The sequence below is a fragment of the Tenrec ecaudatus genome, chromosome 12 (genome assembly GCF_050624435.1).
Source record: "Tenrec ecaudatus isolate mTenEca1 chromosome 12, mTenEca1.hap1, whole genome shotgun sequence".
NCBI lineage: Eukaryota > Metazoa > Chordata > Mammalia > Afrosoricida > Tenrecidae > Tenrec > Tenrec ecaudatus.
The window spans coordinates 137,889,865-138,020,890 of NC_134541.1; the positions used below are offsets into that span (position 1 = coordinate 137,889,865).

Genomic DNA, 131,026 nt, shown 5'->3' on the forward strand with positions numbered 1-131,026 from the left:
TTTGGGAACCCAGGATACCAATGGCATAGGGGTTTCAGATTGGGCTGTGATCCAGAGAGTCAGCAGCTCCTCAGGAGAGAGACTGGGCTTTCTACTCCAGTGAGCAGTTACAGTGACACGGGTGGGTTGGTTGGGGGTGGGTTTGCTCTGAGTCAGCATTGACTCAATGGCCGTGAGTCTCCTTTGCAGGATGTCAGTGCATGTGATGCGTTCTGGCTGATGCAAATAGTGCTGTCATTGACCCATGTGTAAAACAAGCATGATTCTCTCACAGCTAGGGCCTTTGGTCCAGGAGCTTCAGAAGTCTGCAGTGATGGTGTGGACCAAGGGCTGGGTCCTGGGAGGATCTGCTTCTGAGCACATGCGCCTTTGGGTGGTCTTTGGCAGCCCTCGGATCCGTGTGTGACCGAGGATGGAAACACCGGTTCTTTGCTGTGTGGGCCTCTCCGTGGGGCAGCTCCTTAACATGAGGCTGCCTTTCCCGACTGCAAGTCAGTGAGAGAGCAAGAGCGGAGAAGCTCAGGACTTAAACCACAATCTTTTTTTAAAAAACGCTTTCATTGGCACATATCATACAATCAATAATTCAATCATGTCAGGAAAAGTTGTACAGTCAGTGCCACAATCAATTTTAAAACATTTTCGTCTTCCTTGTATGCATTGTTGTTCATGGAATTATTTTTTAATGGTGACAAAAATATACACAGCAAAACATTCTTCAATTCAACAACTTCTACAGGTATAATTCAGTGCCATCGATTATACTCTCTGTGTTGTGCAACTGTTATTGATGTCCTTTTTTGAAATATCCAGCACCATTAACAAAAACTCAATACTCCCTAAGCAAAAACTCTTCCTCCTTCACCCTTGGTTACCATTGGTCAACTCTGGCCTCTTATTTTAAAAGTAGCTTTCTTGATATAAAATTCACATATCCCGTGATCTTTTTGTTCCCCCATCTCTGAAGCAGCATCATGTTTGCTGCTACAGCTTTGGGCTCTGCAGGATCCCAGTCCCCAGTGGGAACCCCAGTACCCATGGGACACAGCAAGGGGCTATGAGTCAGGATGGCTGTCGGAGCAGTTTAGGCAGCTGTGTGCAAGGACCTGCCGGCAAGCAGAGGCCTCTCCGTCTTGCAGGTTCTCTCTCAAATGCACTGCCATGGAGTGCAGTAACCCTTATGGACCGGGAAGCACTGCCCTGCGAATTTCCAAGACTGTAACTCTTGACAGGAGTAGACAGCTCCATCTTTCTCCCTCAACAAGGCTGCTGGTTCTGAACTTTGAACCTTGGAATCACAGCCCAATACATAACCACTATACCACCAGGGCCGAGCACCCTAATCACCAGGAGACAGATTGGTGACATCCAACTGTCCTTCCTTTCACAAGTGTTGACCCCCCAATAAAGTCCTTGTACCCTAGAGTCCCGCTCAATATCTGCATTCACACAGCCTAACCTGGACACCCTTAGTACTGGCTGCTGGGGACACCCCTAGATCCTGATCATGACCTCTAACCTCAGTCAAGTGTTTCCCAGTAAACCTAACCCCTCAGCTGGACCACACAAAAGCCTACACACCCCTTCATGTTCACGTCAAGTGTGGGGAGCAGGGGGAGGGCAGGATGCTGGAGTAAAAAGAGGCAGTGTCCACACCAATATATACTTAGTTCACTGCTTCGTTCTCTTTAGAGAGTCCTAACCAAAACCCAAGGAGCCCTGATGGCACAGTGTTTATGGTGTTGACCTGCTACCTGCATGGTCAGTAGTTCAAAGCCCCCCGTGGATCTGGTGTTGAAGCCCGGAATTTTCTACTCCTGTAAATAGTCTCAGAAACGCACTGTCCTATGGGGTCACTGTGAGTTGGCATTGACTCGGTAGCAGTGAGTTGCTAGGGGATAATCTTTACAGACGCACACAGCCCTATCTCATGCAGAGCAACTCTGGTTGGTGGGGGTCACACCAATGACCCTTTAGTTAGCAACAGAGTGCTTTAACCGCTGTGCCACCAGGGTGTCCTATCCCTGGCTGGTGACAATGGGGACATCCACTTCCTTCTACGCAAGCCCCCATACGAACCCACAGCATGGGACTGGACCCCAGAGGCAAGAAAACACAATCGCTATGACTCCCCCCAAGGAACTCTGGTGGCATAGTGGCTTTGGTTTGGGCTATAAACCACAAGGTCAGCAGTTTGAAACCACCAGCCGAACCTCTGCAGAGATGAAACCTTCTTCTCCCTTAACCAGTTTACAACAGTTGTTCTCAACCTTCTTCATTCTGTGACCCCATTATACAGTTCCTCATGTGGTGGTGAATCCCCAACCACAAAATTGTTTTCATTGCTACTTCATCACTGTCATTTTCCTATTGTTATGAATTGGGTGATCCCTGTGAAAGGGTCATTCCACCCCCCCAGGGGTCGTGACCCACAGGTTGAGAACCACTGAGTTACAGCCTCGGAAATGCACAGGGACAGTTTCAGTCTGTCCTGCAGGGTTGCTGTGAGTCAGAATTGACTCTATGGCAGTAGGTTTGTGCAATAGTTTTTTTTTGTGCCCACCTGGCCAACCAGAACATGTGGGATGAATTAGGTCGCAGAGATAAATGGCTCTGCAAGGTCCACCCACCTCTCGCGCTCTCTGGTGATCGGAGCATGCTGCGTGGGCTACTGCTTTAGCGAGTTCTCTGCTTCAAACTGCCAGCTATACCCCCTGGAGCCAGGCTAACCCATGAATCCTAGAGCTTGAGGCTCCTTCGAGATCTGCTTGCCACGCTCCTGGTGCGTAAATCACTTGAGCTTGAGGCTGGTGGATCCTGTTGCCATACACGGCTTGCATTTGATATCCCATCTAGGCCTGCTTCACTAAGTTCCCAAGCTACTGACTGTTGGTGACCTGCCCTGCTGCTTGCTGCTTGCCTTGCCTGAGGGAGGACTCTGCTGTCTGCTTCCTTGACCTTGGACCCGGCAGCCCACGTGAGTTGAAGGACTTCCAGTCTTTTCACTGTTCCACGGAAGTGCGTTGACCGGAGCCCTCTGTACTGCTGTGTGGCCAGATTAGCTGTTATATTTCTTCTCGCTGTATGAACCTATGTTGGCTTCGTTCTCTAGAGAACCCTGCCTAACACAGTTTGTTTTTAGTGATGCCCCCCAAACCCACCACCATCAAGTGGATTCTGACCCACAGGCACACTGTATAGGGCTACCAAAACTATCGACCATTATGTAAGCAGACAGCCTCATCTTTCTCCCGCAGTAGCAACTGGTGGGTTTGAACCACTGGCTGACCTTTCAGTGAGCCATCTAGCCCATACCCAACAGCGCCACTTGTGGTGGGTGGTGTCAGGCGCTGTCAAGTGGGTTTCCACTCACAGCGGCCTTCTGTACAACAGAACGAAACACTGCCAGGCCTGTGTCCCCCTCACCATTGTTCATATGCTTGAGCTCACGTGTGGGAAACAGAAGGATTTCTCCCAAGTTGTCTCCCCCAAATACATGCCGAACTTAGCTGCTTGCGAATGACTGTACACTTGGAGGTCATCAGAAGTAGGTCAGGGTTAATCTTCCTAAGGGTTATCAGCCATCTAGACCAAGCAGGCACCACTGTTGATCCCACAACAAATAGGGCCCACTCCCTTCTGATAAGGATAGTAGTTGTCTGTTTCCTTGTAGGAGACCCCAGAGAGATCAAACCTGCCCTAGGATGACCAAGGTTAGGCGGCCATCATGAATCTAGGGTCTGCCCATCTTGTCACATGTATACCCCTAGACCTTCCCATTCCTATGGGCACACCCCTAGCTCATGCCCTTCCTGTCACGCTTTTGCCTATCATACATCCCCTTCCTACGATGGGTCTGCCTATTGTACTGCCCCTTCCTGTGACGTGTGGTTACCTGTAGTCATGCCCCCTAAGGAGAGACAACCCATGGTTAGCAATAAAGTTGAGGCTCTCTCCTGCTCTTGCAGCCAGGCTCCACTCATGAGGACCACCAAGCGGGGCTGAGGTGAGCTACCATGAATTGTGTCTCTCTGACTTGACTATAATCTTTACTTATTATCGCTGTACCATTGCACCTACCGGACCTGTGCTGATTTGTGGGGGACCCTGTCCTTAACCCCACACTCATGTTTGGAGCCAATGTGTCAGCCTTTCTCATCGAAGGCCTCCCTCTTCTCACCGCCCCTCCACTTTACTAAGCATGGGGTCCTTCTCCAGGGGCTGGTCTCTCCTGACAACACGGCCAACATGCAGGAGATGAAGTCTGGCCATCCTTGCCTCTAAGGAGCATTCTGGTTGGACTTCTTCTCCCGAGACAGATTCGTCTGCTTGTTAGTCCACGGTCCTGTCAGGGCGCTTCGGCAGCACCTTCATTTACTCCAAAAACCAAACCAAACCAAGCTCACTGCCATCGAGTCGATGCTGACACAGTGACCCGATAGAGCAGCGGAGAACTAACCCCTTTGAGCTTCTGAGGCTGTAACTTTTTTTTTTTAAGTTATAGCATTTATTGACAGGCTCCACTTGCAGGTCAGTCGTGCAGAGACTAACTTTTTACATCATTCTCTTTCCGAGAACTTGGTGGTTTCAAACGGCTGACCTTGTGGATCACAGCCCAATGCACAACCACTACACCAACAGGGTTCCCCATCATCATTAGGGCTCCTTACTGCTATATGTAAGCCTCCACTAGAGGGTGGTGCATTGGTCAGGGCTCAAACCTGGGTCTCCTTCGTGGAAGGTGAGGACATCCCCCTGAACAACCAGCAGTCCCCAGTGGAGTTGGACACTGGGGGCTGAGCCAACAGAAGGGCCAGCTAATGACAGGGTTATCAGTCAGGGGACATCTGGCAGCTTTACCCTGGGTGTGTGCGGATTTGCCAAGGGAGGGTAAACACTGCCCAGAGCTGCCTAAAGAAAGGTCAAGTCTGATAAGGACCAAACACGCTCTGGATTACTTCCTGTCAGGAAGACTGAGTTCCGGGAAATGAAGGGAGAGAGGCAGACAGCAGAGTGTCCCGTGGGCGCTGAGGGCACAGGGGCAGGACATCACCTCTGTGAGATGTGGCTCTGAAGTGGGGAGTGATTGGTGGCAGCCCGCAGTGGGGTAGCATCTAGAACGTTCTTAAAAGCACAGGGGAGAGGAGTTGACAGGCAAAGGGCAGTGGAGAGGGCTCTGGGTCACTGATGTGTACAGGCACTAGCCGGGAACCTGAGGGCTTGTGGGTCAGCACTGAGCTGGGATAAGATCAAGGCAAGTCCAGGAGTTTATAGGTGGGGTAAAGTGGGGAGACTGTGGGAAGAGGGAGAGAGCAGCCTGCCTGGGTGGAATTCTTTCTGTGTCATGGTGGCGGCTGGCTGCTATCAAGTCTCCCCTGCCCACCCTCCCATCACAAGGGCCCCCCACACACACAACAGAACGGAGCACTGCCCACTCCTGAGCCATCTCCACGATCAGCTGCAGACTGGACTGTTGGGATCCACGGGCTGATTTTCGAAAGCAGCTCACCAGGCCTTTCTTCCTCATTCTTCCTTGTCTTGGCAGCTCTGCCGAAACCTGTCAGCCTCAGAGCAGACACCCCACCCCCCACTGACAGACAGGTGGTAGCCGTGCCTGAGCTGCTGTGGTAGGAACCGAATCTGGGTCCCCCACACACGTGGAAAGCAAAAATTCTTCTCTCTGAACCACGGATGTTTCGTTTTCTCGCTGTGAAACAGCAGCTGCATTCAGCCATCTCCCAGTCCCCTGGGGACAGCAGTAGTCCTGTGTACAATGGAAAGAACCACCACCCGGTGCAGCGCCATCCTCACAACTGGTGGGCTGGAACCCATTGTTGCCCATGGTGTCCATCCATCTCCCGGAGAGATTTCTGCTTTTTCAACGACCCTCTGCTTCCTACCACGCCTTGGGTGGCTGCAACCAACAGCACAGTATTGTCCCCCTTCTGAGGCTGGGAGCCCACATTTGGGGCACGAGCAGGGCCACATGCTCTGAGCCACTCTAGGGGGTGGTCCCTCTCCGTCTGTCTCTTGGTGGTGGCATCTTCAGAACTGTCCCCCCCGGGTGTCCCTTTAGGTCTGTGTTCGTCTATGAAGACCCCACAGAGCTGAGAATCGGGCCCGCTGGACTGCAGCCTGGGTCACTGCCCTTTGGGTTGATGCCAAGTCAAAGCGAGCCTCTAGGACATTGTCGAACCGCCCACAGGGGTTACAAGGTTGTGCATCCACAGAGAAGCGGGCAGCCTCATCTCTTTCCCTCGGAACCAATGGTGGGGTGGGCGGTGGAGGGGGTCCAACTGCCAGCAATCAAGCCCTTTGACCACCAGGGCTCCTCCCCTGCTCCCGTATGACCTCACATTGCTGGGTGCCAATCCTGATGCCTAGGGAGCCACTCTCCCTAGGGTGGATCGGCCCCACAGGGTTTCCTGGGGCTGCTAGCCGAAAGGTCAGCAGTTTGAAGCCACCAGCAGATCCTCAGGAGAAAGGTGAGGCTTTCCATTCCTGTAGAGTCACAGTCTCAGAAACTCACAGGGGCGGTTCTACCCTGTCCTGTCGGGTTGCCGTAAGTTGGCACCGACTCGATGGCAGGGAGTTTTATGAATCTGATCAGGAGCCCTGGTGGTGTCGTGGGTCCTTCCTTGAGTGCCAGCAACAGGGCCAGCAGTTCTAAACCACCTGCCAACCCTTTCTACTCCCATAAAGCATGAGAGTCTCAGAAATCCACCGGGGCTGTTCTGTGCTGTCCTGTAGGGTCACTGTGAGTTGGATTTGATCTGACAGCAGTGAGTTCGGTTTTTGAGTTTTATGTCAGAACAGACAGATGGCACTTTTAGTTCTGCTGTGAGCACAGTGTTGAGCACAGAGTGTGGTTCCCTATGGTTATGCCTTATGGTGCTCCGACCCCTGCCCGCTCTCTAAAGCCTCTGGGGCACCATGTCCCGCCCCCTACCCTCATTCTGGTCAAACGACAGTGTGAAGCAGCCCAGGGACTTACTTCTCTCTCAGTAATGAGAACCGAACGACCTAGCGTCTTTCCAAATCGCACCATCCACACAGATTCCCTGCTGGCCAGGAAACACTCGAGATGTCCAGGTTTCAGGAGCATCTCACAACAGCGCCCCCAGAGGGGAGGCCTGTTACCTACTCTCACACATCAAACTCACTGCTGTGGACTCAATGCTGGCCCACAGCTGCCCTCTAGGACAGGGTGGAACTGCCCCTGTAGGTTTCCCAGGCTGTCTCATCTTCTCCCTCTGGACAGCTGGTGCTTTTGAACCGCTGACCTTGTGGTTAGCATCCCAACACAAAACCACTAGGCCACCAGGCCTCTTCTCACACAGTAGAGTCTGAAATTCAGGGAGGCTCCTTGGACCATTTTGCTGCTAGTTACAAAGTTTTCTTGGCTAATTCCTCCGAAGTGGACAGCCTATTCCTTCTTCTTCGTCTGTTCTTAGTCTGGAAGTTCTGCTGAAACTTACACCCCTGTGGGCGGCCCTGCTGGCATTTGAAATGCCAGTGGCATCGCTTCCAGCCTCACAGCCACACACAAGCCACCACAGTACAGCAAACTAGCCCACAAGTGTCAGGGGAGGGTTTCCTTCGTTTGTACACAGAACAGACCTGATACAAACTCGGGACGGGACCGGTCAGGCACTTGGGCCTGTCTCAACCTCGGAGCCAGCCTCTGCCTTGCTATCCATCTCGCTTCACACCCTTCCCATCCCTTCGGGAGGCCCAGGCCTGGGCTCCAGCCCACTGCCATCAAGGGTTGTTGTACACAGGACCGCTATTGAAGCTGACTCCATGCCAACTTACGATCAGTGATGTTCTGTGACCACAGTCCTAAGAAACTCACCCACTCTCCAATCCAGCCTAAGCCCCCAAAGAACACAGGAAGGACACTTCAAATGTTCAAAGCTGGAGAGGGATTGTGTAGGTTCAGTAACTAACGAGTCCAGAAGGAATCTGCTTCAGGCAGTTGGATCCAGGGTGTCAAGAGATACTTTGATTTTTTTACTCTTCCTGTTTGGCATTTCCCGGCATCCTGGTCCTGGTTGCTACCTCCAGGCCTCTGGCCACCATCCACCCAGCAGTTCACCTGAGGCAAGAGAGCTTCTTTCCAGCCCTTTTGCTTTACATCTTGTCTTGACTCTGAGCCAGTGAGTCAGGGACATCCTTGTCACTGAAGCAGCTCAGGTGGGGTTGGGTGTGAGGGGGGCTGGGAATCAGAGAGGGATAATTTCCCAGAGAGAACTGGCTGCTAGGCAGGCATGGACCGACCACCAACCGTGTCCATTGGGTTGGGTTTATCTGGCGAGGGATGACTAGGTTTGAGAAGGAGGCGAGTGCCACCTGGAGGACACCTGGGGGCAGGTAACCAGTGTTGTGCTGAGTCCAGACTGGACTGGAGCCACAAAGGGGTTTAAAGACGCCAAGCTTTGGGTCAGGGTTCCTGGCTGTGGAGGCCTGAGGCAGATCAGCTATAAAATGGCCCCAGTTCTTCACCTGTCCCTACACCTGCGTCCTTTGCAATGTGATTTTGAAGAAGATGCTCCCATCAGGGCTGGGGAGCCTCTGTTCCCTCCTGGTGGGGGTTGGGGCAGGGCTGAACTTGCTGTTGCTTTGACAATGGAATGTGGTGGGAGGGAGCAGTCTGATTCTGAGCCTCAGCCTCCAGGGACCTCCTGTGTCTTTGGTTCTAGCCATAGTGGGTTATGCGTTGGGCGACTAACTGCGAGGTCAGTAGTTCGAAATGACCACCCACTCCTACTGCTGTAAAGAGTTACAATCTTGGAAGCCCAGAGGGGCAGTTATGGAGGGTCACTGTTAGTCACCATCGACCCAACAGCAGTGAGTTTGGTTTGGGGAGACCACAGGACGTCCCAGCCCTCCTGAGAGTCCCAAGGGCCTGAAGTGGACTGCTGGGGAGTGAATGCCCAGCCCAGCTCTGCTCAGTATTGTCTGGTGATGTAAAGATTCTGGGGCAGCAAGTGGTTTGGGGGACTGTTGGTTACACAGCGGAGTTAGACCAAAAAAAAAACGAGGCATGTCAGGAGTAAACCTAGCTCGTGCTCAGCACACCACGTGGTTCCTCTGGCATGGGGCTGGAGCCACCTGGCGAGGCCATCTGTTTCTAATTCAGAGGAAGAGCCACCTGGGCTAGCCGGGGCAAGGGAGTCACTCACGCCTGTTCACAGCCTGATGGAGGGCCCGCGAGGGATTTTCTCAGGCCTTTTGACGTGGTTCAGAGAGATACGGGCTGTGGGAACTTAGAGGAATTAACCAGCTTGTGTCCTGATGGCAGAATGGGCTACACATTGTGCTGCCAACTGCAAGGTCGGCAGGAGAAAGAGGAAGCTGCTCCCCTAGAGTCAGTTTCTGAACCCCATAGGGCTGTTCTGCTGCGTCCTCTATGCTCTCGAGGATGAATCAGAAGGGTTTGCAGTGCTGGAGAGATCAGGCCACCCTGCTGGCATAGTGGTGGTGTTGGGCTTGGGCTTCGGTCCACAAGGTCAGCATTTGGAAAGGCCCAGCAGCTCCTCCGGAGAGAGACGGGGCTTTCTCTTCCAGCTAGAAGTTCCGGTCTCAGAACCTCACAGGGGCAGCTCTCCCCTGTCCTGTCGGGTCACTGTAAGTCGGCACCGGCAGTGAAGAGAGATGAGCAGGGAACAAAGAAAGGGCCATCGGGTAGTCTCAAATAGGGGCCTGTGAGAGAGCGAAGACCTCAATACGCAGAGCAACATTGGATGAATGACAGTGCGGCTAATAACTAAATAAAAATCCAACAGAGGGCCTGAGGCCCACACCAGACTCCTCTGAGGGCATGGAGGTAGTAATGCGGGGAGCTGGCCAGCACAGGAATTTGCCCATTGAGGAACTCACTCAAAACCCCAAACCTCAACTCACTGCCATTCAGGCAATTCTGACTCACAGAGACCCAGTAGGATGGTGTTTCCGAGGCTGTCAAACTTTCTGAGAGTAGAAAGCCTCATCTTTCTCCTGTGGAGCGGCTGGTGGGTTTAAACTGCTGACCTTGCAGTTAGCAGCCCTCCAGTGCATAAGCCACCTTGCTGCCAGGACTCAGAATTAGGGCATGGCATGGGTGAAACAAATGAATGCACCTTCCCTGCCCACAGGCATCCCCGGGTGATCCAAACGGTTAACATGCTCAGCTGCTAACCCACCAGTTGGAGGTTCAAATCTGCCCAGAGGGCCTCAGAAGAAAGGCCCTGGAGATCTGAAACGGCAGCCATTGAAAAGTCCGTGGAGCACACTTTACTCTGGCCCACAAGGGGTACCAGCTGGTGGACTGGACTCTACTGCATGTGTGTGTATGCTTTACTCTCTGCCCACAGCTCCACCTATTCCCACATCTGAATTCCCTGGCTACTCCTAACCCTCACCTGGGGTTCCAGACACTTGGGGATCAAGAATAAGTCCCAACTTATCTCATATACCAAAACCTCACTGCTTCTGGACCAGGGCAGCAAGCAGGTGTCTCTCCTGGAAAATCCCTGTTATCCAGCCTGTCCCCAGAGCACAAGGCCTGCTGTGGGAAAGTTCAAGGAGAGGTAACTAGTACCAGGTCTCTAGATAGAGAAAAACAACAACAGAAAACCAAACTCACTGCCATTCCATGGACTCTGGCTCACAGTGACCCAACAGGACAGGGTAGAACTACCCTTGTGGGTTTCTGAGACTTAACTCTTTAAAGAAGTAGAAAGCCTCGTCTTTCTCCCAAGGAGAGGCTAGTGGTTCAGAACTGCAGACCTTGTGGGTATTAGCAGCCCAATGCATAACCACACCGCCACCAAGGCTCCTTTGGATCCTATGCCCAGCTTGTGTCATACACTTGTATCATATGCCCAGCCGCTTTGCTCAGGTGATCTGTTCCAGGGACAGTCACTGCTACCCATCCAGGTGAGAAACGGGGCAACAGGCCACCAAATACAGTTTATTGACGGCCCAAATCCCTTCGCATTCTCTCCACCACCCCAGGGTGAGCCTGCACGATGCTCCCAGCTGCCAGGCTGGCCACCTCTCAACTGGATTCAGACCTCACATCTGCAGTCTGGCCCGGAGGACATTTCCCTTCCTGCCCAAATGCACAGGTAGCTGCAGGCCTTCACATCCCCCTGTGCAGAACCTCCCAGGACTTTTCTTCCTTGGGCTCTAGGCCCCAAGAGAGCTGTCCTGGCCAATGAACATCAGAAGTCTTTTGGAGAAACACAAGCCACGGAGAGACCCGGAGGGCCGGCAGCCACTTTGAGGTCCATGTGGTTGCAGCCGGCCCAGAGGGAACGCCCATCCTGCGTGGGCGCTGTAGCCAGGGAGAGGCGTGCAGCAGGAGCCTGGGTGAGCACTGCTGCCTGCAGGGTGCAGTGGGGGCTGGGCTGGGGCTGGAGCCCGAGGGGTCCCAGCCAGACCCACATGGTGGCGGGTCAGGCTTGTGCGCCGAGGTAGCTGGAGATGCAGGTGGCTCATCCTCAGATGGTTGGGATGAGAGCACCTGTGTGGCCACGTGTGTCCTCGGCATGTGTGGGCTGCCGTCACCAGGCCAGAGGTGACACCATCCCAGAGCTACGGGAGCCCTCCCCGGTCTGCAGGTCACAGAGTGCTCTCTGGGGAGGAAGGGCACAGCAGAGGCCTCTTTGAGCGTGGGCACACCCTTCCCTCCTCCTCTAGCCACAGGTGTGTGTGTGGGGGGGGCATGCTTCTTTGGGGAAGGTGGAAAGGCGGGTCAGGAAGATCCCTCATTTGCTCTCTGGCCCCCACCCCTTCCAGGGGACTGACCTCGAACTTGCTCATGAACTCCGCAAAGATGCCGAAGAAGGCCTCGGAGGTAGTAGCTTTGGAATCCTCCCCGAAGAAGGCCAGTGCCTTGCCCAGAACCTCTGTGGCCTCCCGCTGCAGCCCATCCAGCGTCCGCAGCGCCGGCTGTGCGGTCTCCAGGAAGGACTGGCCACCAGATCAAGGAAATGGCCAGGCTCTGGGTGCCCCCGCCAAGACCTCACTCCTGGAAGCACGGGTCCTCCTGCTGGGCTCCAGCCCCATTGCCCTCCAAGCTCATTCTGACACCTGCGGGCCATGGCCGGCCTCAGGCCTATGCTCTCTCCTCCTGGCGTGTAGGTCGCCACTCACCTCTTCCCAAACCTCAGCACAGCAGTCCCTTCTGTCACTGTGTGCCTGAGTAGTAGTCCAAGTGGTAACTGGGGCCCTAGCCCAAAGATGGGAATTCAAATCTACCCAGGAGTACCTCGGAACAAAGGCCTGGCATTCTACTTCCAAAAAAATTATCTACCCGAAGCTCTATGGAGCTCAGGTCTACTGTCAACATATCTGAAGCTGTTTCATGAGTTTATTTCCTACATCCTAACTGGTGGCATAGTGGGTTACACTAGGCTACTAACTTACAAAGTCAACAGTTCAAACTAACCAGCCACTCAGAGGGAGAAAGATGAGGCTTTCTGCTCCTGTACAGATTTATAGCCTCGGAAACCCACAGGTCCTGTAGAGTTGTGTCAACTTGATGGCAGGGAGTTTTAAAGTCTGACTCTAGGTGTATCTTATATGTCTTGTTCCCTGTGTGCTCCCAATGCTCAGAGAGGAGCTCTGATGGCGTTGGGCTGTGAACTACAAGGTAGCAGTTTGAAACAGCCAGTCACTCCTCAGGAGAAAGATGAGACTTTCTATCCCATGAAGAGTTAGTCTCGAAAAACCACAGAGGCAGTGCTGTCCTGTCCTACTGGGTCACTGCGAGTCCAAATCGATTCAATGGCAGTGAGTTTGGCTTTCTGTTGCGGTTGTTCTACTTTATCTAGAGGCCTGGTATCAAATACCTCTCCCTGAACTTGCCCCCAGCAGGCCCTGTGCTCTGGAGACAAAGATGCATAACAGGGACTTTACAGGAGGGGCACCTGCTGCCTTGGTCCAGAAGCAGTGGCCTCCAAGCTTTCCTTGTTGAGTGTTAACTGTAGCTGGACTAGGGAGGTCTTCCCTTTTCAGGAGTCTGCCCCTTCCCCTAACAGGACCTGCTGGGGGTCTCCCAGGGGATGGACCCCTCCCCTAGCTGCCTCTCACTGGCTGGCCTGCCAGGCCTCTCAGTATGCCTGGTGGTTTCCTCCAGGGCTGCAAGACAGACAGGTCAAAGCCACAGAGGTGACCCTTCATCTGCATATGTATGCGGGACAGTTTGACTCTGCACATATGCACAATGAACACTGGCTTCTCCATGGCCAGCTGGACCCAGCAGCCCAGGAGCCCTGTGTCCAGCACCTCTGCTGGAAGCCAGGGTCTGCTCTGGGGGAGGATACTGCCATGACCACGGGGAACTTGTCATCATTGGAGGGGGCCATGCTCTGGCAGGCAGCCTGTATCTCCCGCACCGTGCCATGGAGGTCAGCGAGGTCGCTGGTCAGGACCCGCTGGTTCACTGTGGGGAAAGAGAGGTTTCATGGGGGCACCCCCTCTGCTGGCCCAGGAAGGTAATGCCCATGCACCCACCCACCCCTCTAGCCCCCAGCCTACCTTTGGCAGCAAGGGGCACGGTGGGCAGGTCCTGAGCAAAGCCCAGGAGTTCTGGGAAGTGCTGGCTCAATGACTTGGCCAGGATGTGCAGGAAGGTGGACTTCCCATCCACTGTCTTGGTGGAATTGAGCTGCAAATAGGCCCCATCAGAGGTCCTCCTCAGGGACCCTGCCGCACTTCTCCTTGTCACAGGGCCCAGGGCCTCCCCAAGACGGGGCACTGATTCTGACCTTTGACACTCTCTTTCCAGCACCTCCCCCCAGCCTCTTCCCCCCTCCCCCCCAGTCTCTCTATCACTCCTTACTCAAGACTCCTACCTGCTGGGGTATCCCCAGAGTCAGGGGTCACAGGGCCTTTGAGACACACCCCTCCCTCCCCCAGGAGCCAGGCCTAGGCTTCTCTGACCTGCATCCCCCTCAGAAGATAAACACCACTATACTGACAGGCGTATGACAGCAGAGCTGGTGGAAAAGCAGCTCCAGGGCCTAGAACCTACTAAGTGGGACCCCGCTCTCCCTGTCTCCATCCCATTTTTCCAGATCTTAAGGCATGGCTACCAGGAAGGAGTCCTGATGGTGTAGTGGGCTACAAGTTGGGCTGCTGACCACTCCTTGGGAGAAAGAGGCTTTCTGCTCCCATAAAGATTCCCAGCGTTGGACACCCACAGGAGCAGTTCTACTCTGTCCTACAGGCTTGCTGTGAGTCGAATGGACTTGATGGTAGTGAGTTTTTGAGTGAGAAGGCTTAGCTTACAGAGCCCTGGTGAGACAGTGGTTCAAACCCACCAGCTGCTCCTTGGGGTCGGCTTCTGTTAAGATGACAGACAGCCTTGGGAGCCCTCTGAGGCACTTCTTTTCTGTCCTCCACCAGGAGTCCCCAGGAACTCCTAGCATAAGGGCTGGCTTCAGGAAGCCTCTACCGCCCCCACATCCTGGAGTCCCCCCACAGCCCAGCTTCTTCCCAGGTTGAGCCAGGCCTTCCTGCAGAGCCTGCTAACAGTGATTGGATACTGTGGCTGCGGCTTCTCACCTCTGTCAGGAAGTTGATCTTGAAGCCTGTCGTCTTGTTGGCCCTGGGCTGCCCGTCGTTGAGATAGTTGCCCATGGCTAACACGAACTGTGGAGAGACAGGTGGGTAGGGCCTGCCCAGGTCCTCACCTGGCCACCCAGACCCCCTGAGGGCTGTCCCACAGGCCCTCTAGCCCAAGGGGATGGGAGGTGCCTGCAGCGGCCCGCCCGGAGGGGTGATCCCGGACCTCCAGGATCTTGGCTAGCTTGCGGCTGTTCTTGAGTTCCAGGGACGCCTGGCGCAGGCATTCCAGGCTGCCTCGAATCTCCTCCGTCTTCTCCTGCAGGGTGGCCTGGAAGTGGAGGCTGCGCAGGCGGGTTTTGTACTCGGGGACGGACAACATCTGCCTCGGGGGAAGGGGTACGTTTCGTGTCTGCAGGGCCAGGAGCCCCGCTGCCCCACCAGCCGCCGCCAGCTCCCCGGGTCCCCGAGTGTGCTCCGGCCTGGAGAGCGAGCACCGGGCCGCAGGCGGCCACCTCACCTGCAGCACGAACTGGTCGGGCTCGCTCAGGCGGCCGGGCGCCTCGCGGAAGGCCTGGTAGCGCTGCTCCTCGTCGGCGTCGGGCGCGAACAGAAGCAGCTGCGCCAGGTGCGCGGGCTCCAGGCGCCGGGGCTCCATGCTCATCAGCACCTGGCGCAGCTCGGCGGGGCTCAGCTTCAGGTGCGCCAGCAGGATGGCTGCGGGGGCGGGGCCGTCTCAGCGGGCGGGGCCAGGACTGGGGCGGGGCCTGCGAGGGGCCCCTGGGAGGGTGGCTTGGGAGGGAGAGGATCTTTTGAGGCAGCCATCAAAGGAAGGGGGAAGTAGGGGCGGCAAGGTCTTGGGGAGGTGAGTAGCCAACAAAGAAACGAAAAACAAAAAGCCCCAGACTCATAGCGACCCAGTAGGTCAGGACAGAGATGCCCTGTGAGTTTCTGAGACTGTCTTTATGGCCTCATGTTTCTCCTGGTGAGCGTCTGGTGGTTTTGAACTGCTGACCTTAAAATTAGCAGCCCAACAAGTCCCCACTAAGACCTTTCTAGGGACCCATCAAAGGGGCGGCAGAAGGCCAGGGGCAAGGACCTCAGGAGCGGGGCAATCATGAAAAAACCCAAACTCACAGCCCTCTCTCTAGGGCAGAGTAGAACTGTCCCATCATTCTCCCTTGGACAGCTAGTGGGTTTGAAGTGCTGACATAGGGGCCACCAGGAGAGAGAATAAGGTTGGAGGAGGGGCCAAACAAGATTACAGTATAGGGGAGGGGCTATCAAGGGGTGGGACTTTGAGGAGTTTGATAAAGGGGTGGGGCCAACATGACATGTGTCTAGGTGGGATGGGCTGGTGAAGGGACCTAGGAGGGAGCCTTCACTCATGGGGGGTGGGGGTGGAAAACAGGTGTTGGGACCCCACAGATAGATGCGAGGCTCTGTAGCCTTGAGACAGGGCCATCTCCAGCCAGCCCCCAGTCCTCACAGGTGTTGTAGGCCTTCTTGTGGGACAGGATCTCCACCACCTCCTTCTTCCTGAAGGGCTCGGGTCCAGGCGCCGGCTCTGGGAGAGACACTGGCTGAGGTGAGCGAGGCTGGGCCAGTGAAGTGGTGTGGCCATAGCCAGGCTAACCCCGAGGGCCTGTCGAGGCAGCTGAAGGAACTGCCAAGGGTCAGAGCCTCCCTTTGTCCCCCTGAACCCCCTGGGCCTTTGATAGAATGCTCCCAGATGTCCAAGTTCCCCTCGTTCCTCAACCCCCATGGGTGGACTCCCAGGCTCCTTTGAATACTCTCGGCTCGCCTGGCATGCACGCCCACTGGCACCTTCTCTCTCCCTGCACCCTTGAGGCTGAGCTGGCAGGACTACTGAGCCTCTCACTACCTCTCAACCTTTCAGGTGCTTCCTAGTTGCACAAGGACTACCCCTCTCGGTCCTGGGACCACTAGCCCCACCCAGTATCCCCAGGTGCTTGGGGTACCTATAGAACTATAGAGAGACACCTAGACAGGGCGAGGGGAGACAGAGGCTGGGAGATGTGTTTGTCGATGCCTCCTGACCATGGTGTTCTCGGAGGAGTGACTTTGAACAAATTGCCCAGCCTCTGCCCTCCCTCCTCAGGAAGTGGTACCGATCTGGTACAATTGCCCCGAGGATCGATTTAGGAAGGAGAGCACCTGATGTTTGTCACCCAACCAAAAAGCTAAACCCACTGCCGTGGAGTTGATTCTCACTCATAGCAACCCCACAGGGCAGAGTAGAACTGTTCCCGTGGGTTTCCAAGGCTTTGAATCTTTATAGGAGCAGAAAGCCTCATCTTTCTCCCTCGGCATGCCTGATGGATTTGAACTCCTGATCTTGCAGCCCAATACACCACACTAAGCTCCCAGGGCTCCTGAGCACTTGGAAAGCACGCTAGCCATTATTATCACCTCCACTTTGAGATGAAGCTGAGGCTCCAAGAAGTTAAATAAGTCAGGGGCCAAGAACCAAACCAAACTCACTGCCTTTGAGTCGCTGCTGACTCATAGCGACTCTATAGGACAGGGTAGAACAGCGACTGCGGGTTTCTGAGAGATTTTCACTCTTTATGGGAGTGGAAAGCCTCGTCTTTCTTCCAAGTCAGGGGCACGGTAGGAAAATGCAAGTCAGTGCAGAGCTGTTGTTGGGTACCACGCACACAGGACAAAACACTGTCTACACTAAACCACAGAAAGCAGTGCTGGGCCATCACTGAGGGCCTCCTATCCAGCATCCCCCTAAGACCAGCAGGTCACTCACTGGCAGGTTTCTGGGTGCCGAAGTGGAGCTCTAAGTCGAGGTATTTCACCATGTCACTCAGCTTATCATAGTCGGAGTCTTCCCCGAGCTGTGAAGGAGGGTGGCAGACTCAGAGTGAGGACAGTAGCAATGATTGGACTGCCCTCCTTACCCCATAACTCTTTAAGGGCTGCCCTGGAGATCCCCCAAGGGAGAGCCCCCATAAAGCCCTACATAAGCTAGTGGCGGGGCAGGAGTCTGCCGAAGATGTTAAGTCATCCAAGTTATTGGGTAATGAGTTGTCTCCCCTTGTGGTCAACAGTACACTCGCACGTGGGACACTATCCTTGCAGAAGTTAGCAAGTGGGGCTGAAGCAGAGGACAATGTGGTTGTTAAGGGAATGGAACCAACCAAGAGGGCTTGAGGAAGTAAACAAAGGGTCTGGCCCTGGTTTGAGGTCTGTTTGCAGGAAATCAATTCACTAAGTGCTTCCCCGGGTAGAGTGAACTGGTGCTGGGGAAACAAGCCTGGCACTCCTGGGTGAACAAGCTTTCAGAGCAGTATGAGGGAGGAAGGGTTTCTGTGAAAGGTAGTGAGTTCCCTGTCACTGAAAGTAGTCAAGTATACGTTAGTTGTGTTGAAGGATGGAGGCTGGTGTGCAGGGGTTTGGACCAATAATTGCCTTTGAAGGAGCCTACATCAGTTGTGGTAGAAGACTGACCAGTGGAAGGGGCATGGCTCTCTACCCAGATCCCCTTCTTGTGGTCTTAAGGGCAGGCAGAAACTAGTGAGGCTTCTAGACTGATAAGCTTCCAGGGTGGGTGGGTGGCACTTCCAGATGTCCCCAGTATGACTTTGGCTCAGGACCACACACAGAACATGGCACATCATAGCCAAAGGCAGGTTGATTCACTGTGAAGGGCAAATACCAAACATGGACCACAGGAGCTCATGGGTGGGGGAAACCAGGTGTTGGAGGAGGCTCTGAGGATGGGTCTTGACCTCAACACTGCTGCCCCACATGGCTCCTGGGCCACCATGCCCTCACACCTGAGACACAAACCAGGGACACAGCTACCTACCTGACCCCAGATGGTGCCTTCTGAGTTCTCCACCTGCTCCCACCTCAGACGCTTGACACTCATGTGGCTGGTCTCGCTGCGGCGGTGGCCCAGGCCTCGGGACAGCATGGGGGGTGCACAGGGCACAGGAGGGGGCAGGGGTGGTGGGGGCGGTGGAGGGACTGGATGGCTGAGTTGGGTGAGGGGTTTGCTTGGCATCTGAGCAGGGCCCCGGGGACCATCAGGAGTGCGAGAGCTGGGCTTGGGGTCGTGGAAGGGCAGGGGGGGTGGCGGTGGGGGGCTTAGTGGGGGTGGGGGGATGTGGTCAGAGATGGAGGAGTAGGTCAGGGAGCTGCCTTCCTCGCTGCTGCTGACGCACTCGCTGGCGCTGCTCCGTTCATTGGTCAGGAAGCTGCCCTGGTCATCGTGGAAACTCATCTGGTGGCAGAGGGTTAGGCCAGGGTAAGGTCTCTGAGATGCAGACACATGTGTGTGTGAGTGAGTGTGTGTGTGTGTGTGTGTGTGTGTGTGTGTGTGTGTCATGGAGCATGGGGCAAGGGGCAAGGGAAGGGCAGGTAGGGTCGCCTGGGGCAGGGAGTGGGCAACCTGAGTCCGTGGATGTGACAGCCTGAAAGAATACAGGTTGGCTTGGGATCAAGACTTGAGTAGCCTTAGATGAATAAGGGGTGTGGGGTAGCCTTGGGTAGTGGTGGGACAGTCTGGGGAAGAAAGGGTGACAGAGCCCAAGGGTCCAGCTTGAGTGAGTGCAGGGCTGCCTGGGAGCAAGGGACACAGAGAGCGGGCACTTGAGGCAGGATGGATGGTGTAGTCTGGTTCAGTGAATGGAATAGCCCAGGCAGATGATGGGTGGCCTGCACAAGGGTTGGGCTACCTTAAAGGGAGTGGGGATGAGGTAGCCTGGGACAGAGTCAAGGCCAGGCTGGGGCTGGTGGACAGAAAGTGTGGTGCCTCTTGGAGGCTAGGGAGCTGCTGCCAACGGCCTGTGCACCCACCTCCTCGTAGTCGTTCTCCGGGCTCAGGAAGTCATCCAGGGTGCCGACCCGGGGACCCAGTTGCTCACTCAGCACATCCAGGAAGCGGTCGGTGTCTCGGCTCCGCACAGGCCGGGAGAGAGCGAAGAGCTTCCTGCGGCTGGGTGGGCGGGCAGGTTCTGGGCTGGGGGGGCTGTCGGGGCGGGCGGGCCCTGGACCTGGCTGTGGGGAGGGCGCCCTGCTGCTGTCCAGGCTGGCGTAGGGGTGGGACTCGGAGCTGCTTGGGGAGGCCAGGCCCCCCGAGCAGAGTGGGTAGTAGCAGGGAGAGGGCAGCAGCTGCTCGCTGGGCCAGGAGATGCCGGACAGGGTCCTGGGCCCTGGAGTGGGGGATGGACCGAACTGTGAGCACCTCTTCTGCGAGTACCTGGCTGCTGGGGATGGGGCTGGGCAGGTGGCACTTGGGTCTTGGTGCCCCTTCCCTCTCTGAGCACTCAGGAAGACATTAGGTCACCGTGCCTCCTCTACCCAGACGTGGCAGGGGACACTTCCTAGGTCCTGGCAAGCTCCTCTGGGAGGGGACACCTGGGGTGCCCTCCTATCCCAGAGCCCCGCACCACACCTACAGGGAAGAACTGCAGGGGCCCAGGGGCCTTCCCCATGCCCTGGGGCCCAAGTGCCACAAGGGACCTCCCACATCCCACGGGAAACTCCGTGGGCCCACCGGAGCCTCAGAGCCATCTTCCACCGTCTTCCCCACTGAGCTGGTCACACAGCAACATACGCTCCAAGGTTTCACCACAGCCATAGCCACTGGGAGGGCTCTGGCAGGACACCCCCTCCCAGCTCAGTTCTGTGGTCCAGAGGGGATGCTGCAGGGCACACTGGGCCTTGGATGCAGGTTAGCGTAGAGGGCAGTCAGGCACCTACCTGCAGTGCCTGCTGGGCTGGGCACTGGCGGGGAGGCCCGGGATCTGGACAGGGTCCCCCGCTTCCCTCTGAAGCTACTGTTCAGTCGGGATTCAAGTTCCGCATAGACGGCAGACATCTGTGAGAGGTGGGGTGAGTCCAGCTCACTCAGCCCCCACCACGTGGCCTCCAGGGCCAGGCCTGGGTATCTGCGGGGCTGGGCTCTGCCCCAGGTGTGCCCCTGCCCCAGCCCCCCATGACCCAACCAGGAAGTCTCACCATCTTGGGGTTGGGGGTCTCAGGGAGGGACGTGCCATCCCCCGCCTGGCGTTCGCCTGGGACCAGAGGAAGTGACATCTCAGGACACTCGCCAGGATCTGTTGGAATCAGGGGCCAAGTCAGCCACGAAGGGTCTGCTCCCTACTCCTGAAGGCATAATCTCAGGTGCCTCAAAGAGCCAGGGGCCCCTGTCCAGCCAGCCCACCCCTGCCCCCTGGGACCCGTCGCCTTACCATGCCCACTGTGCAGGTGAGAAAAGTAGGTCCCATGGGCAGAATCCCGCTCTGCCCTGCTGGCCTGCTCTCGGTTCTCACCACAGCCCAAGCTGGTGTCCAGGCCCGGAGCCCGGAGGCTGCGACGGCACATGGAGGCAGCCCTCAGGGAGCTGCGAGGCTGGGGCTCGGGGGTCGGCTCAGGGGTCGGCTCAGGGGTCAGCTCCGGTTCGGGCTCTGAGGGGGACGTGCAGGAAGGTGGGTCCTCCTGTCCTCTCAGCAGACAAACCCAAACTCAAAAACTCAGCACCGCTTAGTCGATTCCAACCCATCGGGACCCTTTAGGGCAGAGTGGGGCTGCCCTTGTAGCTTTCCAAGACTGTCAATCTTCGGGGTGTGGACCATCTCCTGCAGGGGCCCTGCTCACCTGTCATGGCTGTGTAGCCCAGGAAGCAGGCCATCTTCTCCTGACACAGCTCCTGCTCTTCGTAAGTCAGCAGCTGGTAGATGAACTGCCAGAGGACCTGCTTGACAGGGGTGTCCAGGACGGGATATACATCCACAATCAGGGTGTCGATGTTCCTGGGGGAGGGCGGCACCAGAGAGCGGGACTCATCACCCAGGCATCCTCCATGGAGGACAGGGTGGAGGTGGGCCCAGGAACATTTCCAGGTCATGGAATTTGGCCTCTACTCCCCACGCAGGATGGAGATGTGGGCAGGAGTGCAGGCTAGGGGACAGGCAACCAGCTAAATGCCCTCTCTCAGATTAATTAAATGCCCTGAGCCTCAGTTTCCCATCTGTAAAATGGGGGGTAAGAATGGCACCTGGGGCGCTGAGCCGTGCAGGTACAAACAGACCAGTGTGGCAGGCAAACAGACCCACTCCAGAAGGGATACCAGCTGGGTGTGCCCAGTGCCTCACTGAAAGGTCCAAAGTTTGAGGATACACAGAGTCGCCTCAGAGGTAAAGTCTGGAAAGTTACTTCGAAAAAACAACCTCTTAGAGGATGAGGGGAAGGTGGGGAGAGGGAGGGGGAACCGATCCCAAGGATCTACATAGAACAGAAAAGTGGGTGAAGGGAGACATCGGCCTGTGTAAGACAAGAAAAAAAAATAATGGATAAATTATCAAGTGTTCATGAAGGAGGGAGGGTGGGGAAGGGAAGGGGGGAAATGAGCTGATACCAAGGGCTCAAGTAGAAAGAAAATGTTTTGGGAATGATGACAACAAATGTACAAATGTGCTTGACACAATGGATGGATGGATGGATAGTGAAAAAGCTGTATGAACCCCCCAATAAAATTATTTTAAAAAAAGAAAAAACCGACTGGAGACCCTGCAGTGTGAAGGTGTATTCGTGCGGAGGTGTATTCATATGAAGGTGTATTGGCGTCGTGTTGAGTTTGAGTGAAGTCGATGGCAACTGGTGACTGCCCATCAAGGACAAGCAAGGTACAGGCTGTAGGCCCTTGTCTGGCCCACACCTGGTGGTGTTACGAATGGTGTATTGGGACACCGTCCTGCCTGCATGTTTGCTTATCTGAGGGAGTTGGGCTTGAAAAGTGTGTGGCAAGATTCTCTGCTTTCACTAGAGTCGTCCGTGGACTTTTGGAAGCGCCTCGGTTGTATCAGGGGTGTACTATCAGGGCTGAGTAACTTAAAGCTCGATTGTCATCAAGTGGATCTGATGTCTAGCAACCCTATAGAGCAGGGTAGAATTGACCCCCCCCCCATGGGTTTCTGAGACTCAGTCATCAGGAGAGTAGAAACCCTCATAATTCTCCCTCACAGAGGCTGGTAGGTTTGAACTGCTGATCTTGTGGTTAGCAACCCAACACATAACCAACTATGCCACCAGGGTTCTTTTGGGGATGGGTAGTTGTGACTTAGCCTAAGGCACTGACCATCTGGCGGTTGGATGAGTTCTGCAGCACCCTACCCATGGCCATCAAGCCCATTCCGAGCGACCCTATGAGTCGTGAGTTATACACGGGGCCGCTAGTTGCAAGGTCAACAGTTCGAAACCACCAGCTGCTTTGTGAGGAAGAAAGATGAGGTTTTCTGCTCTCAGAAAGATCTACAGCCTCCGAAGCCCACAGGGGCACTTCCATCTTGTCTTACAGGGTCACCATGAGTCAGAATGAACTCAGTGGAGCATAGCTGTCCGTGTGGGCTTCAAGAGCAGAAGCAGACTGGTTCAGCTTTCTCCCATGAAGCCGACTGTGGAGTTAACAGCCAAGTACTAAGCTACCGTCCACCAATGCTGTAGTCCGTGGGAGAGACAAGACAGGCCCTTACGGCACTCCACACAGCATGGAGAACTCCAGCTCAACAAATAGTAAACCTAGAGCGCACTGTGCCACCTGCCGACTGCCTTCCATAGTGGCCGACAGGACAGCAGGACAGTGTGGAGCTGCTCCTCCATGGCTTTTGAGGCTGTTGATTTTTGGGAGAAACAGGCAGCCGTATCTTTCTCCCAAGGAGTAACCAGTGGGTTCGAACTGCCAACCTTCAGGTTAGCTTCCCAATACTTAACTCACTACACCACCAGGCTGCCTGGTCACAAGGCACTCTATGGAAGAGCAGTGACTTAGTATCAGAGTTGAGGTTTATTCTCAGGCAGTCTTGGGTACCATTTGCCGCCTTCTTGGTCCCCTCACCCCCCAAGAGGTTCAGGCAGGGACCCTGGGATGACAAGTCTAGGTAGGTCCCCACCCCACAGGCCTGGCCACCTGTGCTGGAAGAAGCTCTCGAGGGCCCGGCAGACCCCGTAGCGCTCAGGGGGCGTAAGCAGGTGTTCAAGCTGCTGGCTGAAGGTCCTCCCCTGGACTCGGATGCTGGAAGGCAGGATGTCCGCCACCCACTGCAGGGACGTCAGAGCCGAGGACGGGCGGGGGGAGTCCAGCGAGTCTGAGTCTGTGGGATCCCAGGTGGGAGAGGCACCAGTGAGCAGGGTCCCCAGGCCAGTCAGGGTTCTGGGGTGTGCACTGGGGGTTACTCTACTGCTCAATATTGGGCACCAGGTGGGGGGAGAGCCCTGGGCAGGGACCTGGGGGCTGTCACAGGCATTAGGGAAGAATATCACCCTCTGAAGGCCTCAGGGTCCTGTACACGCACCCACCCCACCCCCAACTGCTCCACCTCTGCAGGGTCTCTGAAGGTCAGCAGGGGTGGGAACGACTCACCACTGGTGAATGGAGTGAGGCCCTCCTCAACCACCAGGGTGGGCATGGCGCCACTGCCCTGCAGCATGCACACCACCTTGTCGTGGGAGCAGTTCCTGTGGGACAGATGGTCAGAGTGGGGTCCTGTGGAGTGAGCCCCATCCATGACCATTACCCGGACCTCTCCTCAACAAGTCCCTGCCAGGGACCGAGGGGGGCTGTGTCTGTGCATCCCAGGCAATGCCTCCCCTCCAGGGCAAACAAAGACAGTCCCCTCAACTCTGTCCCCAGCGTGGATCAGGGCACATGGGCCTTGAAGGTGTTTTCTGGTGGGATAGATAAGCTGAGGTCCTGCTGAGAGTGGGCAACTCAGAACCTTCTTAGGAAGAGAGACAGCTTCTGGGGACCAAATGGTTCCAAGAGATTGGGACCATGGCCTGGTGCCCACGAGGCAAGGGCTGGGGGACAGCTTATCATCAAGCTTGATGTCCCCAATGGCCTCTGACCTCATGTCCAGTCCATTGAGGAAGAGGATCCGGTCCCCAGATTTGAGGGAAGCATTCTCGGCTGGGCTCCCTGCAGAGGAGAGAGGATGCAGAGGTCAGGCACACTCGCAGAGAGGCGCAGGGAATGGGCTCAAAGGAGAGTGAAGGTTGGATTGGCAGACCCTTCACTGGACCTCCGTCTCTGATGCCCGCTGTCCAAGGAGCCAAGAGGTGTAGTAGGTTACCTGTTGAGTGACTAACCACAGTCAGCAGTTTGAACTCACCAGCTGCTCCTCAGGAGAAGACCAGGCTTTCTAGTCCCATAAAGAATATTCCATGGAAGCCACAGGAGCAGTTCGACTCTGTCCTGTATGAGTCTGAATTGACTCCATGGCAGTGAGTTTAGGGGCTGGGTTCTAAGGAGGAAGAGACCCCTGGGCAGGGCTGGGCATGGCAGCCTGGATTCCTCTGGTCCCATTGTAGAAGGGCAACGTCAAGGAGAGGCTGAGGGCAGCAGTCACGCCCCAGTCCACCTGCAGGAGAGCTAGAGCCCGGCACTATCCTGGCCAAGCCACGCCAGGTCCTCTGAGTTCTCACCAAGCCAACAACCTCATCGCCCTTGTGTTTGATGGTGAAAACTGGGTCTCTGAGGGACTCCAAGTCCTCTCGCTCTAACACACACACACACACACACACACACACACACACCCCACCCCATCACCCCCTCCCCGACCCTGCCCACCCAGTTCCTTCTCTTTCCACCCAGAAGGCTCTCAGATTCACAAGGATTCTTTTCCACTTGCTCACAGCTGGCCACAGAAACACCCATGGCTCAGAGCAGCTGCTTAGCGATGCCTCCTTTGAATGGCTCCTGGGACAAACGCCCTACCTGAGCTTCACCTGCAGGGTGGAGGGAGCAGCACCCCTGGCTTTTGACATGACCTCACCATGTGTCTCCAGCTACACTTGAAGGGGGAGACAGAGAGATGGCGCGGCTGGACAAACCGCCTTCTGAGAGCAGAGGTGAATCTTTTCTAGAGTAAGGTCCAGAGGGAAGAAAGACGCTGGGCCTGCTCCCCTCAGCATCAGGCCCCCCTCAATAAGAACAGCAAAGGGACCCTCATGGCCCTCAAGTAGCTCCAACTCATGAAGACCTGGGTGAGAGAGCAGGGCTTCTCTCCGTAGGGCTCCCACGCCTTTGAAGCGGACTGCCACCTTTCTCACCCAGCTGCTGGCGGGTCCCCATAACAGCCACGCAGGTAACTATGGGGCCACCGGGGCTCCTTGTCAAACACGTAAAACCCCAAACCCATGGCCAGCAAGTCCATTCTGACTGCCCCCCAGGCTGTCAGGGGGGCAGGCTGCTCTATCTTTTGTGGAGTGGCATGTGGCTGACCTTTCCATTAGCAGTGGAGTGCTTTAACCACTGGGCCACCAGGGTCTTTGTCAACCAATTCCAAACCAAACTCCCTGCCATGGAGTCAGTGCTGATTCACAGTGAACCGATGGGATGGAGTAGAATTTGGGTTTCGGAGATTGGAACGATGGGCAGAGAGCCTCATCGACCTCCTTTGGAGCAACTAGTGGGTTCAAACCACTGACCTTGCGGTTAACTAGCAGCCCCACCAGGGCTCCTGGTCAATCGCGTGGTGATGCACACATGGAGGTGAAGTGGGCCGTGCCAGCCCTCAGGCCTAGGTTAGGGAACTCTAACAGCTGGAAGGAGGAGGCCCAGGACTTCAGGTGCCCTCCTGGGGCTCAGAGACTCCCACCTGCCACGCCCACACAGTGCGGGCTTAGATGTCCTGATGTCCTGTGTAGAAGGGGCCGCACCACCAGGAGCTCTGATGGGGTCAGAGCTTCAGCAGCACCAGCCCTGGAAGCTAGGAGAGGGCAGGGGCGGGGTCCTGTCTGATGGTGTCACCAGAAGGGACCTGCCTTAGACCCGCTGCCTCATCAGGAAATGAGCCCCAGGCCCACCACTGGAGATAGGGAGGAGGGGATCCCACGAGTAGGAGGAGAAGCCTCTGCCTGTGTGCAGATATCAGATTCCTGGAGCAGGAAGGGGCGGGGCTAAGGGCTTGGGAGTGGGGGGTTTGGGGTGGGTTCTGCCCCTGAGGCTGGCCTGCCTTGGGGCACTGGCTGGATGACTTGGTAGACAGCTTGGCACTGGTGGTTCGGGCCGTTGGAGGGGGATGTCCCTTAAGTGGGGTAGGCTGAAAGTCCGCTTGTTCCCCAGGGACACATACAGAACCTGTGGCACCTGGGGGTGGGGCCTCTTAGGACACCCTCCCAGCCCTCACCAGGCAGGACAGACTCAATCCAGACTGGGCCGTGGCCGCGCAGCGTGAAGCCAAAGCTCTTGTTGCCCTTGTAGACGCGGACCGTCCTGAGGAGACAGAAGGGAAGTGGGCAGGTGCCCATCCCCGGGGGTAGGGGGGAGGGAGAAGTCTCATGGAACGCCCCACCCCCAGGGAGGCACATGCCCAGGCGCACCCCCTCCTCGTGTCTGCGTCCCCAGTACCTGCGCGTGCCCCCCTGGCCGGCGCGGCCGCCCAGCAGGGAGGCGGCCTTGCGTGGGGGCGGCTCGTCGGGGCGGCGCGGCGGGGCGCTGGCGCGCGTGGACACCAGCAGCCGCTCCGGCCGCTCCTCGCTGCGGCTTCTGCGCAACCGCTGCGCGCCCTGCGCCCTGCGCGCCCGGCATAGCTTCCCCAGCAGGCCCTGGGACACCACCTCGTCGAAGCGCGCTCTGTGCTTCTTGGGGATGAAGATTCTGCGACAGAGATGGCAGCGCAGCGTCGGCGCGCCTCCTCCGTCCCTTCTTGCTGGCCCGCCCCAAAGGACAGTCTGGGCAGGTACCACTCCGAGTCAGCTGCTCCATAGTCCCCACTCCCCACCCCCCTTGGCTTCTGAGAAGTCACATTCAAAGAGTCTCCCACTCGGCCAAGTTCCTACTTCACAGGTCCTGGTGGGGGGGGGTCCCCTCAGGTCAATCCAAGGACCTGTCCCCCTCCTGCTTCTGAGTCTTCTGAAGCACCTGGGGTCTGCTGCCCCTCCTGCAAGCCAGACCCTTGGATCCCACTGGCGACCACCCCTCCCCCACTTTTGCCAAGGGTCTGCATGGGCTGCCACAGTTCCCAGTTAGGCGTCTCTGGTCCTCACCACACCCAGGGTCCTGCTTGCTCCTGAGTAGCCCTCTTGACTGCTACCCACTCAGAATTTCCCAGAATCTACAAGGCTGCCATGCTCTGTCGCTAAACCTTTACTGGGGCTGCTGCTCTCTGTCCCCTTAGCTCCACCTGGCCCCTCCTCCACACAGGTCATCACACACACCTGCAATCTAGTTCTCCATTTGGAGCACCCTGCCCTCTGGGGATGGGCTGTAACAGCCAGGACACTGAGGGTTCAGAACTGGAGGGACTGCAGTCACGCGTGCCAAGGACCAGCCTGGGTGTGGTGACAGGCAGGAGGTGGTCCTTTGCCCTCTAGGCCTGGCCCTCACCCCACAGGGGGACACTTTCTCAGTGCCCGTGGGTCCCCTGGGTGAGACGGGCAGGTGGGCCAGGGCTGGTTCTGTTGGGTCTGCTGTGATCTGGCCAGTCAGGACTTGGCCCATGGGTTGTTGCTCGGTCAGACTGGCAGCCACCCAGTGCGCCGCAGAAGGAAACCCTGCCGGGTTCTGCGCCATCCTTGCCATCATGACAACGCGTGAGCCAGTGGTTGCAGACACTGGGTCAAGCCGTCTCCTGGAGGCCCTCCCCTTTTTCTCTGGTCCTCTTTCTGGACAGTGACTCGATGGCAGTGAGTTTGCTTTTGGGGTTCTACTTTATCTCACATGCCCAATGAACGTGAGATGAAATACTTGCACGTGGGAGGGGCTCAGTGACCCAAAGTCACACTAAGCCTGCCTCTAAGGAATGGTGGCGGCAGCATGCCAGTGGACCCCCAGTGCTGGCAAAGGACTCTGACCCGCGGAGGGGGCCTGATTTCCAGCATGCCACAGTTTGGTTCTGGGTACAGCTGGGAAGGGAGCCCCCAGCTTCTGGATCTTGGTGCTGTGACCGGGTGAGCCCTGAAGGGGCTCCTGCTGCGGAGGCTGTCCTGGCTGCGTCCATGGGTCCCTGACCTGTCCTCGGTCCCCTGAGCCTGCATCACGGGTATGGTGGGGAGGAAGCGGGGGAGGGACAGTGGCCTGGCTATTAGCCCACTGCTGTTGCGTTGAGCCTGACCCACAGCAACCCTCCAGGACAGAAGAAGTGCATCTTCTCATAAGGTTTCCAAGGCTCTCATGTCACAGAGGCAGGCTGCCGCATCGCCCTCCTGAAGGGTTCAGACTTCAGACTTTTTAGTTTGCAGCCAAGCAAACTAAACCTCTGGACTCCTCCCATCGCCTCACACTGACTCCCTGCCATCGACACATAGGGACCCCATAGCACAGGGTAGAACTGCCCCTGAGGGTTTCTGAGACTATAATGCTGAACATGAGTGGAAAGCCCCATTTTTCTCCCTGGGGCTGGCTGCCGGTTTTGAACTGCTGACCTTGCAGTTAGCAGCTCAACAGTCCTAACCACAACACCACCAGAGTGGAAGAACCCAGTCACCACTGAGTGGACCTGGAAGGTAAAGGAGGCTGGGCATGTAGAATGGACTGCCTATGGGAAGGGATGAGGTGTGGCCCCAGGCCCTCAGTGAGGTATGCTCCAGGTTCAGGGGTCCTGGCCTGGCATGCCCTACCTTGCCCACCAGCAGTGACCAGCGGCATCCTGAGGTCAGCCTTATTCCCCAGATGGCTGAGCCGAAGCTGGGCTCCACCTGCTTGGCCTGTATGGCCTCCCCACCTCACACCCCCTAGCAAAGGAGCTTGGCTGGCTAGACTGCCACTTCTCCACCCCTGGGCCCCCAAACCCCGCTAGAGTTCAGTCAGGTGGCCAGGGCTCAGACTCAGAGCAAAGCACTCGAATGCTGGGTACAGGCTGGCCACTGTCTGACCCAGGACTGCAGTGTCCCTGCTGGGCACACATGACTCAGACTGCACAGCTTTTCCTAAGGAGGGACACACAGGGTCACTGTCCCCTCTCTGAGTTCCCAGTAATTGCACCCCCGGGCTCCTCTAAGGGTCCTCTATCTGTAGTCACTCCCTGACCCCCCAGCCATCTCCACCTTATCCCCATCCCCAGCCAGCCCTGGAGGGACCAGCTCCTGGAGGTGGGGGCATGCCCAGCCCTGGGTGCTGGCAGCTCAGAAGTTGCTGTTGGGTGTGGAGTTGGTTCTGACTCAGAGGAACCCAAAGTACAGAAGGAGGTACTGGGAGAATGGGGGGGGGGGAGTCGGATTCTCAGCAGAGCCCCCAACCCATCCTCAGCCCTGTCCTTTCTGCCCCTCGACCCCGCAGGTCACAGGGGGGAGGACAGAGGTAGATTTCCACTGCCCGCCCTTCATTCACCTCGCATCTCGCCCCTGAAGGCCCTCGCATCTCGCCCCGGGAGGGCGGGAGGGCGGGTGGGCGGCCTTCTTTCCTCCCCATGTGGCCCGCGGCAGGCGACCGCCTAGTACCAGTCCCGGACTGAAGCCCCGCCATGACCTGTCCCCTCCCCGGCCGGGGCGCGCGCGTTCCCGGGGCGCGGACGCAGCTACCGAAAGTGCCTGGAGAAGCCCTGGTCCTTCCCCATCTGGAGGCCGGACGGCGGCGCGGCAGGTGCCCAAGGGCCGGGATGGCCAAACGGCGAGCGGAGCGAGGGCGCCGCGACTCCACACGTCTCTGCCGGGCCACCCCGCGTTGGCCCCTCCCGAGCCGCCACCCTGCCCGCCCCTCGCGGGTGGCCCCGCCCCGGCGGCGGTGGGGGGACCTGGGGGCTCTTCACTTTGCGCCCCTGATCCGCCTTGGTTATTCCGCGCCCAGGTCCAGGGAGGGTTTCCTTCCTTCGGGTGGGGAGTTGGGGGTGGCCTCTGCTGGGGAAGAGGAGGTGGGGCACACAGGACAAGGGGACAGTCTGGCGGGAGGCTGCCCCTGACAGCACTGGGGAAGACTCCCAGGTGAGGGGGTTGGGGTTGGAGGCTGTGTGTGTGTGTGTGTGTGTGTGTGTGTGTGTGTGTGTGTGTGTGTAGTGGGGTGGAGACTCCCAGGTGAGGGGGTTGGGGTTGGGGGCTGTTTGTGTGTGTGTATGGAGTGGGGAGGAGACTCCCAGGGGAGGAGGGTAAGGATTGGGGTGATATGCGAGGTGGCTGCAGCTCACACCACAATGGAGCATAGCCGAAGTCCTAGCTGCACCCTCACTTCTCACTGCCTATGCCTCCCCTGACCCCAGGTGGAAGGCCTGGAGAATCTGCAGCAAGTCCAAGGCATCCTGGTGGGGGGTGCTCCTGTGGGGGCACCACAGCAGGGCCATGGGGACCAGGCTCCATCTGTAGGTGTCTTACCAGGAAACAGGCTGCACCCAAACAGGCAGGCAGTCCCAGGTCCTCACCTTGGCCTCTGGCCATTCTCAGGAACCCTGAAACCCCTTAGCCCCCAAATCCTGGCCCCAGTGCTGGCACCAGCAGGAGGCCAGAGGCCACATCTTAGCCTCCCTCCCTGGACCCAGCTGGTCAGTCCCCAGCACCCAGCCCTGCCAGAGAGAGACTTGTCTGAACCTGCACAGCGAGTGTGCTTCCTGGCACCGGCCTGGCCATCTCGGTGCAACAGAGCCCTCTCTGCCATTGGTGCCAGCTGCAGTGGCCCAGCTTCCAGAGCCAGACCAGCTCAAGGGCTGGGGAAACTGTCCATGTGCCAAGGCAGAAGTGCCAGGAAGGCAGCAGGGACCAGCCAGTCAGCAGTACATACACTGCTGCAGGGACAGTCCCCTGGGTACAGGTTAGGCACTGGTGGGGACTAGCCTCGGATGCATCCAGCCAGGTGGCCTGCCTGGGACAGCCTGGAGTGGACCCAGGTCTGGACAGCAGTTGGCTTTCTCTGAGGTGGCTGCTCCAGAGAGAGGTCACTGTGGAGGGCAGGTCACACTGGGGGCCAGTGGCTCTCAAGTGGGTGATTTTGTCACCATCTGGAGACAAGAGGCGGTCACAAATCTGGGGAGGTGGGTGCTGTTGTCAAGTGGTGGGAGAGTCCTGGGATGTTGCTGAAGAACCAGCAGTGAAAGGACTGCTCAGGCCCAGATATCAGTACTGGAAAGCAGGGAGGGAGGCGAGAAGCCTGGTGGTGCCTTGGCTTTAGCGCTCAGCTGCTAACCTAAAGGTCAACAGTTCAAGCCCACAAGCCACTACTGGGGGGAGATGTGGCAGTCGGCTTCCGTAAATATTTCAGCCTCTAGGACTCTCTCTGTTCTGTTGGGCCTCTATGAGGCAGGGCTGACTCTCTTGGGTTGGGAATCCCAGCTCTCAGGGTTCTAAGTGAATCAACACTCCCGGAGCCGAGTCAGCCTGCCTGGTCAGATGACTCAGCACTCAGTTAAAAGGGTGGCAGGGAGACCTGCCGAGAGGCCCCCCCCCCCCCCATGGAGACCTGGCCTGAAAACCTGACAACCTGCTGAGCCATCACATCCTGAAATGCCCACGGAGGGAGCCTTCTCTGCACCTCGAGAGTCACTGTGACGTCACCAAACCGAACAGACCAAACTCTGCCACTGAGTTCCTGCTGACCTACAGCGACACTACAGGGCAGGGTAGAACTACCCCTGTAGGCTTCTGTTTACAGTAGACAGCTTCATCGTTCTCCTGCGGAGTGCCTGCTGGATTTGAACTGCCAACTTCACGGTTAGCAGCCCAAACGCGTCATTCACCACACTCTCAGGGCTCCTTTCATGACCTGACAGCACCTAGCAAGGATGCTGTGTGCCTGGTACTTCTCCCTGGGTGGTCCCCTCCCCAAGCCCTGTGATGAATGCATAAGGGGGAGAGGGTGCCCAGGGTCCCTCTGAACCCACCTGCAGATTCTCAGAGAATCTCTGTGCTCCTTGAGACTCAACGGTATATTTTCCTACTGAGGGGTTGCGGGGTTGGGGGCGACCAGCAGGTTCATTTCAGACTGACCGGAGACCAGCCCACCAGCTCCAGATCATGACACCAGTGAGCAGTCCATCGGCCCCCAAGTCCTAGCTCCTTCCAGCACCCGGTGGCTTTCAGCGCCACCCCTCCTGCCCATCCCCCTTTGCCTACTGTCTGAAAGGTGCATGGGTGCATGGACCAGAGGTGACACCACTCCTGGCCACCCCCCACTTTCCAAATGGCCTGGGCCTGTCGTGTCCTAATTAGAAGCCATCTCATCACTTCATCAAGCTGGCATCCCTTTGGGGACAGGCCCAAATTAAACACCAAGCTGCGGGACTCACTGCTATTTGAAGGAAGTGCCCTCCTCCCGTGTCTCCTTGGAAGCCACTGACAGCCATGATGGCATCCAATTCCCCCGGACCCTAATCTAGGGGCTGCGGTGGGTGAAGCATTGGCTGCAGTGTGAGCCCCAGATGCGGCAGTCTGCTTTAACCCAATCTCACCACCATTGCAGCGTCATCCCAGAGGACGTCCTGCACCACAGAGGCCACCGCCCTCATCGCATGGTGGAGCACTTGCCCCCAATGTGACTATTGAGGCTGAGAAGTGGGATTTGCGGTTTATGGAATATCCCCTTGTTTCCATTGCATTGTAAAGAGCTCCGGTGGCCCGTGGGCCCCGTAGTGCAGCTTCCTGCCTTCTGTGACTTTGGCCTCTAGATGCAATTCTAACATCTGAATGCTTCTCTGTAACCTCTGTTAAACCTTGCCTCTCTGAGACTGAGGAGCCGGGGTGGGGGTGGAGGGGGCTCCGTGGTGAACTGCTGGGTTGAGATCCAAAAGGGTTGGTGGTTCCAACCCACCAGCCACTCTGATCAAGAAAGATGAGGCTGCCTGTCCTGTGGGGTCACTGTGAGTGAGGATTGAATTGGTGGCAATGAGCTGGTTTGGCTCCCTGAGATGTGTGTGTGTGTGTGTGTGTGTGTACTGGAGGTCTCAGATATCTGATGTGGCTTGAAGTGGCATAGGGACCTACAGGTTTATGTGCACATGGGTGCCTCTGTGAAGAGATGTCCAGTCAGAGGGACCCCCCCCCAAGCTAGGGACAGTCCTTTCACCTCCATAAGCTGGCTGTGCCAGCAACTCTGAGCCCCGGCTTCCAAGCCCACCTGACTGCCTGCCTGGGGCTACTCTGGCTGCCCCACAGCTGGCATTCAGCCCCCTTACCCACGAGTCACAGCTGGCTGCTTGTCCGCAGCTCCCCAATGCCCAGCACTTGGTGCAGAGGGCTTGCCAGCTTGGGGTGGGGGCAGGGGCAGCAGGCAGAGTGACTGAAGCCTGCTGCCAGTGTAACCCTCCCCCTGCCTGGCCCAGCTGGGCACCACCCCCTCCTCAGGCAGCCTCCCCAATTTTCCTGTCTCATTTGATGAGCTGACAACACAGGCTGCTGCCATCCTCCTGTGAGTCCCGGCACCCCCAGGTGTTCAGGGTTTCCGATTCCAGGCTGGAAATGGGGCTCGCCCACCCCATCTCCGCACCCCCACCCACCGCCATCCTGATCCAAACTCGGGCTGCCGGCCACTTGGGGATGCACTGGGACTGGGAGAAGGAGACAGGCTATCTCTGGGGGCCACAGAGAGGCTGCGAGAACCGCCTCAGGGACCAGCGAGCAGCTCTGGGGACTCGCGGTCGAGGAGCAGTCCCCCCCCATCCGGGGGGGGGAGTCCTTCCAGGAAGAGTCCGTGCCCAGCCCGGTGCAGGAGTATGGTGGGGGGGTTGTCCATCGTCACCGCTGCCCTGGGAGTCCTCGGCACGGAGGAGTGTGCGCATCCCTGCCCTCGCCTCCACGGCTGAGCTAGAAAGAACTTTTCTTCCTCCGAGGAGTCTCCCCAGCCACGGGAAGGCCCCCTTACTCACCCCAGGCAGCTCATGGTGGCTTTTGCCGGGCCTCGTCTGTCCGCCGCCGCCGGGCTGCAGAGCCAGCCTCAGCTCCAGGGCTGAGGTGGGAGGGGGAGGGCGGAGAGGGTGGCCGGTGCCAGTTCCGACATTGGCCAGGCCCAGAGGGAGGGGCAGGCAGCGGGGTGAATGGCAGCGAGGGGAGGGGGCGGGCCGAGTCAGGAGGGAAAAGGGGGAGAAGTCCCCCCCTGCAGGCTGCAGGCTCAGGGGTGGGAGGGGAGGCAATGGTTGGGGGGTGGGGAGGGAGCACATCCTGGACCACTCCGTGAACGCCACGAGGGGATTTCTTTGTACATGGAGACTCAACGCAGAGGGCTCCAACTTAGGGCCACCAACACAGCAGCGAAGCCTCAGGGTGCCGGTGGCGGCCATCGTTGGCCAAGTCTACACAGCCAGATACAGGCTGGCCCAACCGAGTATGCTCCCTCCGCATGGACAACTCATCCATGGTGGAAGACCTCCTGCCAGTTGCGCTGTTCTTCGCCCCCCTCTCCCCCTTTCCGCGAGGCTCCTCCGCCATCCACCGGCACTGGCAGCTTGGCACTGGCACTCACTGCTTCCCCAAGCCTCCTTCCTGTCTCATCTTCCTCCTTTCTGTTGTCAGTTCTTTAAAACAGCCCAATGCTCAAGGCAGGCTGTTGTTGTTTTTTGTGGGGTTTTTTTGGCACTAGCTGAGCTAAAAGATTATGGGGCACAAAGAAGACTTTGGGGGGAAAATACTTTGGAGGGGCGCTATTTTTGGTTTACACTTTCAAGATGATCTCAGGGCAAGAGTTTTAGGGCTTCATCCAGCCTCTGTGGCCCCAGAAAGTCTGGAGTCTGTGAGCATTTGGAATTCTGTCCTACATTTCGCCCCTCTTCCGATCAGGATTTGGCTATAGAATCTTTGATCAACATGATCAGTCATGGTAGCCGGACACCATCCCGTTCTGCTCACAAGGCTTAAGAGGCAATTAACCACACACACCATCTCCTCCTTCCATTCCTGACTCCCTTTCCTCTGCTGTTCCAGGAGATTAAAGACCAATTGTGCTTGGGATGACTCCTGGCAAACCTATAAAACTAGTCTTAAAAGTCTTAAAGGCTTGTCTTAAGCCACACCAGTCTGTGTGATCCAAGGATTGTCAATAATAAAATTCAGACCTAAGAGGAAATGGTATCATGCTTACATTGAGAACACCCGGTTTGCAGAAGGCTATGCATGACTGTGGCAGCCCCAAATCCATTTGTAGGCTCCCCTGACCATAATCTGGGTGAATCTCCCCTGACCATAATCTGAGGTGAATCTCAGGTGAATCTCCCCTGACCATAATCTGGGTATGTGAACAGCCTTGTTATCAGACAGAGAATATTGTCGGATCGATGACGGCAGATGTGGTTAGGTTAAAGATCTAATACCTTATCATTTGATCTCCCTTTTGACCCATTTTAAAGTTGGTTCAAATTTTAATAGTTTCTGCTTCTTGATCAAGATTTTTCTGTTTTGTCTAGTTGTTAGTTTGCTTTTTGTTTTGTTTGTTTGATTTTGCTTACTTCCTGCTTGCGTTTTGTATGGTTTTCTGTATATGAAATCCAGGGTGGGTAGATCTAAAGAGACAGTGACTGGGATGATGGTTGCCTAGGGACATGGCAGGGGGGGATGGGGGGAAGAGGGAACTAACAACAATGAGAAGAAAATGTGCTGAAACTGATGGTGGTGATGATTGTGTAAATCTTCTTAATATGACGGAAGCATCAAATTGTATGATATGTGAAGTATATCCAATTTAAAAAGAAAAACTGAAAGTACTATGGCTGTGTGACCTTGAGCCAGCCGCTCAACCTCTCTGAGCCTCAGTTTGCCTCCGTGAAAGGAGGACAGTAGTGTTGCGGGGTGCTGGTGTTCAGGGGATGATTCTGTGAAGAGTGCTCCTTGGGGGCCTGGCGAGATCTTGCATAAACACAGCAGGCATCTCCAAGGGTGGGGATCATTTTGTTTTTTGGGTGGGATCTAGGGGTCCCACATGGCCTTCAAATAGTATCCTTGCTTGGTCTCAGTAAAGCATCCTGGTATCCTGGCCTGGCTTCCGCTAATGGGGTCTTGTGAGGGGGTCAGACTGTGGTTTTTCCAGGAGCTGCTCTCTCTCTGTGGCCACTTTCACTCTTGAGGTGCTACCAGGGCACCCAGTACCCTACTGTTGCCCTCCTCTGGGTTGGCCTTTTACAGACACAGGTTGGTCTCTGTTACAGTGAGTCCAGCTCATGGTGACACCATATGTCTCAGGAGAACTGGATTCCCATTCAGCCATCCACACACACAGGACATTCTGACAAGGCCTGCTGTCCCTGCTCTGTTACAGCTCTCTTCTCCCTCCCAGGCTTCCTGCTTTCCTGTCCCTACCTGCCTCTGAGCGCCCTTCCTGGGCAAGCGCTGCCCTTCTATCTCCCACGGTCGGTTCTAAGAAGCATAGATGTCCCTGGTAGTGGCTATAAGTTGAGCCAGGGGCCCATGGGGTTTTCCATGGCTGTTCCCCACCCCCAGAAGTAGAACACCAGGTCTTTCTTCCTAATTGTCTCAGGGAAGATTTGAACCTACAGCCTTTGGGTTGGCAGCAGAACACATTTACTGTTTGCCCTGCCCAGGGACTTTGGCCGGCCCTTACTCTGGGCCTGAGTGGGTATTGGGACCCCGGGCCTGGAATCGACCCAACCTCCCTGCCCTGGGCTGACATCTCTGAGGAAGACCTCCCCCTTGCCCACCTGGCCCCAGACTGGGGTACCTGAGGTTCTCCAGGAGAGGCCCCCGGGCCTCTCGGGGCAGCGCGAGGGTAAGTGCCCAGACCAGGTCGTCCACCCTCTGCTCAGTTGCAAACTGCTTCAGGGCTGCAAACACCTGCTCTTTGGCGGTCAGCTGGTCCCCCAAGATTTCATCCACCTGTGAGAAGGGGTCCCATGAGTGATGGGGGGCGGACCACCAGGAAGCTCTGGCCCTGCCCTGTCTGCACAGAGTGACTGTGGGAGCACCGACTGAGCACCCCTGGAATGGTGACACCCCAGTCGCACTGTGCTAACCCGACCACAGCCTGACCACGTGAGCCAGGCCACAGGTCCCCGAGTGACCATGAATGTGGAAAGAGAGTCTTTGCGGCCAATTGATAAGTGAACATGAGGTGCTGCTGCAGTAAGGTAGGGCTCTGATATCCTTGTAAAATGAGGAGGAGAGACACACGGACAGAGACACACCGAGGGGAGACAGTCAGGTGAAGATGCAGGTGGAGGTAGGGGGTGGGGGGTGCACCTACAGGACAAGGAATGCCAAGGATGGCCAGCAGAGACAGATCTTTCCTTAGTGCCCAACCCACCCTCCAGGAGAGCACGACCCTACTGATACCTTGGCTTTGCACTTGAACCCAAAGCTGCACTTAAAACCAACATCTCTCTATGGTTTTAAGTCACATGGCTTTGGGTTAAAACAGGCCAAACTAACTGCTATCAAGTCTGTTCTGACTCATAACGACCCTATAAGACAGGGTTGAACTGCCCCCTGTGGGTTTTGGAGACTGTAACTCTTTATGAGAGTAGAAAGCCTCATCTTTCCCCCAGGGAGCAGCTGGTGGTTTCAAACTGCTGACCTTACAGTTAACAGTCCAGCACTATGCTACCAGGGCTCTTTTATGGGAGCACAAGGGAGACAAATGCCTGTGGTTAGTTTTCTGCCCATCATTCTCCACACAGGAGAATTGTGACCGACAGAGGGGAGGCAACATGCCCAAAGCCACAGAGTCAGGATTGAAGCCAAGACAGACCCCCTAATTAACAGGGCGAGGGTCAGATGGATCGACTTGAGTAGAGAGCATAAGAGCATGCCAGGCACTCACTAATTGCTAGTTACTATTTGTGACACCACCCTCCCTTCTGCTGCACTGCGCAGAGTGATCCCACAGAGAAGCTCTGGGGTGCGCGCCTGGCCCTGGATTGGGATGCCCCCCCCATCCTCCCTCCAGCTGCTTCTTTGTCTTTGTCAAGGCAGTTGATTCCACTGGAGAAGTCGGAGCCCTCAGGGCCATGAGGGTTTGCCTGGTGGGCAAATGTGCAAAAGGGCTGGACGTTGACCCAATTAGCAAGGTAAGCAAGGGCCTCCTTCTGCTAACTCACTCATGCGGAGTGAACAGTGTTGTGTTTTCATCACATCAATGCTACTGCTCATCTTGTCATTGCTGCATCTTGCAACCAATGGGTCTGGGATTCAATGCAATGTGGCCCGGCTTGGCCCTTGAGAATGATGCTGGTGACCCATATTGAAAACACAAAGTGGGGAGTTTATAGCTTAGTAGGTAAGCACCAATGAGTCCGCGCTTACCCTGTTTACTGGGTAACCCGCCCTGCTGGAGGGCATCTGGTGAGATGGGTCAGAAATCTGAAGTTCGGTCTGTCCTTTGACCCAACACAATCACTCAGGCACTTATCTCGCATACCTGGCACTGCAGGACCAAGTTCAAAGATGGGGGAATGAGGATGCTCACTTCCCTGCTGAGGAGCACGGTCATGTCATCTCCTGGCTAACCAGCCAAAGAGGGAGGGTACTTCCCCAAAGGTGGAAGGGGGTTAGGTTGTGACCTTGGTCAAGTGGGGGCTCTTGCCCCGGACTTGGGTTCCTGCAGGAATGATATAGAGATGCTGGAGATAGCAGAGCTTGCATGGGGCAGTGGCAGAGCCCCTGAGTGCGCCTTGAGCAGACTCTTCCTGAAGCAATCTTAGAACAGCGTGGGCTCCTGGTCGCCAGTCCCTCTCCATGCTGAGGCTGCAAAGTCTCCAATTCTGCAGATTCTGGAGTCAGTGTGATAGGTTTTGTGTCAACTAAGCAGTTGTGGGAGGATTGGAGTGTAACCCCTTTACTCAGGTCACAGCCCTGATGTAATTGAGGAAGTTTCGTTAGGCTGCAGCTAGGCTACCGGGTATCGATGTGTGTTACTATTCAGGGACTGCTTTAAGGCAGCGGTTCTCAACCTGTGGGGGTCGAATGACCCTTTCACAGGGGTTGTCTAAGACCATCGGAAAACACATAAATATTTCACAGTATATAATTACATGTTGTTTTGTGATTAATCACTGTGCTTTAATTGTGTTTAATTATGTTCAATTTGTAGCAGTGAAAATACATCCTGCATATAAGATGTCTACATTATGATTCATAACAGTAGCAAAATTACAGTTATGAAGTAGCAACAAAAATAATTTTATGGTTTGGGGTCACCACAACACAAGGAACTGTATTAAAGGGTGGAGGCACGGAGAACCACTGCTTTAAGGATAAATGTTATGAATCTATTTTCTTTTCCTCCCTCCCTTCACCTCATCCCAGCTTCTCCATAACTGTCAAAGTCTGCTTCTTCTGGAGTGAAAGTCAATTTCTTTTTTAAATAATATCTGTGTTTTTAACCCAAGCGGAAGGTGAATTATGTGAATGACGAGTGCAACGAATGTATAAGGGTGCTTTGCTCAATTGATGTATGTACAGACTGTGATAAGAGCCTTATGAGCCCCAATAAAAAGATTTTACAAAATAAATAAAAAAATAATATCTGTGTTTTTATTCTAGTATGTATAATGTAATATTTTGGGTTGTGAAACAAGTTAGGGAACAATATACTCATTATTATAATCAGTACAGCTAAAAGACTAATAGTAAGTATTTTTTTCTTATCTTTTTTTACATTTTATTAAGGAAAGTAATTTTCCTTGATTTTTTTCCTTTTATAATAGTGATCCCATTCAGTACTTGTTTTATAGGATTGACTAACTGCTCTGTATATTCTCTTCCAAATCCAGCCAGGTCATGAGGCGTTGGACAGTGTCATCTGATTCTTTGGGGATGTTTGGTGCTCCGTTGTACATCTGTGCCAATTTAACCATCCCTCCCCGCATGGACATTGAGGTTGTTTGCACTGTACCCTTGAAATGGGCAAGTCACACCGCAGGCGAATGACATTCCCACAAAACTGCTATCCACCACCCGTCTGTTAGTCCGATCGTCACCCTGGGGCGGCTTGCGTGTTGCTCTGATGCTGGGAGCTGGGCCTTCGGTGCTTCAGACACCAGTGGGGACACCCACAGGTTTCAGCAGAGCTTCCAGACTAAGACAGACTAGGAAGAAAGGTCTGGTGGTTCACTCAGAAAAGGCATGTCAATCACAGCATAAAAGAGTGACATCAGTGTCAGAGGAAGCACTCCTGACCCTGGAGGTGTAACTGGGTCAGCCTCAGATAAACCTGCCAGCCACTTGGTGGGAGACAGGTGAGGCAGTCTGCTCCCGCAAAGATGGACGGACTCGGACACCCACAGGGGCAGTTCCTCCCCGTCCTGTGGGGTCGCTGTGAGTCCGAATGGCCTCGATGGCAGGGAGGGTGCTCTCTGGATCCTGGAGGACAATGGACTCTGGCATGCCGTGAGTGAGAGGATGGTGTGGCCTCCTGGGTTACTGGCTGACCTCACTTTCCTGCGCTTCCCAGATGGCACATTTTTTTGTGAATGGAAGGTCTGTGGGCAGTCTCCCTCCAGCAAGTCGACCGGCGCCATTTTCCCTGAAGCCTGGGCTCACTCTGTGTCCCTGTGTCCCCCTGTGGCCATCCTCACAAGCTTCCCAGCTGTTTCATCATGCTCACTGCACCTGGACCGCAGCCTGCTGCCCACACCACATGCCCCGGTACTGGGAAACCAGAACATTCACTCTCCTTGGTTGACACCAAGCTTCTCTCTATTGCTGTGGTCTGGCATCAAACCCAAGATGGGATAGTGGTTACACATTGGGCTGTTAGCCACAAGGTGAAGAGTTCAAAACCACCAGCTGCTCTGAGGGTGAAAGATGAGGATTTCTACTCCATAGAGCAGTGGTTCTCAACCTTCCTCCTGTTGTGACCCTTTCATATGATTCCTCATGTGGTGATGACCCCCAACTATAAAATTATTTTCGTGGCTACTTCATCAATGTCATTTTTGCTACTGTTATGAATCGGGTGACCCCTGTGAAAGGGCTGGTCAACCTCCAAAGGGGTTGTGACCCACAGGTTGAGAACCGCTGCCATAAAGTGTTGCAGTGTCAACCCCTCAGGGGCAGTTCGCCCCAGTCCTAGAGGGTCAGGCACTGAACCGGCCACAACCCTGAGGTCTGCCTGGACGGGGGTCTGCCACAACCACCGTAAAAGCTCTTCTGAAAACACATGTAGGAGTTTGTGACACAGCACCAAGGGGACAGAAGCAGGCTCACACGTGGAACATGTAATCTGATGAGTTTATCATATGTCATTAGTGACAAAAGTGCTAGTCGCAAGGTCAGCAGTTCAAATCCACTAGCCACTCCAAGGGAGCAAGATGAAGCTGTCTGCTCCCCTCAGAAACTTTACAAATAAAGGGGTGCCATGAGTTGGGGGGACTCAATGACAAGAGGTTTGCTATCATTACATAGAACGAGGGGGATTCACAATGTTCATGGAAGAATTCCATTTTCCCACAACGTTTTGAAGTCTCCCCGTAGATGTCACTGCTATTGAGTTGATGTCGACTCATAGCGACCCTATAGGACAAATCAGAACCGCCCCTGTGGGGTTCCAAGATTAATTCTTCATGGGAGTAGGCGTCTCATCTTTCTCTGCGCTTTCAAGCCACTGACCTAGCAGTCAGCAGCGCGACGTGTAGCGGGTTTCCAATGACGACCTCACCGTGGATGGATTATGGATTTTTACAAACCACCTGTGACTTCCATTTCCTGCCGGAGCTGATGTGACAAACAGCCAAGAAAAAGACCGGTGTCAGTTTCCCTTTCCTCTCTCTCATGGGGAAAAAAAAAAACATGCAAGAGAAGACTGAGTGGCAGCTACAAACCGCAAGGTCTGTCAGTGGTCAGCCGCCTGAGGGACAAAGATGAGGCTGTCTGCTTCCCAAAGGTCCACAGTCTCAGAAGCCCTCCCTGGCCATCTGTGGGGCCGGCCACCATGGCGTCACAGCTCCTGCAGGTTCCCACCAACCTAGGCTTCCCTCTGGGTGGGTAGGGTGGGCTGCAGCCTCAGCACCCCCCACTCACGCATCACCCACACCTCAGAGCTTGCTGGTGTGGGGATCCGAGACAACGGTAGCCTCAATCCCAAGGACCGCACAGCCAGCTGGGAAGATGTTTTATGTAAGAAAGAGGGAAAATAGTTCCTCCCTCCTGGGGCCTGGGCCACAGAGTGTTTTTGGTGTCAGCTGTACCCAAATGATCTCAACCTACATCTAAGCGGGAGGCACCATCCCAGGGCACTAATGGATTTTCTATTAAATATCAGGCACTTCAAGGACGAAGAACTGGGGCATCGAGAGGCTGGGGACAGCTAGGGGGCTGGTGGTTGGAAACCAAAGGGGGGTGCGGGGGAGGCAGCTCATAAGCCTTTGATCTTCCTAAGGCAGGGGATTTTCTTCCCTCTTGACCAGAATCCAGCTTTCCCCCAGCCCCCACCGGCCCGCTTGCCAGAAAATGCCTGACCTGGCCTGCATAGCCACATCGTCCCGTGGGGCCGCTGGCCAGTCCCCCATTTGGCTCTTCAGGGCAGCGACGGACCTTTGGTTTCATGGCGGGGCATCTGCGATGGGGCAGCCCACAGTATGTGGGGTTGGCCGCGACTGGATTGGCACTGACTCGCGGGGACTTTGCGCATCCCAGAAGGAAGCATTGCTCCGTGCCACGCCATCTTCACAGTCACTGAGAGGCACACGACTTCAGTGGTGGGGTCACCATCTCATGGAGGCTCTCCCCGTTCTTTGTTCCCTAGGTTACCAGTCATGAGGTCCTTTTCTAGCCAAGGATCTTTTCTGATGGTGAGTGTCTTCATTCTCCGGAGCCATCGTGAAGGGAGGCTAGGAGCCAGTGGCTCTCACAAACAGGAACTTGTCCTCTCAAGTTTCAGGAAGCCGGAAGTCTGAATCCAGGGCCCGGCTCTGGCCAGGGCTTGCGTTTCCTGGTTCCTGGGAAGTCTTCGTGTGGCTTTGTGACTGGCTGCCCCTGTTTCTGCTTGCTTGTTGCAGACCGCCACCTCACTCTCGCTGAGAAGCAAGGTTTTTCTTACTTGTTCCATTACTGAAGTTGAAATCGTCTTCAATGATATCCTTGGCCCGAGACTCTTGCCCTAGTTCTTAACAACCACCTTAACAACCAGCCAACTGCAACCAACCACGTTACGTGGTCTTCTCTCTCTGCTGATCTGCCTCTCAACCCATTCCTGGTTTCCTGTGCCAGCAGCTTCCAGGATCTTAGGTATCTGGTGGGACCTGCGGCCTGGGCAGGAAGCGGGGTTGTGTAGAATGTATGTCTGGCATCCGCACTAGATTCTGGTCTCTCTCTCTCTCTCTACACACACACACACACGCACGCACGCACGCACGCACGCATGCACACACGTTGGTTCTGTTTGAGCCTTGGGCAAATGAGGACGTGGCCACCATGTCTAGACCCGGAAGGGCGAGTGGCCCGATAGAGGAGCCTCAGAGAGACAGAGACGTGGTCCACGGCCACCCAGGGCAACTCTTGCCCCTAACGCCTAGCCATGTGCACAGTCCAGCTTCTGCGGGATTTTTTTTTTTACTTCAAACCTGAAGTCAAGCCCATCCTCAAACTTGCCTTCCCTGAGCCCTGCCTTTGCTTCTCTCAGGTGACCCCAGCCTGCGGCCCTGGCTCTCAGTCCTCAGGGACACGCTAGCTCTCTGCCTAGGGCCCCCTCAGAGCCTGCCTGTGCCAGAGTCAGACAGGAAACCAAAGGCCTTGGGAGATTCTGAGGACCCAAAACCAGGGCCGCTGGAGCCCAAGCAGACAGCTCGACTGGGGAGGGCTGGACCTGCTGTAGCGGGGGCTTGAACAGGGATGGTTCTTTAAGGAGAGAAGAGCCTGCTAAGAAGCAGGCAACGGGACAGGCATCCAGAGAGACAGGCAAACCATATGGAAGAAGCGCCGATGGTCAACTGAGCAGAAGGTGCCGGGTGCCAGGGCCTGTGTCTCTAGGGGCGGAAATCAGGATGGGGTTTAGTCACCTCTCAGGGAACCTTCTGGGGCGATGTGGTATTAGTCTAGATTCCACTTAGAGCTTGGTGGTGCCCGGGTTACGTGCTCAGCTGTGAACCCGAAGATGGGCACTCTAAGCTCTGTCACAGGAGCTTATTGAGTGCCCCCAACAGAAGCAATCTTCCCCTCACTGCCCCCCATTGTCTGTATTCTATCTGCTACATCTGATGATAGTGGTGGCTACAGGGTCTGCCACCAGGTGAACTTTGTTGCACTTTACACATCATGGGAGCCTGCTGGAGTAGTGTTTATGCATTGGGCAGTGATTTGCAAGGTATGTAGTTCGAAGCCACCAGCTGATCCTTGGGAGAAAGGCAGGGCTTTCTACTCAAAACTCATTAGGGTAGTTCTTCCCTGTCCCGTGGGGTCTGCATTACATGGCAGTGAGTATTATACATTTCTTTTTTCTTTTGAGTATTATAAATTTCATGGTACACCCAAAGCATAGTGGGTTCCGCCGCTAACCACAAGGTCAGCGGTTTGAACCCACCAGCTGCTTTATGGGAGATGGATGAGGTTTTCTGCTCCCGGAAAGATGTAAAGTCTTGGGAATCCACTCTGTCCTATAGGACTGCCTTTGAGTGATTCCGACTCATGAATTTGGGGGCGTTTAGTATGCTTAATGAATTTTGCTGTATTTATAAGTAAGTCATACCCCAATAAAAAGGGGGGTTCGGGAGAAGGCCCACAAAGAAACAAAAATGGCCCAATTTAGGTACAGGGTCTTGAAGCTTGAGCGAGATTGCACCTCCAGGAAATGTACCTCCAAAGGGGTCTTCAGCTCCTGCGGGTGGGGCCCCCAAGCCTACCGCCCTTCCCCATGCCCACCGCGGCCTTCGCCCCGCCCTCCACGGCCCTCGCCCCGCCCCCGGCCTTACCTTTCGGCTGAACTCCTGCGCCTTGCGCCTGCGCTCTCGGTGCACGGTGTCGGGGCGCTTGCGGCCGGCCAGGCGCAGCAGCTCGCGGCCCAGGAGGAGGCCGCGGTTGGAGCGCGGTGGCCGCCAGGCTGCGGCCGGGGGTGCGGGGCCGCCCTCGGGGCCCGGGAGCACGCCGAGGCTGGGCGGCACCCGCGGGCAGCGCCGGGCCAGGCGCACCAGGCGCTCGCGGCTCAGGCCGCCCACAGCCAGGCCCTCCACCTCCAGGATCTGGTCCCCGGGCCGCAGCCCCCCGGCGTGCGCGCTGCTCCCCTCGGCCACCTCCAGCACGAAGCAGGGCCCCGAGCCGCCCAGCCGGAAGCCGAAGTCCTCAGGCCAGCCCTGGTTGGTGGCCGGCATGGCCGCGGCAGCCTCCCCGCTGGAGAGGGCGAGAAACAGCACAGGGGTCCCGTGGGGCTCTGTCGTGGACATCAGATGCCACTTGCAGCCGGCCTCTCAGGACCGCAGTCTCCTCCCTCGGGACTTTCTGTGTCCCTCCATCTGGCTGCTCTTTCCCCTACCGAGTTCATCTGCTTGTCTGGCTCAGAATTACACACGACAGAGAAGACAGGCCCTAAAGCAGCGGTTCTCAACCTGTGGGTCGCGACCCCCTTGTTGACCGACCTTTTCACAGGGGTCGCCTGATTCATAACAGTAGCACGGAGCAGAGGGACGGCAGTGAGAAATGTGTGGCCTTTAGGAAAGGACTCCTGGTGGCACGGAGATTAAGCGCTCAGCTGCTAACCCAGAAGGTGGCATGTTGAAACCAGGCAGCTGCAGTGGAGAATGGTGAGGCCGTCTGCTTCCCTAAAAATGGGCCACTTTGGAGATGGATGAGGCGGGGGGTTGGCCTTTAAGAAGACCCCTCGAAGCTGCGTCAGTGCCCCTGGGGGCCACCAGGGGCCAAAGTGAGGTCTCTGTAGACATCTACTCATTTATCCACATTGCTTTACCCCCCTCTCTCAGAAACTCACCCCAACCCTGTAGGACAGAGTAGAACTTCCTCAGTGGGTTTCTGAGGCTGTCAGTCTTGATGGGAGCAGACAGCCTCCTCTTTCTCCCTCAGAGCAGCTGGTGGGTTTGAACTGCTGACCTTGTGGTTATCAGCCCAACGTGTAACCCACTGTGCCACCAGGCCTCCTTGCCATCTGGTCTAGAAGTCATAATTTTTTTAAAATATGTAATAACTTTTTTAAGTGTGTGTGTGTGAAAGGCTTTTCTTTTTAGGCTTAATCGGCGTCGACTGGTTGGTTTTACCACCAGGCAACACCCTTTCCCTTGTGTCTGCTTTAGCTGGTGCTCTCCGGTCCCCAAGATTCCCTCTGACCTCACTCTTCCCCCACCTTAATCCCTCTCCTTACCGCTTCTGCATTTGGGATTTCCCCACACAGGGACTGCTACTATTTGTGTTATCCCTGGGGAAACTTAAAAAAATTTGTCCCCATCCCCACCTCTGAAACAGGAGAAGCCCCACTTGTCACCCCTCGTCAGAGAATAGTTACGCTAGCCCTTCCCGCCCAGGGCTCACGCACAGACCCTTCCTGCCTCCAGGCCCACCACAGCAAAGCCCTGGAGCCTCCGTCTGTCTGTAGGCTGGTTCTCCAGAAAGACCTCTCCCTTAATGTTGGAGGAGACCCTCCCGCCTGCCCTCTTGCCCTGGGGTTCTGGGGGAACAAGCTCTCAAGTAGCTCTCAGTCCTGGCAGCAAGGGCGGGTGGGCAGTGTATGTGACCAGCTCAGTTACTGTGTTCAAACTGTGTGTCCCAAAGAAGGTCCCATTCAGATCTGACACGCTGGCCCTGGGTGAGATGTCTTTCTCTGGGCCTGTGAGCTCCAGGTCAGTGCAGGTTTGAAATGTCAGGCATCAAGTGTGCGACCACATACAGGGCTGAAAAGAAAACAACATAAAAAAATAGATCCCTGCCCTCGAGGCCATTCCATCTCAGTGACCCTAGAGGACAAGGCAAGAACTGCCCCCAGCCCCTGTGGGTTTCCAAGGCTGAAACTTAACGGGACTAGACAGCCTTATTTTTCTGCAGAGCAGCTGGTGGTTTCAAACTGCTGACCTTGTAGTTAGCAGCCTAACACGTAACTCACTGTGCCACCGGGGCCAGTTTCTGTTGTCTCACATTGTGATTTGGGCAAAAATTCCAAGAGCTGCTTTGCTTTCTGTGTCACGCTTTCCACACTTGGGTTTCGTCTCTCGGATGGCCGTCCCCACCTGGACCTGCGCTGCTCCCGCCCGCCTCCTGCCCGCATTACCTGCTTCAGCTCCCCCTCCTTTCCCAACCCTTCGGAACACTGTCCTCGGGGAAAGGCTGCCCTTTGGATCCCAAATGGTTGACGATTCTAAGGGGTGGGTACTTCCCTAGTGTTAATAACCCCCCTTTGGAGCCCCACAGGAGCCCTGGTGGCCTAGCGGTTTCGCATTAGGCCGCCATTACGAAGTCAGCAGTTCAAAACCACCAGCCGCTGCGAGGGAGAAAGATGCGACTTTCTGCTCCTGTCGTTTCAGACTCAGAAACCCACAGGGCAGTTCTGCCGTGTCCCGTAGGGCCCAAGATGCATGAGAATCAACTCAGTGACAATGAGTTGGGCTTAAGAATCTATTGTTTGGTGAGTTCATTTCCAGACATGAAGGGTCAGTAAATTGGGCGACAGTCTCAGGAAGCCTGGTCTCTTTTTCTCCAGAGGGTCCATCTTTAGAGAAATATCAGAGCTCTGGATGCAGCTGGGCCCGAAACTCACCCAACTTCCATGTGACAAAAAGACTTCCTAGTGGCAGGAGCTCACAAGTTAGGGTTGGGCTCCTGTAGTTGGCTGCTGACAGAGTGGGGAGCAGGAAGCGGCGAGGGTCTCGTATGGAAGGACTGTCTCTGCTACGGGAGCCCTGGTGGCTCAGTGGTTAAGCGCTGAGCTGCAATCCAGTCAGCGGTGTGGAACCACCAGCGGCTTCAAGGAGAAAGATGGGGCTGTTTATGCTACTTCACGAGTCTCAGATAGCTCTACCCTGACCTAGAGGGTCCCACCCTAAGTCAGCATCGACTCCATGGCAGTGAGTCTCCATGACTAAGGAGCCTGTGGTGCAGCAAGGTAAACAGAGGCAGTGGCAGTGGAGTTGGGTCCCCAGCGTGATCAACTTTGTGGGAGATTTTCTGTTTGAGTTGCCAGGGTCCCCTTGGCCTCCAGAGGGAAGCAGGGTCCTTTGATTTGGGAGGGTCTGGCCTTTCGGAAGGGTTTGGGGAGAAGGGCAATTGTGTGAGCTCCAGAGGGGGACTGGGGCACAGACACACCATCTGGGGGGCAAGGAATGTGTGTGCGTGTGTCGGGTGGGCGCATGTGTGGGTGGTGTTCCTGTCTGTCTGCCTACAGCAGGGACTCAGGTGGCCCCTGAGAGGGTAGGCAGTATAAAATGTGACCAAACTGCTAATAAGACCCATAATAATGATCTATATATGCCCCCCCTCCCTGGGGGATGGGCATCAGAAAAGTGGGTGAAGGGAGACATCAGTCAGTGTAAGATATGAAAAAATAACATAAATTATCAAGGGTTCCTGAGGGAGGGAGGGGGAAAAATGAGGTGCTGATACCAAGGGTTCAAGTAGAAAGAAAATGTTTTGAGAATGATGATGGCAGCAAATGTACAAATGCGCTTGACACGATGGATGGATGGATTGTGATAAGAGCTGTACGAGCCCCCAATAAAATGATTTAAAACAAAAGACGTATAGCAAACCTATGGGACAGGGTAAAACTTCCCCTGTGGGTTTCCGAGGCTAGGGCTCTTTATGGGAGTAGAGACTCGTCTCTCTCCCTCAGAGCAGCTGGTGGCTTTGAACTGCTGACCACCACATAACCACGATTCCACCAGGACTCCCGTGGATATGAAGACTTCGTTTGGTTTCTAGAGATGAGTCTGCAGACCCAGGCGGAGGGGCAGAGGGCTGTCTGTCTTTGGCTCACAGGAACCCGGAGAAATGGCTTTGGAAGGCAGCTAGCCTCCCTCCCTCAGGCCCCCTTTCCCAGAAGGCAGCCTCCCTGGCGTAGGAAGTGGGGTCTGGGGAGCACTCCTTAGAAGTCAGGGAGCTGGGAGAGGAGAGGAGAGCCAGGGTTCCCACAGCAGCACGGAGGAAGACATGTCCTTGAGTGGCATCAGTGAAGAAAGGGTGTCACCGGCCACCAGAGGGCATGGGGGGAGAGCTCCTCACAGCGGGTGGGAAGGAGGCTGGCAGGATCTCTCTTGACCCCACAAGGGCCATGTCCTCCTCAGCAGGGGTGGGGTGGACAACAGGCACAGGGTATCCGGGACATTTTCTTTGTCACTTGGTCGCAAAGCTCTGCCTCCCTATGGTCCACTGGACCCAGGTGAAGTGTGTGTGTCAGGGTGGGGATGGGGGTTTATTGCCAAATCGGGGGGGGGGGCCTAAGGGCAGTTCTACATTGTGTGAGGAGGGGTCAGCTCCCCGCTCCCATGATCTAAGGTGGGGGGCCAGGTCGAGTCAAAGACTACCCCCCGCCACCCCCAGCCATGCACTCCCTTTCTGAATCACACACCTGTGGCGGGCAGGCCACTGCCTGAGCTGTGTGGCCCATTTGGCCACAGAAGCTGCCCAGATGAAGAGCCCCCTGGGATGTCCACTGGGAACCACATCAATTCCTTGAGTCCCCCACCCTGATCCAGGTCCCCTCTCCCACCCACTTGGAGCGTCCAGTCAACTCCACAGGTCTGTCCCTCACTCACCACCTGGAAACCGGAACCCAGCCTCCTGGTGGAGGTTACGGGGCTGCCTCAGGGCACCGGAGGAAGGTTAGGGACTGTCCCCAGCAGCATGCTCACCTTCTTCACGGGGGCTACAGGGACTGTGGAGGGCAGAGCAGGGAGCTCACAGAAGGCCCAGGGACCCTTGCTTGCTGCCCACCCTCTGGCGCTCGCTCCCTCACTCGGGGTCCGGGCATCAGCTGCTGTAGCACTGAGGTGACAGCTGGAGTTTCTCAGGCAAAGTGATCCTCTGGGTAACCCGAGAAGGCCTGGTTACCTGGGAGATTAGCAGGAGGGCTGGACAGCTTGGCCAGGGCCCAGGCCGGCCAGCCCCTACACTGTGATCCTGGGGGCCGCCCAGCAGTCCTCTGGCAGTGATGAAGACTGACTTCTGTGTCTCCTTCACGGGGAGTCTGGATCGGGGCAGGGCTGGGTCCACCCCTGAGATCATGGCACTTGGCATCTGGATGGGGAGGATCCGGCCTGTAGTTTGGGGGCAGGGATGGGAGTCCACTCAGGGGTGCCAGTGAGGCCCAATGGTCTTCCCGTAGAGACACCACCACAGTGGGAGCCCCCCTCTCATAGGCCAGGCTTCTTGGCATGAGGAGAGAGATCAGGGCCACAAGGCCGAGTCAGATTGGGTAGAGGTGCTGACCGAGGACGTGTGGAAATGGAGGGAAGCTTAAGACTGGAGGTGAAAGGAACTACGCTCTCGCTGGGGAAGGCGCTCCCCGTGAGCGGAGATGGTCAGGGGCTCCCCAGCAACTCACGCTCTACAGAATGAAGCAGCGCCCAGTCCTGGGTCCTCCTCACAACTGTTGCTATGTCGGAGCCCACTGTCACAGCCACGGTGTCAATATAGCACCTACAGGGTGTGTTTGTCCAGGGAGACTAGAGAAACAAATCCAGCGGGACTCATCTGTGTGTAATAGAGAACTTCATATATAGAACAATTGTATATTAAGAAAACATCCCAGCCCAGTCCAGATCAAGTCCATAAATCTGATATTAGCCCATATGTCCAATACCAGTCTGTAAATTCCTCTTCAGATTCATGCAACACATGCAATGACGGTGAATGCAGAAAGAGCTCAGGCCAGTGAGTGGGAAGTCTTGTGGATCCATTGGCGGAAGAAGCAACTCAGTACTGGTGTGGGTCTCCATGTGGCTCCTCCAGCTCCAGGGCTCTGGCTCCATCAGTGTAGCTCCATGTGGCTTGTCAACAGGAATGTCAAGCGGAGTGTGTCTTGCCTCCAGTGAGACATTTATCTCCTTCACGCCTCCAAATGAGGTCATCAGGCTGCAACCTGACTGACAGGCTAGACTCCACCCCTTCGCAAGCTGATAGGAGATCAGGTATATAACTGCCACAAAAGGTCTTCCTCTTTTCACTGCCCCTCGACTCCACCAGGTATGACATCCTTCTCCAGGACTTGTCCCTCCTGATAACATGTCCAAAGTACATGATATGAAGCCTCACAGAATGCTCTGAGGAGCATGCCGACTGCACTTCTTCCTGGACAAGTGTGCTTTTTCTGTTGGCTTCCCGTGGTGTAGTTAATATTCGTCACCAATACCACCATTCGTCTAAGGCATCGAGTCTTCCATCTCCCTTATTCGTGGTCCGGCTTTGGCAAGCACGTGAGGCAGCGATGCGGCTGTTGCTGGGGCAGTCATAGTGACATCTTCTAAGTGGCATCTTGGTTTCTGTTTCCCGCTTTATGAAGATTTCTGCAGCAGATGTACCCAACGCAGTGCCATTTGATTACCCCGGTGCTGCTTCCATGGGTGTCAGTTGTGAACCTGAGTCAAATGAAAGCTTTGGCAACTTCCAGCGTTTCTCCCAGTCGTGAGGATGTTAGTTTTCTTTCCATTGTAGTGTGATCTTTGATCTTCATCAGTAAGTGTGTCAAGTTGTCTCCCCTTTCAGCAAGCCAGGCGCTTCCATCTGCATCTCGCAGTCGTTGATGAGTCTTCCTGCCACCGAGTGCCACGATCTGGTCCACGCGGCACAGCGTCTCAGATCAGTGGCCCCGCGTTCAGACCGACAACCCCGACCCAGACCTTTCCTGACTTTAAACCATGCGTGATTCTCGCGCCCTGTTCAGACGACTGCCTCTTTCTTGGTCTAGGGAGCACACAGACATGTTCTGGAATTCCCGTTCTTCACACTGTGATCGTCATCGTCCAACACCTTAGCTTTGTGGGCCTAACACAGGCCCTCATCTTGCTGGCCTTCTCAGCTCTCGGCCAAGAACTGACATCAGCCATTACAGCCCTGCCTTCTCTTCTGACTCTGGCTGGTGGGCCTCGCAGGTCCCCTGTCGGCGTCCTGCCACAACTGTTTCTGAATTGTCTTCGGCAACATTCTACTTGTGCGTGATCTTAATGAGCCTGTTTCACTAATGAGTCAGTCACCCTTTCTTGGAACTGGCATGGATTGGAATCTGGATCTCTTCCAGTCGGTCGGCCTTCCAGATTTCTTGACATCGATTAGTGAGTATGTTCAGGGCTGCACTTGTTTATTGAAATAATTCAGTTGGTGTTCCATCAATCTCTGAGTCTTGGCTTTTCGCCCATGCCTCCGGTACATCTAGGATTGCTTCCTTCAGTGCCATGCATTCCAGATCACATGCCACCCCCTGAGATGGCTGAATGCCAACCGATTCTTTCTGGGACAGTGATTCTACATTCACTCCATCTTCTCACAGGAGTATGGGCTCCTGAGTCTACATGCATACTGGGATTGAATGATTTCCTCAGTGGGTGATGGAGCCAGGTGTCTCCTCTGTGGAAGTGGGAGTTTACAGACAAGCAAGGGAGAAGGGTAGAATGACCCACATGCTTAATGGAATCGAGTTGGAGCTATCAATAGGAATCTGGGGTTAACTTAATGTAGACACAGATGGTTATACATACATGCATGTTGATATTCACATTTACATATACAGTTCTGTTCATACACCCAACTCGCTCCCATTGAGTCCAGACCAACTCACAGCGTCTGTGCTTAAGACAGGGTACAGCTGCCTCGTACAATTTCCAAGGCTCTAAGCTTTTCTGGAAGCAGACTGCCTCGTCCTTCTCCCTCAAAGTGGCCAGCAGATTACAAATACCACGTAGTAGCTATGTGTTGGGCTGCTAGTCTCAAGGTCAGCAGTTTGAAACCGCCAGCTGCTCCGTGGGAGAAAGAGGAGGCTTTTTACTCCCAAAGAGAGTTCCAGCCTCAGAAACCCAGAGACGATTCTGCTGTCTCGTCGGAATCAACTCGATGGCCCTGAGCTTGTGTTTCTGGTGTTTTCACCTGGTGCCGCCAGGCTCCTCCGTCCCTACATATCTGAGCTGTACACCTGTGGCTCACTATGTCTATGTGTATACAAGGACACGTCACCAGCAGTGAGCACACCCAGACTCTGGATCAGCGGTTCTCAGCCTATGGGCCGAGACCCCTTTTGGAGTCAAACGATCCTTTCACAGGGGTCGCCATATTTCCGATGGTCTTAAGAACCGAGACACCACTCCTCTATCCGTCTCCAGGTGGGTCCGCCCATGTGCAGATATGCCCATATGTGAGTACCCAGTGCGAAGACTTTTACCCATGCTATACCATGCTTCCAGACAAAATTTCATTGATTTGACATTAGAAATAAATATTCCACAATCTATAATGACATATTGTTTTTGTGATTCAAAATTATGCTTTAATGATGTCCAACATGTAACAATGAAAATACATCCTGCCTATCAGATATTGACATGACGATTCATCACAGTAGCAAAATGACAGTGATGAAGTAGCAGCAACAATAATGTTGTGGTTGGGGGATCACCACCACATGAGGAACCGTCTGACAGGGTCTCAGCCTGGGACGGGTGGGGACCACTCCTCTGGATGTTGATGTCTAGCACCAGGCTCCAATAAAAGCAACCAGGGCTTTGGGAAGACGTGGCTGGCTCTAGGGCTTCCTCTTGTTGTGGGAACCCCAAGTCGGCTCCGACGCCTAATGACCAACAGTGCTACTCCCTGCCCGGTCCTTCGCCACCCTCACCATCGGTCCTACCGCCCAGCCCGTGGTGGCTGCAATCACTGAGTCCATCCCTGTCAGCAGAGCCTTCCTTTTCCCGCTGCCCCTCCCTTTACCGAGCGCCAGGCCTTTTCCGGAAGTGGTCTCTCTCAGAGAGGAAGTCTCGCCATCCTCACGTCTAAGGATCGTTCCAGCTGTACTTCTTCCGAGAGAGATCTATTGGTTTTTTGGCAGCCCGCGGCACTTTCCATATTCTTCTCCAGCACCACAATTCAATTGTATCCATTCTTCAGTCTGCCTTCTTCAGTATCCGACTTTCCCACGCATATGAGGAGATTGAAAGTACCATGGGGGGAGGAGGAGGGCGGGGTGGGTGGTGGGTGGAATGAGGAGTGGATTCCAAGGGCTCAATGGAAAGTAGATGTCTAGAAAAGAACGATGGCAATGTTTGTACAAATATGTCTGATACAATTGATATATGGATTGTAATGAGTTGTGAGAGCTCTCAATAAAATGATTTTTTTAAACAAACAATAAAGAAAATACCATGGCTTGGCTCAGGCACACCTTAGTCCTCGAAGTAAAATCTTTGCTCGCCGACACTTCCGAGAGAGCCTGGACAGCACCTTGACCCCACACAATGCTTCATGATCTCTTGGCATTGCGTCCAGCGTCACAGCCACACGCGAGTGGCCAGTGCACAAAGCCACCGCTAGATGAGCGGTGGGATTCTGGGATTGGGTGGTAGCTTATTATCATCTTGCTTTGCATCTCCTGGAGGGCCAGTGATCACACAAGTGTGTCTTCATATAGTTGTTGGTGACCTGGATGCCTTCTCTGGTAAACTCTATGTCCTCTGCCCATTTTTAAATTGGGCTATTCATCTCTTTCTCATTAAGGTCCAGGTGTGAGGATTTCTATTTTCTTCATGTTGAGTCATAATCCATACTGAAAGCTGTCATCTTTGATCTTCAATCGATAAGCACCCCCAGACTTCTGTACTTCCTGTAAGCATGGTGGTGTCTGAATGTCACAGGTTGTTAATGAGTCTTCCTCCATTCCTGGTGCCAAGTTCGTCATGTAGGGCACTTCCTTGGATTAGGTCAATCTACTGCACAAGACCTCTTTAGACCAAAGATGTTATATTGATGATGAAGGTGCCCTTGAGCCAAGCCGTGGTATTTTTAATTGCCTCATATGCCTCTGAAAATTGGACATTGAATAAAGAACAAAAAGAGTCGATACATTTGAATTGTGATGCTGGAGAGGAATATTGAAAGGACCGTGGCCAAGAGGGTGCATAAGCAAACGTGGTGAAGAAAACTGATGGTGCCTGGCTATTAAAAGATATAGCATTTGGGGCCTTAATGCCTTGAAGTTAAATAAGCAGCCATCTAGCAGAGAAGCAACAAGACCACATGGAAGAAGCATACCAGCCTGTGTGATCACGAGGTATCAGTGGGATCAGGTATCAGGCATCAGAAGACCCCAAACAAACAAATATTTGATGCAAATGATGGGGGTCAGAGAGGAGACCCAAAGTCCATCTGCAGACAATTGTACATGCCCTCACAGAATGGTTACAGGGAAGGAATGAGTCAGCCAGGTGGAGCACAGCACCGGTGGAACACACAACATTCCTCTAGTTCTTCAATGCTTCCTCCCTACCCCACTCTCATGACAACAGTTCCACCTTACAAATCCAGCTAGACTGGAGCATGTACTCTCGTACAGATAAGAGTTCTTGACGCACAGTATCCAGGACAGATAACCCCTCAGGAACAATAATGGGAGTAGTGATAACATGAGAGTAGGGGAAGGTGGGAGGAGAAGGGGGAGAAACAGGGAATGACTGCAATGATCTACCCATAGCCCCTCCTCCCACAGCAAGGGAATGAACAACAGAAACGTGGGCGTGGGCACGGGCGTAGGGAGACAGCGATGGTGTAAGATGTGAAATAATAATTTACAATTTATCAGGGGTCCATGCGGGTGGGAGGAAGGGAAAGGGAGGGAAAAAGAGGAGCTAATAGCAAGGTCTCAAGCAGACACAAAATGTTTTGAAAATCATGATGGCAACATATGTACAAATGGGTTTGATACTATTGATGTATGGACTGCTGTAGGAGCTGCAGGAGCCCCCAGTAAAATGATGTATGAATTAAAAAAGAAAAGAAAGGATCATGGACTACCAAAAGGGCAAACCCATCTGCGCTGGAAGAAGGACCGCGAGCGGGCTCCTAGAGGCCAGGATGGCGAGACGTCATCTCCCGTCCTTTGCACATGTTGTCAGGAGAGACCCGTCCCTGGAGAAGGACATCATGCCTGGTAAAGTAGAGAGAGGAGGGGCAGCCACAAAGAGAAGGCCCTCGAGGAGATGGACCGACCGACCGACATTGTGGCTGCAGCCGTGGGCTCACGCCCGGGAACGATGGCGAGGCATTGTGTCATTCTGCTGTGCACGGGGTCGCTATGGGTCAGGACAGGTTTGGTAGCACCTAACTGCCCCCACCACCCCGACTTGGATTATAGGAACAGCATACAGATCAAATATGTGTGGCAAACTAATACAGCCCTGACACGTATCTTTACTGACTTTAAAGCAGGGATGGCTTCTTGGTCTAGGTGTAGAATTGTCGATCAATATCATGGCTATCACATGTTTTGCTGTCAATGCAGGAACAGCTGCCGCAGCACATGGACAGAGGGCTCTCAGAAAGCCCAGCCGGGTCCAGGAAGAGGAAGTGAGACAAATGGTCTTGTTGCTGATGTGCGAGGACCTTGGCTGAAGGCAGAGGGGACCAGAAGCGTGTTCACCTGGGTGTTGTCGACTCTGCAGAGGCGTTGCGCTGTGTGCATCGGAACAAACTGTGGCTCGCAGAGGGAAGAACAGGGATCCCTGCGCCCTTCCTCGTGCTTAGGGGAGCTTGAACACAGACCGAGGGGAGGAACCAGAGCCAGCAAATGGATCGGTGGATGGAGGGGCTGGGGAAGAAGGGAGGGATGGGTAAGGAGAACACAGGGCATCTTTAGGACGGCAAGACTGGTCTGTAGGAGATCATGTCACGTACAGGCAAGGACGGAGAGGCTTCGTCTCACATGCTTTAGATGTGTTGTCAGGAGAGACCGGTCCCTGGAGAAGGACGTCCTGCTCAGTTAGAGTGGAGGATCGGTGAACAGCTTGACACCGTGGCTGTAGCAATGGGCTCAGCACAGGCACAATCATGAGGCTGGTGCAGGACGGGCTGTGTTTTGTTCTGTCGTGCCAGGGGAGCCCGTGGGCCGCGCCTCACTCTCCCCAGGTCCCCAGGGTCTGGGGGCTCTCGCTGCAGACCCCCGCTGCCTCTCCTCCTGGCCTCGCCTGTTGGGGGATCAGGGGTGGCTTTCTTTCTTTCTCCTGCCTCTCCCCCACCTCCTCTGACCACCCAGTGGCGCCTCCTAGACCAGCGCCCCTTTGTCTGGCCACAGTCTCCCTCTTCCCCGCGACCTTGCGCACTGTGGCACTGCAGCCTGCTGGCTCAAATTCCCTTCCCCTTCCTCTGCAGGCACCTTTCCTTGCACTGGCACCAGGAGGCGGCTGCCAGGATCCAGTTTTATTAATAGAGTTGCCTTTGAGTCTGGGAGATGAAGGACTTCCAGCCCAGGGAGCGCCCTGGTCTGTCTTTCCCCAGTGGCCAGTGCAAAGAAGTCAGTTGTGATGGGGAGTCTGCTTCTGGGGGGGGGGGAGTCCACAGAGTAACTCTGCCTGCTCCCAACATCTCCATTGTTGCCCCTCATTCATCCTAGCCTCTGCCTTTCACACATTTGATGTATTCCCCCCATCACTTCAGACATAATGGCTTACTGGGTGCCCTTCTGGTCTGCCCAGCCACCTCTACCCCTTCCTCCCAGGACCCAGAGGCCAACCCCCCTAGTCCTTCTCTCCCTTGATCAGTCCCTGTGCTTTGGGGGAAGCCGAGCCCACCTTGTCCAATCAAGTCAGATGGCTTGTTTCATTCTCTGGGCACTGATTGGAATTGTTGAACTATCCTCCCTCCAAAAAAACATCTATCAACTTGGTTTAGGGCAGTGGTTCTCAACCTTCCTAATGCCGTGACCCTTTCATACAGTTCCTCATGTTGTGGTGACCCCCCAACCATAAAATTATTTTCGTTGCTACTTCATCACTGTCATTTTGCTACTGTTGTGAATCGGGCAACCCCTCCAGAGGGGTCATGACCCACAGGTTGAGAACCGCTGGTTTAGGGGAAGGTAGAAGGTATGGTAAGACCCATGTGAAATTGTCCACTACTGATTTGTAAGTAAGCATGAGTCAGCCTGTGCTTACTAGAGACTCCATCCCTGTCAGAGATGGCACGTTTGAACAGTGGCCTTGGTCCTGTAAGAAGGTGCCCTGAGCTTGGGAGATGCCAGTAGGAGCAGGCTATCCGAGGTGATGACGCGTGAAACTGCCCTACGCAGATTAGTAAGCAAACACAAAGACACCCGTGCTTACCTCGCTTGCTGTGTCACCTGACATGGATGACGGTGGCAACAGCAAAGTGGCCGTGGAGGTTGGTCACACACCTTTGGAGCTCCCAGCCACAGAGCAGGGGCACAGGGTGGCCCCGCCTGCTGGCCCGAGGAATTCTTGTTCCTGTCGTATTCAGGGTCTAGATTTCCTTCCGATATAACTAGAGGAGCCCTGGTGTCGCAGTGGGTAATGTGGCGCAGTGCTCACCGCAAGGTCAGCAGTTTGAAACCACCAGCCTCTCCTTAGAGATGAGGCTTTCCGCTCCCGTAGAGATGCCCACAGCCCGGGACACCCACAGGGCCAGTTCCGCTCTGACCCATAGGGCTGCTGGTGTTGGAATGGACTCAGAGCAGTACTGGTTTGGGGTCTGTTATAACTGGCTGGCTGTTTCTGCAGACTTAGAGCCGTGGACACCATATTGGGCAGCCAACCTAAGGATCCCGATCTAAGTTCCACTCCGTCCTCTCGTGTTGCTGTGAGTTGGAATTGGCTCAGCGGCGGGGAGTTCATTTGGTCTGTAGGGCTGAAATTGGAGATAAAATATAAATCAACGAGAACAAACCATTTCAGAATATAGTTGAGTGTGTGTGTGTGTGTGTGTGTGTGTGTGCGCACGCGCACTGTAAGGCAGCTTCAGAGAGTTCATGGAACAAAGGAATGAAAAGATAGTGGACGCATCCCCAACATTTCGGAGCCCCTTTAGAGATGTGTGTGATCAGAGACTAAGGAAAAGGCATGGGGGCCACCCCTGACCTCCTCCGGCTACACGGCAGATCTGCCCCAGGATGAGTCCCATGAGGCCGAAGTCAGTCACGCCTCCAGCCTCCAGACTTCTACACTCCATTCTGGCCCCAACCTTCCCTCCCACAACACCCTGCTCCTCTGCTGCACTCGATGCCACATTGCAGTGGCCACACCACACGCACAGACATGCTGTGCTCATGCTTATAGGCTCATCCGGGAAGCCCAATGAGAAACCATTAGAGACAGAGTCCGTCTGTCCGAAGTAGTGCCTCCTCTCAGCCAAGCAGGCAGGCGAGCCTCTCTCTCTGGTTCTTGGTCTCTCAGTCACACGCGTTCCCCGGAGGGCTCAGCTCTCAGCCAAGGGATAGACAGCCGGCAACACCTGGGAGGTCCACGGGCTCCGTGTGATCAACCGTGCAAGGTCCACAGGGCATCGTTTGCCCAGGGAGGGAGCTCCAGAGGCAGGAAGGGACCGGAAAGAAGGTCAGAATGGAAACAGGAGACACAGGCAGGGAGCGGGGAGAGCACTATTTGTTACATTGTCCTCAATGTCAGGAAAACCAATGTACTCTGCAAACTGTCACCCAAATCACAAACAAACTCAAGTCTTAAAGGTCATCCACTTGTGATGTTTGTGTCCAAGCAGGCCTTGAGAAAGAGGACAAGAGTGTTCTCTGTGGTGGGGCTGTGCTGGCTTCTGTGTGCCTCAGGCCAAAGGGGGAGGGAGTGCTCGCCCCCCTAGAGTGGTTGGCTGAGCTTCCTTGTCCCCCAGCGGGGCAATTCTGCTGCATGTTCTGCAGGGCGTCTCATAGGATCCTTGGGGGGCAGTGCCCAGATGCCCACCGTGGCATTCCACCACCACCATCTGCCTGTGTGGCTGCCCTACCGTCTCCTCTCGCTTCCCCAGCCCATCGCCGTGTTTTCTTGGACCAAATCCTTGCCTCAGGTTCTGCTTTGGGGAGGGACGCCTAAACGAACAGAAGCGGCTTTGCCCGCACCCTAATAAATATGCACGATATCTGTAGGTAAGGACCGAAAAGCCACAAGAAGCCGTCAAACAACCCAAAGGAACATGGACAAAACCACCAGTGAGTGACTGACAATAGCGTGGCCCGTTCTAAACAAAAGCAAAACTCACTGCCATCAGTCAATGAGGACACTCCTAGAGAAGGGCATCGTGCTGGTAAAGTCACGGACCGTGAAAGGGATGAGTTGGATGAACACAGTGGCTACAACAGTGGGCTGCCACAGAGCCACAGTGGCACAGGACCACGTGGCTTTCCGTGCTGGTGCTCCTTGGCCACATGAGTCGGAACTGACTCGCGGGTGTCGGACAACCACCACAGGGAATAAAAACACGGATTCTAGAATCCGACCATCAGCCTTTGCACCTGGCTTTACAACTTTTTAGCTCCAGGGCTCTGGGGATATGATTTAATTTCTCTGTGCCTCTATTTCTTCACTTACTAAAGTAACAAAATAATTCACATGCCCTTTAAGCATTCGGCTGCAAGGTCAGTAGTTTGAAACCACCACGTGCTCCTTGGGAGAAAGAGGAGGCTTTCTGCTCCGTAAAGAGTCGCAGTCTCTCAGAGCAAAGGAAGGGGGAGGGAGAGAGAGTGGAACATATCCTGGCCCACCAAGCCCCGGCGACAATATTCCTGCTCAGAGCAGCCAGTGCACAGAGAGGACCATAGGGCCAGCCCCACCACGAGACATGACGTCCCTCACTGACCCATACGCTATGGGGGACAACACCAGAGACACAGTGTTGCGATTGTGCCTGATCTGACCCTCCCACACTGGGGTAAGACACTAACGTTGTGCAACAGAGCAGCTAGGGGAGCAAAGCAATGAAGTCCCCAGGGAATATAAAAAATAGACTTTGGGGCCAGGGATGGGGCACCCCATCAGATTCTACCAGAAAACACTCCTAAAAGTCAACAAACAGACCTGGAACTATTTATAGCTTTTCTTTTTTTGATCTTGGTTGTTGTTGTTCTTTTTTGTTTTGTTTTGTTTTGCTATGTCTTGTTTTCGGGCTTATTATTGTCTCTGCATGTCTATCTAGGTAAGATAGGCGGGATAAACAATCCGGAGGAGAAAACAACAAGACCGATGGTTCTGGGGACATAGAAGAGGGGGAAGCAGGGGAAAGAAAGGGGGGTGTCAATAAATCCAGGGACAAGGGAACAACAAGTGATCTAAAATCAATGGTGGAGAGGGCACAGGGTGCCTTGTGGCACTGGATCAAGGGCAATGTAGCCGAGAGGAATTACTGAACCTGAATGAAGGCAGAACACGATAGCGGGACAAGAGGAAAGTCGAAGGAAATAGGAGAAAGAACTAGGAGGCAAAGGACATTTATAAAGGTCTAAAAACAGGCATATATAACAATAGGGAAATAGATCTATGTGCATATACTTATATGTTAAGTATTAAGGCAGCAGATGGACATTAGACCTCTACTCAAGTACTCCCTCAATGTAAGAACATTTTGTTCTAATAACCTGGTATTCCATGATGCTCGCCTTCCTGAAACAATCACTGAAGACAAAGTGAGTACATAAGCAAATGTGGTGAAGAAAGCTGATGGTGCCCAGCTAGCAAAAGTTGTAGTGTGTGGGGTATTAAGGGCTTGAAGATAAACAAGTAGCCATCTAGCTGAGAAGCAACAAAGCCCACATGGAAGAAGCACACCAGCCTGTGTGATCATGAGGTGTTGATGGGATCAGGTATTAGGCATCAAAAACCCAGAACAAAACAATCATATTGATTTGAATGAGGGCAGAGTGGAGACCCAAAACCCATCTGTAGACAATTGGGCATCCCCTTACAGAAGGGTCACAGGGAAGAGATGAGCCAGTCAAGGTGCAGTACAGCACGGACGAAACACACAAATTTCATCTAATTCTTTAATGCTTTCTTCCTCCCTCTCCCCCCCCCCACCCGCCCACTATCATGACTCCAATTCTGCCTTACAAATGGGCTAGATCAGAGCATGTACACTGATACAGAGAAAAGCTAGAAACACAGGGACTCCAGAACAGATAACCCCCTCAGGACTAATAATGAGAGTAGTGATATCAGGATGGTAGGGGAAAGGTGTGGGGAGAAAGGGGGAACTGAGCACAATGATCCACATAACAAACACACACACACACACACACCCAGAGGGATGAACAACAGAAAAGTAGGTGAAAGGAGCGGGTGATGTAAGATATGAAAATAATAGTAATTTATAATTTATCAAGGGTTCATGAGGGATGGGGGTGGGTGGTGGAAGAAGGAACAAAACAAGGAGCTTATACAAGGGCTCAAGTAGAAAGAAAATATTTTGAAAATGATGATGGCAACATATGCACAAAAGTGCTTGACATGATGGATGTAAGGATTTTTATAAGAGCTGTGAAAGCCCCCAATAAAATGATTATTTTTAAAGTTACAGTCTCAAAAACCACAGGGGTAATTCCACATCCTCTGTCCTATAGGGTTGCTATGAGTTGGAATTGACTCGATGGCAGTGTGTTTGTGTTGTTCTGTTCTTGTTTTAGGATTACAGGGATGAAATGGTGAATGTTTACAATCTCAAAAAAGCTTAAGACAGCAGTTCTCGACCTGTGGGTCACAATCCCTTTGGGGGTTGAACAACCCTTTCACAAGGATCACCTAAGACCATCGGAAAACACATATTTCCGATGGTCTTAGGAACCGAGACACCACTCCTCTATCGTCTCCAGGCAGGTCCGCCCACATGCAGATACGCCCACCTATGAGTACCCGGCGTGAAGACTGTTACCCGTGCTACACCATGCTTCAAGACGAAATTTCATTTATTTGTCATTAGAAATAAATATCCCACAATCTATAATGACATATTGTGTATGTGATTCATCACTATGCTTTAATGATGTTCAATTTATAACAATGAAAATATACCCTATCAGATATTTACATGATGGATTCATAACAATAGCCAAATGACAGTGATGAAGTAGCAAAGAAAATAATGTTATGTTTGGGGGTCACCACAACATGAGGACCTGTATGAAAAGGTCGTGGCATCAGGAAGGTTGAGAACCACCGGCTTAGGACAATGCGTGGAATCCAGGGAGTGCTGACTGAGTGCTTGCTAAGCCCTGATGGCGCAGTGGTTTCAGTTGAGCTGCTAACAACAAGGTCAGCAGTTCAAAACCACTAGCCGCTCTGCTGGAGAAAGACGGGACTGCCTGCTCCCACGAGCAGTTACAGTCTGGGACGCTCACAGGGGCATTCTACCCTGTCCTTCAGGTTGCCTACAAGGCCGCATGGCCTCGATGGCCCTGAGCTTGGTTTTGAGTCTGGTAAATGCTTTGGTGCAGAAATCCTACCTCCCTTATAACCGTCCTAGAAAAAAAAATCTCCTATTTGTGTGAGATGAAATATTTCCTCCACAGCATTGCGTGCACCCAGCCATGCCCTGGGTTACAAAAGTCTGACCTACCCACAGACAACTCAGCAATCATGCTTGCCTTTTAATAGTCTGTCAACTTGCCCTCACTTGGAAATGTGAACCCGCCCACCGTGCTGGAAGCAACGCCTCCAGCTCGTCTCCTCCACTCACGGCACATGCAGCTTCTGAATCTTTTCTTGGGTCCAGTTGAGCGTGCCTACAGGAAAAGGCGGACTGCTTTGCAGGGTTTCTGACGCTGCAAGTCTAGATGGGAGTTCACAGCTCCACCTGTTTCACTCAGGGCAGCTGGTGGGTTGGAACCACCAGCTTTGCGGTTAGAAGTCCACTGGACGACCTCCTCCCCTCTTTTTTTTTTTTTTTATAACACTAAAGTAAGCTTTGGACTGTGAGCTGCCAGGCCAAGGGTTCAAACACAGCAGCCACTGCGTGGGAGAAAGAGGGGGCTGTCTGCTCCCCTAAAGGTTTAGTCTCAGAAGTCCTTACAGAAGAGCCTTAAGCCTTAAGAGTCAGACCTGTTGTTTTTAAGTACGGCAAGATCAGAGCCATGTGTGTTTGGATTTACCTGGGAATCTGACTTAAGGACACACTTAGGAACAGGTTTCATCCTACCCTGGGGACTCTCTGTAAATGCCTAAGCATTAAACAATCAAAAAAACACAACTGCCATCTAGTCAATTCCAATTCCTAGCAACCCTCTAGGACAGAATAGAACCACCCCCACACACACACCTCCACCCCCCACCACCTTCCTGGGCTTCTGAAACTATAACTCTTTTTAAAAATTTAAGATAATTTTATTGGGGGGCTCTTACAGCTCTTATAATAATCCATACATCATGGTATCAAGTATATTTGTAAATATGTTGCCATCATTATTTTCCAAACATTTGCTTTCTGTTTGAGCTCTTGGTATCAGTTCCTCATTTTGAAACTCAACTCTTTAGAGGGGCCGAAAGCCTCATCTTTCTCCCTGGGCGCAGTTGGTGAATCTGAACAGCTGATCTTGCAGTTAGCAGCTCAATGCATAACCAATACACCCCAAAGCGCCTATAAACATTGAGCAATAGAACAGCTCAATTAGAGATTACAATTAGCGGCCCTTGGCCTAGACTGGCCTGCTGAATTTAGTGTTGAGCTTAGCTGGAACAGCGTTTTAAAATCCTGGCTTGATTGCCAATAGTAAAAAACCTCAGATTTGTGTCACATAGTATCACATCCATCACGGAACTCTCTATCCCCCCAGTTCCAGTTAACAGTTCTTGGGCTCATTGCCAGTTACCCTGCTTGGGGCAAGCGTACCTGTTCCCATGGTTACGCTGTTCCTGAAGCCTCCATGTGCAAGGGAAGGGTCCTTCTGATCCGTAGAATTTTCTTTGCCCGGTTTCTGGACGTAGAGCTCTAGGCCTTTCTTCCTAGTCCATCTCAGTCTGTGAAATCTGTTCATTCCCAGCAGCAGGGAAGCCTCCACTGACAGATGGGCGGTGGCTGCTCATGAGGTACATTGACTTGATTCAAACCCAGGTCTTCTGTATGAAGGGCGAGAATTCTACCGCTGTGCCCAGTGAGAGGCACAGGAGTGTAGTGAGATTGAGGCTTGTTTACTGTGTGGGAAAATCACCGAGACCGAGAGAGAGAGAGAGAGAGAGAGAGAGAGAGAGAGAGAGAGAGAGAGAGAGAGAGAGAGAGAGAGATGCAGAACCACGCGGACAATCAGAAGTCGTTCTGTGAAGCAACACAATGGATGTGCACATGAGGCTGTAAACCCCATAAAGCTCAGGGTTTTTCAGCTGTTTTGTTCCACGCTGTGTTCCCAGCACGGAGAACAGAGGCTGGCACATGTGAAAGCCTAAATCCCCACAGAGTCCCCACAGGAAGTAAGCCTCCACTGAATGCCCTCAGACCACAGGTCAGGCATGTGAGGGGCCTTGCCCTCAGACTGTGCATCAGGAAGCGAAGTCAAGCAGATATCAAGCAAAGCAAAACTCCTACCCAGGCCAGCCTTGCAAAACTGCCCCTGTGGCTTCCGAGGCTCGAACTCCTATTTTGATTTGTTTTGGTTTGGTTTTTGGGGCTGTAACTCTTACGGGAGTTGAAAGTGTCATCATTCTCCCACAGAGCGGCTGGTGGTTTCAAACTGCCGACCTTGCAGACCTTAGTCCAGAGTGTAACCCACTATACCACCAGGGCTCCAGTCCAGATATAATTAGGTTTAATATTTACATTTCATCATTTGTTTTCCCTTTTGACCCTTTTAAAATTTGTCCTAGTTTTTTTTCTTTCTTTCATATTTTCTGCTTTCTTTTGGATCAAAGTTTTTCTGTGTAATCAAACAATTTTTGTTGAGATTTTTGTGGGTTTTTTTGGTGGGGGGTGGATATGCTTTCCTTGATATGAAATCCAGGTGGGATCAAAATCCATAGAGATGGCAGTGAGATGAACAGTCCTCTGGGGTTATGGTGGGAGAGGTTATGGGGAAATGGGGGCTGATGAGTACAATGAAGAAAACAGTCTAAAGATTTTTTCTTAAATGGTCTAAAATTTAGTGAGGTGAGGATTGCACAATTCTTTAATGTATTCAAACCACAGATTGTGTGGTATGGGAATGATGTCAATAAAACTGTTGAGCATACACACCCCGGCTGAGCAGTGATCCGGGCCGTGAAAACACACCCAAGGCCTGACGTCACAGCACGTCAACTGGAACCCATTCGCCAGTACAAAAGCAGCACCCCCATCAGAGGTTCGGAATGTTTCCTGGGCTCCTTGCACACATCCCTGTGAGTACTCAGCCCGTACACACACCCGGCCCTGCACTGCTGCATGCAACCCTCGCCCCTGGTATCTCGGCGCCTCGTTGTTCAAGGGTGTCTCGGTGCTGACCTGCACCTGTTAGTTCCCAAATAAAAGTTAGCTCTGACGTGGATGAGGCCCCCGGTGAATCCCCTTGGACCGTGGATGAAGGATGTGAACAGTCTTGCTAACGTGCAGAATGCATTGGAAAGTGGATTGTTACCAATGCAGTTAGGTTAAAATTTAGCACCCTATCCTTTGATCTCTGTGATAACCTATTTAAATTTGTTCTAATTTTTAGTATTTTCTGCTTTCTTTTCGTTTGAGGGTTTTATCTGTTTTACTGTGTCAGTGGTGTCAATGTTGTTTCTTTTAGTGTTTTCTGTATGTGGAAATCCAGGATAGAGTAACTAGACCCTCTTGGGGATGTGGCAGGGGAGGTTGTGGGAGGGGATGGGAAGCTGACCAAGGATGGGGTCAAAAATGAAGACAATGCTCTAACACTGATTGTGGTCATGCTTGTAAAACTCTTCTTGATGTGATTGAACCATTGAATCGTATGACATACAAACTATATGCCAATAATATGTCTGTGTTGTTTGTTTGTTTTATTAAAGCTAACTCTGATTGACTTGGATTTTTCTGCCTCTTTTTTTTCAGAATCTAACCTGTGTTCCTCAGAGCCAGTCTGGCTACTGGTCTGCTGGGGGCTGGGCTGGGGAGGGTGGGGGGCAGGACACTCTTTGCTGTCAGGTCCATTCAGACTCATGTGACTTCATGTGTTTCTGAGAGCCAAGTTTCATGGGGGGGTTTCTGAGGCTGAACTCTAATGGAAACCAGGCACCAGATACATCTTCCGTGGTTCAGCAGGGTGACTTCTAACTGCCGATCCTGTGGCTTATAGCAGTCTGTGCAAACCGCCAGTGCCACTCAGGGCCCTAACACGTGCCCATGTAGAATGCACAGAACTGGGGCTTGGAGAACACGTGTGGGAGAATCAATTGCCCTCCAGGAGGATCTCACTCAGGGCGCCTTCAAGTGTCAGAGCGTAACTCAGCAGCACAGGGCTGGCCGGGGCTGGGTGGTGGTGATAGCTTTTTGGAAAGTGGATTACTTTCCAGGGCCCTCAAAGACACAGCAAGCAGGCGAGTGCACTCACCTGTGCCACCCAGAGACCCCTTCTTTGTAACAAGTGGCCTGGGCACTGAGGAAAACCTTCTTGTGGTGTTTTTTTTGTATGTGTGTGGTTTTGTATCATTTTCCTCTTTTACAAGGAGAACACAATGCTGTTACCTTCACATGTTTTTTTTCTTAATTAAAGAAAGGCAGTGAGAGACAAGAGAGGTGCTCAAACCAAGACTCAAAAGTTAGACTCTGCTGAACCACTCAGGAAAATGAATGGAGCGGAAAAAATAAAGCTCTACATTGATAAGCCAGTCATGCTAACCAGCCCAATACCTAGTGCCCGCTGCTGCCACCCGGCTGATTCCAAGCCACAGGGCCCCTATGGGATGAATCGAACTGCTCACAGGGTTTCTGAGGCTGTAAATCTTTGAGGGCAGACAGCCTGGTCTTCCTCCTGTGGAGGGGCTGGTGGGTTCAAGTTGTTGACCTTGAGGTTGGTAGCCCAACGACAAAATCCCATACACTAGCACAACTCCTTAAAAAAAATGTGTTTAATTCACCTCCAACTCAGTGACAACCAGCCGGAAGCGGGTGGGAGAGAGCGAAAGGAAATGGAGCCCACCTCATATTCTGGGATATGGTTCCACCCACCACCTTAGTCCCTAGTTGAATCATTTCTTTTGTTGCCGGAGTGTTTTTTATGTGCTTGGTTGTTTTGTTTCCAATTATCTGCTCACAGATTCATGAGAGCCCTGGCCACAGGGAGTACAGAAGGTGTCCAACTTGCTTTAAAGTTTTGGTTTTCTTTTGAAACATGAAGAGAAGAATCAAGAACCTGGGATAGGCAGCATGGGCAGCCAGGAAAAGAGCTTTCAAGTCAGTGTCTGGGGAGCAAGCATTGCTCCCACAAAGCAGGGAGGGACCAGCTCGGGCACAGGCAAGCTTTCTCAGGCAGCCAGAATAGCCGGCCTCCGCACGGAGTCAGACCAGCCGGAGCCCAGGAACCCCCACAGAGGCAGACGTCCTCAAAGCCAAATTTAGAAGCAGTCCTGGTCAAACCAGGCCCCGCTATCATGAAACAGCCTCTGATCCTCAAGGCCTGGGGGCAAGTGATTATCCTTAGCCGTGGGACAGGATGTTCAGACTGTTGGGACACAGCAGGCGCGAAGGCAAATGGAGCGTGGCAAGTCACACTGGGCCTGCTTTGCCTAGCCTCTGCGGTGTCAGATGCTGGGCGGTCGGGACCCCTACAGGATGGGGAGTCCTGGTGGCACAGTGGGGGTATAGGTGGGACTGCTAAGCGCAAGGTCATTAGTTCGAAACCACTAGCCGCTCCGCAAGAGAAAGATGAAGTTTCTAGTCTCTAGAACGTTGCAGCCTCAGAAACCCACAGGGTCCGTTTTACCGTGACCTAGACGCGGCCCGGGTGCCCCGTTCGGTGTGAGTGGGCCCGGGGGTCGCTCAGTGTTCACAATCCAGGCCTCCTTGGCGACACCAGAGGGACCTTTTGCACGAGATCTGAGTCCCCGTGTTCTCAAACGCGGGGCTCCCAGGACGCGCCGCCCGCGGAGGGCCGCCAGGGGCGCCCCGGAACGACCGCGGCTGGAGAAGCGGACCCTCGCCGGGAAGCGGACCCCCGCCGGGAAGAGGACCCCAGCACTTCCGCCGGAAGCCTGCCTCCCGGGGTTGCGGTGCAACGGGATGACGGGTCCGCCGGAAGCCTGGGGCCGCGCACCGGAGGCGGGCAGTTGGCGGTCAGGCCCCCTCGGTGGGGCTCGCTGGCACCCCGGCTGGCCAGCGCCGCCGGCCTTTGCGTCTGAGCCTCCCTCCGCCTTGGAGTGAGGGACCGCAGCCCGGCTGGCCGTCCCCCGCGCCCGAGCGGGGCTCCGGTGCGCACCCCTGGCCCAGCTAGTAAGTCCAGGAGGGGAGCCTTCGGCCCGGTCCCCGGCGCGGACGCCACGGGTAGGGCTGGACCCTGCACTCAAGGCGCCCAGCTGCTTTCTTGCTAAGGAGCTGTTTTTGCGGAAGCCGCCCAGCCCGTTCACTCGGCGGGGACTTGGCACCCCGGACTTCCACAGACTCGGCCACAGTGTGCCCCTGGCTCTGGCCCTGGCTCCTCGGCCGCCCGCCGCAGTGCTCTGTGAGTGATCCGTTGACCTGCCTCTCCAGGCGGCCCCAGCCCCCTCGAGCCATGTCGCCTGCAGCGCTGGGTGCCCCCGGTGATGCCAGGCACGCACCGCTGCGCCAGAGGACGGCCTGTCGGAACTCGCCGTGAGCCACGGACGGCAGGACGGAAAACTGGAGCTGTCGACCGAAAATTATCCGGCCGCGGGGATATGTAGTCTGGGGTCTCCGGGTCTACTCATGAGAAATGCGGTTCCTCCTCTGAGGTCCCATTCCACAGTCACATGAAAGAAGGAGCCCTTAGCTGGTAACCAAAAGGTTGGCCGTTGGAACCCACCCAGGGCTCTGCAGGGAAAAAAAGAAAGTAAGATAAAGACCTGGCAATCTGCACCTGTAGAGATGACCCCATCGCAAACAAAACCCATTGCTGGTGTTTCGGTTTGACTCATAGCAACCCTGTATTGGGGTTTTCAAGGCTTTCAATCTTTCGGGGAGCAGATGACGGTATCGCCCATGGAGGGGCTGGTGGGTTTGAACCACTGATGTGGATAGCAGCCCACCCATAACCCGCAATGCTGCCTCCCTCCCTCCCTTCAAGTTGATGCTGACTCCCAGCAGCTCTACAGGACAGAGTAAAACTGCCCCTCTGGGTTTCCAAGACTGTACTTCCCTACAGGAGTAGAAAGCCTTATCCTTCTCCCTTGGAGCAGCTGGTGGTTTTGAACTGCTGGCCTTTCGGTTGTCAGCTGGCCTTTCAGTTGGCCTTTCGGTTGTAACCACTATGCCACCAGGGCTACCATGTTGAAAGCCCCACAGGCCAGCTCTCCCCTATCACAGAGGGCCCTAGGAGTCAAAAGAATACTCAAGGGTACCCATCAATAGTATAAGTAGTTTCTGGATTGTCCTCAAGTATAGAATTCTGTCCCAAATCCTATCTGCGAAGACCCAAAGGGACAACTAGCCAGTCTATCAAGTACCTTGGTTTATGAGAATTCGCATGTTCGCTTGAGATACATCAGTGCTTCTGGCATACAGCCATGAATGAAGGTGCACAGGATGTGCTGGTACTGTGGGCACATTTGCTTAGCTGGTCAGCCACCATCAGATCACGAGGAGTCTCAGGTGAGGGTGGTGATGGTTACGTTTGGGGGATGCCAGGCCAGGTCTAATTTGCTAGCATCTAATTTGCTTGGATCAGTGAGCTAACTAGTCCCTGTGTTTCACTACTAACCTTAAAGTTGACTGTTCAACTCCCCCAGCAGCGCCCCAGAGCAAAGTTTGGATCTTCTATAAAGATTGTAGCCAGAAGATCCCTGTGGGGCAGCCCTGCTCTAACTCACGGAATTGCCATGTGTTGGAGTTACTAGCAATGGATTTGGGGTGGTGGTGGTGGTGGTGCTACGCATGCGTGCACGCAAGTTGAGCAACTCAGGGAACCCTGGTGGCATAGCTGGAATATGGACTTGGGCTGCTACACACAAAGTCAGCAGTTCAAACCCAACAGCCACTCCTCAGAAGAAAGAAGCGGCTGCCTACTCCCAGAGAGAAATGATCTCAGAAACTTGCAGGAGGGGTTGTGTAGGGTTGCTGCCAGGCAGCATCCATTGCATGGCACTGAGTTTGGTTTTGGTTCTGGTTTGGTTGAGCAACTCTGCCCCTGATGGGTGATCCTGGTAGTTGTGACCATTGCCCTAGGACAGCAGTTCTCAACCTGTGGGTCGAGACCCTTGGGAGACACCACTCCTCTCTCCAGGTGGCTCTGCCCACATGCAGATACGCCCACCTACAAGTACCCAGCGTGAAGACTGTTACCCATGCTACACCGTGCTTCAAGACAAAACTTCATTTATTTGTCATCAGGAATAAATATTTCACAATACATAATTACATATTGTTTTTGTGATTCATCACTATGCTTTCATGATGTTCAATTTGTAATAATGCAAATAGGCGTCCTGCCTATCAGATATTTACATGATGATTCATAACAGTAGCAAAATGACAGTTATGAAGTAGCAGTGAAATAATTTTATGGTTGGGGGCGGGGGATCACCACCACAGGAGGAACTGTATGAAAGGGGTCAAGGCATTAGGAGGGTTGAGAACCACTGTCCTGAGCGGAAGGCATCACAGGATAAGATGTAGGATTCTGGGATGCCGGATCCAATGGCTGTTGGGGAGAGTCCCTGGCTGCCTCCTAGATCGGCATCTATGTGTGCAGTCCTAGTTCAAGGAACTTCCTGGCTGGAATTGTCGACTAGGCAGACCACAGCGTTAGATGGGGAAATTCTAAAGTGAAGGCCTTGGGCTCCCTGGGAGCCCCACCCAGGGCAGCAGGTTCCAGGGCGTGCACTTTGAAGGCTGGCTCATTCAGGGTGGGGAGCCTCATAGGGACTGGTGTCAGCCGTGGGTGGTCCCTCTTCTTTCTTTTAGCCTCCAGGATGGACTTCCTGTTTCTCTTCTTCTTCTACCTGCTTCTGATGCTGACTGTTGTTATTCTGGGGTGCGTCTGCTCAAGAATCCACTACTTGAAAGGCCTGCTCAGGGAAGGAACACAGGTAACAGGGTCGCTTGGGACCACCACCCCCCCCAACTCTGAAAGTGCTCATGGGATCCTGAATGGACAAAATGGGGACACCAGGTTTTCTTTCCTTCATGTTAGGCAGTTGTGGTATGTTCTCGGTGTCTCTCTGTCTCCTGTTGAAAGCAGTGCTTTGTGGTTGTAGGATAACATGCTCAAGGGCGACTTTTCCCCCCTCAGCATTTGATGCCCGTAATAGGGTGTAGTATTGTCTGCCTGGAGGGGCCTGATGGAGGGGCGAGGAGTGGGCAGAGTGTGGGGTCAGAAAGCTGAGCATCAGGCTGCCCACCCTTCTCTTCCCAGTGTTCAGAGTGGGGTGAGCAGTCCTCAGGAAGCGGTTGACACACAAGTGCTGGGTGATCCTGGGGGGCAGTGTTACCCATCGCCCCACTCCCCTTCTTCCCCTGAAGACTGACAGGAAGCCCATCTTTGGGGCCAGTGTGAATATTAATAGAGTTGTCAGTTAAGCGTTGTTTTCCTGTTTGTTCCCTCTTGAATCTCTTCTCTGTTCACATACTGTCTCAGGCTAGGTCCTCTAGAGAGGCAAAACCAGTGAGTGAGGAGAGAGGATCGGGGAGAGAAATGTGTCTATCAAGGAAATGGCTCACCCAGCTGTGGAGCTAAGCACGTTTCAAGTTAGTGGGTCAGATGGCAGGCTTCTGGCTGCAGAGAGGAATGCATTCAAGGTCAGCAGCTAAGGTGGCAGGCTGCCAATGACTCCCAGCATCAGTAGGCAACATGGCAGACAGTTGGGTCAAGTCTGAAGAACCAGAGGTTCACTAACCAAATTCAGGATCCAGACTCAGCCAAAAAGCAAACAAGCTTTTCCACAGCACCCACTTATACTGGAAGCAGGCCACACCCTGGAGATTTCGTCCTGGGGGATTACTAGATCTCAGAATCCTGGCCCTGCCAAGTTGACACTGAGCCTTAACTCTCATACCTGTGAATAAAAAAATTCAGTGTTACCAATATGGTCATTTACACATGGAGGAAGGTACCCAGGTAGTGCCACGGTTAAGCACCCATCTGCCAACCCAAAGGTCGGTGGTTCCAACCCACCAGCCACTCTGAGGAACAAAGATGAAGCAGTCGGCTTCTGTCAGTGAGACAGCTTCGGCAGCTGTCAGGGGTAGTCCTCTGTCCTGTAGGATGGCTCTGAGCCAGAATCCACTAGAGAGCACACAGCACCGTGCCAGAGAAGCTGAGTTGTTCTGGACGAATGAGAGACGAAACTGAGCCTATCTTTTCTTGCATTGCAGATCATGTCCCGTCTCATCCCAGAATGCCTTCAGAGACGTGTGCAAAGATGGTTCCACTACCTCTTTCATACCCGGTATGTATGTGCCCCCAGCAGTTCAGCCTTCAGCCGAGCCCTGCCTACCCTGTAGGGAGCCAAAGAATGAGCGATGCTGTCATTCCCACACACTGCAGCCCCACACACCGGAGCCAAGGAGCCCTGGTAGTGCAGTGGTTGAAGTCCTGGGCTGCAGACTACAGAGTTGATGGTTCAAACCCACCAGCCACTCCCTGAGACAGATGAGGCTATCTGCGTCCCAAAGGTAGACAGCCTCAGGAACCCACAGGGGCAACTCTGTCCTGTAGAGCTGCAGCGAGTTGGAATGGGCTGACAGCAGTGACCTTTTGCCTCGTTGTTTTCACATGCTGTGTGAAATGTTTCACCTCACTTCCCGCGGGCCCCTTGCTCTTTCTCTCGAGGCCCAAAGGATGTGGCTGTTTGGCTCCGTTCCACAGTGAGGCCAGCCCTCTCCCTTGGGGGTCCCCGAGAGCAAGCCACCTGCTCGCCTTCTTGCAGAAACCACACCTTCATCGTCCTGCACCTGGTCTTGCAAGGGCTGGTCTATACTGAGTACACCTGGGAAATATTTGGCTACTGTCAGGAGCTGGAGTTCTCCTTGCCCTATCTTCTCCTGCCCTACCTGCTGCTGGCCACAAACCTGCTCTTCTTTGTGCTCAGCTGCGTGACCGACCCGGGTGAGTTGATGAGGGACAGCCCAGGTACTGCACATAAGCGGCAGATTACACACACACACACACACACACACACACACACACACACACACCACCACCACCACCACCACCACCACCACCACCACCATCACCACCACCCCGCGCCCCCTCTCCTGGGGGCAGGGCGCGGTGCTTTCACCCAGTGTCACTTTGGAGTCTCTTGGTTTGATTGCTTTTCCTTGGTGACCCAGAGGTTATTTAGGATGCTTTCACATTTCCCAGGAGACTCGAGAAACCTTGGTGGTGCAGGGGTTAAGGTGCTTGGCAGCAAACCAGAAGGTTAGGTCGGTAGTTCGAGCCCACCAGCTGCTACGCGGAAGAAAGATGCGGCAGTCTGCTCCCCCAGGAAGGCTTTACCGCCTCAGGAAAGTTGCGGGGCACTTCTGCTCTGTCCTGAGTCACCGGGAGTTGGGGTTCACATGGCAGCAGTGGGCTGTGTCTGAAAGCGAGCTGTAGCATGTAGGGTAGGCTCATAGTAACCACCCAAATGGCCCTCTGCCCCTGGACGGTGGCGTGCATGCGTAGTGTGGGGAGGTGGGGAGCAGTGGCTAAAGGAAGGGTCCGGGCTGTGTTCTGGGCGATGGACACGCTCTGACACGAATGGTCATACATGACAAGCCGTTGACGTGCACACTTCCTGAAGCTGTACTGTGTGGCCACAGGCACGTCTGAGTAAAGGCAACACAAAGATGAGCTACTTACAGCAGAGTGGTTTGGGCTGCCTTGTGTGGCCACAGGCTGGCAGGGCTCTGCCAGAAACCCACCTGTGCCCTCCTTTCTCCAGGAACCGTCACGAAAGCCACTGAGCCGGCGTTCCTCCAGGCCTACCTATTCGATGACGTGATGTTTCCCAAGAATGCCAGGTGTCCCACCTGTGACCTACGGAAGCCAGCTCGCTCCAAGCACTGCAGTAAGTGTGGCCCTCCCTGCCCCTCCCACAACGGACCCAGACCCCGAGGGTTTAGCCTGTAAGGGAACATTCCAGAAACGGTAAAGCAAAGCCATTTGTCTCCCAGACGAGGGCAGGGGGAGGCCGGGCAGTGGTTTCTCTTGGGCGATGGAGGGGAAGTCATTTCTGGTGTTGGCGGGTGACCCTTGGGCCTGGTCCCACAGCCCTGCCTTTGCAGGGCTGGCTGGCTGGCTGCCGACCAGTTCTACTCTGTCCTGTCTTTGAGGCAGGGCTGCTCAGAATCTGAGGCGAGTGTTGTCCGCTAGGAGAGGGGAGTGGGTACTGATACTCGCTCACTGCCATTGAGCTGACCCTGACTCACAGGGACCCGACAAGACAGAGTAGAACTGCTCCGGTGGGTTTCCGAGGCTGTCAGTTCTTATGAGAACAGAAAGCCTCATCTGTTTCTCAAGCTGTTTTTGAACTGCTGACCTTGTGGTTAGCACCCCACCTTGTAACCCACTATGTCATCAGGCCACCTGCTATAGCCACCAGTAGGATTATTCCTCTTTCAGCCGCCACCTTGCAAAAGTACAAAGAGCCAGGTAGCATGAGGGCTGCAATATCTTTCACTTAACTCCAAACCCAAACCACTGCTAGTGAGTCCACACTGCCTTGTAGTGACCCGACAGGACAGAGAAGAGCTGCCCCATAGGCTTCTCCATGCTGTGAATCTTTATGGAAGCAGACTGCCACCTCTGCCCCCCACGGAGCAGCTCGTGAGCTTCCAGGGACCAGTCTCCTGGATGGATTCTGACTCCCAGCAGACCCAGAAGCCAGTCTCACTGCCATCGAGTCGACGCCAAGGCATCGTGACCCTAGCGGACTGGGTAGAACTGCCCCTCGGGCTTCTACGACGGTCACTCTTTACGGCAGCAGACAGCCCCTCGTCCTGCTGGGTTCAAACGGCTGCCTTTGGGGTTAGCAGCCCCAAGTATAACCCATGACGCCACTGGGGCTCCTCCTAGGTTGATGAGCAGCCCTAACACCCCCAAAGACGAGGCTTTCCGTGGCGGTAAAGAATGACAGTCTCGGACTTGCTGCCTGTGAGGCAGAATGCAGTCAGTGGCGGTGAGCTCAGCTTTGTGCTTAAAGGCAGCAGCAAGTGTCACAGCTTCAGGGCTGTGAGCCGCCGTTTCCCCGGCGAGTGCGTGGAGGTCCCCCCCGGTGTGCACTAGGCCCTTGTCCCCTCCAGGGCTGATGCCAGTGCACTCCCCCACCTCCGTGCAGGGGTGTGTAACAGGTGTGTGCACCGCTTCGACCACCACTGCATTTGGATGAACACCTGCATCGGGGCCTGGAACGTGCGGTACTTCCTCATCTACCTCTCGACGCTGGCGGCCTCGGCGACCACCATGGCCGGCCTGAGTGCCGCCTTCCTGGTCCAGGTGGTGATCTTCTCGGATCTCTACCTGGAGACTTACACCGATGAGCGTGGGCAGCCCCAGGTGGTCGACATCATCTTCCTTGCGCAGGTAATTGGGCTCCGGTGCACATGTGTCCGCCTTGAGGTGTCCAAACCAGGCCAAGTCACCCACTGCCGCCAGCCCGCTTCGACCCACAGCCACCCTCCGGGCAGAGGAGACCTGCTCCTTAGGGCTTCTCAGACAGGCAGGCTCATCTCTTCTATTTATTTAGGAATTCAGTCCTTTACATATTCCGACTGCCAGGCTCGCTGTATTGGGTATGCACTTTGCAAATATTATCTCCCAGTCTGTGACTTGCCTTTTCATTGTTTGTTTAAGGTTTATTGGGAATTAGGTGGGGCCGTACATTGCAGATCACTGCTCATTGTTTTTGCCTCCGACAAGATGAACAGCTTTCAACCCTCCCAGATGGCTTACCCCAGTCCCACTTCTCCCAGCGCCCTTCCAGCCTGCCAGCCAGGAACCCGTTACTCTGTTTCCTACCACGTGAACACCCTTTCTTAATTGTTTCTCCCATCAGTGCTCTTACCCGTGTCTGTCCTGTGAGTGACTGGCGTCACTCAGCATAATGCCCTCCAGATCCAAACCCATCCCGGAGGTGGGGCGGTGCCTCCTGAGGGAAGCAGGCAGCCTCACCTTCCTCCTACAGGGCACGGTTGGTGGTTCAAACCCACGCAGAGGAAAAAAAGGAGGCTGTCTGCAACCTGAGACACCCTGTGTAGGCCGCTATGATTCAGAACTGACTCAATGGCAGCGGGTCTGGGATTTTACATTTTACCACAGTTTTACACCACTCTGACATTAAAGAAAGATGAACCCAATCCACCACCACAAAACCCAGCGAGGGGTTCACTCCCCAGAACTGCCCCCTCGTGTGGTCAGACGTGGATGTGTTTGCAGGCGCTTCTTTCTCCAGAGGTTTTCTCCCAGCCATTTGTTTCACTGGCAGTGTTCCTCGTTTTTAGTTGCATGGCACCTCCCCCCCATTCATTTTGCTTTTCTGAGCATGATTATTAGGATCCTTTCTTGTACGGTGGGGTTGGCGGTAGAAATCGATGCTTCTACGAACCCCCTTGTGCCTGTATTTCGGAGAGAGGTGGGTCGCTCTAGCCGTCTGGGTTATATCTGATGCTTGAATGGCAAACAAAAAAGACCATTACCATCAGGCCGAGACTGACTCAGAGAGAGGCACGCTGTGGTTTCCAGGACAGGAGCAGCTTCCTCTTTGGACTGCACAGAGGCTTGTGGGTGTGAACTGCCAAGCTCTGTTACAGCCTAGCCCTCCACGCCACCAGGCTCCTTGCGTGAACCAAAATCAAATAAACCCGGTCGATCAAATCAACCATCCGGTTGATCCCCACTCATAGTGACCATTGGGAGGGTTTCTGAGGGTGCCTGGGTGGCGTAGTGGGGCAATGGTTTACTTGTTGGGTCGGTAACCGCAAGGTCAGCAGTTCAAACCCACCAGCCACTCCCTGGAGAACTCACTTCCACCCTCAAGTCAATTCTGACTCATAGCTCTTTGCAGTAGAAAACCTCATCTTTCTTCCCGAGAATGGCTGGGGGTTTCAAAGTGCCGACCTGCCCACCTCATAACCCACGACACCACCAGGGCTCCTGGGAGACAGAGGCGGCTTTTTGTTCCCATAAAGATCACGGCCTCAACTACACTGTGTGAGGGGTAATCGACTCAACGGCCGGATGTTTGTTTTTCAAATCTTTCCTGGAACAGACAGCCTCATCTCTGTCCCAGGGAGCAGCTGGTGGGCTGGAACCCCTGACCTTTTGGTTAGCAGTCCAACGCCTAGCCCACAGAGCCTGGAGGGTTCCCTGCCTGACCTAAAGACAACCTTCATTTGCTTGTTTTACAAATTGCTAACTGTTGTTGGGGGAGCCCTGGTGGCACAGTGGTTAAAGTACCTGGCCACCCACCGCAAGGTTGGTGGTTTGAACCCTGCAGTGCCTCCAGGGGAGAGAAGACAAGGCAACCTGACCCTCCCTAAGCTCCACAGCCTGGGGAACCCCATGGCAGAACCACGTCTCCTGACCAACCTTCCCTCTGCTTTCTTTCTCTAAGGGGAGGGTTTGCAGAGGGAGGAAAGGGGGGCGGAGGGACACTACAGCACAAGAGCCAACACTTCGGGTGCTACTCCGAGCGAGGAATCGGCCTGGTTGGTGGTCAGTGGGCTGGCAGCTGTGCTGGTGGGGGTCTGAGAGGCTTCTGGCCCTGTGCCATGGTCCGGCCCTGACGGCACTGTCCCTTCTCTGTTCCCAGTACTTGTTCGTGCTCTTCCCGAGGATCATCTTCCTGCTGGGCTTCGTGCTGGTGATCAGCGTGCTCCTGGGAGGCTACCTGTGCTTTGCTCTGTACCTGGCCGCCACCAACCAGACCACCAACGAGTGGTACAAAGCCCGCCGGGTCCCGTGCCAATGCTACCACCACCAGATGGAACCCCAGGCCTTCCAGAACATCCACAACCGTGGGGTCTGGCGCAACCTTCACGAGGTCTTCCTCCCTGCTGCCCACGATGAGAAGAAGAAATAAGAATGGAAGAGCATCGCTGCCCTTGAAAGATTGGAGACATTTCTGTATTCAAACGGATGCTTCTTTTCTTTTTTTTGTATTTATTTACGGATGCTTATTTTCAACACAGGCGTTGCTTTTCTGTTTCCACTGTGCGTTTATGACAGAGCTGGGGGGGTGGGGAAGATAGAAGGAAGATGACAAGACAGCCTTGTTGAGTGTCTGATCTTTGCCAGCTGCCGCACCAGTCCCTGGGGCAGAAATGCAACACTGCCCAAGTCTGGGGGTGGGGTGGGGGGAAGGCTGGGCACAGAATTCAAGGTCTCTCAGAGGTTCCAGTCTGTTCCCAAGGAGTGGATTCTGAATCATGGTGACCCCAAAGGTTCCATAGAGAACCCCTCCATAGGTTTTTCCTGGATCTTTGTGGAAGCAGGTCGCCAGGCCTTTCTTCCTAGGCACCCCGGGGTGGGTTCGAGCTTCCAACTTTAGGTTTTGTGCTGGTTAGCTGTGGTCCAGTCGGTTCTGACTCATAGCGACCCCATGCAACAGAAGGAAACACTGCCCAGTCCATGCGCCATCCTCACAGTGTAGGTTAACTGATTGCAAAGAAATTGCAAGCCCACTCACTGCACCACCTGGGCTCCTGGACTAAACCCTCTGCCATACAGGGTTGGGGAGACGAAATCTCTGGGAGCTGGCAGCCTGGTCTTTCTCCCGAGGAGCAGCTGGTAGGTTAGCGGGCCAATGCCTAACCCACAGTGTCACCTGGGCTCCTTGGATTCGTGGACAGGAAGGGGCTTCAGGCAGTGTTGAGCTGCTCGGCGGATTGCACGCAGCTCCCTTCTTGAAGCGCTCCTGTGTATCCCGCCCGCGCTTCCCCTCTCCTTAGCCACGCCCAGCGTTCCCACGGCCCTTGGCCTGCAACGCCCATCTCCGGAAGCACAGGCTGCGCTAGTGGCCTCCTGCCCTCCACTGCCCCTTCTGGCTGCACTGAGAACAACAAAACAGACTCGCTGCCGGGCGTGAACTCCAACATTGTGCCCTTACAGATCAGGGTACACTAGTTCCCCTGGGTTTCCCAGACTGAATATAGGAGCAGAAAGCCTCATCTCTCCTGTGGAGTCTGGTGGGATCGAACTGTTTTAGCAGCCCAGCCCGTAACCCACCACGCCTACCTGGACAATCTAAAGCTCCAGCTGATTCTCCACCCACAGACAGGACCGCCCAGAAAAAGGTTTATAGAAAGTGTCTGTGGGGCGGCCTTGGGGAGGGGGGAATGTTCTGAAGAAGGTGGGCTGAGCCTTGAAGGGTCCCTCTGATTTCATGACACCAAGCGAGCAAGGTGGGTAGGAGATTTGGTCTCACGAGGAGGGACCTGGGAGGCGCTGGCAGGGAGACCCCACGTTTCCCCCGGCAGCCCTTGGTGTGGAGAAACACATGCCACCTCGAGGTCCCCAGAAAGCCTGCCATGCCAGCCAAGCCAGGTCGCTGCACCTTGACACTGTGCTGCTGGAGGCTTTGAACGCTGCGCAAAGCAGCCAGGGGAGCCCCAGTGCTAAAGCAACGGAGGGTGCCTGACCCTTGCCGCACCCTGGGGGGTGTGGCGTAGTCCCAGGCGGCCCCTGTCACTCCTGGCCCGGGGGCGGGGCCTGCCGCCCTCGCCCCGCCCGCGCACTCTGGCCGCCAGGGGGCGCCTTCTCCTCCCGGCCTGGCGTGGCCCCTGCGGGCCGCCGTCGCGGAGTCCGGCTTTCCGCCACCGTTCGGTTCCGCCGCGTTGCGCTCCCGCGGCTCCAGCGGCACCGTAGTTGGACTCCCCCGGGCGCCCGCTCGCCGCCAGCGGCGGCGGCCATGGCCTCCTGAGCGGGCCCGGAGCGGGAAGCAGCGGGCGCCCGGGCCGAGGGCGGCGGACGGGCGGAGGCCGGGTTGCGGCCCTTTGTCTCCGCGGGCGGCGGGCGGAAGTCCCGGGGGGGGGGCGTCGGCACCATGAGCGACATCCGCCACTCGCTGCTGCGGCGGGACGCTCTGAGCGCCGCCAAGGAGGTGCTGTACCACCTGGACATCTACTTCAGCAGCCAGCTGCAGAACGCGCCGCTGCCTATGGTGGACAAGGGCCCCGTGGAGCTGCTGGAGGAGTTCGTGTTCCAGGTGCCCAAGGAGCGCGGCGCTCAGCCCAAGGTGCGGCGGCTGGGACCCCGGGGCGCCCCTCGCCCTTACCCGCCCTTTCCCTCTGCCCCCTGAGCTACAGCGATTGGCCAGACCCCAACGCATCTTCGAGCCCGGGGCTCCCCCCTTGGCGCCGAGCACCTGGCTGCTTCGCCCGGAGGCCGCGAGGCAGTGCTCTGCCCGGAGCCGGATGCTGCTCACTCCCCGCACCCAAAACGTTACCCGCTAATCAAGGGTCCCAAACAGTTGTGCATCCTCCCAAGGCGTCTCGGCTGGTGGTCTTGGGGCGGGACAATGACTTTTTCCGTTCTTCCTTTCTTTCCCAAGATACCGTGTAGAGTAACGCTACAACTTCCCGGGACCCGGGCTTCAGCCTCGCCCCGAGAAGCTCAAGCATTGCTCCGGCCCCGCACTCGTCTGCACTCATCAGCGTGGCCGAACCAGATTTCTTACAGCCTCTCCTTGATTTTGTTTTGCAGAGACTGAATTCACTCCAAGAGCTTCAACTTCTTGAAATCATGTGCAATTACTTCCAGGAGCAAACCAAGGACTCGGTCCGCCAGATCCTCTTCTCCTCCCTTTTCAGTCCCCAAGGGAACAAAGCCGATGACAGCCGCATGAGCTTGCTGGGAAAGCTAGTCTCCATGGCGGTTGCCGTGTGCCGGATCCCCGTGCTGGAGTGCGCAGCTTCCTGGCTCCAGGTAAAACCACAGGTTGCCTTCGCCTAGGATTCCCGTTCAAGGGCGCCCCCACATGTGTCAAAGTAGAACTGCTCTCCACAGGGGTTTCTTTTCTTTTAAAAACACTTTCGTGACTGCTTAAAAGTTTTTTCTTGCGGTTTGGATGAGAGTTGGTAGGATGGGTTGGCGTTCTTCCCTCCCTCCCTGGGTTTACCACTTTCACCCGCCACCCTCTCTCTTCCCCACTCCCAAACCCATCTTACCCGCTGAACTGGCTCCCTAAACAAATGCTGCCCTTTGATCCCAGCTGGTGGGTTATTCCAAGGAGCATATACCTCCGTAACTGTTCTAGAGAAGATTGTCGTTTGTAACAGTAAAATAAAAGGTCCCCCCAGCTTCCCATCTCCAGAGCAGTGAGACTTCTCTCCCACTCAGGTATCATTTAAGAAGTCCTGGTGGCACAGTCAGTTAACCCATTAGACCACGTTTTACATCAAGGCTAGCGGTTTGAAAGCAGCCCTCCTCAGCCCTCTCTGAGAAAGGGGAGTCTTGCCCCTGTAAAGATTAACAGCCTCACAAACCCACAGGGGCTCCTCTGTCCTGCAGGGTTGCCAGTGAATCAGACCTGACTAGCTGGCAGTGAGTTTGCTTCCTTTTCAGACATTGTAACCCTGTAGCCTTTCACAGCTGCAGAGTGGGAGCACCTGTTTATTTTTACCTGGGGAGTTAGGTGGGGGGGGGGGGAGATCCAGTAGGGTTCCGAAAATTATTTCACCTGACATGGGACATGACCTTTTCAGGTTAGCACCCTCTTCCTGTGAAGGGCCAGATAGGGACCACAGCAGGCAAACCCAGGAGCGATGCTGAAGGGTGCCTTTCTAGAAAACTGATTTACAAAACCAGTGGGGGGCAGGGGCACCAGAGGACAGCTGGTGCGGTGGGTGTTTTGTTTTCGGAGGAGGGCGTGTCCTTGCTCACACAGTTCCCGGGACCTTGGCTTCCTCCTTCCAGCGCACGCCTGTGGTCTACTGCGTGAGGCTGGCCCGGGCCCTCGTGGACGACTACTGCTGCCTGGTGCCGGGGTCCGTGCAGACACTGAAGCAGACCTTCAGTGCCAGCCCTCGCTTCTGCTGCCAGTTTGTAACGTCCGTCACCACGCTCTATGACCTGTCCTCAGGTAAGCTGAAGCCCGGTCTTTTGTCAGAGGAGGCCGCAGCTGACGGTCCGTTTTCTCCCCGACCCAGTGTCTGCCTCACGCTGTTTTGTTTTAACTTTTTCCTCCCAAAGCCAAGGGGGCATGGGGTCGCTCAGGCTGCCACTACGTAAGAAGGGGAGCTTTCCCCACTAACTTGGAACGGTCAGAGGGGCAAACAGCCCCCAAAAGGGGGTCCAGGGTGGTGTGACTTGGTGTCCAAGCCCTGATTTCTCCCATGACCTGTGACTGGCTTTTCACTTGGAAAGATCTTACAGCACTCGAAAAGGTTGGGAGAATAGCCTAGCCTTAGGGCGGGACTTAGTGGCCGGCACCTGCTTGCTTTCTGTCGTGTGTCTCCCCCCGACACAGACATCTTGGGGGGTCGTTGCCCAGGTCATGGGACGTGGCTTGTGCCTCTGAGAGATTGAGTCCAGGTCGTCCGCCCAGGTCATGGGACGTGGCTTGTGCCTCTGAGAGATTGAGTCCAGGTCGTCCGTCCCCAGGATACAAAGGGGTACCTGCCTTCTGCTCCAGGGCTCTGCCATCAGCCCATTTGTCGTATGCCGAGTGCCTTTCTTGAAAAGAGCCCCCTGTTGTTGCCTTCTATGATCATTGCCTTCATTTGCCTTTGGGGTTTGGCAGAATAATAACAAATTTCATGTGGTGACTTCATATGTAGTGCATGGTACTTAGTGACAAACAAGCTCACCTGGACGATGGCGAATACAGGTCGTAAGTCAGAGAGTGCCGCTCAGGCTCACTGCTGTCCAGTCACGCCACGCCGACTCACAGGGACCCGATGGGACAGGGTAGAGCTGCCCCTGTGGGTTTCTGAGACTGTCCCTCTCTAGGAATAGAAGCCCCTTCTCCCTCGGAGGACTTCGTGGTTTCAAACTGTTGCCCTTGCGGTCAGCAGCCTGACATGTAACCACTGCACCAGCTGGGCTCCTTGTGAAAGTACCGCTACTGAGGTATTACGAACACCTCACAGAGGTGGCATTCAGCTTGCCCCGCTCACCTCAATAATATCTTAAATAGCACCCCCCACCCCGCAACTTAGGTAGCGGAGAGAAGTCAGGGTCCAGTCAGGTCTCATGCAGAGTACACAGTTGCTTCCACCTGCTGGTTTTGCAGCTCCCCAGCAGGGAAACAAAGGAAGACCGCCTGTGGGGGAGCCCTTGGTGTCGGAGTGGTTACATGTTGGGCTGTCATCCGTAAAGGCCTGTGGCCTTGGTATGTTTCAAGCACCGCTGCTGAGCAGGACGTCTCTCGGTCAGAGTTTATCTCATTGTTTCTAGGAGAGAAGCCTGGATTGAGGGGAAGTGCTGTGTGGGTGACAGTGCCTCATGCTCGGAGGCCCATCTGTCTGTCTGTCTGTCTGCCAGCCCTGTGGGTGCCGACTTCCTCGGTGCTCCAGTGCTGCTCCAACAGCGCGCCTGCAAGCGGTGGCTCTGACAAACACGGTCATCCCAGGGGTCAGAAGTCAGGCACCAGCTCAGGGGGAAGCTTTTTCTCCCTCTGGGTTGGCTAACAATTCAGTGGGAAGGTCTAAGAGCCAGACAGGACTGGGACGTACTGAACAACAACGTACATGTGGTTAGAATCCCCTTAGCACCCACCAAGCTGCTCTATGGGAATATGATGAGGTTGTCTGCACCCATAAAGATTGACAGCCCGAGTCCCAGGGGTTTTTGAAACAACTGGACCAAGCCTGTAGGGTCACAGTAGAGTCACCGCAGAGAGTTTGGTGTCCACGGCTCTAAACCTTTGTGCAAACAGTCAAGTTCCTGAAACTTCTGTGGGCCCTGCGCCCCTTGGAGATCGCTGTGTGTCTTGGCATCACTTTTCTCCTGGGTCTTTAGGTTCTCAGCGTGGGGACCCCAGGTCCAAAGAACAAGCTCCACACCAGCTTTTTTTATTTTTTAAATTGGGGACCCTTCTCGTGTCTTTCTTTTTGTCTATCCTTAGATGAAAAGGGACGCAGGCCACCCCCCCAGGGAAGCTCAGGTTCTGATCTGAGAGAGAGTGTCGCCTCCCTCATCAATCCCTTTACAACTGGTCAGTCAGATCGTCCCATGGGGATGCTGGCTTAGCTGTCAGACCATGGCCCAGCCACGTGGACATCCATCCATGTTGTAGAGGGGTTCTCAGTCCCTGACTGTGACATTTCTGAGGCCACCTTAGCTGGGCACAAGTACAGGTTCTCAGGACGTCATATAGCTTCTGCTGGGAGCCCGGCAGCCCGGCCCCCTCTTCCTGTCCACCAGCAGAGCCCTCAGAAGGGACAGACACTATGCAGGGCCCAAGCAAGACGGAGCCTCGGGGCTCGCCTAAAGCGCTGCAGTTCGAACCCACAGAGGCTCTGAGAGAGAAGGCAGCTCTCTGCTTCCGTGAGCATGTTGGCCATCCAGACACCACGGGGCAGTTCGTCCCTGTCTTGCGTGAGTCGCTGTTGACCTAACAGCACACAGACAACCAGAGAAGGTGAAGTGCTCTGGTTGAACAAGGTCCAGGTCTCAGGCTCAGGAGAAGAGGCCTGTCCTGAGAAAGAGCCGTTGGAAACCACACCCTCTTGCCAGGGCTGGGCTAGGCTCATTCCATAGCCCAAGGGACTTGCTCACTCAGCCCTGCTGCGTGGTGCCACCTAGTAGTCTGGGGCCGACTCTGAACCAGGCCCGCCTCGTACTTGCAGGGAGGCTGTTTACCAAGGACCCAGCCTCCCTGCGCTTCGGTTTCCCAGCTTTACCCAGGGCTGGTCAGGCCCCGGCTGAGGAGGGCTCTGGGAGGCCTTCCCTGGGAGGGACGGAGGCCGAGGCAGCGGCAATGTTGGTGTCCATCTCCTTGTTCTGGACTGGGCTGTAGGCCAGGCCAGGGCTCGAGTGCTTTGACGAGGGGTTCGGGCCTCTGTCTATGGTGGCCTCTGCCACTGACAGGCCAGTGAACTCAAACACAGACACAGATCCTACCCAGAAGGGCAGGTCGAGACCAAACCGGCTGGGCCTGGGGCAAGATGGGCACGTGGGACGGACTGTCTTTCCCGGCTGGGTGGGGGAGGGGCAGGAAGTCTTCCTGTATGTAACAAACAGTTGAGCTGCTGCCTCAGCCCGAGAGTTGTGGGCTCAGCGGCTGTCACAAGGTGCGCGATGGCGTCCACAGGCCGCCGGACTCCCCCAGCCCCCTGACCCGCAGGCTCTTTGCTCACAGACGGCCTCATCCCACCGCTGGACTTGCTCGAGACGATCGTCAGCTGGATTCTCGAGGACCCCCGGTTGGTTCTCATCACCTTTTTAAACACGCCGATCGCAGCCAATCTTCCCATTGGCTTTCTAGAGCTCACCCCACTCACGGGCCTGATCCGCTGGTGCGTGAAGGCCCCCCTGGCGTACAGGAGGAGGAAGAGGCCCCCGCTGGCCAACGGCCACCTCCCTAACAAAGCGCTCAAGGAGCCAGCTGCCGCCGCTGGCCTGGAGCGGGACTCTCACCTCCTTTACTCCAAGCTGCACCTCAGCGTCCTGCAGGTGCTGCTCATGCTGCAGGGCCACCTGACCGAGAAGAACCTCTACGGGCGCCTGGGCCTCGTCCTCTTTGACCACATGGTGCCGCTGGTGGAGGAGATCAACCGGTTGGCAGACGAGCTGAATCCCCTCAATGCCTCCCAGGAGATCGAGCTGGCGCTGGACCGGCTCGCACAAGCCCTCCAGGTGGCCATGGCCTCAGGGGCCCTGCTGTGCACACGAGGTGGGTGCAGCCCCCTTTCTCACCCCAGCCCTGCCTCTGTGTCACCAGCTTAGGCCGGGGCACCTCCCTGCTCAGGAACCTTCTTTCGAAGGAACTGATTGAGGAGGGAGCCTAGGAGCATGTGGGTTAGGCACTGGACTGTAGGAGAAAGGGCGCTGGCTGCTCCCGGAAAGATGGACAGCCTTGGGAACGCACGGAGCCGTTCTGCGATCCTGTAGGGTCTTAGCAGCAGAGGGCTTTACTGTGGAGGCCATAGTGACTCACACGGCCCCTGGAACCCAGCAGAACTGCCCAGTGGGTCTCAGGGTTATCAAATGTGTGTCAGTGAACCAGCTCTGACTCCTCCATCCCAGGGGGCTGGTGGGGCTGCTCAAGACGTCATTTGTTGGTGTTGGTGAGTCAGTCCCACTGCATAGTGGCCCCCATGGGCACCCCATATGGCACCACCCGTAGGGTTTCCTGGGTGGTGACTTGTGTAATAGCAGGTTGCTGAGAGAGGGTTCGAACCACGGACCTGGGGGGTTAACAGCTTTGAACTTGACCACCAGTCACTTGGGTGCCTCGATACATCATTCACATCCAGCAGTTGTCCTGGGTTAAGTGAGGAACAGAGACAGGTTATACACACACACACACACACACACCGCAACAAGGCCACCAGCCATCCCCCACCCCTTCCCTTGTTCTGGGTGTCTCAGCATCTGCCATTCAATGCTTGTGCTTCCCCAGGAGAAGTCAGGGCTAACTTAGAGAGTACTCCCTAAGAATCAGACGCCCTGCCTCCTGGTTCTCCCCTGAGCACCCAACTCCAGGACCTGCATAGTGGGGGATGGGCAGGACATCTCTGAGAGGAGCAGGGACAATTCCCTACCACACAGAGCTCTGGTGGACTGGCTGCGCTGTGCCCCCCTTCCCCATACCTGCCGGATGAAACCTTGCTTGGACCTGGTCCCAGGCTCTTGGCAGATTGCCAGCAGAGTTGCCCCTCCCCCTGAGCAATTCCCTGCCTTGGGCCCGGATTCTTGCTCACTGGAGAAGAGACCCCACATAAGCGTGGCTCCCCAGGAAAGTGGCGAGTGAGACCCCCTGTCGCCTGGCCCCTGGCACTAAGACGAGAGCAAGCAAGCATGCCTCTGTGTCTGCAGGCCGCTCCTAACCTGTGTCTCCTTCCTTCCAGACGACTTGCGGACGCTGTGCTCCAGGTTGCCCCACAATAAGTAAGTACCGCCGGCCTGCCAGCCCAACCAGCAGGCCCTGCCATGGGCTCCTGAGGGAGGGCTGGCCTGCAGGGTCGGGAGCGGCTCACCCTTCAGGTGGAGGTGATAGGGTGACTAACACCCGTCTGGAGCCGATGAAGGGCCCCGAGTGCCCCTGCAGCCCTGGGGCTCACTTAAGTGATAGATGCTAACTCCGTGGTGAGTCTGGCCCCCTGCACCTGTTAGAAGCTTCTGACTCTTGGGCACAGAGTGTCATCGTGATGCAGGTGCCTGGTATCTGAGCACAGCTTAGCCCGGGCCCAGCCCCGTGATTGCTGGTGGGCTGGGGCCATCGGGATCCGTGGGGGTCCTGGGTTGAGTTTCAGAAATAGATCTCCAGACCATTCATCCTAGTCCACCTGGCCTGGGAGTTGTGCTGAAACGTGTCAGCCTCGTAACAACGCACACGGATGGTGGTGACCACGTGCTGGATATTGAACCTGCTTCTCCTGCATGGGGCGAGGGTTCTACCACGGAGCCACCCACGGCTCCCGTGGCTTCTCGCAAGTCTGCACTGTTGCCAGTCAAGCTCTCGGATACTGTTAACCACATGGGTGGGGGGGGGCAGTCACAGAGGTGGTGAGGGGTGAGGAGCAGGGCTGGCTGGTTCCGGTGTCCTGTTTGGCTTGGGACAAGTGCCTTGCCACTCACTGCCCCGTGCCTGTCTGTTGAGTCAGCGAGCAGAGCGCCTGCCCACGAGGCTTCGGGGGGCTGCTTCCAGGATTACTTGAGTGCGCTCCTGGGAAACACTTGGGGCAGGCAGAGGGGCGCCCCTGCCCTGGGTCCATCCCAACTCAAAGTGACCCTACAGGACAGGGTGGAAACGCCCCTGTGGGTTACCGAGGCTGTCGGTCATTACAGAAGCTCACAGTCCGGTGGAGCAGATGCTGGGTTTGAACTTCTGACCTGGCAGTCAGCAGCCCCGTGTGTAACCCACTGTGCCACCGGGATTCCTGTAGGTGCAGACACTGTTACTAACAGAGCGGCCTTGTGCCATCGAGTGCATTGGGACAGAGCAGGACTGTGCTCTGGAGGGTTTCTGTGGCTGGCCTCCGATGCCGCCTCGGCATACACAGATAACCCAGGCGTCCAGCTAAGCACTGGAAGCAGCTGTCAGAGAGCCATACGTGGGAGCTTAGTGGCTTCCTTGTGGGATGTCACAAAGAGAGACGGTTCTGCAGCCGGTAAAGCTGGAGGGGTTCAGGCAGTGCTGTGTCGCGTGAGAGCCCTGCCCTGCTGGCTGAGTGGGAGGGTAGCCCCCAGGTGTCCCTGAAGAAACGGCATGCTGCCTGCTCGCCCCCCTTGACCTGATCTATGTGACCCCAGCTGCTTCAGGCACTCCCTCCTGTCTTCCCCTACCCTAAGCCCTCCCCTCCCCCTGCCTGCCCTGCCTTCCTGGGAGCCCCCCTGTACATGTGGGGGGCCCCGGTCTTGCCCCTGCAGGCAGACCGCCCCATGCCTGTCCTTGTCGTTGCAGCCTGCTCCAGCTGGTGATCTCGGGCCCCGTGCCGCAGTCTCCACACGCCGCGCTCCCGCCTGGCTTTTACCCTCACATCCACACCCCTCCACTGGGCTACGGGGCCGTGCCAGCCCACCCTGCGGCCCACCCTGCCCTGCCCACGCACCCTGGGCACACCTTCATCTCAGGCATGCCCTTCCCCTTCCGGCCCATCCGCTAGCTGGCCGGCGGTGCCGTCCATGGCGGAGTGCCCTCTGCGCCCGACAGAGGAGCCCTCGGAGAGCTTCGTGTGGAGCCCAGGTGTCTCCTGCCCGACCATGCTCCCTCCCAGCAGCAAGCCAGATTGGATGACGAAGGAGGAGGCCAGGGCCCCGTGAAGAGCGACGTGGGGGGCTCTGTGTTCCCAGGGAGGGTGGGGGAGCCGCGGCAGGCCTGCAGTGCAGGCCGGCCCTTCTCAGGCTCCGTGAGCTCAGAGCTGGTACGTGGGGGTTGCAGGTATGTGAACAGCGCTTCGCACTGTTCGGGGAAGCCTGGCGAGATGACCCCGTCACCCAGGAAAGAAGCTTCTCTGTTGCATGGAGGGCTCTACGTTCTCCTTTCAGATGTTCAAATAAACTTTTTCTAAACAGCTCGCTCGCCTGCTGTAAAGCACACTAAGCACCGAGGGCTTCCACCTAACGGAGGACAGAGGCTTCTGTCACTCTGTCAGGAGCATCACAGGCACCACGTCTCTGCCCGTGCCACAGGGAGAGCCTGGCGCCTGCTGGTTCCCGAGCACCTGGATGTGTTGGCTTTGGGGATGTGGCCGTCTTCCCTCAGATGCAGAGGACAGTCCCTGGGGTTTTCAGCACACAGGGGTCCCCGAGCTCTCCTCCTCCATGCCGAGACGGACCGAAGGCTACAGAAGTACCTCACCTCGTCCCTCTTGGCCTGAAGGGGGCATTGCCGGCAGTGTGGCTGCCTGGGAGTTAAAGGGCTGGTTTGGAGATGACTGAGCTTCTGTCTGGTGGCCCTGTTGCCAGCAGAGAGCAGGCATCACTGCTTCTGACTACCTAACAAATTCACGTGCCTGTCTGTCTGTCTATGGGTTGGTGGGAGGGGTGGGGGTGGAGATGGGCCTGGAATTGAAGGCACACTCAAGGAGCCCCTCCGGCAGTTCATGCGCTCAGCTGCAGCCGGCAGGCTGGCGATGCAAGTCCACTCAGGATGCCTGAAAGAAAGGCCTGAGGTCCTCCTCTGGGATCAGCCCCTGGGGGCCTGCGGAGCCCTCATAGAGGACAGGCAGGTGGCCGTGCTGGGCACCATGAACATGTGAGTGGGTAGGGGGCCACGGGGTCTTGGGAGTGAGGGTCCCAGGGCTTCCCTGTGCACTGCACCTGGAGCCCCTGGCTCCCAGGCAGTGTGACACTGGCTCGCCCTTTCCAGGAGGACTTTACACTCATGTGTTACTTGTCTGATTAAACGCTCATCTTTCCCAAGCACCTTGGGGGATTTCTGCTTGTGGTCAGGATGGGCAAGGCTGTTCAAGCCAGGCCTTCCACTTAAAAGAACAGGAGCACTGGATAAAATACAGAAACCCTGAGAGAGAGATACAGTGGGGTCAAGCGGCTGCTGTCATTGCAGGACATTTGCCTGGCCGGCACCCCCCACCCCACCATGCAAACAGGTTTTCGTGTCAGTGGCCTAAAGGGGTTAAGGACCTGAGGAGACAGACCCTCTTTACATCATGCGGGGGCACCCGAGACTTCGTAGACTGCAAGGAAGGATACCTGGGCACCACACAGCAGTGGCCCTCACCCACAGTGTCATCTCGAGGGAAGCTTGGCTCAGGAAAGGTCCCCGGACTTGCAGCTCCTTCAGGGGCTTAGAGGCATGCGCAGGTCATCCGGAGGAAGGCCACTCCTAGGCCTCTAGGAGACCAAGGGAGCTTCCAGGACAATGAGCTATGAGTCAGCGAAGCCCTGAGACCGAGAACCAGTAGCAATAGCTTCAGAGTGCTCTGGTTGTCAGCTCATCGCACCAGAAAACAGCCCTGGTGTGGGCTAAGGGAAAAAACGTGAAACTGTCCACAGAGGAAAGGGAAAGTTTTGAAAAGTAACAAAGTGGGTTTGGCAAAGCTCCAAACAGTCGTGGAAAGAAAACGGAGATGCCAAGATCAAGTCCCTGGCACTGGGTGACTGCACGCTGGTGCCACCTCGTGCAAGAAAAGCTGGCAGGATGGAGTATACGTTTGCCTCTGACCTAGGGAATGACTCACCCATGAAAACTCACGTGCAAAGTCTGCAAACTACTGTATGCCCAAACCAGTCCCGGTGGCACTGTCGGGAAAGCTAACCAGGTCAGTGGTTCAAACCCACCAGCAGCTGCTTGGGAGAACGTGGAGGCTATCCTGCTCCCGTGAAGATTTACAGCCGTGGAAACCCTACATAGTGTATATGAGTCAGGACTCAACTTGATGGTGATGGTGGACATGGTCATTACGTCATCACACTCAAGAATGGGCATTTCCCTAAAGATGATCAACAGATTGACACTGTCCCCACATAATAGAGTATTCGGCCGCTTTTTTGTTTTTTAAGAGATTCATGTTCTCTAAGTGGAATGTCCACCAGGATTTATGTTTAAGGCTTAGAAAAGTATTTTTATATTTTGTGGATTTTAAAAAGTTACAGGTTTTGGTTTTTTTTAAGTTCTTGGTTGTATGGCTGTAGGACATACAGTGTGACTCATGATCATGGGACCTGGAGTTAACCAGTCACCAGGACCCTAATGTAACAAATTATGTACCCAAGAGAGTGCCCCAGCTCTTGCTGTCACCCCAAAGATAAACTGCCCCACCTGGGATTTGTCATCAGGCCTGAAAAGGGGGACAGTTGCACTGCCTGGGCTGCCTGTTGGTCTCTGTATCTGGATACCCCTTGAGAATGCCCTGAAGAAGAAGTTGCCTTTGTTAATGACTTGGCTTTCTTCGGGTCACTGATTGATGTCCATGGAAGCAGAAGTGAAATCAAATGGTGGCCGTACCGCATGGGGCAAAACTGCCGCAAAAATCCTCTTTAAAACAAAAAAACCGAGGCACACCTGACCCAATTCATGGTCTCTGCAATCACCTCACATGCATATGAAAGGCAGGCGAGGACTAAGGAAGACAGAAAAATGGCCATATTTGAACTGGGGTTAGCAAAGAATACCGAATATGTCATGGACTCAGAAGCAGGAACAAGTCTGTCTAGAACCAGTGTTCCTTCAACCTGAAACTGGCAAGACTTCAGCTTGACTCTTGGTGTGACGCCTGGGGTTTCCGAGTAGGACTTCACAGTTTCATCGGGTTTTCAGTGACCTCTCCTGCAGTGCTGCTGCGTCGGTTCAAGTCACCAGCCTTTTGGTGAGTAGCTGAGAGCAAACCGCGTGCACCACCCAGAGTACCTGGTCTTTCTGATCGTCTCCCAGGCATGTGATAGTTGGATACTGAATAAGGAAGATCGAAGAGCAATCGACACATCTGCATGAAGGTACTGGTAAAGAATCTGGAAAGTTCCACGGACTCCCAAAAGAACAAATACATCTCTCTTGAAAGAATTACCAGAATGCTCCCTAGAAGCAAGTATGGCAAGACTTCACCTCCCGCGCTTTGGACATGTCATCAGGACAGTCCAGACCCTGGAGAAGGACATCATGCTTAGTAAAATAGGGGCAGCGAAAAAGCGGAAAACTCTCCATCAGATGGGTTGTCACAGTGGCTGCAACAAAGGGCAGTTTGTTCCCTTCTGTTGCACATGGCATCGCTGTGCTTCAGAACCCACTGGATGGCACCTAACAACAGGAAATGGACCTGCTGGTGATGAATCTGGCAGAGGGAGACAGTGCAGGTTCAAGGAGGGAAGGAGCCCTGGGGGGTGGGGAGGGGTGAAGGGGGATGGGGGCTCCCAGAAGCAAGGAGGAGGGCAAAATGTGACAGTTCAAAAGCCACCTTCAGAGAAGGGACAGTGTCCCTGGACCCTCCGAGGAGAGAGGACGGTGCCCACCTGCGCTGGGCGTGGGGAGATGCCATTGAATCCTGCTCCTGCAGAGCAGGTGTCAGCTATTTCCGAGGACGTCCCTCAGAGACCTGCTAGGAGAACCCTCCCATGAGCTCATGGTTTGCTTTGTTGTTTTTTTTGGCCCAAATCCAAGTTTTCCCCATCCCCCAATTTTGATATTTTAAAAAATCAGTTTATTGTTGTGATGTGTCCATCACAAAAAAGCACTTGCCAAAAAAAAAATCACTTGCCATCTCATGTGTCTGCCCCATGGCATGAGCATGCTATCTCGCTGATGTCACATAACACACCTTGTCTCACCACATATGCACACAGTGTCCCAAGGACAATGATTCTTAACGTTACACCAGACATTCATCAGCCTTAGCTCATCTCAAGTCCTCGTCAGCATGAACATCCCCTCCCGTATTCCTAGGAGGCCTGCTTCCAGAAAACCACGCCACTTGGATAACACTCTTACTCTCACTCGGCCGAGCTCTGATGAGGCTCTCCTCAAGCCTTCCCTGGTTTCTACCCTTCCAGGCTGTCTCACCCCAAATCACCCACTGCCCTTAAGACATCGATGGAGTGATGATGAGACCCACAGTCTCACTCAACTCGGGGGGGGGGGGGGGCACAACCTTGTGAATGGCTGGCAAGCAGCCTCAACTCAGGCCAGTCCCCTGGTGCCAGCAAGGCCAGGCTGCATATGGATAAGAGACATGTCATGTGCCCTCTGCTGCTTCCTAGGATGGTGCCAGTGGACAAGTAGATTTCTTGGCAAGGGTCCAATGTATAGAGGCAGGAAGATACAAGGATAGAGGTGGCAAAGACATGGGCTGACTTGAAGGGAGCCAGAGAAGAGGGCAGGGCAGTGGGGATAGGACAGCTATGCACCTCTCCAGCTGGGCACCCCATCCAACACTGCAGTCCCCCACCACTGGATCTTGGGGGTTCTCAGGAGAGTTTAGGCTTCCAAGAGACTTCAGGGGGTCCCTTTGGAGGGGAACCTTCCTGACCCAGGCAGGGGTCAGCTACTGGGACATTTGGCTGGGCCAGGTTCACAAGGGGCTGGGTGGTGCCCTACTACACCCCAGCCAGCCTGAGACACCAGAGTAGCATGTGTGCAGAAGGTGTCTGCTGGGGCCCGGGATGGGGCGGCTTCATTAACTGTCATCTAATTGAGTGTTCATTAACCAGATGAACCCCAGTCAGGAGCACCCGGAGTCTGGGCCTGTTTTGCAGGGCTGGCAGGGACACGGCATTGGAGCCCCCATCACTCCCGTCCAGCGCGCCGCACCCAAACAGCAGCCGTCGCCAGGTCCAGCACCCGCGCGCGCGCGTGTGCGCGCGCCCCGAGGCCACCGGCCGCCCGGACCGCCAAGGGTTAAGCCCACCGAGCTGGCGGTGGCCTAGAGCGGCGGCGCGGCGGCAGCGGGGGCGCGGGGCGCGGGGGCGGCGGGGGCGGGGGACAGGATGCGGATGCCGGGGGGGACTTCCTGTGCCGGCCCCGCGCCCCCGCCCCCGGCCCGCGCCGACGCGCCGAGGGACCGACCCCGGACGGCGGCGGCCGGGGAGCCACGGGGACTCGGGCCGCCCCGGGGAGTGGCCGGCACCTGTGGCCGCGGCCGGGCTGGGCGACCCTGCCGCTCCAGGCTGAGCCCAGGCCGGGGGGGTCACCGGCGGGGCGGCCCGGGACCCGCCAAACCCTCACCCTGCTGGACCCCGGCTCGGCCTTCTAGCCTGGGCCCCTGACGGAGTCTCAGCAACTTCCTGGGGACCCTCTCGGTCTCCAACTCCATCGGACCCTCGTGGAGGTGCGGGCGACCCCGGCTACCACAGCGGCGCGCGCCCTGCGCAGTGCCCAGCAAGGCCCAGGCTGGCCAGCGCCTCCCGGCCCCTTCGGGATGGCGGCCCCCCCCTTGGGAGCTGGCTGAGAGCCTTGGCCTTCACCTAGCCCTGGAGACCCCCGCGCCACTGGAGCGCAGGGACATGCGGTACCAGGTGAGGGCCAGGGGCAGGTAGGGCTGGGAGGCTGCGAACCCGCCCCAGGAGGCTTTGGGCTGGCCTCTGGAGTGCCAGAGGGGTTGGGGGTGAAGGGAGGGCTGGCATGGGGACAGTTCTGAGGGGCCAGGGGACACACAGGTGTGCAGGAGGGCTAGGAAGGGGAGCGGCCAGGCCCAAGGCCCACCAGTCCCTGCTCCCTGGCTGGTTCTTGGAAATCCCTTCACCCTCATGGAGCTGAGTGATGTCTGGACACACGTGGTCAGGGACGCATCCCGGCTGTTGGCCTTGGCGGCTGGATGAGCCGCTAGAACAGTATGTGAGGCAGCAGGCCAGGGACATGCATGCCCAGAACTGCTGGCACACCTTGCAGGGGGACCTCAACATGGACAAGTTTCCAACTGTTCTCCTGTGACCACAGCTCCTGACAGGAGTTGTCACTCAGTCGGGTACAGTGGCCCGAGAAGCCGCTGGTATTGTCCCTCCTCAGGGCTACGTGGTGAATCCAGAGTGAGGCTTGAAAGGCCTCCTGAACAGGGACCTGGAGTGCCCCTCTATCCCCCCTTCCCAGCATGCGTTACACTGTCCTGATTTGGGGCAAAAGCAGTGGGGAGCATTCCCACCCCATCTAAAGGCTTTCTTTCCTTCCTCTCAGCACAGCTGGCTCCCCGGGACCCCTGTCTGACCACCAGGATGGAGCTCGGACTGGCTACTGATACCTTTGTGCTGGAGCTGCAGTGCCTCCAGGATGGGGGCCCGGCGCCAGATACCCTCTCAGGTGAGATGCTGGAGGGGCCCCCTAACCCAAACATGACCTTTCAACAGAGCCCCAGACCTGCTATTGGCAGAGGGAGGGGACTGAAGGATGGTGGACACTTGAGTCTACAAGAGTGACTGCTTGGGAGGCTGCAGAGCCTCACCTGCTCCCACCACACCTGAGTTAGTGTTATGCTGTCAGGCAGACTTGCCTAGGGACTTCCTGAGGCGATCTGTCAGGCTGAGCTGTTGTTAGGGATGTGTGTGTGGGTGTGTGTGAGTGTATGTAGGGAGGGGGGTTGGCGGTTACTAGCAATGCCAACATTCCCAGCCCCTCCACCTTCAACCCTCAAATATATATACTAGCTGGCACCTTTAAGACCCTGTCTGCCTCTGGGACCTGCTCTGAACCACCCAGAATCTTCCAGTCAGTCCTGTGTGTCAGGGCTGGGGCAGGGCTGCAATGAACCAGGGAGTGGGAGGGGTCCGAGTGGTACAGGAGGACAAAATGAGGCGTCTTGTGATTTATCAGTGTAACTGACCATACACCCACTGCCTGTCTCAGCTGTCTCTCTGAGCTACCTGGAAGTCCCTTGCTGCTCCCTGGCATCAAGATGGCTGGTGCCTACATAACCAAAGACTGTTCTGGAAAAACAGAGACTCACATAGCTGTGTGACCCATTCCCAGATATTGCTTAAGGAGGTGGCAGGAAGGGATGGGTTTGTCATGGCTGCCCACATACCCCGAGCTGCTGGCCATGGCGGTGAGAGAATTCTCCATGGAGCATTCTTTTTCCAGAAGGGAATGTTCCCCCCATATACGGTTCCCTTGGTCTTGTTACATCAGCCCCTCCCTGGAAAAGTGTCATAGAGCAATATTTTGTAAATCAAACCAGTGTTTGCTTTGCTTTCCCTGACACAATTGCAAGCCCAATGCTGTGGGAAGAGCAGGGCTTCAGTGTAGACCCAGGAAGGGAGAAGGCCTCCCAGGACCCACACTTGAAAAAGATCGATGGCTTTCCGATCACTCAACCTCCTTAGTGGCTGTCCAGCCTGCCCCCTTTCTCCCCACCACCGCCCTGCCGCCCCAAGTCCTATGCAGTGGGAATGTGCTGTCAGCCCAATGCGGTAGAAATCCATAGGGATTGCCTGATTTTCAGAGGTAGCTTGTCAGGATTCACTTCTTAGTCTTTCAGCTGGAAGCTACATCATAGCCACACTCAGGCCTCCACTGACAGGTGGGGCCATGCCTGAGGAGCACTGGCTGGGAATCAAACTTGAGTCTTCTGTGTGGAAGGCAAGAATTCTACCACGGAGCCACAAATGCCTCTGCTTTCCCCCAACACTCCAAACCCCACGGCTGGTTAGTCAGTCCTGACCCCGGCGACACCATGTGTTACAGAGAATTGCTTCCCAGGGCTTAACTGTCAGCTTTACAGAGTGGAGAGCCAGGCCTTTCTTCTGTGGTACACCTGGGTAGGTTCGAGTGAGCAGCCTTTAGGTTAGCAGCTGATGGTGCAGAAAATCCAACATCAAGACAGAGGCCACACCTGTTCATCTGGAACCTACTCTGCACCTGGTCTGACTCTGGGATGCCCATTTTTTCTCTCTCGTTTGTTTGTACAACGTGACTTCCCTTCTGTGGCAGATGGGAATGTAGGGGGTTATGCGTCGGGCTGCTAACCTCAAGGTCCACAGTTTGAACCCACCAGCCGTTCTGCGGGAGAAAGATGAGGCTTACAGTCTCAGAAACCCACAGGGACAATTCTGATCTCTTCGGTTAGTGAGCAGATGGGGAGGAAGAGGAGGGTCCCAGAGGTTAAGTAACTGGCCAGTTCCAGTGTTGCCTTAAGGATCCCTGGTTGCTGTGGGCTAAACTAAGCATTGGGCTGGTGCCTCCGGTCAGTAGGTAGCTCAAACCCCACCAGCTGCTCTTGAGGAAGAAGGAGAAGGCTTTTTGCACCCATAGAGTTTACAGTCTCAAAATCTCTAAGGAACAGTTCTACTCGGTTCTTTATGGAGTCATTTTGAATTAGAATCAACTTGCTGGCAGTGAGTTTTGGTCATGCGTAGGCTTGGAGCTCTCCATTCCAGAATAACCATCCCAAACCCAGCCAGTCTTCCAGCGGAGCTTGTTGTCTGCTTGGGTCCACCAAACTCTTGTTTTCAAACAAATTCCTAAGTTCCCAGGTGCTGTGGGAAGTGCTAGGGCTGTTTCTGTTTGCCTCATTAAACGCAGGTGTAGGTAGCAGGCAGCTGCCTCGCAGACAGAGCCCCAAACCTGCAGCAGGCTGGGCAGCAGCTAACTGGTAGTTAAGATCCAGGCTGAGGCCCTCCCATTCCTAACCGAGTGGTTTGGGACACAACAGTGCCTTTCCAAAGGAGCTTCAGGTCATACCCACAGGCGTTATAACAGGATGCTCGATGATGGAGCAGGTGTGCTTCCTTGCACAAAGGCGTGACATGCACTGAGACCTACGGTCCTATTTTAGCATGGGACGGTGGTCTAGTTGGGTCGCCAATGCCCATTGGATGGTGAAGAACTACCTAGGACTTCCCAGGGGATGGGGAGCCCAAGACACCTGAGTGGGTCCTAGGGCCAAGCTCTAAGAGCTTGAGGTCGAGCTTGGGGTCAAGAGGCAATCAGGGTGGCTGGTCTTGCACTAGGTCAGCAGCAGCCCTTTGGTATGAGTTCAAGACAGCCTCGCCTTCTGGACATTTCCTTCTGTGCCCTGCTGAGTCGGTGCTTTGAGGCCCTGCGGGGAGCTTTGAGAATACCCCTGAGCAACTGGGAAGGGGGCAGGGGTGGTCCTGGGGGTGGGGAGAAGGCCAGAGAGTTGCCTGTGGATCTTTCTTGCCCAGATTCTTGCCATTTCCACTACAGGAGGCAGTGGCGGGAGTGAGAGCCAGGAGGACGAAGAGGCTCAGGAGGGAAGCAGCAGCCCACCCCAGCCGGCGGCTTCAGCCCCAACGGGGGCCAGTGATACTGTCGAGGGAGCCCGGCTAGGACTACAGCAGGTGGAGTCACAGCCAGAGCTCCAGCCTCAGCCACCTCCGACCCCCCTTGGGGGCCAGCAGCTAGAATGGAGACAGCCGCAGCAGCAGGTGCAGTTACAGCTGCTTCTACCACAGCCAGCCGAGCAACCATGGCAACAGCAGCCACTCTTCCTACAGCCCCAAGAACAGCCACCGTCGCAGCCACAGCAGCAGCCATTGCAGCAGCAACAGCAAATGCCCGGGCAGCAGGTGTCACAACCCCAGCAGCAGCCAGTAGACCAGCAGCTGCAGCAGCCATTGCAGCAGGAACCACTGCGGCAGCAGCCACAGCAGCAGGTATCAGAGCCACAGGCATCACAACCACAGCAGGGACCACGAGAGCTGCAGCAGCAGCTGGTGCCTGAACAGCAGCACCAACGCCAAGCACATGGACAGCAGCAGCCATTGCTACAGCCGCAGGGCCACGGACAGCAGCAGCAGTTAGAGCAGCAGCAGCAACTGGAACAGCAGCAGCAGCAGCAGGACCAGCAGCTACAGCAGCAGCAACAGGAGCAGCAGCAACAGCTATTGCAACAGCAGCAGGACCAGCAGCCACAGCAGCAACAGCAGCAGTTATTGCAGCAACAGCTACTTCAGCAGCAGCTGTTGCAGCAGCAGCCAGCACAACAATTATTGCAGCAACAGTTACAGCAGCAGCAGCTGTTGCAGCAGCAACAGGCACAGTTAGAGCAGCAGCAGCAGGAACAATTACAGCAGCAGCAGCTGTTGCAGCAGCAACAGGCACAGTTACAGCAGCAGGAACAATTACAGCAACAGGCACAGTTACAGCAGCAGGAACAATTACAGCAGCAGCAGCTGTTGCTGCAGCAGCCAGAACAACAGTTATTGCAACAACAGTTACAGCAGCAGCAGCTGTTGCAGCAGCAACAGGCACAGTTACAGCAGCAGCAGCAGGAACAATTACAGCAGCAGCAGCAGCTGTTGCAGCAGCAGCCAGAACAACAGTTATTGCAACAACAGTTACAGCAGCAGCAGCTGTTGCAGCAGCAGCACCTCCAGCAACAACTATTGCAGCAGGTACAGTTGCAGCAGCAGCAGCTATTGCAGCAGCAGCAGTTTGAGCAGCTGCAGCCTGCTGCTCCAGTGGAGCTGGAGGAGGAGGAGGAGGTGGAGCTGGAGCTCATGCCAGTGGACCTGGGGTCAGAGCAGGAGCTGGAGCAGCAGCGGCAGCAGCAGGAGTTGGAGCGGCAGGAGGAGCAAAGGCAGCTGCAACTCAAACTGCAGGAGCAGCTGAAGCAGCTGGAGCAGCAGCTGGAGCAGCAGCAGCAGCTGGAGCAGCAGCAGCAGCTGGAGCAGCAGCAGCAGCTGGAGCAGCAGGAGGTGCAGCTGGAGCTGACACCTGTGGACCTGGGGGCATCCACGCAGGAGGTGCAGCTGGAGCTGACGCCAGTGCAGCCAGAGCTGCAGCTGGAGCTGGTACCAGCCCCCGGGGGCGGTGGGGCAGCCATGCCGGGGACACCAGCGACTGTGGTCGTGGCGCCCCCAGGCTACGTGGTGCTGCAGGAGCTGATGGTGCTGCCAGCTGTGGCCACGTCAGCCGTTGTGGCCATCCCTGGCCCAGCAGGCAGTGCAGCCTTGACCCCAGCGCGGCAGCGGCGTCGGCGGCGGGCACGGGACCGGCCAACCATCTGCGGCGAGTGCGGCAAGGGCTTCAGCCGCAGCACGGACTTGGTGCGCCACCAGGCCACGCACACGGGCGAGCGGCCGCACCGCTGCGGGGAGTGCGGCAAGAGCTTCTCACAGCACTCGAACCTGGTGACACACCAGCGCATCCACACGGGTGAGAAGCCTTACGGCTGCTCCTACTGCACCAAGCGCTTCAGCGAGAGCTCGGCGCTGGTGCAGCACCAGCGCACGCACACCGGCGAGCGGCCCTACGCCTGCGGCGACTGTGGCAAGCGCTTCAGCGTGTCCTCCAACCTGCTGCGCCACCGGCGCACCCACTCCGGCGAGCGGCCCTACGTCTGCGAGGACTGTGGAGAGCGCTTCCGGCACAAGGTGCAGATCCGCCGCCACGAGCGGCAGCTGCACGGCGCAGGCCGCTCCCGGGGCCTGGGCCTGCTCCGCAGTGCGCGCCCCCCGGCCCCCGCGCCCCCGCGCCCCGCGCCAGCCAGCGACACAGCACCCTGAGGGAGCCCGCAGGACCCGGGGAGGGCGCAGATGGAGAAGGTCCTGAGTTTTGCCCCGCAGAGCCACCCTCCCCCATCTATGGGACCCACCACGCTGCGTGACCACATCCTGTCTCTCGAGAAACCTGGAATCTGGAATCGTGCTAGAATGAGCCTGCCAGCTGCTTGCCCATTAGGCGAGAAGCACCCAGAGCCAGTGGCTACCACGGGCCCGGCAACCACCAACCGATTGGGCGAAGACCCCACTGGTTCACAATGGGCTCCGGAGGCCTGGGATTGGCCAAAGGTTTCCCCAGGGACATTGGTACAGACCAGAAAATCGAGTCACTGAGAACACACCCTGTGGCGCTGGGATAATTGGTGGCACCGGAGATGGGAGTGATTCTTAAACAGCTGGTCAAAAGAGGTCATGCTCTTTCTCGAGTTACGAGGAAGTGCAGAGCCTCCTGCAAATTGACATTAGGATTTAAACAAAACCAAAAAACGGGAAAGACAGAAACACGAGTCAGCACTGTCTCGAAAAGTGGCCAAGGTATCGTGTCAAGCCACAGCGGTATCTGCCTGGGAAACGTTTTTCTGGAAAGAAAGCTCATCAGGATGGCTAATTTAAATAAACACTTGTGTTCGAAAACACGGGGCAGAACACCTGCTGGGTCAACAGGGGAAGGGCCAGGAGGGCCCACTCTGGGTCAAAGGTAGAGGCCTTCTAGAAACTTGGAGGCCAGGCTGGATCTGTCATGTTCCCATACCCAGTGTCCCTTTTGTGTTCTACTGAGTAAAAAGCCTATGGCTGAAGCAGAGAGCATTCTGGGAGCGCTGTCCATGGTCTGAAGGAGCCTCCAAGCCTGCCTTGTCCTGCCTAAAACTCACCATCTCTAAAGGTCTCTGACATTGCCCTGGGGGCGGAGGCGGCCGGGTTGGGGCTCAGGGATAGAATAGGGGTGAAAGGAGAACATTAGGAACAAGGACTGGGGGCCAACAGAGATGATCTTGGTTCTGAAGTCCCCCTGGGTGGGTGGGGGAAAGCAGTTGCCTTTGTCAGTGTGATGCCTCCCATCGGACAAGGAGAAGGCAGGGCAGGACAGCAGGGCGGTGCCCACCCTCCTCGCCCCCAAGCACTTCCTCTTCCGCTACCTGGCTTTCCACCTGTGGCTTCTCTGGACCTGCTCTACCCTCCCCTCTCCTCCATCTCCCTGTTGCTCATACGGCCAGTTACATTTTACAAATGTGTTGGTGAGTGAGACTCAAACAAGGAAAAATAAAGAAAACTCCACCGCATGGTGCTTTCGCCTCTGGGATGGGTGGCCTTCGAAGGGAACTTTTCTCCAACTGTCCCAGAGACTCACTGGGTCAGGCTGGAACTGCCGCACAGGGTTTCCAAGGCTGGGTCATAGGTCCCCAGGCGGATTTGGCCAACACTCCCTTTTCAGAAAAAAAGGAAAAAGTAAGTCCTCAGTTCTCCCTGGCAATGACAAGCCAGGATAAAATACAGGTGTCTGCCTTTGCAGCTCCCTTAGACCCTTCCAGTGCTGCCCCACACAGGTGATATCGGCATTACCCACTTTGGGAAACTCCTCTCATGAAGCAGCCTGTGAGTTTGGAACACTGACCTTTTGGTCAGCAGCCAAGAGCTTAGCTGGTATGTCACCAGACCCACTCGTTCTAGAGCGCATGGCTCAGTTACTCAGCCTCATGCCAGGTTCCCACCCTCAGGACCCGCTTGCCAGTCTGAAGCCCTCGACCAGAGAGGGCTGTTGTTGGGTGGCTCGTGGTGACCGTGTAGAGCACAGTGGAAGCCCACTGGGCCCAGCACCATCCTCACTGTTTAGGGGTGAGCCCCTCATTGCAGCCACTGTGCCATTTCACCGGAGGGGAGGCCCTCCTGAAGACATGTCTGAAGTGTGTGAGATGAAGTCTCGCCATCCTTGCTAGACAGACTGTGTTTGTCTTCCTGGCAGCCTTTCATAATCGATGCCAACTCGAGGCCCCAGTTCTTGGATCTTTCTTATTCAGGGTCCAGTTTTCAGACACATGAGGCAAGCGTACCTTAGGTACTGGACTTAAACTTCATAAAACCCTCAGGAGAAAGATGTGGAGCAGTAGGTAGACACTTAAGAAATTGGCCTTGACATCTTCTAAGGACAGACTTTCCAGCAATTCAGTTCAGTGATGGTGGTGTGCGGGGTGCGGTCTATGCTGGTCCATGTTTAGAGGCACACTTGGATGCTTGAGTAGAGGGGAGTCAGGAGGCCTGGAAGAGCCCTGCCTCCCCAAACCCCCATGATGCTATTATACCTTGACCAGCTCAGATACCCTCTGTGAGTCTGCCCCTCAGCTGCCACCTCCAACTGTCAGCATCTTCCCTGCTTCTGTGGAGGCAGACCCAACTTTGGGGTCTTCCTAGGAGCTGGAAGTGCCTGAGAAGGACCCCGAACGAGTGAACGATGGATGGGAGAAGAATGAAAGCCAGGAGCTCCTGCTTCTGGTCAGGAAGGCTGGGAGAGAGTCATTACCCTCTAGCCTTGGTAACTGGTGGCAGGACTTGGCTGTACCTTTTGCCGTCCTTGGCCCCTGTCTTTCTTCTCAGGAAGAAGATGAGGCTTTCTACTCCCTGAGAAAGAGCCTCGGTAGCCCACAGGGGTCACTGTGAGCCAAGACTGCCTCAGGGGCTCGGGGAAGGCTTATCAGTTAGAGCTGGAGTTTCCATGACTGCCTTGGCAGCGAGTTGAGGAAGGTGCCAAAGGCCTGAGGAAAAGAGCTGTTCTGTGTCCCAAGAATCCACTGCTGGCTTTGTGCCTCGGGAGGGACCCAGAGGATGGAAACTCCCTCCACTCAGCAGCTAAGGAATGTGCTGGGGCGCTGGCACTGCCCCATGGAGAAGGTCATGGTGGCCATTCTTGATGGACACACCTGACATTGGACATGCTGGCATGGAGCTGGGCTCACTTGTGCCAGCAGAAAATGGCAATCCTGGAGAGGCAGTGGAAAGAGGTGGCACTTCACCCTCAGAGGCAAGGAAGCCAACCAACCACTTGTCAAGTCTTCCCTGACTCATGGTGACTCTGCCTGTGTGTGTGTGTGCGATGATTTTTCTGAAAGAGGTAAGCAAGCTTTCTTCTGAGGGACCTCCGGGCAGATTTGAGCCTCCAACCTTTCAGTTGGCAGCCCCATTGCATTAGCTGCACCACTCAAGGACTGCACCTGAGGTGCGGTAGATGTAATGACTGAAATGGCCAGTCAGGATGGCATGGAAGCCTGCGGTTCTATGGTGACGGCTAGTCATGGTCCTGCCGGCAGCCAGCTAGGCACAGCTTCACTTACATGTCTAAAATTAGGGCAATGGGTGGCAGCCAAAAGACATGTCCCCTGGTCCCAAGGATTGGGCCTTGACAGGCATGCTCCCCCGGCCCAGCCTCAGGCATCTCATGTTGCAGGCTTTTGTGGGTTAGGACTCTGATATTTCAGTGATCCCAGCCCTGATGTTCCCCATGCTCCCAGCTCAGAGAGGTGGATGGGTGAGGGGCAGGATGTGGGCCCATCCAGACCTGGACTCTTCTGTCCGTTACGACTGCTGTCCTATTGGAGGACATACCTTTATCATGCTGAGGGTCCAGAACAGCGCCCCTGCACCTCTGGACACCCTGCGCTGCCCTCTCAAGTTCACAGCTGGTCCTGGGAGCTGGGCGCCCCCCAGGCCCTGCCTCTGCTCTTGCTGCTGACGCCACCCCACCTCCATCATGCCCCTGCTGATCAGCATCCCTGCTTCCCTCAGCCACCCTCCTCCTGCCACAGCTCTGTCCACCTGGCTCCTCGGTCCGCCTCAGAACCTTTGGGGCTGGGGCAGGACCCACTTGCAGCTTTTATCTCCCTACCCTCTCCACCAACTGCATGTCCAGGCTAAGGATCCCTGACCTGGGCACAGGGCACAAGGCAGATGGGCAATGCTCACAGGGTGTGTATGCGTCCACCACTGGGGGCAGATAGAGTGAGCACCTGAGAATGCCCTGGCCAGGAACTCTTGTTGAGAATGAAAGAAAAGCAGAGCACGTGTGTTTTTGTAGATATGTGTACACATGAATCAGATGCATGTATGTGTACATGCATGTATATTTGTATGCAAGTGTACGTGTACATGCATGTATATTTGTATGCAAGTAGATGTATGGCATGTATTTAGTGTATGTGGCATGTATTTAGTGTATGTGTATATGCATGTGTATCTTCATGTGGATATGTTTGTATACACATGTAGTCATGCATGTGTGTGTTTGGAGATACACACGTGTTGAGGAGGTGTGTAGATGACTGGAACCCCAGGGTTCCGCTGGCTGGTCTCAGCAGAAGTAAGACGTGCCAGTGAAGACCTGAGACCCCACAGGAAGGGATTCCCAGCCAGAGGGACCAGTGGCCAGCACTTGGCTGGGACAGAGATTCCTGAAACCCAAGGACACATGGCGCCTTGGATGTGGAGAGGAGCCTAGGCTGTATAGACCCCTCAAAGGAAAGCTGCCTGGCAGGGCCTGTCCCCAGCCAGGTCCAGCGTCCCTGTACACAGGTGACTTCAGGACACAGAGCAGCCCAAGAGACCCAGCCAGGAAAACTTGAGATGATGTGGCTGTGGGGAGAGGTGTCTTGGTAGCTCAGCCCATCGCAGGTCACGGGTTGAGATTCAATAGAAGCTCGTGGAAGAGCCATCAGGGACTGAGAGCGGGGCGTTGAGACTTGGGTGACTGGAAAATCAGCACTGACACTCAGCCTCCTAACCTGAGCCCTTTGCTGCCAGACTACTGGCTTTTCCTTTATTTTATACAAAAGCAGAGATCCCTATCTTTAAATTTGATTTACTCATTTTAAAAACAGGAAGGGGGAAAACAAAACACTAGCAGCCAAACACCATTGCTATTAAGAGAAAAAGCCTGCAGGAGGGAACGGCAGTCTGGTGTGCGCTGGGCTGGGAAGGCCAAGCTTTGCTTGAGGAGCGTGGGCAACACCCACAGAGGGACTGAGGATGGCGTCCTCCCAGGCGCCCAAGCAGGGCTCTCCAGCCAGGGAGGAGCTGTTATTTCAAGCAAGTGGGAACCTACCTCTAGTGCTCAAGGTGTGTGTGCGCATGCATGTATGTTGTGCACAAGTACAGAAAATACTAAAAATAATAGCACCCACTGGGGCCTGGGTCACCTCGTTCTTCACCAGGGCTAAAAGGGGGCTCTAGTTAGACCTCCACAGAGGCCACCTTCAGTCTCCAGCTAGGTCCCCTGGGGGGTGCTGCCCTCACCTGCCCACATCATCACTAGTCCAGTGGCCTATTTTTTCAGCTTGTCAGCCCTGCCCTGCCCTAAGCCTCCTCATCACACCTGGTGCTCTCCTTGCCCTCTGCTCCACAGTGCTGGCCCTATAACCAAAGCTGGCCCCTGGCCGGTCCTTGAGCGGCAGTGTCCACCTGCTTCATTCCCGCGGGGATGACTGACCATTATCCCCACTCTCGACGGTCACCACCTCCCTTCCACGATACGGGGCGTGGGAAGGGTCCCTAGGATGCGCGGGATCGGAAGAGGGGAGCTGGGTCCGGGTGTGTGTGCGTCCCGGGAAACAGAGGTTCCCAGGGGTAGTGTCGGGGTCTCCACCGAGGTGTCCAGAGCGCGTGCGCTCAGGGAGCACATCCCTCTTCCTCTCGGCCCCAGGCCCGGGTGCGCGCCCCCAAGGCCCCGCGTGACCGGAAATGCCCCCCCGTGGGCGAGGACGGGGCGGGGCCGAGCGGCGGCACTTCCGGTGCCCACGCGCCGCCGCCGCCGCGCAGCTCGGGGCCGTCACTTTGTGTAGCGCGGGCCCACGCCCGCCCGCAGCCCGCGCCCGGCGGCGCTCCGGCCCGGCCGACGCGGTGAGTGAGCGCGCGGGCGGCGCGGCGGCAGGTGCGGGCGGCAGGACGGGAGCGGGCGCGGTGCACGAGGGCACCGAGCCTGGGGAGGCGGCGGCCCAGCCTGGGCCTGCGGGTGGACGTGGGCTCCGGGGACCCCCACGCGGACCCCCGCCCAGCTGCCCGCGGACCCCGCCTCCCGCGGCACCCCGCCGGCCGCCTCGCGGCACCCCACCTGGCCACCTACTGACCCTCAGCCGATCCCCCGCGGACCCTGACCCGCCTGCCTGCAGACCACCGCCCGGCTGGTCACTTGCGGACCCTGTAGGGGCCTGCAGACTCAGGGTGGGTTGGAGCCCCTGAGCTGTCCAGGCCCGCAGGGTGGGTGGGTGGGCGGGCTGTGGAGAACATTCACTACATCCCCAGAGGGGCGGGGTGGGGTGGGGGGGGTGGTAGACCCGGTGTTCCCACGACACACCCATCCAGGGGACCTGCCTGGGCAGGAGATGGGTGCATAGAGCAGCAGGTGAACCCCTGCTGACCAGGTGCCCCTTGGGCTTCACTCTGACTTTGTGGCCTCGGTTCTGAACTCTCCCATTTGTGCTGAGACTAGTGGGCTGCTTTTGCTGCAGGTACTACTGGGGACACCCATCCCAGCCTTGGTCAGAGTCATCCCGAAAAGTGGATGGCACCGGGCCTTGGGGATGGGCAGGCGGAAATGGGGGTTCCAGGCAGGTGGGAGCCGTTGGCAATTGGGCTGGTTCAGCAAGCGTAAGTTGCCCTCCCAGGCTGTAGGTGTGGGGAAGGAGTTGCTGTGGGTAAACCTGAAGCAGTAGCTCACCCAGGAGAGTAGTGGGGGGATGGGGGCAATAAGTCAGGACCTGTGAGGGTCTTGAGGTCCATGGGCCCCTTAAGAGAAGGAAAAAAGAAAGTCTAGGGCTGTGGGCTCCCCATACACCTCTGCCAGTTCCCTGCCTGCAGTGCTTGGAACTTTGGTGGAGTGTTTCTCAGTTTTCAAACTTGCCACTTGGTTCAGTCCTTGCCTTCCTCCCGCCTCCCCTCTGGGGCATGTGGCCACCCCAGTTGAAAGCATCTGCAGCACTGCTGTCTGAGGTGCAGGCCCCAGATTGGGAGGGCCTGGCCAGCTGAGGTTATGTTGATGGAGCAGTTTGCTTGATCCCTGCCGCCTTCTGCCTAGAGAAGGGAGTGGGTGCATTCTGGGTGGACTGTAGGGAAGAAGCGGGAACATGTGAGTCTGGGGACGGGGAGCTTGTGCTACCCACACTTGGTCGCTGGAGAAACCCAGGCCCCTGAGGGTGTGACTGGAAGACCCGCCCCATCCTGCTGCCATGTCAAGTTAATGCCAACTCACAGTGGCCCCATAGTAACCCCATCAGTGCTGTCCTGAGGAGTGCCAAGGCTGTACATCTTTACAAAGCAGACTGCCTCAACGTTCTCCCTCGGGGCCACTGATGTGTTGGAACCGCTGGCCTCTGCATTAACAGCCATGTGCTTAACCTATGGAGCCACCAGGACAAATTTGGGATGCAGGCAAAAACTCACCCATTGCCACTGAGTCAATTCTGACTCTAAGCAGTTGGGTTTGGAGACCAAATCTTTGCCACATCAGCAGCCACACTTTTCTCCTCCAAGTGACTTGTGGGTTGGAACTACTGAACTTTCAGTTAGTCGCCCAGCACCTACCTATTCCTCGGGGAGCCGGGGCCCCTTTGAGGATGCGACAAAAAAGCAAACTCACTGCTATCAAGTCAGTACTTAAACTCATAGTGACTCTAAGGTGGCATGGAATGGCCCTCTGGGTTTCCAAGACTACAGTTCTTCACAGGCAGGAGTAAGAAAGCCACCCTTCAGAGGCTGGTAGTTTTGAACCACTGACCTTGTGGTTAGCAGCCCAAGTTGTAATCCATCACACTGCCAGGCTCTCTGGTTCTGGGATGCGAGAAGAGGGGCCAAAATGCCGAGATTACAAAATCTCTCTTCTGTAACAGGAGCCCAGCCCTTAATGGTTTCTCCAATGACAGTGTGTTTGCCGTGTTTGCCTGGGGAGGGGACCTCTGCCTTCCTGCGGGGAGTGGCAACAGAAGACAGAGCTATGTGTCCAAAACAAAACAACAAAGGTGTCCTGGTGACACAGTGTTAGTTAAGCACCCTGCTGCTAACAGAGAGGTCAGCAGTTCGAACCCTCCAGCTGCTCCCTGGAGGTGGAAGGACGAGGCAGTCTGCTTCCATAAAGATTTCCCCAGACCAAAATCAAAGCCCGCTGCCAGCAAGTCCATCACCACCCGGAGCAGCCCTGTAGGATAGGGTAGGACAGCCCCAGAGGCAATCTTTAGGAGAGGTGCCCTGGTGGTGTAGTGATTTTGAGGTTTTAAACCAGCCCGCTCCTCAAGAGAAAGATGGGGCTTTCTAGTCCCATTGAGAGTTACAGTCTTGGAAACTCACAGGGGCAGTTCTACCCTGTCCTAGAGGGTCTCTCTGAGTCAGTATCAACTTGATGCCAGTGATTTTTTTGGAATCTGGATGAAAGCTGACTGCCACATTTCTCTCCCTCCTAAGGGCAGTGTGGGGTCATTCCACCAGCCTTTCAGTTCACAGGCAAGGGCCTCACCATTGCCCCAGCAGGCGCCTGTGTGCTTAGGGTGGCCCTGGAAACCCTAGGAGGCAGTTCTCTGCCCCCTGAGGCCTGCTGAAGGTTGGAATCAACTCAATGGCAACAGACTGGGTGTTTGGGTTTTTATAAAACAACGGGTGAGAGCTAGGAGGAAGGGTCCAGGGACACTGGCCGCAGGGGGCGTTATCAGCAGAGAAGAGAGCCCAGCGAGCTTCGGGGAGAGGAGCCGCTTGTGCCAAGGCCCGGCGGTGGGCGCTGAGCTTACAAGCTCTTGGGTCTTGGGGGCTGGTGACCTCGCCTGCAGGAGTCAGAAGTGGCTGCCCTGGGTGGTGGTCAGAGAGGAGATGGCATTGCTTGATTTGGCAGGGTGTCTGGGCTCAGTCAAGGCTGAAGCCTGAGGCTCAGCCAGGGAAAGGCACTCCTGTGGGCACCAGGTGGGTGATGGTTGGGAAGCCTTGGCTGGGTGCTGTCGGTGTCTGGGCACTAGGCAGGTCCACGCCCTCCTGGAGGCAACATACCTACGCTTCAGGCACCTTTGCACACCCGGAGACCCATGGGAGCTTCTGGAGAGGCTGGGGTGACCTTTGGGTTCAGTGGCTCTGAATTTAGGGTGGGGGTTGGAGCCAGTGAGGAGGGGTGGAGGCATGTGGATGGGGATGGGTGGGATGGGTGCCTGTGTGTCCAGCCCTGGAATCACTTGTGGGCTCTCGGGGCACGGGGTGCGCAGATTGTGCCCATTGACACTGTCACACTGACACCAACGCGATTGTCTATAAAGTTTGGGTGCAGTGTCCCAGCAGAACTTTAGGCTTTTAATGAAAAGTATCCTGGGCGTTGTCACAAAAGCATTTGTCACAGCCTGACTTACACGGGTCAGTGGGAAGAGGCTCCGTGCTCATTCGTTTCCTTGCACTTTTTCACGTACTCCGACCAGAGCTGTCAAAAGGAGCCGATTACAGCGAGGCTGTGAACCACATGGGGTCATTCACGGCAAACACACGCTGTCATTTTCCTGCTGGCCTCATTTCAGCTGCTTTTGACAAACTTCCTGGAGGCTAAGTGACAATATGGTGATACTCAATATTTGTAAACCTTTATCAATGATTTTTCCTTTTTTTTTTTTTTTGAGAACAAAGGAGTAATTCGAGGGAAAACACAAAACCAAAATCACTGCCATCAAGTTGATGCCAGCTCATAGCAACCCCATGGGCAGAGTAGAACTGCTCCCCCCCCCCCCCCCGAGGGGGAGCTCTCTGAGGCTTTGGAGCAGAAGCCTCATCTCTCCTCCAAGGAGCAGCTGGTGGGTGTCAGTCACCAACCTTGCGGTTAGCAGCACATGGACTTACATTAAGGTGACCTTGATTAAAGGCAAAGGAGGGAAAAAACGCTCTAAGAGGCCTCTGCTGGATGACGAGCAATGTGGTAACTGGTTGTGTTGATTCACATAGTAGAAAGCTCAGACAAAACCATTTCGCTGTTCGTATTCCTAGGATCTAAGAGGCAGTAGTACAGTGAAGTGGTTTATAGCTGTACTTTTCCTTTTAATAAATCATTTCCTGGGGGCTTTACAGCTCTTAGAACAATCCATCCATCCATCGTATCAAGCATTAGTACATATGTTGCCGTCCTCATTTTCAAAGTATTTTCTTTCTATTTGAGCCCTTGGAATCAGCTCCTTGAAAGTCTCTCAAGTTGCTGTACTTACACTTTGTGTTCTGTGGTTGAAATCAATAGCGAGGTTCTCTGTGGTCTGGTACAGGTGGAGCACCACGGGGCAGGGCCCGGACGACACCTGGCTGGGCATTCTTGAGGGTTCTGGAGCGGGGCACACAGTGCCTCAGAGCCAGTTGCCCCTTGCTCTCACTTTCGCCCTGCGCCATGGGCTGGCTCAGCGGGAGTCTCAGCAGCTCGCTTTCAGTTGGCTGTGCTCAGGCCACTGCACTGTGACCCAGAGTGTCTTCCTGCAGGCTCCTGTGCCAAGACACTGAACACAGAGCCCAGGCGCTGGCCCAGGTGATCCGAGTGGCCTTGAGGTTTACAGTTCCGGATCCTTCCTGACTCAGACATTTGTCCCCAGGAGCCAAGGCTGTGTGTCTCTGTGTGTTGAGAGACCTGGCGCACGTTGAGCTTCCTCCACAAAGCCAGTAGTTCAAACCCGCCAATCACTCTGAGGGAGAGAGAGGAGGCTGTCTGCTCAGTAAACATGTACAGTCTCAGAAACCCCCTCAGCATTATGATGAGGGGTCATCCCGGCGCCCGGGGCTGGGCCATCCTCACCACTGCGATGTGTGAGCCCTCTCTTGTAGCCTCTGGGTCCGTGGGTCTCACTGAGCATCTTTCTCTTTGCCACTGACCCTGTCCCCTTCCAGGGAAAGGTCTCTCCTGATCCCATGTGCACAGTTTGCTTGAGTTGAAATCTCGCCATCCTTGCTTCTCAGGAGCATCTGGCTGTGCTGATTCTGAGCCGGGTCCGTGCCGGGTCCGTTCATTCTGTGGCAGTGGCCTGTCCTCCTCTCTCCTTCGCCAGCCCCGCAATCCAAAGGCATCACTTCCTCTCCAGCCATCCTGATTCGTTGACCAGCTCTTGCACATACACGAGAGGTGACTGGAGGGTCAGGCTCTCTAACGCTTCTTGTTGGAAACCCTGTGGAGTCCGAATCAATGGCTGGGCTTGGTCCCTTTGGCAGTGGCCTCGCTCCGGTAGGAGATGCTGAGGGGGCAGGTGCTTGGTGAGGGGCATGCTTACATTTAAGGAACCACAGAAACTCTGTTGCCATAAATTGATGCCGACTCCTGGTGTGCCTGTATGACAGAGTGGAACTGCCCCTGTGAGTTCCTGAGTCTCTAACCCAGGGGTCCTCAAACTTTTTAAACAGGGAGCCAGTTCACTGTTCCTCAGACCCATTGGAGGGCCGGACTATAGTTTAACAAAACCCTATGTACAAATTCCTATGCACACTGCACATATCTTATTTTGAAGTAAAAAACAAATGGGGCAGAAACACCCGGCGGGCTGGATAAATGTCCTCGGCGGGCTGCATGTGGCCCGTGGGCCGTAGTTTGAGGACCCCTGCTCTAACCCTTTACGGGAGTAGAAAGCCCCTTCTTTCTCCTGAGGAGCAGCTGATGGCTGTAAACTGAGAACTTTGCGGATCACAGTCCAACTATGGCCCTGCCCTGCTCTCCGATGTGCCACAGGCGCTGGCAATGGGCAGGCCGTGGGCCTGGTATCCCTTTGCCTGCAGTCTGCCAGCATCTCTTCGCTGTCCCCGTCCACAGGGAGGCTCATGAGGGATCTTGGAAGCAAATTCACGTACCTGCTTTTTCCCTCCCCTGGGTCTTGCAGGGAGGAGCCTGACTTGCTGATGTCAGTGTCCGTCAGCTACCCTTAAGAACCCTGGGCTGATCTTTGACCTGAAGAAACTGGGACACCTGTCGTGTCTTGTCCTGTCCCCACCTGGTGTGCCTGCCGCTGCTTCAGCTTGTGGATGCCCAGTGAGTGTCTGCCTAGTGCAGGGCCGCTCCTCACAGCCCAGCCTCACTCCAAGAAGTGGCCAGGTACGTTGCTGCGACCCGATGCTGTCTGGGGGGCATGGTGAGAAAGGCCTCGGTGGATGCTCCTGACCTCCCGAGAGAATGCTTCACGTTCTTGTTGGAAGGGAGCAGGAGTCAGGGATAGGATCAGGCCTGGCCTAACCCTAACCCTAATGGGAGTCAAGCCTACAGGCTCCCCAAGGAGGCCCCCCCTGTGTGTGGGGTGATAGCCAGTGCCTCTCTGTTCCAGACCACACAATGGCAGCCCTGCACACAACGCCTGATGCTCCAGCCGGCCAGCTGGAGAGGGCGGAGGATGTGGCTGAATGCCGCCCTGACCAGGCAGAGGAGATGGATGATGATGAGGAGGAGGAGGAGGAAGAAGAAGAAATAGTGATAGAAGAGGAAGAAGAGGCAGAGGCAGAGGTGGAAGAAGTGGTGGTCGAGGTGCAGAGCCCAGTGGCGGGGCCCCAGGAGCTGCTGAGCAGAAGCAGGAAAGCCCAGCCCTCGGGCCTTCAAGAAAAGGGTAAGACGCTGAGGCCAGAACCCAGGGCCCGGTGTGGGGTCAGGGAGCAGTCTGGAGCTTCCCGACAGGCAGCGTGGGAGGCCAGATGCCAGAGGGGTCCTAAGAGACCTCTCTTCTCCCCTCAGCCCTTCCAACCCACCGGGCTCCAGCCCTTTCTGAGGATGATGAGACCCTGGAGGAGGAGGAAGAAGACGAGGATGAGGAGGAAGAAGACGAGGATGAGGAGGAAGAAGACGAGGAGGAAGAGGCAGAGAATGATTTCCTAACAGCTGGGTCGCAGGTGAGTGGTCCCCTCTCGGGCAGGGTCCCTGGGTGGCCCTGCTTTTGCTGCCCCGGGGGTCCATCTAGCAGCACAGACTGCTGGGGGCTGGAGCCCTGTAGCAATGGGCTGTGCCCTCTGCCTTCCCAGGACCTGGCCCTGCCCTGCGGTCTGGGCTGGTTCCCGCCTGCCCAGGATGGCTTGCCTCACCCGCAGAGGGGCTGCCCACCAGAGCCCACCCTTGGTTTAGTCAGCACCACTTGTCCACCCCAATGGGTGGGCCGTCATTCGGCCCACGTGACCACAGCATGTGCTTCATCCCAGCTGGAGCAGGAGGACAGGGGAGGCCCCACTGCAGGCCGGGACCTTCTGGTGCTGTCGACTTCAGCATGATTGCCAGGCTGTGCTGTCACCTCCCAGAGCCTGAGTTCCTTGGAGCTGGGCTGGTGGGAAGGCCCAAGAAACTCAGTGGGTGGTTGGGGTGTCCCCCGGGAGGTGGGCCCACAGTGCTGCTCTGTGTACCTCGTGGGGCCACCAAGAGCAGTCTCCTGGACTCTATTTCAGGGACTGGTGACCTTTGAGGACGTGGCTGTATACTTCTCACTGGAGGAGTGGGACAGGCTGGAGAAGGGCCAGCGGGACCTCTACAGGGACGTCATGCAGGAGAACTATGGCCTCCTGGTCTCACTGGGTAGGGAGGCCTCCTGCTCACAGGGCAGGGCTGCCGGGTATGGCTGTGGGAGAGGGGGGCTTCCGGGAACAGTCAGAGCTAGCCCCCTCCCCACCAGGGCAGCCTAGGAGCATGCTGGTCAGCACTGAAAGAGGAGAGAAGGTGGGCTTTCCTGGAGGGTCAGGGAGAGAACCAGAGGAGGTGGAGGTTAATTTGTGGGGGAGGGTGGTGAGTGCTGAGCTTCCAGCTGTATTCCTCTGGAGCAGGGTACCCCGTCCCCAAGCCGGATCTGATTTCCCGCCTGGAACAAGGGGAAGAGCCGTGGGTCCCGGACAGCCCCCGTCCAGAGGAGGGAGACATTGTTACCGGCGTGTACACAGGTGAGCCCCAGCAGAGAGGCGCACACTGCTGCTGTCATACAGGGCCATGATCTGGAGGTGCCACAGGCTCTCCCTGGAAGCCAGGCTCACTGCCCCCCAAAATGTCTGCCGCTGTGATTTGGTTTAGGACCCTTGCTCCTAGCCCCACTGAGGCCCTGGGACCGGAAAGTTCTTGTGTGCCGTTGAGCTAATTCCTGTGGGAAGCATCCCTGCCTGTAGAACAGGGCAGGACACCCTCCCTCCACCTCCACCCCACCCCACCCCACCCCACCTCCCAGGGTTCTGCAACCTGTAATTTTCACAAGAGCAGTCTGGCAGGACCTTCCTTCCACGGAACCACAGGCGGTTTGAACCGCCAACCTTTCAGTGGAGCACTTAACTGTTGCACCACTAGGGCTCCGTGTAAAGTGCTTTGCTTGTTGGTATGAGGTGCTGACTCACAGTGGCCCCACATACAGTAGAAGACACTGCCCAGTCCTGTGCCAGCCTTGCTCTTGTTGCGTGGCATGTAGGAGCCCAGCGTTCCAGCCGCTGTGTCACTCATGCCGTTGGGGGTTTCACTGCCCTGCCCTTCAACATGCAGTAAAACACTGCCGTTGAGTCAGTTCTGACTCATGGGGACCGTACAGGACAGAGTCAAACTGTCTCTGTGGGTTTCCGGGGCTGTTCATCTTGATGGGAGCAGAAAGCCTCACTGTTCTCTCTCTGCGCAGTTGGTGGTTTTGAAATGCTGACCTTGCGGTTAGCAGCCCAGTGCAAAACCCGCTTGCCACCAGGGCTCCCTGAAGAGTACTAGGGAACTTTACAAAAAGAACGGAGTATAGTGGAGTCGACTCGAATCCTGCTCCGTACGGTTTTTGGTGGTTGAGTTTGGTGAAGTATGTCACCAGGCCTTTCATCCGAGGTCCTCTGGGTAGACAGACTTCACTGACCTCTCGATTAGCATCCCAGCTCCTTCACTGGCGGCCCCACCAGGACTCCGAGTCCATTCCAACTCACAGCCACCCCACGTCCAAGAAATTCTGTCCCATAGGGTTTTCCAGGCTGTGGTCTTTACAGAAGCAGGTCGCCAGGCTGTTCCTCCTACAGGCCTGCCAATGGATTTGAACTGTTGACCTTTCAGTTAGCAGCTGAGCACCTTAACCACTCGTACCACCAGGGCTCCAAGAGAGACCATTGTTACAAAAAACAAAAACCACAAATTCATTGTCCTGGGGTCAATTCTGATTCACAGGGTAGAACTGCCCTGCTGGGTTTCTGCCTGTCAGCCTTTACTGGAGTAGAAACCCTCATCTCTTTCTGGGGGAGCATCTGGTGGTTTTGAACTGCTGACCCTCCTCAGAGTCTAGAGCAGTGGTTCTCAACCTTCCTAATGCTTTGACCCTTTCATATAGTTATTTCTGTTGTGGTGACCCCCCCCCCTCCCCACCATAAAATTATTTTCATTGCTACTTCATAACTGTAATCTTGCTACTGTTATGAATCGGGAGACCCCTGTGAAAGGGTCGTTGGATTCCCAAAGGGTTCAAGACCCACAGGTTGAGAACTGGTCTAGAAGTAAAATCCCCACCCTTGGGGTGTACCGTCTCCCCGAGCTTGGGAGAGCTCTGATCATACAAACCTGGTGCTGGGTGAGGAGGGACCTGGGGGCCTGTATGTGTAGCCCACAAGGAGAGGCCACTTCCAGTGGTATACTTGCCTGCTAGGGGGTTGGAGGTGCACTCAGCGTTACTACAGGGGAGACTTAGTGCTGGGACCTCCCAGTCACTCCTCACACCTCTTCTCTGGCCCCGCCCTTGTCTCCTCAGGGGCCTGGTACTGGACTGACGACATGGAGGATCATGAGGAGGAGGACGACGATGAGGACTTCCTGGCGGAGATGGCCGAGGAGGAGAACGAGCCCCCTGGGGTGTGGTCGGCGGCCTACGGTGTGGGGGATGTGCCCGGGAGATGGGGCCCTGATGACTCTGATTCGGTGCAGACCCTGGAGGGGTGGGTGCCTGACTCAGGTGACCTCAGGATCTTGGCGGATGGAACTGAGGCGAAGCCCTTCCTGGAAGACCAGGAGTCGGATGCAAGCCTACTGGAACCCTGGACCTTCCCGGCTGCCCTGGCGGCGCCGGCTGGGGAGACCGAGGCCACGTGTGATGTGTGCGGCAAGATGTTCCCGCACCGCTCCCGGCTGGCCAAGCACCAGCGCTACCACGCCCCGGTGAAGCCCTTCGGCTGCGACGAGTGCGGCAAGGGCTTCGTGTACCGCTCGCACCTGGCCATCCACCAGCGCACGCACACCGGTGAGAAGCCCTTCCCGTGCCCAGACTGCGGCAAGCGCTTCGTGTACAAGTCGCACCTGGTGACGCACCGCCGCATCCACACAGGTGAGCGGCCTTATCGCTGCGCCTTCTGCGGCGCAGGCTTCGGCCGCCGCTCCTACCTGGTCACGCACCAGCGCACGCACACCGGCGAGCGGCCCTACCCTTGCCCGCACTGTGGCCGCAGCTTCAGCCAGAGCTCGGCGCTGGCACGCCACCAGGCCGTCCACACCGCCGACCGGCCGCACTGCTGCTCCGACTGTGGCCAGACCTTCCGTCTCCGCGCGGACTTCCAGCGCCACCGGCGCAGTGGGGGCTGCACAGAGCCTGGGACTGATGGGCCCAGGCCGGAGCCCGGTGACACAGCTGGGCCCCCGGGACCAAAGGATCCTGAGGCGGAGCCCGAACCCGAGCCTGAGCCCGAGCTGGAGGAATCCGAGGCCAACGAGGCCAGCAGGGATGGAGAGGACAGTGAGACACCCGAGATACCGACCAGCCCCGTGCGCAAGGAGGTCACGGAGCCAATGCGGCAGGGCCTAGAGTTGGGGAATGGCCTGGGTGACGGCGAAGGCCCGTCCTCCCGCCCGCTCAGCTTCCCCTTCCCCATGCACCCCAAGTCCTGGATGCACCCCGACGGTTTTCCAATGCTGGGTCTCCCGGACTTCAGAGAGAGGCTGCCAGCCGACGCACGTGCCCTGCCGGGTCCCCTGGGCGACCCACTGTCACTGGTGGAAGGCGCGGGGTTGGCCTGTGACCCTTTCGGAGGCGGCAGTGGCCCGGGGGATAGTGGTGGTCTGCGTGCCTTCGGGCCAGCGGTTGGGGGACTCCTGGCTGAACCTGCGCCGGCCGCTCTGCCGGAGGACGAGAGCCCGTGGATCTGCTCTGATTGTGGCAAGACATTTGGGCGCCGTGCGGCCCTGGCCAAGCACCAACGCTACCACGCAGGGGAGCGGCCACACCGCTGCGCCGACTGCGGCAAGAGCTTCGTATATGGCTCTCACCTGGCGCGCCACCGGCGCACGCACACGGGCGAGCGACCCTTCCCGTGCCCCGAGTGCGGTGCGCGCTTTGCCCGCGGCTCGCACCTGGCCGCGCACGTGCGCGGTCACACGGGGGAGAAGCCCTTTGTGTGCGGCGTGTGTGGCGCGGGCTTCAGCCGCCGCGCGCACCTGACGGCGCACGGCCGCGCGCACACCGGTGAGCGACCCTACGCCTGCGGCGAGTGTGGACGGCGCTTCGGGCAGAGCGCGGCGCTGACGCGGCACCAGTGGGCGCACGCCGAGGAGAAGCCGCACCGCTGCCCGGACTGTGGCAAGGGCTTCGGCCACAGCTCGGACTTCAAGCGGCACCGCCGCACGCACACCGGCGAGAAGCCCTTCCGCTGTGCGGACTGTGGTCGCGGCTTCGCGCAGCGCTCCAACCTGGCCAAGCACCGGCGCGGCCACACGGGCGAGCGGCCCTTCCCGTGCCCCGAGTGCGGCAAGCGCTTCTCGCAGCGCTCCGTGCTGGTCACACACCAGCGCACGCACACCGGCGAGCGGCCCTACGCGTGCGGGCACTGCGGCCGCCGCTTCTCGCAGAGCTCGCACCTGCTCACGCACATGAAGACGCACCGCGGTGTGACCGCCACCCCGGGCCAGCCGCCTGCACCGAAGGCCGAGGTGCGCGCCAAGGGCCTCGGGGCGGGGCCGAGCACGGGTGCCGGGGAGCGTGGGGGTGCCTTGCGGGAGTTCGCTGGCGGCACTAGCTTCGGCTCTGAGTCGCCGGCTGCCTTCCCCGGGCCCTCGGCCGCCTATGAAGAGACCACCCTGTGAGGGGCCGCAGGCCGACTAGGCACACCCGCGGGGCGAGGGCTCTGAGTGCCCAGTCCTGGGTGCCTTCCCCTCGGTCCCTACTCCACAGCCTTGGGCTAAATACCGCCGTGGTCCCCGAAGAGGCTGGGACGCCTGAGGTGGCACAGCGGCAAGGGATGGCTCCAGGAGAGAGAGGAGCAGTGGGTGCAGGAGGGAAGGGCAAGGGGGTGGCTTCCCCAGGGCTGTGCCAAGGGCCCTAGAGGGCATGGTGGGCGGTGGTGTTTTTACCCCATCGAAGTGGGCAGCCAGGTGACTTATGGGCTTTCCAGCGGGGAAGGAACACCCATGCGAGGAGGGCACTATGGGGTGGTTGAGGGCAGAGCTGACATCTGGGGCCCCAGTGGGTTTGGATGATGGTCGTTTGAGGGCATGGGGAAACGTTCTGAACAGCAGGGCTGGCGGAAGCCCAGCAGGTCCCCACGGCTCATTCTTCCCCTCTAGTCGGGGTTGGGGGTGGCGCAGAGGCGGGGCTAGGCGAGCTTCTATGGTCACTGTCCACTGGGAGTCTTCTATTTCAGTGTGGTGGGAGGAGCACATGCCAGAAACCAAATTGGTGGGCTCGGGTAGATGGGATGCAGGTGCTGCAGAGGAGGTGGTCACTCCTCATGCCGCCACTTGGGCCCTGGGGTCAGCCAGGTGCTGATCGGGGGTGACCCCTGCAGAAAGAGCTGAGGCTGATCACCTCATCTTTCCCCACTCCCCATAATTAGGGTCCCATGACCTTGGCAGGTGCCCTGCACTCTGCTTTCCTGGCGCTCCTGTTTAGATGCCCATCTTACAAGTAGAGGACCGAGCTACCAGGCAGCTTATGCCTCCTGGTGTGGCCTGAGTCCATGGGCCATAACCAAACGGAACCTCCAGCTACGTGGGGACGTCCCACCCGCTGAACAGGCGCTGGGAACCCCACCAGACCCCTCCCTCCAAGCTTTGGAGGAGTAGAACACAACTGGAGCAAGGCCATTCCCTGTTAGACAGTTCCTTCCGTTTTAGTGTAGACAGGACCTGGGGGCAGAGGCAGCAGCCAGGCTACAGGGGCTGGGGGCGGGGAGGAGGCTCAGTAGTGGTGGGTGGGAGCGGGCCTGGGTGGTGGTGGTAAGCATAGCCGGACTGGGTGAGATTGCGGTGTGGGTGGTTGGCGAAGAGGGCAGGGGTCAAGGAAGCAGTGGGGGCGGTGGGCAGTGATTGCCCTTTCTGCCTCGGGGCACACCTTGCTCTTTTGTTGAGACCTGTTTCTGCCAGTGGGACAGACGCCTCAGCTAGGGCCATGTGGAAGGCGGGCCGGGGGCATGTGGACCTCAGGCCTGGCCCTGCTCTTTTCCCTCCTGGCAGCCTGGAGTGTATGCCCTTCATGACCCCTTGTGGGCCCAGCTGCTCTGCCCTGCCACCACGAGCAGGTGGACTAGCTTTAATAAAGTGGAGAACTGAACTTTCCGCCTGGATCGTGCGTTCTTGCCACCTTACCTCTGGGCCCACCTGCCCAGGAGGTTCTGCGAGGCCTCAGGTCGAGTCATCTTGCTTCTGCCAACTCTTGGGCCGGGATGGTCCAGAAGGATTCAGACAAGATGAGCAATGGCCCCACACTGCCTGCGGAGTCTCCCCAAGTGCTACTGAGAGCATCTGGAGTTCTCCACACGGCCCAATGGGCTAGCACCTGTCTTAAGATCATTGAGCATTTAGAATTGTTTAGCTACCTTCTTAGCACTGGGAGGGGGAGGCCCCAGACCTCTTCTTGGAAATCCTTTCCCCAAGACCCTGTAGGTTTTTCCAGGGCTCTCTTGATGCCATGCCAGAGTCAAGTACAACCTTCAACACCCACGCCTGCCGTTAAACCTACTTACTATTCGTTTCTTACCATGTCATAGCCACGTGGCTGTTAGCGTCCCCTCCCCCAATTTCCTTATGGATTTGGGAAACATGAACGCTGAAGAAAATGCTCTTATGTGACTTGGAATGATCTAGCAACCCAATTATTCCACTTGTTTGTTTAAAGAGACTGACAGGTGAATATTAAGGCCGAGTTTAATGCTATTTAGCCCTAAAGATCTTAAGAGTCTAGCCAGAAAAGCAAATTTATCCCCAGAACTAATGATTCTCTAGCCAAATAAGTTTTTTTTGTTTTTAGGCGGAAAAAACACACCTCACCCCGAGGATCATTGGAAAAAAAGTAAGACACCTAGTTTTGAGATGGCTTCTAAATGTCTGGAGTCCTGACCCTGTAAATGTCGGTTTAACTCCTGTCATTTCCAAGGGTAGTGTCATGGGCTACACATCTGTCTGCTCACCTAAGGTCAATGGTTCCTAAGGCCAACGATTCAAACCCATCAGCCATTCTTGGGAAGAAGATGAGGCTGTCTGCTCACAGAAAGATGTACGGCCTTGGAAACCGGCAGGGCAGCTCTGTTCTGCCCCATAGAGTTGCTGTGATTTGGAATCGATTCGAAGGCAATGCAGGAGTGAGCAAGCATTTCCCAGAAGAGTCCTGGTGAAAATGAACCTTGGTTAAGTGATCAGCAGCTCACCAAAAGATCATTGGCTTTGACCCACCAGTCACTCCTTGGCAGAAAGATGTGGCAATCTTCGTCCATAAAGATTATGGTCGTGGAACCCCTGTGGGGCCTTTCTCCCCCATCCTGTTGGTCACTATGAGTGGAATGGACTTGATTTCAATGGGTATCCGTGAGAGCCCAGGACCTGCCTGTGAAATAAGGCCAAGGAAGGGTGGCGCTTGCTGAGAGAACCTCCTCATCTTGCCCTCCCTTTGTCCTGTTTCTCTCTTGCTTCCATTAAAAATGATCACAACTCATAAATGGAACCACAAGACTTGTCCTGGGCAGTTAACCTATGTGCATCGGGAGGCATTTTAATTGCAGGAAAAAAATAAAAGCAGCTCAGTACAATGAAGATGATAAAGAAGAGGGGGTGAAATGATGCATTTTTTTGGTAAATAACTCACCCACATGAACAACACACATATATACGGTGTACATAAGAAACTAAGATGCAAAGATAAAATAACAGTTTGCAAAGGCAGGTAAAATGCAAGTTATTTGCATTAAAATACATCAAGAGAAGAGCAACCATTGACTAATCTTAATGTGATTGATTGACCTTTGCCCTCCCTTTATGACTTCCAGCTCACTGCCATCGAGTCAATGCTAACTCACTGAGACCCTGTGTGGGTTTCTGAGACTGTTTACAGGAGTACAAAGCCCTGTCCTCCCCCAAAGCTGCTGGTGGTTTTGAACTGCCAACCATGTGGATCGCAGCCCAAGCACGAGTGCTCCTTAGAGGCAAAGATGGCAAGACTTCATCTTACATACTTTCTTTTATTTATTTTTCACCTTGTATACTTTAGATATATTGTCCGGAGAGACCTGTCCTGACCTGGAGAAGGGCATTATGTTTGGGAAAGTGGAGGGGCAGCCATAAAGAGAAAGGTCCTCAACGAGATGGATGGACACGGTGACTGCACCAATGGGCCCCACGGGGCATGGAACAGTTGTGAGGATGACACAGGACGTGCAGTGTTTTGTTCTGCTGTGCTGGGTCGTGGCTCAGGTCAGGCACACCTTAGTTCTCAGACTGCCATTCTTGCTCTTCAACACGTTAAAAGAGGTCTGTGCGGCAGATTTTCACAATGCAATATAGCCCCTGATTTCTTTCCTTTTTTTAAAGATCATTATATCTGGAGCTCTTATAGGTCTTAAAACAATCCATATATCAATTGTATCAAGCATATTTGTACATGTTGCCATCATTATTTTCTAAACATTTACATTCTATTTGAGCCCTTGGTAGCAGCTCCTCTTTTTACTCTCCCTCTCCCCCTCATGACCCCTTGATAAATTATACATCATTATTAATTTCATATCTTACACCAACCATTGTCTCCCTCTGTGGTTTCTTCCCCGCTCCTCTCCCCACCTTCCCCTTCCCTCCTGGGATCGCCACTCTGAGTTCTGTTCCTGAGGGGTTTGTCTGACCAGGATTCCGTGTGTCTTGAGCTCTTATCTGTCCCCGTGCACACGCTCCGGCCTCGCCCGCAGTGCAAGGCAGGGCTGGGGTCATGAAAGTGGGTGGGGAGGAAGCCTGGTCCCTTGATTGCTTGACAGTTACTTTCATGAGCAACAATTGTAGATTGAAGCCAAATGAAATGCTTGACAGCATCAGTCTTTTCTCCGTTTATCACGACAGCGTCTATCACCCCAGTTGTGAGGATTTTTGCGTTACTGACATGAGTTGCTGCGATGACTGCTCGTCTTCATCTTCAAGACCTCCTCACCTTCAGCAAGCAAGGTTATGTCCCCTGCACATCGCAGGTTGTCACTAGCCTTCCCCCAATTCCAGTGCTGCATTCTTCTTCATACAGTGCAGCTTCTCTGACGATTTGCTCAGTATATAGATTGAGCGAGAATGCAGGAAAAACACAACCCTGAAGCACGCCTCTCCTACTTCGAAACCACGCAGAAGCCCCTTGCTTTGCTTGAACGACTGTCTCCTGGTCCGTGCACAGGTTCCACATGGACACAAGGAAGTGCTCTGGAAACCTCATTCGTCTCAGTGCTATCCATAGTGACCCGCACCACTCAGAGCCTTTGCACAATCAAACACAAGTAAACACCTTTCTGCATCCTCTGCTTTGGGTCGAGATCCGCCTGATGTCAGCAATCAGATCCCTGGTTCCACGTCCTCTTCTGAGTCGAGCGTGGGTATCTGGAGGCTCACTGCCGAAACCCAGCTGCAGCCACTGTCGACTGATCTGCAGCACAACTTTACTTGCACGTGATTTTAATGATACTGTTCCATGAATCACGTGTGTTCTTTGGATGCTCCCAGAATTCAGATGGGATATACTGAAGGTCGTATTTTGGCTTTTGTGCTGGACTTGTTTTCATTTCTTCAGCTGCTGACTGAGCATCTCCATCGGCTCTTCCCACAGGGACAGTCAATTTGCTGCCATCACTGAAGCAGAGCGTCACAGGTGTCTTTGGGGCGGCAGAGGGCTCACCCCACCGGACTTTGTGGTAGCAGCCCATCGCTTCATCACTGCGGAGCCAGGCTCCTTTGAAAGACTTCAGGAGTGAAACATAGACCCATGAATCACAAGTTAAAAAAATCTTATTATTCTCGAATCTGGATAATGTGTATACAGGGTTCATTATCCTGTTCGTTCTGAATTTTGTGTGTGCAAGGTGACCGCAGCCCTATGAGTCTGGATTTTAGAGGGAATGAGAATGGAGACCAACACAAAGCTGATTCAGGGGATGAAGGTCAGATCTACCTTCAGTCTTGAACCTTTTCTTCAATATCTTATACCAGCTGTGCCCCCTGTGGCGCTCCACTTCTCTGCTGTGCTTGCTAACTCCTTCCAGTGGCCGCCGGAACTCACGGGCGATGCTTGCAGCTAAATGGCTTAAGGAAGTACTAGGCTTCAACTCTGCATCTGAATCAGGAAGCATGTCAGAAAGTCTGAGAGGCTCCCGGGAAGCGAAGAACACACCCCCTCTTCTGTGCAGGGCAGCTCTCAGCGCCGCTTGACCATGCAAACAAGCTGCCCCTTTGCCATGCATGCAGCTGCCCCCTCCAGGCTGTGCAGCCTCCTCTTGATGCCCTCAACAGGCCTCCATTTGGCCATGCGAATGCCTCTTGGCTGGGGAGACCGCTCTGCCGTTGGCCTGCCAGCCTCCAGTTGTGATTGTGAGATTTTGACTTAGTCAAATGGTGGTTGGGCAGTTTAGGCCTAGTAATCCCCACATTACTAAAAACGATACAGTCAACTAGTCAGATGTAAGATCAGGCGGAAATGCTTAACTCAGGTCAAAGGCCTGATGTAATTGAAAGGAAGCTTCCTTGGGGGTTTGGCTTAATTCCTATAGAAGTGGACACTGTGGGGAAGCTACTTTGCTTCCTGCTGGTTTCCTATTCTGCATCTGACCCATGGGCCGCTGGGTCTTGGGTCTGAACCACCCACCGGCCAGCTATATTGTCTGTCAACTCCAGGAGCAATCAGCAGCCTGCCATGTGACCTGCCAACCTTGGCTTCACGGGACTCCGCAGCCACACGCCTGCCCGGCTGACCTGTGCAGCTGCCAACCTGTCAATGTCCTGGTTTCTCCTCCTACTTTCGGGCTCATCACACCTGCAGCTACTCCATGCAGAAGCTTCCAGTGTAACACCCTACCTACAGACTTCTCCAACTGTGTGAGCTATTTCCTTGATAGAAATTTAGCTTTCTCTATATGTACAGCTGTGACTACATATGTTTATATGCCACTGTGTTCGTTTCTCTGGAGAACCCAGCCCTAACACACGAGTATAGCAGCTTGCCCCCCATGTAATTGTTTTAAAAAGATAAATCATTTTATTGGGGGTCTTACAGCTCTTATAACAATCCATCCATCCATTGTGTCAAGCACATTTGTACCCATGCTGCCATCATCATTTCCAAAACATTTCCCTTCTATTTGAGCCCTGGGTATCAGCTCCTCTTGATAATTTATAAATTATTTTTATTTTCATATTTTACACCGTTTGCTGTTTCCTTTCACCCACATTTCTGTTGTTTGTTCCCCTGGGATGCGTGTGTGTGTCATACTTCAATTATTGCAATTGGTTCCCCTTTTCCCCCCATTGCCCACCACTTCCTCCTACCCTCATGGTATTGGTCCTGAGTGGTTTATCTGCCTTGGATTCCGTATGTCCAGAGCTCTTATCTGTACAAGTGTACACGCTCTGGTCTAGCCAGATTTGTAAGGTAGAACTGGGATCATGATGGGGGTGGGTGGGTGGAGCATTAAAAACCCAGAGGAATGCTGTGTTTCATCAGTGTTATGCTGCACCGTGCCTGGCTCATCCCTTCCTTGTGACCGTTCTGTGAGAGGATGTCCAATTGTCTACAGATGGGCTTTGGGGCTCCATTCTGACGCCCCTCGTTCACATCAAGGAGGTTGTTTGTTTTGGGTCCTCTGATGACTGATACCTGATTGCGTCGACACCTCGTGATCACACAGGCTGGTGTGCTTCTTGCATGTGGGCTTGTTTCTTCCCTGCTAGATGGCCGCTTGTTCAACTTCAAGCCTTTAAGACCCCAGATGCTGTATCTTTTAATAACCGGCACCATCAGCTCTCTTCACCACATTGGCTTATGCACCCATTTTGTCTTCAGAGATTGTGTTGGGAAGGTGAGCATCACAGAATGCCAGGTTATTATAACAGTGTTCTTGTGTTGAAGGACTTGAGTAGATGCGCAATGTGCGTCTGCTACCTTAATACTTAACATATAACCATACTCACATAGACCTATCACTATATATTAATATAGTTACCTATGTACATGTCTAATATTTATACCTCTATAAATGGCTTTTGCCTCCTAGTTCTTTCCTCTATTTCCTTTTATTTTTCTCCTGTCCCACTATCATGTTCAGCTTTAATTTGGCTCTCTGTACTTCGACTACCTTGCACTTGATCAAACCCCGCCCGGCATGCTATGCCCTTCTTGCCATCGATTCTAGAGCTCTGTTCCCTTGAGTATCGGGGCTGTCTAGCTCCCTTAGTAGCTGTGGTAGCTACATAATCTGTTGTCAATTTGAGACTGAAGAGTGAAGGTGTGGAGTTTAGCTTTTCATTCAGGTCGCAGCTTGATGACCTCATTTGGAAGCCCGAAGGAGATAACTAGCTTGCTGGAGGCAGGACACATGCTCTCTCCCTGGGAGACATTCCAGCTGAGAAGACACATGGAGCTACACTAGTGGCCTGAGCTGGAAGAGCCATGTAGAGACCCCTTCCAGGGCTGAGATGCTTACACCACCACTGGATCCACAAGACTTTCCACTCACTGGCCTGTGATCTTCCAGTGCATGTGTTGTGCAAGTCTGAAGAGGAATTTACAGACTGGTATAGGACATATCGGCTAATATCAGATTTATGGAGTTGATCTAGACTGGGCTGGGATGTTTTCTTAAAATACAATTGCTCTTTATAAAAAGTTCTCTATTACACACACGAGTCTCCCTGGATTTGTGTCTAGTCTACCCGGACTAACACAATAGCATTCCGAGAAACAGGGTTTGCCAACACCAACCCTGCCACAGGGTTTTTTTTCAAGCCTTGGCCTCCCTTCGGTATTCAAGCTCTTAACCCATGTTAGTCCTTTGTGGTTTCCCATTCCCCTCTCTGATTCTCTATTCTTGCCCCTATGGAGTCTGCCGAAAACTCCTTACCAATTTCAAAGCATGGCCCTCCCAATGGCCACAAACTGACCACTATCCTTGGCAGACCATAGTCACTTCATTTGCACAGCATCTTGGTCATCGCCTGCAAGCTGCGTACAAAGCACAGAGCTGGCTGCAGCCTGGGGCCAAACCAAAATAATCAAACCAGCAAGTTGTTTACCCAGGAAATGTCAATCAACCTAAAGAAAATTAGCAGACCCTCAGATGGCAATGTAGGGCAAAGAAAACTCCTTAGGACTTAGTTAGAAAATATCTCAGAGAATTAAGGGGGGGAAAAGCTCACAAAATATCTCCTTTCACCACAGAGTATTTGAAAATGTTCATACTATAGACTTTAAAACCTAAATCTTAAATACAAGTGAAAAAATTCATTATCACGACATTAAGGCTCAAACTAAATGTGGTTTTGCTCTTATCATTGGTTATTCCAATCCTGTTTATGTCTCTGTGTCACTCACTACATTGAAGACACATTTATCATGGAAAGTCATTGTATATGCCTTATATTTTCAGACACCCCTGAGCAGTGACATCAGTCAACTCAGTAGACTGCTAACCACTGATGTGTCTGAGAAAGCTTGGTGAGATACTTCCAAAGGATTAACCATTGAAAACGCTGTGGAGAATATATTATGCTACACATGGCCACCATGACTCAGAAGTGACTCAATGACAATGGGTTTATTTCTTAAATATCACTCAGGAGGCTTCAAAAAGTTTTGTGGGAAAATGGAATTGACAGATGATAAAGTTTTCTCATGAACTCTTTGAAATCCCCTTGGATAGTTTCACTTATATGACTGGTTATTACTATTCTGAAATAATATTATTTGGTAGACGCTTTCCTTTAAGTAATTAATTGTTATAATTACGGCATCGTGTGTTACACGCTGGGCTGCTAACCTCAAGGTCAACAGTTCAAACCCACAATCAGCAGCTCCACAGAAAAAAGATGAGGCTTCCTATTTTCGTAAAGATGTGTAGTCATGGTAACAAAGGTACATTTCTACTGTTTCCATTGGGCCACTCTGAGTCAGAATCAACTTATTGGCTGTGATCTTTTTTGCTTTTGAGAGCCTATGATGTCATAGAACCACCCTAATTATGTCATTGAGAACAAGGTTCAGAGAGATGACATGATCTGCCTAGGTCCACATTGCTGAGGACTTGGGATTTGAACTCAGGTCTTTCACTTCAGGTTTCCGTTGTCCTGGACCGAAGTTTGACCCACCTGTATTAATTTCCTAGAGTTACTGTTACAGCCTGATGATAGCAAATTGGATATGCCCATGCAACACATTTGTGTTTCCCAGTCCTGGGGGACAGAAGCCTGAAATCTAAGGGTCACCAGTGCTATGACTTATAGAAAAGCTTGCTTCTCCAATTCTCGTGGCCCAGGCACTCCTTGGCTGTGACAGCACCAGTCCAATCTGTCTCCAGCAGAGAATTCAAAGCCATCCACTTGTGGTTTTCCTAACAGGGCCAAGTAACAAGACAACGGGGTGTTCTTTCAACATAGGGAGAACGTGTGAAAATAAGAGTGGCGAACAGATGAGGCTGTACAACCAGAGAACACACCTGCCCTTTATTCTTGCAGGCATGATTCCCGTTCTCAGGCTCTGTAAGCCCGTTACTGCCGTGCAGGCTTAGGCAATGGAAGAAAGCCATCAGCCCATGCTAGTCCATCAATCTGGCCGGACCCTTAGACATTAAAAGGAGAGAAGGGAACGCCACTTTTTATGTAGTTCTCTATAGTACGTAGGAGCCGGTGGCAAAGTGGTTACACATCGGGCTGCTAACAACTCTCCAGTGGAGTAAGATGAGACTTTCTACTACCATAAAGAGGTGCAGTTTCAGAAACCCACAGGGGGAGTTCTATCCTGTTCTATAGGGTCATTATGAATTGGCATAGACTCAATGGCAGTGCATTTGGTTTTGGCTATATGATAAGAAAACATAATGTAATTTAAGAACTAGATTCCCTGTGGGATTCTCTTTTGAGGCATTCTATAAAGCACACAGTTATCTGGGGTGCAGCTGATACACCCTTGTTTGGACAGTGGTATGGACTGAACTAAAATGTGTTCATTTCTAACCCTTATACCCGAGGCTCTGATTCTATTTGGGCGTATTTAGTTACATTAAAAGGGTATCATTAGTCCAGAATATGTCTTAAGTCAATTTCTCTTGCGATACCAAACAAGAAAGCAGAGATGGGATAATATAAACGGCAGCCACAGGAAGACTGCCAAGGGATTGAGTAACAGCAGAGACAAGGCCCTTCCTCCAGAGTCAGCAGAGAATGCAAGCCTCCCCCTAGAGATGGCACCCTACATTCAGACTGTCAGCTTCCTAAACAGTGAGAAAATGAAATAGTTAAAGCCACCCACTGCGGCATTGGCCTTGATAACCCTTGGGAGAAGCTTGACTGGACGAACAGTCAGGCATATTACGATGGAACAACGAATGAATCTTTGGCCTAAGAAATAATGTGACCGTGGCACTCATCTCACATTAATTTTTCCCCCCATATTAAGTCTTCATTTTCACCCATTCTGGGAGATTAAAAAATAACAACCATTTACTCCTCCGATGACTGGAAAAAAACGAGGGGGATTTTTACCTGTAAGGAAAGTTTGCTTACACTTCAAGTTATGGAGCCACTGTGTGTTAGATACAGGTGCTCAGGCATAGTTCCACCAATTCTATTCTCAGTCCTTTCAGTGGGATAGGTAAACTGAGCCAGCAACCCCACAGTGCTCTTGTAAGAAGAGTTAAATATTTTTTGCAAATACTGCTTTTCATCAACTCTAAGAGAAACCTGTATTTAAGTGCCTCTAAGGAAGAAGCCCTGGTGGTAGAGTGCTTATGTGTTTGGATGCAAGGTCAGCAGTTCAAAACACCACAGCTTCTTGGGAGAAAGACGAGGCTTTCTACTCG

At 55.0% G+C, this 131,026-nt stretch overlaps 5 protein-coding genes across 17 annotated transcripts; 4 read left to right on the top strand and 1 right to left on the bottom strand.

Moving 5' to 3' along the window:
- Positions 1 to 11,356: 11,356 nt before the first annotated feature.
- Positions 11,357 to 45,692, bottom strand: GRID2IP (Grid2 interacting protein). Of its 3 annotated transcripts, XM_075528577.1 has the most exons (22): positions 45,297 to 45,692; positions 37,115 to 37,269; positions 26,945 to 27,193; positions 26,724 to 26,809; positions 24,442 to 24,511; positions 23,957 to 24,051; positions 23,504 to 23,687; positions 21,196 to 21,350; positions 20,871 to 21,005; positions 20,557 to 20,654; positions 20,299 to 20,416; positions 19,393 to 19,748; positions 18,401 to 18,817; positions 17,339 to 17,426; positions 16,046 to 16,123; positions 15,077 to 15,273; positions 14,783 to 14,938; positions 14,557 to 14,643; positions 13,528 to 13,657; positions 13,314 to 13,432; positions 11,794 to 11,958; positions 11,357 to 11,621 (listed from the first exon to the last, which is right to left on the bottom strand). In XM_075528577.1, exons 1-22 carry the CDS (start codon positions 45,690 to 45,692, stop codon positions 11,550 to 11,552), a joined length of 3,606 nt encoding a protein of 1,201 aa, XP_075384692.1. In that variant the 3' UTR covers positions 11,357 to 11,549. The 3 variants fall into 3 exon arrangements, with proteins under 3 accessions (XP_075384692.1, XP_075384694.1, XP_075384693.1); XM_075528579.1 differs by lacking the exons at positions 37,115 to 37,269; positions 45,297 to 45,692 and adding an exon at positions 34,317 to 34,330; XM_075528578.1 differs by lacking the exons at positions 37,115 to 37,269; positions 45,297 to 45,692 and adding an exon at positions 30,055 to 30,089.
- Positions 45,693 to 69,446: 23,754 nt separating this feature from the next.
- Positions 69,447 to 79,522, top strand: ZDHHC4 (zDHHC palmitoyltransferase 4). 6 transcript variants are annotated; one of them, XM_075527537.1, is made up of 7 exons: positions 69,447 to 70,986; positions 72,298 to 72,422; positions 73,708 to 73,781; positions 74,262 to 74,440; positions 75,261 to 75,386; positions 76,656 to 76,900; positions 79,128 to 79,522. In XM_075527537.1, exons 1-7 carry the CDS (start codon positions 70,902 to 70,904, stop codon positions 79,395 to 79,397), a joined length of 1,104 nt encoding a protein of 367 aa, XP_075383652.1. In that variant the 5' UTR covers positions 69,447 to 70,901; the 3' UTR covers positions 79,398 to 79,522. The 6 variants fall into 6 exon arrangements, with proteins under 6 accessions (XP_075383652.1, XP_075383653.1, XP_075383654.1 ...); XM_075527538.1 differs by having other exon boundaries at positions 69,447 to 70,228; XM_075527539.1 differs by having other exon boundaries at positions 69,447 to 70,182.
- Positions 79,523 to 81,097: 1,575 nt separating this feature from the next.
- INTS15 (integrator complex subunit 15) lies at positions 81,098 to 90,495 on the top strand. 2 transcript variants are annotated; one of them, XM_075527545.1, is made up of 6 exons: positions 81,098 to 81,551; positions 82,019 to 82,240; positions 83,231 to 83,396; positions 86,745 to 87,152; positions 88,330 to 88,369; positions 89,886 to 90,495. In XM_075527545.1, the coding sequence occupies exons 1-6, from the start codon at positions 81,360 to 81,362 to the stop codon at positions 90,085 to 90,087; spliced, it is 1,230 nt and encodes a 409-aa protein (XP_075383660.1). In that variant the 5' UTR covers positions 81,098 to 81,359; the 3' UTR covers positions 90,088 to 90,495. The 2 variants fall into 2 exon arrangements, with proteins under 2 accessions (XP_075383660.1, XP_075383659.1); XM_075527544.1 differs by having other exon boundaries at positions 81,100 to 81,551; positions 86,619 to 87,152.
- A 4,888-nt stretch (positions 90,496 to 95,383) lies between these two features.
- On the top strand, positions 95,384 to 103,098 carry ZNF853 (zinc finger protein 853). 2 transcript variants are annotated; one of them, XM_075527547.1, is made up of 3 exons: positions 95,384 to 95,890; positions 96,546 to 96,668; positions 99,531 to 103,098. In XM_075527547.1, the coding sequence occupies exons 2-3, from the start codon at positions 96,584 to 96,586 to the stop codon at positions 101,831 to 101,833; spliced, it is 2,388 nt and encodes a 795-aa protein (XP_075383662.1). In that variant the 5' UTR covers positions 95,384 to 95,890; positions 96,546 to 96,583; the 3' UTR covers positions 101,834 to 103,098. The 2 variants fall into 2 exon arrangements, with proteins under 2 accessions (XP_075383662.1, XP_075383661.1); XM_075527546.1 differs by having other exon boundaries at positions 96,551 to 96,668.
- Positions 103,099 to 107,583: 4,485 nt separating this feature from the next.
- Positions 107,584 to 120,896, top strand: ZNF316 (zinc finger protein 316). 4 transcript variants are annotated; one of them, XM_075527548.1, is made up of 7 exons: positions 107,584 to 107,710; positions 113,665 to 113,876; positions 114,103 to 114,378; positions 114,504 to 114,658; positions 115,202 to 115,328; positions 115,571 to 115,687; positions 117,496 to 120,896. In XM_075527548.1, exons 2-7 carry the CDS (start codon positions 113,807 to 113,809, stop codon positions 119,811 to 119,813), a joined length of 3,063 nt encoding a protein of 1,020 aa, XP_075383663.1. In that variant the 5' UTR covers positions 107,584 to 107,710; positions 113,665 to 113,806; the 3' UTR covers positions 119,814 to 120,896. The 4 variants fall into 4 exon arrangements, with proteins under 4 accessions (XP_075383663.1, XP_075383667.1, XP_075383665.1 ...); XM_075527552.1 differs by having other exon boundaries at positions 115,574 to 115,687; XM_075527550.1 differs by lacking the exon at positions 107,584 to 107,710 and adding an exon at positions 107,769 to 108,031.
- The last annotated feature ends 10,130 nt before the right edge of the window (positions 120,897 to 131,026 follow it).

Excerpts from the sequence above, each read along its gene's own strand:
- ZNF316 (XM_075527548.1), top strand. The coding sequence starts at position 113,807 with ATGCCCAGTGAGTGTCTGCCTAGTGCAGGGCCGCTCCTCACAGCCCAG. Across the intron at positions 114,659-115,201 it reads TCCTAACAGCTGGGTCGCAG|GGACTGGTGACCTTTGAGGA; the intron begins GTGAGTGGTCCC and ends ACTCTATTTCAG. Across the intron at positions 115,329-115,570 it reads TGGCCTCCTGGTCTCACTGG|CAGGGTACCCCGTCCCCAAG; the intron begins GTAGGGAGGCCT and ends ATTCCTCTGGAG.
- GRID2IP (XM_075528577.1), bottom strand. The coding sequence starts at position 45,692 with ATGCCGGCCACCAACCAGGGCTGGCCTGAGGACTTCGGCTTCCGGCTG. Across the intron at positions 27,194-37,114 it reads CCTCTCCTGGAGAACCTCAG|AATCTTCATCCCCAAGAAGC; the intron begins GTACCCCAGTCT and ends TCTCTGTCGCAG. Across the intron at positions 21,006-21,195 it reads GGGCTACACAGCCATGACAG|AGCCCGAACCGGAGCTGACC; the intron begins GTGAGCAGGGCC and ends CGTCCCCCTCAG.
- ZDHHC4 (XM_075527537.1), top strand. The coding sequence starts at position 70,902 with ATGAATGAAGGTGCACAGGATGTGCTGGTACTGTGGGCACATTTGCTT. Across the intron at positions 72,423-73,707 it reads TGCTCAGGGAAGGAACACAG|ATCATGTCCCGTCTCATCCC; the intron begins GTAACAGGGTCG and ends CTTGCATTGCAG. Across the intron at positions 74,441-75,260 it reads CAGCTGCGTGACCGACCCGG|GAACCGTCACGAAAGCCACT; the intron begins GTGAGTTGATGA and ends TCCTTTCTCCAG.
- INTS15 (XM_075527544.1), top strand. The coding sequence starts at position 81,360 with ATGAGCGACATCCGCCACTCGCTGCTGCGGCGGGACGCTCTGAGCGCC. Across the intron at positions 81,552-82,018 it reads AGCGCGGCGCTCAGCCCAAG|AGACTGAATTCACTCCAAGA; the intron begins GTGCGGCGGCTG and ends TTTGTTTTGCAG. Across the intron at positions 82,241-83,230 it reads GCGCAGCTTCCTGGCTCCAG|CGCACGCCTGTGGTCTACTG; the intron begins GTAAAACCACAG and ends TCCTCCTTCCAG.
- ZNF853 (XM_075527546.1), top strand. Across the intron at positions 96,669-99,530 it reads GGCGCCAGATACCCTCTCAG|GAGGCAGTGGCGGGAGTGAG; the intron begins GTGAGATGCTGG and ends TTTCCACTACAG.